Source organism: Rhinolophus sinicus, linkage group LG03, assembly GCF_036562045.2.
Source record: "Rhinolophus sinicus isolate RSC01 linkage group LG03, ASM3656204v1, whole genome shotgun sequence".
Taxonomy (NCBI): domain Eukaryota; kingdom Metazoa; phylum Chordata; class Mammalia; order Chiroptera; family Rhinolophidae; genus Rhinolophus; species Rhinolophus sinicus.
Window position 1 is genome coordinate 23,862,395 of NC_133753.1, and position 144,179 is coordinate 24,006,573.

Consider the following 144,179-nt stretch of genomic DNA (forward strand, 5'->3'; position numbering starts at 1 on the left):
TCAATAATGGCAGAAGGGACCCTATAATAGTTCCAAGTTCTTGGAGCCCTGAGCTACCACGTAAGATGTCTAACTACCATGAGATCACCATGTTGGAAGGAAGCCCAAGCTAGCCATATAGAGGTGGAGAGGGAGAGAGAGAGAAAGAGAGAGCGATGCTTAGTCAGCCTTCAGTTGTTCTAGGCTCCCAGCCTTTACAGAGACCCATGGAGCAGAGACAAACTGTGTACTATTTGATTTCCTAACCCACAGAATCATGAGATATAATAATAACAAATTGTTTGGGGGCAGTTTTTTTATGCAGCAATAAAGGCTGAATGGAAAATAAGGAAAGGCGATGAGTCAGGGTTTGAGGGAAGGTCCTTCAGACCAAGAGGTCACGAAGGCCTCTCCGTGGAGGAGACATGTGAGGTAAAGTTCAAAAGACAAGAAGGAGTTGATCATATGAAGATCACTCCAAACAGAGGACAAGAACACTCCGAACAGAAGACACAGCTGATGCAACGGCCTTAGAAGGAATCCCAGTGTGGCTGGAGCGTGATGGGCAAGGGAGGAAGGGACATGAGACATGATGTTAGAAGTAGGCAGGGGCCAGACCGTGGAGGGTTTTGCAGGGTGAGGAGTTTGGATTTTGTTGTAATGTGGAGGAAACCATTGGAGGGTTTCAAGCAGAGGAATGAAGTGATATTACATACATTTTTTAAATCACTCTGCCTTTTCTGTGGAGAATGGATCCTAGGAACACAAGGCTAGAGGTACTAATATCACTTACAAGGCTGTAGCAGATCCGGGCAACCAACTAAAATGGCTCGGTCTAGGAAGAAGTACTGGGGATGGAGAGAAGTAGCGAGTTTGGTCTTAATTATGCATGTGGGCTGCTTACCCTGACCATGCATTCATTCATGAGCAGTTTTTTGGGGTTTTTTTAAAAGATTTTATTGGGGAAGGGGAACAGGACTTTATTGGGGAACAGTGTGTACTTCCAGGACTTTTTTCCAAGCCAAGTTGTGTCCTTTCAATCTTAGTTGTGGAGGGCGCAGCTCAGCTCCAGGTCCAGTTGCTGTTGCTAGTTGCAGAGGGCACAGTCCACCATCCCTTGCAGGAGTCGAACCGGCAACCTTGTGGTTGAGAGGACACACTCCAACCAACTGAGCCATCCGGGAGCTCAGCGGCAGCTCAACTCAAGGTGCCGTGTCAATCTTAGTTGCAGGGGCCGGAGTCCACCATCCCTTGCGGGACTCGAGGAATTGAACTGGCAACCTTGTGGTTGAGAGCCCACTGGCCCATGTGGGAATCGAACCGGAAGCCTTCGGAGTTAGGAGCATGGAGCTCTAACCGCCTGAGCCACCAGGCCGGCCGGCATGAGCATTTTTTGAATCTACTAGCACCAGGCAATTTGTAGTACCGTGTTTCCCTGAAAATGAGACCTAGCCGGACCATCAGCTCTAATGCATCTTTTGGAGCAAAAATTAATATAAGACCTGGTATTATATTATATTACCCAGTATTATTATATTATATTATTTTATTTTATATTATAATATTAAAACCCTGTCTTATAGTAAAATAAGACCATGTCTTATATTAATTTTTGCTCCGAAAGACACATTAGAGCTGATGGTCTGGCTAGGTCTTATTTTCGGGGGAAACACGGTAGATGCACGTGGGTGGGTGGGAGGCAAAATATATTAGCCTGTGAAAGTCTTCCAGTTTCCCCACTTACTGAAGAAAATCACGTTCTATGAAAAATAAGGAGAAAAGGAGAGAGGTCTTGGCTGAAGACGCTAAGTTGATCTACCTAAGGATTGAGAGAAGGCAAGCTGGGAAGAGGAAATAAAACACCTCAAGGCTAGATCTAGAGAAAGAGGTTGGGGTTTTGCTGTGGAGCTTCTGATGATTTGGGGAGTAAAGGAAGGGTTTGGGGAAGTGTGCGACACTTCCCTACGTTGAAGGTCCTCCTGTTCTTTGAGAGATGCTCACTCAGCGAGAAGCTAGGCAGAGACCAAGTCTAGTGGAACACCTAGATTAGCTAGGGTTACACAGAGATAGATGAGGTATTGTCTCTGACCCTAAAAAGTTCGTCAGATGAATCTGATATGCACAGGTGATTATAAAAGAAGGAAAGAAGGCCACATAGCTTAAGCAAATGCAGATGCAGTGCTACTGAAGAAATCTGAGACACCTGAGATGATTTGCACATGGGGAAAATCAGGGCTGGCTTTGCAAAGTCGGTGGTATTTGAGCTGCGACTTGAGTAGGCAAGATTGAGTGTGGGGAGTTGGCTGAAGAAGGCGTGCTAGACAGAGGCAACCCGTTAACAAAGACTCAGAGGTGGAAAACCCATAGCTGTATAGGGTTTATCAAATGGTTCCGGTTGGCTGGTGCTTAAGGTATGTGAAACAGACGAGAGCTGGATAAGGCTGGAAGGGAGGCTGGGCCCTGGATGCCATGGTAGTCAGGGCTTTGCTAGGCAGTGGGAGGCACGGAAATTTTTTAAGCAGGAAATTTTTTAAGGCAGGAGAATGACATGATCTTGGAATTCAAGGCTGAAGGAAAATTTATAGATAATCCATTTCTACCTCCTTATTTTACAAGTGAAGAAGGTGAAGCCCAGGCTTGTCCAAAGCCATGAAAGTTAGGTGAGCCAGAATTTGGAAAGAGGCCAGTAAGCGACTTAAATGGAATTGAACCCAGATTTGTCTCCAAAGCCTGTGCTCTCTACCCCTCACCACATTGTCTCCTCCTCAGGATGGAGAGCAATGCGGAGTAGGAGGGGAGGAGAATTCTGTCTGCTCCAAGCTAAGAAGCAGGCCAGACATCTGCGAGGTGGGTTGGATGAGTGGACAGAAGAGGCCCCTCTACAAACTCTGGTGGGAAATCAAGGCTCCAGACAGGGCGGTGACAGAACAGAGCCTTGGTATGAAAAGGTGGCTGTCTGTCAGCACCAGAGCCCAGCAGCTGTTTTCCTAATGAAGGCTGACCCTTCCCTTTCCTGAGGGAAGACTGGAGTGCTCTCCCGCCCCTTGACACTGGCTGTGACTGAGGCTAATGAGGGCCTGGCCCCTGCTAGCAGTCTGTGGGCCCCACCTCAGAAGCCCTGGGGCTCCAGGCCAAAAAAGATAGTGTGTTTCTAGTCCCTGAAGTAACTTCATTGTCACGGAAACCACCAGGCAGGACAGTCAGTCAGGGAGGAGGTTGAGTGCTTCCCCCTGAGTTGGGCCCATTCCCTGTTCCTCTCACGGATAGGGTAACAGGGAGGGGGTTCTGCCGCCATATTGACCTCTCATTGAGGCGCTCTGGAGACTCAGCTCCTGTCCTCAGCTGGACTCAGAGTGGGAGAGATCCCCACCGCATGCTCTCAGTCTCCCCTGTTTCCTTTTCTCTCCTCTACGGCCCCTGTCCCCACCCACCAGCAGTCAGCCTGGGCCACCCACGAGTTACCAAGTGGGTAGCCCAGTAATGGAGGCTCTGTGCTCACACAGCCCCCCCGCTGACAGTGCTGGGTGTTTACCAACATACAACCACCTGACGCCCCCAGCAGGGGTCTGAGATTTAGACTGTAATGGTGATACCCTTCTCTCTCTGAGCTCTTTATCCCTTTCAAAGCTGTCTCTACCACAATCCTCTTTTGAAGCCCAGGAAGCCTTCTCACTTGCCAGACAAGCTGGAAAAAGTACTGAGAGGGTGAGAAATCTGCCCAAGAATTTCAGCCCCTGAAGGTCAGGGGGCTGACAGCTGGCCACGGCTGCCTGCCGGCTGCTGCTAGGCTCTGATTCACTTGTGGAACCAGGGCCAGCCTTGTGAGGTCGCAGAGGTCATCCTGCAAGAGGGATGGCCCCCTCAGAATCTGGGGCCCGTCCTGGAGCTGTCCTCCTGGGTCAATCAGGAATTTAACTTGTCACCAAATATGGGGCGACGGAGAAGGAAGTAGGACTCTGCTCACAAGCAAGTCCCGAGACTCTGGGTGACCTTGGGATCCTTCTTTAGAAACCATCCCTGGCTGATGGAGACCAGCCCCCGCAGCCAAGCCTCCATATGGGCTGTTCACCGAGAACCTCCATCTTGCTGTTTGTATAGACTCCCCTGCCATCCCCACCCCTTTCCCTGAGAAGACAACGTTCCAAGCTCTCAGGAAAAGACTAATGGTTATGTGGCTATAATAACCAGTAACTCTTGAACCAGTCATAAACCTGGTTTACATGACCACTTGTTTCAGTAACCCTGCACCTGAAACCCTGTGCTCAATCACCTTCTGAATATAACCAGTCAGCAACGGCCTCAATTAACTGTTCTTCTAGGTCAGCCAGTTCCGAAATACTCTGAAAGTTGACCCATGTCTGAACGCCACGCTTCCCCAAAGCCTGTATGAGGTCTCTCTGCCTTGCGCAGAGATGGTGCCTTGCAAATACAGCTCTCTCTATGTAAGCAAGCAATAAACTCAGCCTGTTTCAGATATTGAGTGGTTACATCTTTCTTTATTACTTCCTCCCCTAAAGCTTTCTTATAGTCTATCACAAATTCTTCCAAACTCCGGAGAACAAACAATGCACTTTCTTCAGCTTTGGTATAAAGTTGACCTAAACTGGGGCCAGAAGCCCCTTCCTTCGTATTTCTCTGCCTTGCCCCAACATCCCAGCTCTACCCTGGGCCCATAAAGCATCCACAAGACAAATAAACCTCTCTTTTGATAAAGTGAATCACTCCCCTTGGCATAATTTTATCATGTTGCATTATGTCAAAAGACTCCCTCCTCCCACCACCTCCAGGCATGAAGAAAGGGAGGAAGGAGACGTGCTGCAAATATTCTGCACTTCTGATACCAAGATAAGATTGTAATATACTCGTTATTTTATAACTTGCCTTTATAACTTAATATTTTGTAGACATTTCCCCATGACATTAGATATTCTTCTTCAATAAGATTTTTTAAGTACTGACTTGCATTGCATCACTTGGCTAGCCCATAATTTGATTAATTGACCTATTGTTGGATTTTTAGGTTCTCTTTTTTTGTTGTTATAATAAACAATGCTACAATGAACATCCGTGTGGATATGTCTTTGTGTATAGAAGCCTCTCCCATCACAAAAATAACAACAGCTGCAAAAATCAAACCCATCCCTCAATTGCACAGTCTCCTTCCAGATGCCTCCCTGTCTTGGGCTTCAGATCCACGTTTTGAGAGAGTTATCTACACTTTCATTCTCTTTCGTGGCATTTCCTCTCACTACCGTAGCACAGCCCTGCAAAAGTGATTCCAGGGATTTCCATGGTGCCAATCAGCATTTCCAGTTTTCAAATTACTCAGCAGTACATGTAGTTCTCAGAATTAAACTCCCAGTCCTTTCCTCAGCCTGGGAGCCTCCATGACGTCTGAGCTCGGCCCACCTTTCCAGCCTTATCTCATGCCATGCCCTCTGTTTCTTTAAGGGAGAACGCACTTGTCTTTTCTTAGTGCCTGAAATCTGTGCTGCTCCCTCAGGACCTTTGCTCATGCTGTTTCCTCTGCCAGGAAATCCCTCCTCCATTTCCACACCCAACCTCTCAACCTTGCTGACTAACAAGCATGCATCATCCATAACTCAGCTCAAAGGCACTTCCTCAGGAAAGCATCCCAAACACCCCTCCCCATCAAACCGGGTCTAGGACACCATTAGAGGCTTATGAAGCACGCTTTACTTCCTCATGGCCCCAGTCACTATATCCTGAAAAAAATAATGATCTCATCACATGTATATAATTTAATATATACTTTTTAAAAATTAATTTTAACATTACAAATAATATACCAATTTATTTTGTTCTTTAAAAACATAGAACATCACAGGGATTGTAGAGCTTTACTTGAGCACTGCCTGCTCCCTCTCCCAAGTCCATCCAGGCCACTGCCTTCACTCCCTAAATAACGCCACCGTCAGGAGCTCAGTGTGAATCAGCATAGTGGTCCAGGGCTTGGGGCTTGGAGCCAAACTGCCAAAGTTTGATTCCTAATGCTCCCACTTTCTAATCATATAAACTTATGCATATTAGGTAACCTCCATCGGCCTTACCGGTAGTTTTGTCATCTGTAAAGTAAGGATTAATAACAGTAACTAATAGTGTTGTTTTAGGATTGACATAGGATGTTCCATGTTAAGAGATGAGGATAGTGCCAGGCCCATAGTATGTTAGCTATTACTCTAGTGCTGAGTGAGTCGATGTTAGCTATTACTGTTTGTGATGTGTTAATGTTATGTCAACTTGACTGAGTCATGGGGTGCCCAGATATTAAACATTATTTCTGTGACAGTGTTTCCAGATGAGATTAGCATTTTGAATTGATTCAGTAGAGCAGATTGCCCTCCCCAGTGTGGGTATCGTCCAATCCATTGAGGGCTTATAATAGAACAAAAATGTGCCGGAAGGGAGACTCTGCTCTCTCTTCCCGGTTGAGCTGGGACATTGATCTTCTCCTCCCCTTGGTCTGGGACTCGTACCCCATGGGTGTTCCTGGTACTCAGGCCTTCAGACTCAGATGGGAACCATGCCACAGGCTTTTCTAGCTCTCCAGCCTGCAGGTGGCAGATCGTGGGTCTTCTTGTAATAAGAAATGTATCTATCTATCCACCTATCCATCATCTATCCATCTTACTGATCCTGTTTCTCTGGAAAATCTTGACTAATGTACTATAATAAATAGATAATATATAAATAGTATTGTTTCGTGTGTGTACTTTAAAAATACAAATATAAATAGCATATTGTAGGTAGCATTTGGAAACTGACTGTTTTTACTCAAGAATATATTTTGGAGATCTCACATGTTCATACACATAGATTTAGTTCTGGTTCATTCTTTTTAAATGCTGAATAATAATAATAATAATTCAATATACAAATGTTAATATATCACATTTTATTAATTCTTTGTCATATTGATGTTCCATAAAATATTGAATTTGGAATTTTTTCCAATTTTTTGATATTGTAAGCAATACTGCAATGAATATTGATATATATATCCTTATGTATCTGAGTGTTTTCTAGATTAAATATCTAGAAGAAGAATTGATAGGTCATAGATTACGTGTATTTTCACTTTAAATAGTTCTGATAAATCACCCTCTAAAATGTTCTAATTTACATATCTTTCCCCACCAGGAATATTTAAAAGGTACTTTCTACCTGAAGATCATGCTGATATTCTTCACATTTCCTTCTAAAAATTTGTGGGATTTTTAAATTTAGAATTTTAAACTTGAATTTATTTTTGTATATGATGTGAAGTAGGGATCAATTTTCTTCCATAAGTCAATTTTCCCAACACCTCTTATGAAGAATTCATCCACCGGTTTGAAATGCCTTCTTTATCCAAAGTCAAATCTCCCTATATGACAAGTTTGTTTGGGGCCTCTATTCTATTCTTATCTATTTATGTGCACCAATGCCACCTGTTTTAAAACTTGCAGCTTTATACTATGTCTTTTAATCTGGTAAGGCAAGCTTCTAACCCCCACCGTTTGTTCTTTTTCAAGGGGTTATTGTTGTGTGTATATATATATATCATTAAAATGACATGAGATACTATATATCTATATGTCTATGTGTTTATTATTGGTTTTCGCCATTGAAATGAAGTTCCATGAAGGCTTTTTTTCTTTGTGTTATTCACCACCAGACTGTCATTGCCTAGAACAGAGTCAGATCCATAGTAGGTCATCCATAAGTGTTTGTTAAGTGAATGAATGCACATGAATTTTGGAAACAAGTTTTATGAAGAGTCCTTTTGGTATTTTTATTGGAATTGCAATGAAGTTTTAAATTAATTTGGGTAGAATTGACATCTTTGCAATGGTTGTCATCCCATTATAGAACACAACACATCTCTCTTTTTATTTGGGTCTTTCAATACAAATTTATTGTTTTCTCCCTGAAGGTCATATATTTCTAATTAGTATATTCCTAAGTATGTCATAGTTTTTGTTACTATGGAGAATAGGATTTTAAAATTACTACATTTTCAAGTCGTTATTGCTGCTGTATAGGAGAACTCTTGATTTGTAAATATTGATCTAGTGTCTGGTCATTTTGCTCAACTCACCAATTATTGCTCTGGATTTTCCAGGTGGATAGTCATATCATCACAAATAATGAGAATTTGGCCTCTTCCATTCCAATCTTTAAACCTCTTGTTCCTTTTAATTTCTTTTTTTTTTTTAAGATTTTATTGGGGAAGGGGAACAGGATTTTATTGGGGAACAGTGTGTACTTCGAGGACTTTTTTCCAAGTCAAGTTATTGTCCTTTCAGTCTTAGTTGTGGAGGGCGCAGCTCAGCTCCGAGGTCCAGTTGCCGTTTTCTAGTTTCAGGAGGCACTGCCCACCATCCCTTGTGGGAGTCGAACCAGCAACCTTGTGGTTGAGAGGACATGCTCCAACCAACTGAGCCATCTGGGAGGCAGCTCAGCTCAAGGTGCCGTGTTCAATCTTAGTTGCAGGGGGCGCTGCCCACCACCCCTTGTGGGACTCGAGGAGTTGAACTGGCAACCTTGTGTTTGAGAGCCCACTGGCCCATGTGGGAATCGAACCGGCAGCCTTCGGAGTTAGGAGCATGGAGCCCTAACCACCTGAGCCACCGGGCCGGCCCCTTTTTAATTTCTTATTGTATGAATTGCAATTTTCAGTGTGTTGTTGAGGAGTAGAGGCATTGATTCATTTCTGGGTATAGCATTCAATATCGGTCAATGGATGCTGCAGTAACAATCCCAACATCTAGTGGCTTAACACACTAAAAAAATTATTTCTCACATTTCATGTCCAACACAAGTCATGGACCAGGGAGGAGTTCCTTATTGCTGTTTTTTAGAGGCTCAGGCTCATGGAAGCTCTGTGCCTCCACGGACATGTACTTCTACAATGAGCAGGGCAGAAGGAAGCGGCAGTTGAATTATGGACTGGCTTTTGAAGTTTCCACCCTGAAGTAACTCATGTTCTGTCCACTAGCATTTCAAAGCAAGTTCACTGGCCAAGCCTAACTTCCAATGGGGTAGAGAAGTGAGATCCTGTCATATGCCAGAAGGCAAACAGGACCGTGGGAATGCTTCTATTGCTCACCATTACACATGGTGTAAGTTACATTCATTACATATGCTCTAAGCTTCTGGTAGATAACCTTTATCAAGTTAAGAAGTAAGTTCATGAGTTTGTTTAGATTTTGTTAAAGAGTTTGTCCTTATCATGAATGTTAAATTTTATCAAATGATTTTATGCTATCTGTTTGATGTACAGATGTTATTTTTCTCCCTTAATTTGTTAAGGCATTTATACATGTTGTTTCTCTGCCCAGAACGTTATTCTCCACTACCCTCTCCAAACACTTTCTTGGTTCTTCTTATTCTTCAGGGCTCACTCATTCATTCAGCAAATATTTATTGAGCAATACTATGTGCTAGATGCTGTTCTAGGCCCTTGGTGTACATCGGTGAACAAAGCAGATAAAGGCCCCTGCCCCTGCCCCTGCCCCCAGTCCCCCATGTCGTGCGGGAGACCCTGCTCGCTGCGCCATTTGTCATGCGGGGCTTCCGGCGGGGTCTCTGCTCCCGCTCCCCACATAAGAACGCAGGACATGGTGAGGCCAAAAAAGAACACCCACGGGGCCATAGGTAGGGGAGTCACACCACTATACTCTCGCTGGCGGCTGGGTTGGAGACACAGGAAGCAGGAGCCACACTGTCTGCAACCCGTACTCCGCGGTGCTAACTGCAATCCGTGCTTGCTAGCTCAGCCACCATCTTCTTGCTAGCCCCCCATTTTCTGCTAGCGTAGCCACAGCAGTTATATTAGTGGCCAATGGCTCACTGGTTACAGCTGACGGCCAACTAGCCACAGCTGATGGCCATGCAATCATAGTTGATGGCCATTTACTACCTGAGCCAGTACCTTTCCATGTGAGGCCGAGAGCTCTTTGGGGCTCTGTTCCCACACCCCTCCTAACCCCCTCCCCATTCTCACCCTCACCCAACGCTCTGCACGGCAGACGCGGGGGCTTTAAGGGCTGACAGAAGCTGAACGGGGCAGTGATTGGTGGTTTATTCTAACGGATGGAAGATGAGCTCATCTGCAGCCAATGGCCAAGATGCACCGGCCAGACCCTTGTACCTGGCTTGTGGGCGCAGAGCCGCGGTTCCCGGTGCACGGTCGCTGGCGGGGGTGAAGGGGCGGTGGCTGCAGGGGTAGGTCTGGCCGCGCGGACCGAACTCCGGGCTCGGGCAGGTACGGTGCTTACCCGACCCCTCACCATCCCTTTTCCCCCAGGCGAGGACGTGTCCTCGTCTCATTCCCCCAGCCCGCCTTCCTCGGCCCGACCTCCGCAGGGTGGTGCCCCTTGCGTGCCTGGGACTCGCGGGCTGGATGCGCCGCTTTCTGTGTCCAGGCGCGGGCCTGTGGCTCTGCCCAGCAGGACCCAGCCGGCGGGGTGGCCCCTTGAAGCGGGGGGAGCATCCCAGTCCTTTGGCCTTGGAATCCCCAGCACAGACATCAGGGCCGCATGTCCCGCGTGGCGGGGCCGAATCCTGCCCTCCACCTCCTGGTGGCGTTCTCGCCGGGGTGCACAGCTCCCCGATGGCTCTGGGAGGTGGGTTTCCCTTCCCGCCCCACTCCCCATCCTGCTCTCTCCTCACTTTCTCCAGAGGCAGAAATGGCCTGGGGTTGGAAGCTTGGGCCCTGCCGCTTCCAAAGGGGCCTGAGACGGCAAAGATTCCCCTGCAGTAACTGGTAGAGGCAGCTCTGCTGGTTTCTCTTTGAGCCTTTTACTTTTCTGTAGCCACTTCTCTATCCCTTTGGACACTTGTGTCACACATTGCTCAGGAAGGAGCTGCTGGCAGGGCTTTGGAGCCCCTTCCTACGACTGGGGAGGCCCTGTCCTCCTTCCTCTTAACTCCATCCAGAGTCTGCCACTCAGTCATTTCACTTGCCCACAGGCCTTAAGGCCTGGCCTGTGCCCAGCTCTCTGCTAGGCTCTGTGGGGGCTCCTCACTCCCGACCACCCTGACCTCAGCACTGAGGGAAATCAAGCAGGGGCAATCCATTCTGTTTGGAGCCGAAGCCTGAAGGATAAATGAGATCCCTGTAAGAGGAACAGGGAGGGCAGAACAGGCAGGATGGAGGGAACAGTGTGGGGAAAGGCCTTTGAGCCCAGGGCCCCTGCCTTGGCCTGAATGTGGCCTCCACATGTTTCCTGGTTCACTCTCTGAAGGCTGGGTGAAGGCAGCTCTGGATCATGAATATCTTCAGCTCTTTCCAGTGCTCAGCATGTAGCAGGTGCTCAAGTGATACTTGTTGAACTGAATTTGAATTGAAAGGAGGAGCCCCAAGGGTGTTGTTTTTCTATTACCAACCACTTAGGAAAGATCTGGCCCAGTGAAGGGGCTTTACCCACATTAGCTCAGAGCTCCCCAGCCCTTGGAGGTGAGTGTTGGTCTCTGAATGCTCAGTGGAGGAAACCAGAGTGCAGGCGTGGTGGTGTTATTCCCAGCTGGGTCCTCTCTAATGCATCTGTTCATTCCAGGTTGCAGGCATAGGCCTGCAGCCATGAGCCTGGTGGCCTGCGAGTGCTCGCCCAGCCCTGGCCAGGAGCCTGAACCCTGCTCAAGAGCACGGTCCCAGGCTCGCGTATACCTGGAGCAGATTCGCAACCGGGTGGTTCCGGGGGCACCTGACATGACCAAGCGTGACTACCTGGTGGATGCAGCCACACAGATCCGGCTGGCCCTGGAGCGCGATGTCAGTGAGGACTACGAGGCTGCCTTCAACCACTACCAGAACGGCGTGGACGTCCTGCTGCGCGGCGTGAACGGTGAGTCAGGCAGGGCTGGGCAGGGACAGGGGCTCACTCAGGGCTCCTGTCATCCTTCCATCTGTGCTGGGGGGACAGGGCTCTATGCTGGCCCTCTAGGGCCTCTGTGAAAGACAATAATAATAGCTACAGGAGCAGTTATTGAGCAGTACCTATATGCCAGGCACAGGTCTAAGGGCTTTACCTGTATGAGCCTCACGGTAATAGAAGATACTATATATGTTGTTGTGTGTAGTTCCAAGTATATAAGAACTATTTTTATTCCTGTTTTCCAGATGAGGAATCTGAGGCATACAGCAGTTAATTAGCTTGCTTAAGGTTCCCTAGCTATCAAGTCGCAGAGCTGGGGTTTGAACAGTTTGGGGTCCAGAGACGGTGCGCTTGACCCACTATTCTGGCCTGGCCTTGGACCAGGGCAGGGCTCTTGCCCTCTGGGGGCGTGCGTTATAATGGGGGAAGACTGATGAGTTGATGGGCCATTGTAGTCCCAGGTGTGAAGAACAATAAGGAGGAAGTGAAGGGAGGGAAACTGAGTCGCACTATCTGATCACTGAAGAACGGTAGGCATTGTCCACCTGAAGGGCTGAGTAGTGCTCCAGAGAGAGACAGTAGTGCTCCAGAGGTCTGGAGGTGAGAGGGAGGCCTGTTCAGGACAAAATGAGGCATTTCCAAGCTGGGGAGAGTGCGGCCCTGAGGCCAGTTTGAGACCCCTGAGGGCCTTGGTGGCCAGGCTAGTGGTCAGAGTCAAGCCCTGCCCTCCTGCTGCCTGCCCTCCTGCTAATGAGACCCCTCAATGCCTAGGCTTCAAGCCTGTCCAGTGAATTCCTTTGTCCTCCAGTCCTGATCCCCACTCTGGCCTTTTTTACACTGGGCATCAGAGATGGAGGAAGCTGTATCCTCTGGGAGCTTCTGTCTCCTCCTCTGAAAATGGACATGGAAATCCCCACTCTATCTCTTCCCAGGGTGTGATAGCCAGCAAGGTGGTGGGTGCCAACTGAAAAGTGCTGTAGGCTGAGGGTGACCACAGTTCCCAACCTCTCCTGCCATCTTCCTTTCTCCTTCCCTGCTGGTCTCCCACCCAGAGGAGGGGCTCAAGAACAGATGACAGATGTGGGCCCAGAGTCTGCTGACCAGCCTCATAAAGACACGCTCTGTCCTGTGGAGGGCAGAGGGCAGGCAATAGGAGCTGGAACCCCAGCCCTCCAAGGCCTGGGTCGGCGGGGAGGCAGGGGTGAGTCTTGGTGACCCCCTTCCCCCCACAGTCGACCCCAACAAGGAGCGATGTGAGGCTGTAAAGCTGAAAATTACCAAGTACCTGCGGCGGGCAGAGGAGATCTTCAACTGCCACCTGCAGAGGACACTGGGCAGCGGAGCCAGCCCAGGCACAGTGAGGAGACCCCTCCCCAAGGGCCTGAGGGCTCCGAGGGGAGAGAGCTGAATCCTGGTCTGCAGGGCATGGCGGGTGGTGGTGTGTGCCATGGCTGCCCCTCCTCCTTCCTGGTTCCGGCTTCCTCTCTCTCCTACACCCTCCATACTTCATTCATTTTCAAACATTTCATGAATCATTTCCAGTCCAGTCTCGCACCCTTACAGAGTACACACACACATCTCCCCATCTTCACACACGGCTCATACATATGCTCGTGTGTGCACATACTCCAAGGCTCCCAGATCTGTTTGTGTTTGAATAGGCGGCATTGAGTCTTTGGAGCAGACACATACCCACATATGCACACATACATGCATACATAGATGTGCACAAATGCTATCCCTGGATGGCTCTTCCTAATCCAGTGGCTCTCAGAGGGGGCTGTAAATGCACGCACACTTCTCATGCCCACAGGCTGTACAGACACGGACACACACACCTGGGCTCACTGCATCTTGTAAGGCTGCTTTCCCCCAAAGCAGGTACCTGGGCCGCATGCCTTGGTCTTCAACTCATGTTCCGAGACCCACATGTGCTCAAGTTATTTCCTCATCCCTGGCAGCATCTCCCTCTTGTGGATGGGGCTTTCAACAGGGGGTTTCTGAAGCCCCCCTGAGCCTTGGAGGAGGGTTGTGGGGGAGAGCTGAGCGATGAGGGTGGCGTAGCCAGCCTGGACGAGGGTTGGCCCCCTGCCAGACAGGGCCAACTTCTCCACTCAGCCTGTCCCTGTGAGGTGGGGTCGGCCCATACCCCATTCTTGCTTGCTGCGGCCACTGCTCTCCTGGCAGCCAGAGGCCCTGCCCACTGCCTGGTGAGAAGCAGTGGCTGAGGAGGGCTGGGCCCTGAGGCCGCGTGGCATGTCTCCCACCTCTGCAGGGTTTCAGTAGCCTGAGGCTCCGGCCTATCCGCACGCTGAGCTCTGCCCTGGAGCAGCTGAGGGGCTGCAGGGTGGTCGGGGTCATCGAGAAGGTGAGTGAGCAGAGCTTGCAGTGTGGAAGGAGATGGTGTGTGCAATTGGGGGTGGCAGGTGGCGAGAGAGAGCAGCTACCACTATTCCCCCAGAGGCTGGAAAGGAGTCAGGGAGTCCAGGAGAGGAGAACATCTGTGTCCAATGGTTCCCCACCCCTCCTCATCCCAGCACATACCAGTCACGTCCTAGAAAGGAAACTGGGACAGAAGAGGCAGACAGCCCCTCTCCATAGCCCTCCAGCTCAGACACAGTGGTTCGCTCCCTCAGAGATTCAAGACAGAAGCCACAGAAGAAGCTGAGTCCAGGGCAGCCTGCCAACACACAGTGCCTGGCTCACTCGCATTTCCCACAGGCCCCCACCCCAGGGCTGCAGCCAAGAGTCTCCCCAGTAAGCACAGCCAAGAAGTTCTTGTGGCGGGAAGTTCTTGTGGCGGTTCCTCTCCAGAAACCTAACCTGCAGAGGGTCCAAGCTGGCTGGTGCATCATCCAGGGTCTTGGAAACTTTGCCCTTTCTCTCCTGGCACCCCCACCCTCAACCTGACCCCATCTGAGACTCTTTCCCTTCATTCAGGGCAAAAAGGAAGATAGGAACTGACATCCCAACCTGCACCTGGGACACTCATTAGAGTGGGGGAATCAGTTGGGTAAACTGAGTTTTGAGCCAATATTCAATTGCCCTCTGCCCCAACCAAGGGATACCTGACTAGTCACAGAAGCAGTGCTTTCTCAAACTAGCTGTTTATCAGAATCACCTGGGGAGCTTCCTAAAACTAAAGTGCCTGGGCCCCACTCCAGGCCTGTTGAGTCAGAATTTCTAGAGTTGAGCCCAGGGATCTGTATTTCAAACACTCATCAGGGGATTTTGATGGGTCTGGAGGCCACACAGTAAAGGAGGCCAGTGTGTGCTTCCCTACGTGCCAGAGGAGGAAGTGCTATCTGGGTACAGCGTGGCCGTGAGCAAGTCCCTCCATCTGTCTGAGCATTGGTTTCTTCAGCCGTAAGTGGGGGGAGAATCCTCTTCCCACGGGGTGATATGGGAACTAAAATGAAATAATTTTTGGGAAAGGCCTGGCACATGATAAAATATTGGATGCATGTTTGATGGCTCTACATGCTGGTGACAAAAAACGAGTCAGGAAGGGTGCAGGCTTCCCATCCCCCCCACCGCTGCTATTCCCAGGTCCCTGGAGCGGTCCCAGTCTGTCAGCAAGTTCCGTCTGCAGTCCTGCCCTCCCACTGCACTAGTCAGTGTAGCTTGGACAGGCTGGGGAGGTGACTGCCATCACCATTTCCCTACACGGGATCCCACTGAACCATAAGCATTGTGGAGAGAGGGGTTCTGGGTCAAATAAGTTTGGGAAATAGTGAATTAAAGTTACTTAAAAAAAAAAAATTATTGGAGTTTTCAGAGCTTTTAGGATGAAATGTGTACCGTGAGTTTCCAAGAGGGGAGTCTATGAAAATTCCCCTAATTTGTTTAATTCTAGGACATGCATATGCAAAGCATTTTCAGAACCCAATATTCTGAGGCCTGTGCACAGGGAAAGCACAAATTTGGGCTAAATTACATTGCCCTGCTTTCCTTTTTTACCCTTTCTTGGGCACTCAACTTACCTACTCCCCCTCCTTCCTGAGATCCTGCTTCCTTTTCCTGAATCTTTCCCAAGCCAGGAACACCAATTTCCCCAAATTAGGAGCGGTGTTAGGGCCCAGGTCCCTGCAGTCAGGCCTGGATATGTTGTCACAGTGTCCCATTCCACAGCTCTGCCCAGGCAGATCCTGGCAGGAGGGCCGTGTTGGCCAGCCACAGCACAGAGCCAGGTAGGAGCAGAGGGCCGCCTCAGGAAGCCTTGAGTGGCCCCAGAGATGCCTAGTGGTCAGAGTGGGGGTCTCTAGGGGCTGAAGAGATATTGGCAGGCGTAGGGGATGACAGGGAACAGCGAGGCTGGTGGGTCAGGGACGAGGTAACAGTTGGCCAGAATACCCAGGGGTCTGCTCCCAGGGAGCATAGGGGCCTGGGAGCCTCATCTAGGAGCCAGGCTCTGAGTCAGGGATGGGGAAGAAAAAGAAGGTCATCCAAGTCCCTTTTTGCTTTTTTGGCTCAAACACAGGGGTGTTTTATTATTATTATTAGTTACCAGCATTTAAAAGTTGGCAGGTTTCACATAGAAGTCCAGATTTCCTGCTTCTCCTGAAAAACCAAAAGATCTGGAAATGCTGGCTCACGTCCCAGCAGTAGGGAGTGGGGAGGGGCTGCCCACTTTAAAGGGGCACAGCCCTCCAGTTTGTTCCTGTCCCCACCCTGCCCACTTAGCTCACGTGCCTGGCCCCTGTGGACCTTGGGCGTTTACAAACCTTTTTGAAACTCTTGGACTTGCTTGCTCCATGAGAGATTCTTCCTGGGATTTTGATACTTTCGGCATTTTCTTTTTTTTCTTAAGAGGGCGCAGCTCACAGTGGCCCATGCGGGGATCACACCGGCAACCTTGTTATTCGCACCGTGCTCTAACCAACTGAGCTGACCGGCAGCCCCACTTTGGGTATTTTTAAAGAAAGGGTTAATGTGTTTCACCAAAGTTTCAATTGTCCCCACTTCCTGAGAACTCGGGGTTTCTTTAAAAACAAAACAAAACAAAAAAACACCTCTTTTTAAAAAGGTGAGAGCAGGCACCCAGAACTGCCTTCCACCACTGCAATACCGATACCCTACATTTGTAAGACACGGTTTTGTTTGCGAAGCTATTGCATTAAACCTCCTCAGTCGCCCTGGGGGAGAAAGCATAACACTGCATAGTTCAATACTGTAGTCAGCCACATAAAACTATTTTAATTAAAATTAATTACAATTAAGTATTATGTTTCTCAGTCACACCAGCCACATTTCAAGGGCTTAATAGGCACATGTGGCCAATGGCTTCCTCATTGGACAGTGCGGATATATATTTCCTTCATGAAGAAAGTTCTTTTGGACAGTGCTGCATTTTAATAATTGCCTTGCAGAGAATGAAACTGAGGTTCATAGAGGGCACATGACTAGCTAATGCTCTGTCTCCCATAGCAATGAGCAAAAGAGGAAGGGGATTTTTTTGTTTGCTTGATTTAATGGGAAAATGCCCCCCCTCTGCTGCCCTTTTGAGATGTAATGAAAGAGAAAGGAGTTTCAAAAAGAAAAAAAAAATTCCCCATCCTACCTAAGTCCAAAATAATCATCGTTAACGTTTTGGTCTCATTCTTTCCAGATGGGTAGGTTTAAATATATAGCTATAGATACAGACATAGATAGATAGATAGATAGATAGATAGATAGATAGATAGATAGATAGATAGATAGAGATAGAGCAATATACACACATATGCACGCACACACACACACACAATGCCAAAAACATGTATACACATTTTAAGAAAGGAAAAAACTGTTAAAATTGTAATACTCAATATGTAGTCACATTTGACTTCTGCAATTGCAAAAGGTGCTCAAAGTGGTTACCATCAGCGTCCAGACACTTCTGATTATGGTGAACCACTACATAGATAACAGCTCTTAAAATGTGTGTACATTTTTTTGGTACCCTCTATATGTATATCTACATATATGTTATAATTTATGTTTTATATGATTTATATATCTATATTAATACACTTGTTTCAATATACTGAAATTTGAACATACTATTCAAGTTTTATTTTCTGGCTTCCCCAACCCTCACTGCTGGTTTTTGGACTCTATAAATGAGAAGGCCTTGGCCAGGAGAAGGTGGTAGGGAATCCCACTTGGCAAGGGACAGTGGGGAATTATCTGGGTGTCAGAACTTGTGGGAAACTGTTCTCCTAAATGACCCCAGAGTTTTCTTTTTCAAACTGTACAGATTTGGTCAAGGAGCTGGGGCCAGGCTGGGTTTGGTCTCTGGCTGTTGGAGGAGAGACCTCTGGTGGTCAAAAGGGCGCCTCACTCCTGCAGGAAGCGCCCTTGGTGCTCAGCCAGTCCAATGCCTTCATTTCACTGATGCTGGGGACACTGAGGCCCAGAGCGGAAGGCACATGCCGAGGTCACCTGGTTGTTCCCCCAATTGCAGTGAAGTCTTCAGGGCTCTGGCTTCAGCCAGCCTGGATTCAAATTCTGGCTCTACCACTTTTTAGCAGTGGGACTGGAGGTAACATAACCTCTCTGAACCTCAATTTCTTCATCAATAAAATGGGTTACTAATAACACCCACCTGGTAGGGCTGTGGGAATAAAATTAAGTAATCTATATAAAGCGCTGAGCACAGAGTAAGTGCTTTCTAGCTAGTGTGAGGCTTCTCGATGATAATAAGCACTGCAGATTATAGAGGCCATGTCATGTGGCAGGTACAGGCTGCTGCTCTACTTGAGCTGCTTTAATAGAATCCTCCCGATGACCTTCGAAGAAGGTACTGCAATGGCCCATTTTGCAGTTAAAAACAACAAGGTTCAGAGAGGTGATGTGACTTGGCAAATGTGATAATTGGCATTCTCATGGCCTTGACCTTCACAAAGGGCCCTCCCCCTTATGGCCACAACAAACTAGTGATGAGGGAAGGGGGGCATTTGAAATTGCTGTTTGGTAGATGAGAAAATCAGTTTACTCACCCAAGATCTAAACCCAGTCCCAATATTGGCTGCAGCCTTCACCAACGCCTAGATCCCTGGCCTTAGGGACGGGCTCCCACCCACCACCACCGGGAGTGTCTGCATGGCAGGCCGACAGCCAGAGTCACAATACCAAGGTGTTGGTCTTGCCCCTCACATGTCCCTCATTTGGGCCAAGTTTTCCACTTCATCTGTGCCCTCTCCTGTGATGAGTCCATCCCTGCCTACCATATGAGTCAAGGGCCCAACTCCAAACAAGGCCCTGTCCCAGCGATTGGCAGACCGCTGCCTCTAACCAAAACCAACAGGAGAAGGAGTGGGCTGCCCTCAGCCTCCTGAGAGAAATGATTTAAAAGAAGGTGGGCGGCAGGCGTGAGACCTGAAGGAGCACTCCAAGCCCAGGTGCTCTGGGCGCGAGGGACCTGGGGCCACACTCTCAGCTTCTTCACCCTGCCCCCTCCCCAGAGCCTGGATCAGAGGAGGTAACTGGCTCTGAGGTTGCTTCCATCTGTGACACCCGCAGATCCTGCAGGATGGACCACTCACACGTGTGAAGCACGTATAACAGCCCTGTGCTGTGCGGGCTCTGGGAACACAGACCTGGAAGGTGTGGTTCCTGCCCTGGAGCTCACAGGGCAGTGGGGAGGCAGGAAATTAGTGCAGTAAGGTTCCCCTAAGGGTGAACCTGGAGAGCACTGGAGACAAATTAGGGGCCCCAGCCCAGTCAGGATTGGGAAGGCTTCCTGGAGGAGGTGACACCTGAGCTAAGACCTGTTAGTCTAAGAAGGGTGGATGAGCACAACAGGATCAATCTCAGTTTCCGGGGGTGGGGGTGGGGGGGCGTACTCTGCAACACCAAAGCCTGCCCTCCCTCCCCTGCCCCTGGAGTGAATCAGCCTCAGTGGAGGAACCTGGGGGCTGTGGCTAGGGCCTTGGGGCCCCAGGAACTAGCATGGGCCTTGACCAGTGCCTCCTGGACCCCGGCAGGTGCAGCTGGTCCAGGACCCAGCGACTGGAGGGACCTTCGTGGTGAAGGCAGGTGCTGCCCAGCCCCCTAACCTGTATTCCCCTGGGGAACCCCTTGCCCAGAACCTACATCTGAAGCCCATGCTCTCTCCAAATCCAAAAGCCCCTTGTCCTGCCCCTGAGCATGTTCCCTGCATCCCCCCACACATACATACTGCCTCCTCCTTGGCCTGGAGGGTGGAGGACCTGGATTCTATGGTAGAGATGGGGGGAGGGCCAGGTCAGAAACTGGGGAGAGGCAGCTGCTCCTTAGCGACTCCCACCCCTCATCCCATTGCCCCTGAATCTGGGCTGTGACGTCCCCTGGCAGAGCAGCTTCAGGCCTGTCTCCAGCTGACCTACCTGCCCTGCCCCCCTCCCCAGAGCCTGTCCAGGTGCCACGTGGCAAGCCGGGAGCGGCTGACCATCATCCCGCATGGCGTCCCCTATATGACCAAGCTGCTGCGGTACTTCATGAGCGAGGACTCCATCTTCCTGCACCTGGAGCACGTGCAAGGTGAGGGGAACTGCAGGGCACCTGTCAGCTTGTAGGGCCTTTGAGATTTTGTCCTCTTTCATCCCCTTAAAATGCCAAGCTCTGGGGAGCGGGGTGACTTGCACTATATGTGCAGCATAGACCAGGGGACCCTGGTCTGGAGGATGATGGCAGAATATGGCTGTTGTGAGCCTCTGTGTGGTGCCAGGGGGGCAGGTGACATCCTGGGAGGATGGTCCCATCCTGGGCTGGTGAAAGGGCATTTATGCACATGTCTCCTTTATCACTATCTCCTGCTGTCTTGGCTCTTTTCATTTTTCTAGTCTGTGCCCACCCCTTAGAGTGGCCAGATGGGATGGTGGTACTAAAGCTGCAAAGACAGGACCTGGGTCATGTAACAGATATTTATTGATCACCTATTATAGTGATAAGTGTTTTTAATGAGGTACACATCTTTTGTCATGACATAGTTATCACAGGTCCATGTCTAGCCGCCTTTTATTTTACTTATTTTAATTTTATCATACTATTCTCCCTAAAAATATTTTTAAAATATATATGTATAAGGGGGGGGCAGTTAGCTCAGTTGGTTAGAGCGTGGTGCTAAATAACACCAAGGTTGCCGGTTCGATCCCCGCATGGGTCAGCGAGCTGCACCCTCCTTATAATAAATAAATACATTATATATATATATGTAAAACACTGGTGAAACCACCACCCAAGCCAAGGACATTAACAATAATTTAATTTCCTTAGGGGTTAAGCATCTTTTTGGGCCAGTTTGGGAGGCTGGGTCCTCTTTAGGTGAGTGAGAGGAGAGGCTAAGGGAGAGAGGAACAGAGGTGAGAGTCTGGAAGGTAGAGGGTCCATGCCCAAGGCAGAGGGGAGGCAGGAGGGAGACAGGGACCTGTTGTCCACACTCTTCTTCTCCCCTGCCCCAATGCTCGCTGCTCCCTCTGCACGGCCCAGGAGGCACTCTCTGGTCCCACCTGCTCTCCCAGGCCCACCCCCAACAGTCTGGGCTCAGGTCTGGCTCCAGCCTGGAAAGGATCAAGGCTCAGCTCAACTCCCGCCTCAGCCTCCGGACCCCAACCCGGCGGCTCCCAGGCCACAACTACCTGCAGGACAGAGTCCCCCTGGAGCCTCTGCAGACTTGTCGGAGCCTCCTTCTAGCCAGGGAGGCCCCATCTGTCAGACCCCAGAGAGAGGCTGAAGGTGAACCCTCAACCAGGACCAGCACCTGCTCCTCGGACCTCCCAAAGGCCCCTGGTGGCCTCCTGCACCTCCAATCCAGGCGAAGACCTGGCCAGAACTTGGACACAGGGTCCCCTTCGGGGCTCCCTTGGGTTCGCGAGGGGGCCAGTCGGGTGCTGGGGGGCTGTGGCTGTGGTAGAGGACGGAGCCGCACCTCAGTGGATGAGGACAGCCTGGGGTCTTCCTGGAATGTGAGGGAAGAGCAGGTGAAGCAGTGGGCGGCTGAGACACTGGTGGCACTGGAGGCGCTGCACGAGCAGGGAGTGCTGTGTCGGGACCTCAATCCCCGGAACCTGCTCCTGGACCAGTCAGGTAGGTGCCTGGGCCGGGGGGTGGGAGCGGTGGGGGGGGAGTAGGCTGCCCTCCCCAACACACCCCTGAAGTAGGGACCCCCAAAGCCTCAAGACAGCCAAGTAGAGTTCCCTGAAGTCAAGGGGACGGCAGAGGTTATCTGCTTCCCCTGCCTCTCCCCAGCCTTTTCATGCAGGGCTCTGCTGAGTCACCAAAGTTGAGCCTGGGAAACAAACCCCTTTCCTGCCATGAGTCCAGGGCAGCAAGTCCTATGAATACCCGGTTGTCTCTGGGCCTCAGGGGGCCATGCCCTTAGGGAGGCCATGTCTAGTGAGGCCATGTCTAGTGAGGCCACTTGCTCCTGCTTTGTGATTGTTGGGGGAAGCCCTGGAGTCCCCTCCCCCATGCCAGCTGCTCCATAATGACTAACTGCAATTTTCGTCTCCCCCTTAACTACCCCCCTGCACACACTGGACGAGAAGGTCACATCCGGCTCACGTATTTTGGCCAGTGGTCAGAGGTGGAACCCCAGTGCTGCATGGAGGCTTTGGACAATCTCTACAGTGCCCCAGGCAAGAAGGGAGGGAGCGCTGGGGGCCTAGAGCTTGGATGGCTTTGTGTGGCTGGAGCTGGGAGCTGAGGATGACAGCGGGGATGGGCCATGTCTGGGTAAGATGAGTACAGGGGACGCCCGCCCTCTTGGGTAAGGTTGGGACATGTGTGTTCTTGCTCCCACAGAGGTGGGTGGGATTTCTGAGCTGACCGAAGCCTGTGACTGGTGGAGCTTTGGGTCTCTACTGTATGAATTGCTGACTGGAACGGTGAGTAGCTGGGCAGGGTGTGAGCCCTGGTAGGTGTCACTAGTGCAGGATGGGCTGGGTTTAGTCCAACCAGCCAATGTCGGGGTGGAGGCTTCCCAGTTCTCCAAACCCTGGACATTGGGCCTGGTGCCTTACCAGCACAGCTGCTCCCTCCCTAGCTGACCGCCACAGGCCATGAGACATAGGAAGCCACACCTACCCAGGACATGGACACACTTAGTATCCGCACTACAACTGTGGCTATAACTAGTGAGACTGTCAACATATATGCACGCGAGTGGAGTTGGGATGGTCAGGGAAGGTTTGTGGAAGAGCACGCCTGGGCTTAGGTCTGGAGTGGGATTTGACAGAGCCCGTCTTCCCTGAAAGGCACCTGGGTCATCCCCTGAGCCTCCTCTCCCCACTGCTCACTCCACCCCACCCCCACATGCTTTCCTGTAACCCCAGACTTTCCCAGGAGGTAGGTGAGAGGGTTCCCTTGACCCAGGCCAGCAGCTGTCCTGTCTGGCCTGGGTCAGCCAAGAGCTCAAAATCCCCACTGCAAACACCCTGACTCAGGACGGCAGCCTCTGCCATCGTCCTCCCCTGATGAGCTCAGCATTGCATCTGGGGCTGGTTAGGTCAGATATCAAGGGAAAGAAAGGCCAAGCTCCATTTGACCAGGAAATGGCCAGAGTGGATGCAGTGTGACTTGAAGTCCACATCTGAGCAGTTCTCCCAGGCTTCCTCCTGCTTTTGTCCCACAGCCCAGGGCCTCTGAGCACCCTGGCCACAAATATCCTCAGAGCAGTTCTTTCCTCTCAGTCTCCCACCACCTCTCTAGCCCAGGGCTCCTGGTTTTCCTCCTGGTCACTTCTGGCAGCTCATACTGACCTCCAGACAGACCTTGCTGCTCTCCAAAACTGCCCCCTTCTGGAATGCCAAAAGGTCCTGCCTTTTCCCCTGCCACAGCCCTGCCTCGGGCCTGACAGTAGCATGCCATGGCCTATTGCCAACTGAGTGGACCATGGAGATACTTTTTCTGTAACGAGACAAGTTCCAATGTTGTTTCTGAAGTGCCTGCCCTGATTGCAATCCAAGATCAATGCTTCTAGCAAGCTTGGAGTCAGAGGGAACTGGGTTCAAACTCTGAACTCAGCCTAAGTCCCTTTACCTCTCTCAGCTTGCTTCTTGTCTTTAAAATGCAGAGACTAACTTTGAGGGTTGTTTGGAAAGTATGGATCATGGCTTTCAGATATCTAGCAGTCTGACATACAGTGGATCCAAAGCAGAAAGCAACGATTAACATTATCGTCATCCCGTGGGATGTGACACAGGGAAGAATAAAATCCTGGCTGCTGCTTGAGTGTGCAGGCTTTCCTGGGGTTGCCTCCTCAAGGGCCTCTGCCTGTGTCTTCCCAGGCCCTGTCTCAGAGCCACCCCTCAGGAATCCAGCCCCACACCCAGCTCCAGCTGCCTGAGTGGCTCAGTCGCCCAGCAGCCTCCCTGCTGACTGAGGTGAGGTACAGCCGGCCTAGAGGAGGTGCTCCGTGGCCTGAGGGTGGGCGCTGGGAGGGCAGAACCCTGTGTGTGAACAAACGCTGCTACTAGATGTTTGATGTGGGTGCAGAAAGTTACAAATTCCTATATGTTGGTGGCCAAACAACTCCAGTGTCCCCCGGGGTAAAACTGGGGTTTCTGTGGGCTGGGCTGGCAGGAACTGAACCCCCCAGGGCCATAGTGACTACAGTCCCTGGAGGTCAGCCCATGCCTCAGCAGAGGGGCTGGGAAGGCCTGCCTGGTGCTGACTGGGCCTTTCTTCACAGCTGCTGCAGTTTGATCCTACCCGGCGCCTGGGCGCTGGAGGAGGTGGAGCCAATAGACTCAAGTCTCACCCCTTTTTCAGTACTATCCAGTGGAGCAAACTGGTGGGCTAAGAGGGGGTGGAGTGGGCCATGGAAGCAGCTGGACTGCTCTGGATCTCTTCTCTTCGCCTGTCACCCAGAGCTGGCCCCTCTAATCAGTGGCCCTCCGCAAAGAATGCAGGGCAGCTGCCTTTCCTGCTCAGCCCTCTCTCGGGCCTCAGAAGTCATCACCACCACTGCCCTGGGGGTGCCCAGACTCCCCCAGCCAGCTCTTAGTGAAACCCTTTCTGGTCACTGCTGAGGGGGCAGATCTCACCCTGCTAGGCACCTTGGACCCCTCCACCCATCAGTCAACAGATACCTGTTGAGTGCACACCCTATACCTTGAAAGCAGACCTACACGTTAAAGGGTGCCTTCTGTCACATTAGCTCTGAACTACTGACCACCTGCTGAGCTGACTACGAGGTTTTGTGACTCGATACCTGCCATGCTGTGCCCCACTTGTGACATCTCTGGAGACTTATCTCAGGATACTGGTCCACTGGCTCAGTGGACTAAAACCAAGGCTGCCCTGGCCGGTCATCTTAGCCACGCAGCTAGTGGGCTTCTTCCACAGGGGCTACTCCTGCAGGGGGTGGGGGAGGCTGGGGAAGCAGGGAAGTCTGCGGTGGGCGTGGAGTGAGGGGGGGTCAGGGTGATCCAAACCCCCCTCCTGACCATGCCTCCTATCTTGTGATTTCAGACTTTGGAGCGCAAAATGAAGGGAGAGCAGAAAGTAAGGATAAGGAGGAATGGGGAGAGGGAGGAATGCACACCTTTGCCACATAGAGCCATTTTGGAATAAAAAGGTCCATTCCCCATCTAGCCTACCGGTGTGGAGAGAATGGGGAGCCTGCCCCATGAATCTGAGAGGAGACCACAATTCAGCCTCCAGGCTGAAGCTGCTAAGACAAGTTGTACCCATTAGGATTCCCTTCTCAGGCATTCGTCCTATTTACCATTTTGCATTTTAGTCTTGAGGGCCCCCTCAATTCACTGCCCACTGTGACTTCATCCCCTTTTGAAATGAGAACTCAAAAGACACACGGAATGATTGCCCAAGCTTTTAGTCAGAAGCAAGACGTTTGTGGGGTAAGTAGTTACCCCAAGGACAATCCCCTCCCCAGGTTTGGGGGCCCTCTCATTTCTCTCAGGACTCACCCTGTCACTGGGGTGTGACACTTGATAGAAACTTCCACAAGATCTCTGCCCCGTGTTTCTGACACCACCAAGTGGCACTTCTGACACATCCCTCTGTGAAGGCCCAGGCCCAACTCCGGGGGTGGGGACATGTGCTGTGGAGGCCAGAATGACTGGGGCAGAGGGGACTTAGGGACACAGCTGAGTATAGTCCTGGTTCCCTGGGGCTTGCCTGTATCCCCCCAATAAAGATGTTGCCTATGGTGTCTTTGCCTCATTAATGCTGGGAGTGGGGGACCAGAAGTATCCCCCAGAGAAGCTCAGGGATAGTCAAGAGAGAGCTTGGAGTTTGCTAGGAAGTAGGAAGCAGGGCTGGTGGACCGGCATACCAGCCTGTGCCCTGCAGAGCAGCTCTGAGCCCCAGGGGAAGTGCAGGCATGCAGGGGGCACTGGGCTCTGTGGTAAATGTCTTGGAAGAGGGTCACTGTGCCTAGGGGGTTTACTAGTTTAGTCCTCACGGTGACCCCTTGAGACAATGCTGGCTCCTGTTCAGCAGTTAATGACAGGCCCTGGTCACAGCCGAGTGGAGTCTGTTCACAACTGTTCCTTTTGCTACACTTCCTAAGCCCGGCTGGACCACCTCCAACTGCTGCTGCATGGAGTTGCTTCTGGAACTTCTGGGCCTCATCCGTGCAATAAACACTGTACATCTGGCACTTTGCTAGGCCTGGAATTTTGAATACTCTGGTCCCAGCCCTCATGGGGCTGACAGTCCATCTCCTCCTTTTGATAAAATGGGGCTAATACCCCCTCTGTAGGTTTACTAGAAAAATCAAAGCTTTTAGCACCACGCCCTGGACCTGGTAATTCTAAAATTCCTTTCATTGAGCCCAATTTTTTTTTCTGCCTGCTAACTTGAGTGCTACCCTCTGGGAGCCTTTGTTCCTGTGAGACCTTTATACAGAGATGGCGCCGTGGTGCCAAGCAAGATCAGCGGGCAGGGACCGTGGCAAGACCAAGCCGTGTTTAAGCCTGGACACCATCATGCCTGTCGCCCAGACTCAGTCTAGCTTAGCTCCTACCTGTCCCCTCACCCTCACAGACCACTGCTCCCAGGAGGTCATCTACCCTCTGTTCTTACTGACCTTAGGCATCTTGGTACACATGTGGCCATCACGTCCAAAACGTGACATTTTAAGAGTAACCTCTCCCCAATCCACCCCAGAAATAATGCAAGCCCCACAAAAATGCAAGTGTGCTAGTGTTCGAAGGGGCTTCACTAAGCTGGGAACCTGGACGGGCTCATTGGAAGCTGGAGCAGCTTCCTGGCTGGCAAGAAAGCCATGATTCCATCTCCTGTCAAATTAGTGTTAACTTACTTCAAAAGTCCAGGATGTCACAGGGTAGCTGATGGGACAGAATGTGGCTTTCAATGCTAACAAGCAGTGCAGGAGACCTGTACAACCTCAGAAGCCAACAGGAACACAGAAGCAGGAACCCTGTTTGAGAACATTTGCCCTTTAATTTGCATTTAAAATCAGTTTCTTTAAATATTTCAGTGACAAGCTCTGAATAGTGACGACAGTAGATGCTGCAGGCACTCAGTGTTGGCTCCCACCCATCCCTTCCCCCACCCCACCCCCAGGCCTTGCTTCTTCCCTCAAGATACAAATGGGCACTCTGCACTAAATAAACGGCTCCTGCGTCAAGTATCAGCAGCCTCAGGCCTGGATGCAGTTGGATTGAAAGCGATGAAGCCCGGCAGCTTTCATGACAAGACCCGTGCACTTAACCATGCTCCACGAATTCCAATGATTGTGCCCAGACCCAAGGGCCAGTAGCTCAGAGGTGCCATCGGTCATTTCCCCGTGTACGAGCACCTTGGGGCTGGTTTCCACCACAGCCCGTCCTCCCCCAGACCTGTCTTCTGCAGAGGAAGTGCAAAGGGCCCGCTCCCCAAGGGCCATGATGCAGGAAGGAACAGACTGTCTCTTCAGCCACTTGCTTTCACCAGTGGAATTGAAAAGCTCAAATCAATCTGAGCCGATCCACAGGAAACCTCCCTCTCCTCAATCTCTACCAGGCTGAGTCCTGGGTTATGACCACCCCCACTGCCGTGAAATGATAGAATCTGCTCTAAATGAGAACAATGACTAGAATGGTTCCTAGCAACCTGGAAAGGGTGGCACAGCCACAGCTGTGTGTGACTACCCGAATGAGTCTTCCTGGCACGAGGCTATGACGAAGAGTGTGAGGGCAGGCCTGGGTTCTGCTCCCTCCTAGTTTACAACGCATGACCTCAGGGGGAATCTGCCCTCTCCCTGCTCGACACTGCCGACACCCCTCCCAGCCAGATTCCCTGGCTTGTGCTTCCTGGCAGAGGTAGAAGAGGCATCTTGAAGTCAATGATAGCTGAGAATGAAGGTGAGTTTAAGCAAAGCAGCACCTCTTGGCCTGTGGTCAAAACCTCCACGTAGGTGGAATCAAGTGAGAAGGTGCACAGCCAGGACAGAGGATGCCCTAGCTTGGGAGGCATGGCGCCCTCCCAGGCGTCTCTGGAGAATACACTTCAAAAGATTGAAACTTAATCACATGGTCCCCAGTGGTTTTCCTATAGTATTCTGTCTGGCACAGGGAAGAAGCAAAACCATCCTTGCAGAGAGCTTATGGAAAAAAGGCAGGGATATTAATGAGCATCCGTTGAGGCTCTCTCTCTCTCTCTTTCTCCCTCAAGCCTAAGGAAGTAAGATACTTGAGTGTAAGAGAAGCATGTAGAGAGAAAGAGCCTGCTAGGACCAAGAAGAGACCTGGGACTGCTGGTTACATAGTGCCCTGCCTTCCTTGCTGAGGCCAACAGCATGTGCCTGTCCGTCACCAGGCTAACCCAGGACCCACGTGGGGGCAGGGAGAAGACTGGTTTTCAGTTCCTGCATGGTCGATATGTAGGGCATTTGGCTTCCTCCTAAAGGTCCAGTAGGAGAACTCTGGGATCCTCTACCGCTGCCTTGATTTTGCGGAGAAAAGTCACGGCCTCTCTGCCGTCGATCAGCCGGTGGTCATAGGTCAGTGCCACGAACATCATGGGCCTCACCTCCACCTACGGAGGAGAGATGCACAGGTTTGTCTGCAGTCGCGCAGAGAAAGCCCCGCTGATGGGGGGAGGGAGAGGAGAAAGCACAGCCCACAGGACAGTTCCCAGTTCCAGAGCCTTTCCTAGTGATGTTGCTTCTGGATACTCAGAATATTTTCAAAGACCAAGCCTTACCCTTAGCGCAACGCTCCCCCACCTCCCACCCAGAAACGAAGCTTAACCAAGAAAACAGAAGTCTCACAACTTCCTTTTTAAACACGCTCTGCCCTACAGGAAAAGTTTTCTCTTCAGTTCTCGTTGCTGTAGTTTCTTGTTTAGGGTTATAATTGACAAAATTTTTAACCTTGGGTCCACAAATTCTCTGAAATTGTGTGCAAAACTGGGTGTGCAAGCATATTCAGGGGAGAAGATCTGTGATTTTCAGATTCACAAAGGAATTAGTGACCCAAAAAGGTTCTAAACACAGGAGTCCCAGAAAATGTTTTCCTACTGACATGTCTTCCAGGGCCAGCTCCACACCCTCTGACTTCATTCCCTGAACTCCCAGAGAACCTCTAAGTCTTATCCCACACCTGGCAGCTCGCAGACTGCTCTGCATTGTTGTCCTATTTCCCACAGGCAAGGGCCTGGTCTCCAAATGTCTCCCCACTCCCTACACCACCTAGAGAATACAGCCTGTGACTGTCCCAGATGAAGGAACAAGCCTTCCTAGCTCAAGGGTCCTCAAACTTGAATGTGTATCAGAATCATCTGTAGTTTCTGCTTAAACTGGTCCAGGAAGGGGGTCCAAAACTGGCATTTCTAGTGAGTTCCCAGATAATGCTGATCCACACACCACAATTTGAGATTCAGTGCCCTAGCTATTAATTAGGAGCTAGGAGATGGAACTTATGCCTGAAATTATAGTGCATCTTTTCTGATTAGCACTTGGTCAGATTTCCCTCTCACTGCCTAGCCCCTAGGACGTTAGCAGTGACGGTTCTTACCTTGCCTCCAATAGCCACTGGCCTATCAAAGATGGCGTGCATGCCTAGGATGGCAGACTGAGGGGGGTTGATAATGGGTGTTCCAAAGAGGGAGCCGAAAACACCTCCGTTGCTAATGGTGAAAGTACCACCATCCATATCTTCAATGGCGAGTTCATTCTTTCGGGCCTAAAAACAGATTTCACAATTGAAACATAAAGTCAACTCAGCTTTCTTCACCTCAAGGAAGTCCAGAAGGCTCATATCTGAGATCAACAGTCCAAATTCTAGCTTCAGCATGAAAGCTGTTCAGCTGAGACGCCTGTGCAAGCGCTCCACCAGAGGACAGAGGAAAAGAAAGGTTCGGTCCTTTCCTTTTCCCAGCAGGTTTCACTTGAGATCGTCAGACATGAGCATGCTAAGCTCTGCCAGGTACCTGCACTTCGGCTCTTGTGGGTGACTGCCATTCTCAGGGGCTCGGCACTCCTTACAGAACAAGGGGAGGCTCCCGCTCCCTGAGCACTGCTCACAGGTGAGCTCAGCCTTCCTCGGGCGCTCTTCCCTGACCTGCCCAGCCATTGATGCACGTGCTGCTTTCTAGTTTACCTTCTCTCCCAGTTCACTGATGGTTTGCTCAATGTCTGCATAATTCATGGTCTCCACATTCCTGATGACGGGAACCACCAAACCCTGATGAAAGTGAAAAGCTGTTTACAGTTGCAAATTCCATGTAGTATCCTTCAGTTATAATTCCCTTGATTCAAGCCAGTGGTCTGTTCTTCCCAGAATATCTTAATTACTTAATGTGATTAATAGAATCTAAAGTATTTAGGCTTGACATTAAAAGAATATGGTATGGTCAAAAATAGGTTCCTCTTTTACTAATTCCCTTCTAAAAAGATAGAATTACAGAAATGATCTGGCTCAGAGGTCTGCTTCTTCACACGAGCAAGGTGAGAGTCTCAGACCAGAGTGCCCCACCTCCTGCCCCAACATACCCGTGGGGTGGCCACTGCAACACTGATGTCAATATAATCCCTATACACCACCTCTTTGGTTGCGTCGTCAATCACTATGAGAGAGAGAACACATGTTACATTGAACTCCCCAGCCTAGGCTGATGATGTAATATTTGATTAACACACAGTAAAAATCCAGTGTTTGGTACAGTGTGGGCTGACCAACCAGCATGAAAAGCACACCACTGCAAGTGGCAAACCCCTCCTACTCCCATGCCAACCAATCGCAGCAGCTCCCAGGTGCCCTGGCAAGCCTGAGCATAGGGGCAGCCATCGCCTTGCAGCCCTCAGACGGGCTCAGCACACTGGCTCTCATATGAATGGCACGCACTAAGTTCTTGTTAAGATGCCCTCCCTTAGCTGAGGACGGCTAGGTTTAAACAATTCTCCAAAAAAGGCAAATTAGCAAAGGAGGTGGGGGAGGCGCTGCCCCTTCTGCTGCCCACTTTCATCAAAGGGGACAAGGTGGGAAGGAAGGCTCTTTCTAGGACGCTCAGGAGGAAGCAGGGTGGGCTGGCTTTAATACTGTAGCCTGACAGAGCAAACAGCAGCTGAAAATTTAGGTCTAGTGCTCATGAGAAAATACAGGCTTGGGCATCTTTTCCACACAAAGTGTATGTTGTATTGTTAGGTGGGAGACCCAGGAAAAGCATGTAAAGTGAGAAAGGCCAAGAGAACTCAGAAATACGTAGCTGTACGGGCAGGCAGAAGGGATGGAGAAAGCCAATAATCAGGAAGCATGAGGAGAATGGAAGAAACGAAGAGGTACACATATGGGCAAAACAATGGCAGCCTTTCTGCCTACCTAGAGCATATCTAGGGCTTCTATTTCTAGATCTTTAGAGACCCTGGCACTGCTGAGGGTTGCAAAAGTGTCAATGTCCCCTCTCCAATCTTCCAGGGAACAGAGAATTGTCTCAATAGGAAAGAGAACTGCTTGTTAGGTCAACATTTCAATGATGTACGTAAGTAAAACGGAAGGAAAATGAGCACTAAGTCCATGAGAGGGGCCAAGCCCAAGGCCTCCTAGTGAGGCCCATCCACCAGAAATCAAAGGTCACCCTGGAGCCTGTGCCAGGGGTGGAAGTCAGGCCCCAAAATAACAGAGCCCTCTGGAAGGCGGATGCCAAACAGAACAGGAGCTTCCACCCTGACATGAGGAGACTGGGGAGCTGCGCTGGCTGAGAACTTTGAAGGTACGCACTGGGAAGAGAAACCATTCTGTCCATCTAGTGGGGACAAGGTAATTGTAATACCATTTCAGGAAGGTGCATCAAACAATCTCCGGGGAAGACAATCATGTTTTCACAGGTATGAAATAAAAAGTCTTGGTCTGTTGACCCCCATCTTTGTGCCTGTGTAATGTGGGAGCAGGTGTGTTCACACCACCCCCCCCCACGACCTCTGCAATGCTGGCCACCACAAACTCACCTGCATTTACAATAGGCTGCTCCTGCAAGGCAAAGGCTGAGGCTTTCACAAACGCCGACATGAAGCCTAGTTTGAGGTTATGTTTCTTCAGGAAAGCATCTTTGTGCCGGGCCCTCATCTCCTGGATGTTACTGCAAAAACCGATTACAAAACAAACTGATCACAAATGAAGCCTTCATCTGACTTTCATACTAGTTTCTAACTCTGTGTACACAATTGGGTAAGCCTTTTTCCCTCACTCTGTATCGTAAGTTCAAGTTTTGAAATAGTCTGCTAGAGGTCAACACAATAACCTTGTTCCATTACAAAATCTGGATACAAAGGAATCATGTCCAATCTGTCTTTAAGGTAGGCTGAGCCCTTTATAGGGCTTTGTCACATTCTGGAAGTCACAGATTTCAGTGGCAGAGAATATGAAGGAGAGATCACACAACACATCAACATCCTTGCCCTGGATGAGAAAGTGATTTTTAGCTATACTAAATTCATGAGCTATCTACCCAGAAAAAGAATTTTTTTAAGCATAAACAAAGTCCACAAAATAAGTAATGTTCTTTCTTTTTATTAGAATTATTTCTAAAACAACCACCAAACCTGATGACTTCCTTGTGACATTCCTATCTCCTAATTAGTGAAGACAACCCCTCTCCCCGCAAACTCCACAGGTGTATGGGCTTCATATGAGCAAAAGCAGTTACAATAATACACGGAAGGGATAACCCAGTGTTCTTTTAGGTTCATGGGAAAGCCAGCCATTCATTCTTCATCTCTTCAGAGTTAGCAGTTCCTTCTGCGTGTTCCTTCAAACAGCTGCTAGCACCTACCACGTGAGGTCAATGCTGAGCACCAAGATACAAAGAGAATAAAGACACAGCTCATGCCCTTACATTAGTCTAATGGATGTGGTTTCCTTGGTATTTAGAAAAGGGACCATGTGTGGACCTAAGCTTTTAAAGCATGGGCGACAGGGCCTTCTGAGAATCCTCTGCAATGTGAAAAGACTTTGTTCCTTCAGGACTCGCTTTTTCTATATACACACCACATACGTACTGCAGTTAGTGGGAAGTGGCTTTCCTCTCATTTTGCTGCAGAAACCTCAGTATTTATCGGAATACAGTTCCGTGATGGAAATCGAATTTAACTTTATCTCAAGCCCAAAAGCTTAGTTGTCCCATTCTCCCTATAATGGCCTAATTCGACATTAACATGAAAGATAAGATGGTATAACTTGAACTCCCCCCTTCAGATCTTTTGTTTTTGAAAAAGGAAGTGTTCCTAGGGGGACTGATTGGGTTTAAATGTTTGTTTTCCTGAGTCTAACCTTATTTAGTGCTAGGATTACCACCCTAAAGACATTACTGGTTCCCAAGACACAAGAGCTGCAGAAGAGGGAAAGCGAAGTGATAAACATCTCTGCTCTCAAACCAGCCCAAATGCTATTGTCTGGTCATTAAGTAGTTTCCATTTCAGAGCTCTGCCCTTGGAGACAGAGGCTGGGACAAGAGGGGAGAGGAGAAGGGCTCAGAAAGGCTCCTTATGGGTTCACTCATCAGCGCAAGACCCAAAGGGCACTCAATGGAAACCAGATTACTGACTGTAGCAAGACCCCAGGCCATGTTAAGTAACTCCTAAAGTGGCTGCTGAAAGGAGATCAAACTATTTCTCCTACCTTCCAATCAAAGCTGTTGGACCAACTGCATCTTTCAAGGCCACAAATATTTACATGCTGTGTCTTAAGAAATTGGGTAGAATTTCAAAGTCCAATCCAATTTGTGCACAATTTAGCCCTAATGCATTGAAACCTAAGCTGCAGTCTTTGTGATTCATTAGTCAAGCCCTTCCCTACATTCTATGGACAGGAGAAAAATCTTTGGCTTGAATGACATCCAGTCTTTGTAGGAAGTTTCACAACAGAATGGATGACATCTAGTAAAACAGGCTGCAGAGCCCTGCTCTGTGAACAATGCCATAGCACAATGTCAATAAACCATCCCCTTCTCTATACTTTTTAGATCCCTTCTGAAGAAAAACAAATTTTCCTAATCAAAAGCAGATTAACATACTAAACATGCAGGACAAGCAGCACAGAAATGACCTGAATACTTGATGCCTCACCCCCTGAATTAAATGATCAACTCTTATCCCCGTTACTTAAAACATCCTGAAAAATGGACCCACCCTCACAGCGGACCATTCTCACACGTTTTGTACTTTCCTGTCTGTGTCAAGTCCACATTGTGAACATCGGCAGGAATGACCTTTCTCCACAGTGTCACCCAGGTCAAAATCCTAGTTGTCCTAGAAGGTCTATTAAAAACCTTTCCTCCCGGAAACCTTTCCTGACCCTACCCTCCGTAGCTCTGCCCCCACCTCAAAAACAAATGATCTCATTCTCTTCTCCACTTCACACTCTTTGGACCCTTCTGATACTTATTTTTTAGATTTTACTTTGTGATTATCCATACCAGACAGTAAGCTCTAGCAGGGGAGGGGCTCTTTTCACTCATCTTTGTATTCCCCTCAAATAGAGTACGGTATCTTATACACAGTCAGCACGCAAGATGTTTGTTAAATTTAATTGCAGGGCAGCCGGATGGCTCAGCTGGTTAGAGTGTGAGCTCTCAACAAGGGTGCCGGATCAATTCCCACATGGGATGGTGGGCTGTGCCCCCTGCAACTAAAGACTGAAACCGGCAACTGGACTTGGAGCTGAGCTGCACCCTCACAACTAGATTGAAGGACAACGAGTTGGAGCTGATGGGCCCTGGAGAAACACACTGTTCCCCAATATTCCTCAATAAAAATTAAAAAAAAATTTCACTACTCTATTCTCTTCCCTATAGTGCTGATACTTGTAAACATCAAAATCTTGAAGAAGGGCCGGCCCAGTGGCTCAGTTAGTTGGAGCACTGTGCTCCTAACACCGAGGTCGCCGGTTCAATTCCCACATGGGCCAGTGAGCTGCGCCCTCTATAGCTAAGGTCGTGTACAATGGCTCTCCCTGGAGCTGTGCTGCTGTGAGCTGTCGGTGTGGGCTGCTGTGGGTGACCGTGTGCTGCCATGAGTGGCGGGCAGTTGCCGTGAACCGCTGTGAGCGGCCGACAGATGACTGGCGACCTATAATACCAGAGTGGGCCAGGGAGCTGTGCCCTACACAGCTAGATGGAGAAACAATGGCTTGAACTGGAGTGAGGGGGGTGGGGTGGGGAGGCGGAGGGTGGCAAAAAAAAATCTTGAATAGGTGAGTCAACAATTAGTTCGCTACAGAAAATGGGTACACAGTTAAGTCCTCATTTAACATCATTTGATATGTTCTGTGACTTTAAGCAAAATGATATATAAAGAAAAATTTTACCACAGGCTAACAAGAGTTATAAACAAGACTTACGTTCCTATGGCATTTCATTAACGTTGTAACAAAATGATGTTGAATGTAACATTATTTGAGGACCCTCTGTACTGAACTAGCTCCTTGGCTGAAATTCTGAGGTTTTTCTTTAAAAACATAACTTATTTTCCATTTCATTATCAAAGGGGGGAAAGGTGAAAGATACGACAAGCCTATGCCTTTTCATGCACCCAATTCTGAGTTGCTTAAGGAGCATAAGGAGCCGTCCCTGTGTGGTGCCCTGGCTCTGGGCCTTTTATCAAGTGGTTCTTCATCCCAAGGGCTAGGCCTTGCGGCGTAAGTCTTATTGGCATGGCTGCCTTGTCTCTACTTGGCAATTCAACACTAGTCATCAGAGCTGAAGACTATTACCAGCCTCGTTTATTAGAAAACACAAAATTCAGGTATAAAATCAAAAAGGCTAAGCTTTTTAAGTCAGGAAGCAGGCACAGAATTAGCAGTCAACGAGAGAATGAAACCAGTGGGTCACTGCTGAAGTCAGCAAGCAATACAAAGCAGTACCTCTTCCCTGTTAAGTTAGTTTTGTTTTGGAATCAGCACTAGGTGGGGACTGGGGAGAGTTCAAGTACTGTACAAAAAAGGGCACGGAAATAAGAAGGACCGAGCTCTCACCTCATGTCAACCTCATTGAAAGTCGTCAGCATTGCACATGTGTTCTGGGCCTCCTTCAGACGCTGAGCAATGCGCTGTCGCATCCTGTTCATTTTCTCCTGAAAGAGAAAGTGGGACAGGTACTGACAATCGGGTCTCGGATCGAGCAGTCCCCATTTAGTCCGAGGGAGCACCCGCTCGTCAGGAGTGCCTGGTCAAGGACCACTGATACCTAAGGACAACGAGAGCCCCGGGCTTCCTCTTTCCCGTGGCCTTGCTCTTTTGAGCAAGCACAGGAAACATACTGTGTTTCCCCGAAAATAAGACCGGGTCTTATATTAATTTTTGCTCCAAAACCCTATTAGGGCTTATGTTCATGGGATGTCCTCCTGAAAAATCATGCTAGGGCTTCTTTTCCGGTTAGGTCTTATTTTCGGGGAAACACGGTAGACCAAAACTACGCCTAAAGTTTGACCAAGAATGAAGGCCCAGGAAATGGTTTGATTTAAAAAACAAAACCAACTTATAAAGAGTGTGGTGTAGGGTTAGCCAGCCCAGAAATCATTACTGAATGGGCAAATTCTGGTGATCAAGGCTTGCATGAGAATAGCTACTTGTGGAATGGAAACTCACAAGCAATAAACTTTTGAGGCTATAGTATTTTTAGGAGGTATTCTCAGACAGAGAAACCCACACTCTTGACCATACTTCCTTGAGGTTTTATGTCTGCCCCTGACAGCTACTGCTACTGTGAGCCCTCAGCTAAGCATTCCGGAAATATAGGCATAGAGCTCACTAACCCAACCTCTCTGAAGTGTTATCGTGGTAGGGAGGGGGTGTGTTACTAAGCTACCATCCCTGCAAATATTTTACTCACCCAAGACATTTCAGTGGTGGCATAACATAGTGGGAAAAACCACTGGACAAGTGTTCACTCAGGTTCTAGTCCTATCATTTGACAGTTTGTGACTATGAATACGTCATTTCCCAAACTCAGTTTTCCTGTCAAGGCCAAGAGAATGAGCAGCCAGCCATTCAAAGGTAGGGACCACCATACCCCCACTTCACTAATCTCAACACTGCCCCTCTGTCTCTTTCCTGGAAGTGGTCCTCAGACACTTACCCGATGTTCTGAACGTAGACCTTTGCCAACTCCTGGCTCAGCTGATGGACGAGCAGCAGTGGGTTTTACGGCAGACACTGAAAACGAAGAGAGGGGGGTACAGCTGCATCAGAAAATGAGAGAAACATTTACTGAGTATGTGCCAGCGCTTTCACACTGTACTGTCACTTAATCGTCAAGATACTGAGGTATATTAGTACCATTCCCACTTCACGAATGCACAATCTGCTCATAGGAATTAAGTAACTAGCCAAAAGTCACATAGCTATAAACAGAAAGCTGGGATGCAAACCCAGGCATTCTGATACAAAGTCTAGAGTCCTTTCTACAAAGCAGAGCACAGAGCGTGTTCAGAGCCATGATCAGTCTCAGACTTTGCCCTGTGAGGGAACATGACATTACATGAGATATTCTTCTCCCACATAAAGAAATCTGGGAGGTGGAGACTTACCTGGTTTGCTAACAGGAGGTTGTGAGGGCGAGGGCACTGGTGGCATCTGAGTGGGTATAGATGCTGCAGGGGGAGGAGGAACTGCTGTAGGTTCTGCTTTTGGGGCTGCGGCAGCAGGGGCTTCGGCTGGTTTGGCCTTTGCAGGAGCAGCTGGAAAACAAGAAAGATAGATGCCATTGGCACTGTCTGGAACGGAACGCAACCATATCACAGCTATTAAGCAGAATTCAGCAGCAAAAGCTCTGTCTCCAATCAATTAACAAGTGCTATAGATGCAAGGCACCATGAGACACACACAGTGATAAAGGCACTATTATTCTAGTTCCCAGGGCTCCCAGATGTTTTACATCAGATAACTTCCTGTTTCACAAATATCTACTGATCATCAAATTCAGCAAGTACTTTCAAAGTACCTACTAAGCTCATGGGAATATAAACTTCCAAGCAAAGAAACTCAGGCAATTTAAGATGTTCAAGTACATACGTAGAAATAACACGTTTCTAGTTATGTTAATACTGATAAGTCTCATCTTCTATTTTAACATCTTATGTGGAAGAGTAGTCTTAACTATTAAAAATAAATAAAAGTTTAAATAATCAAGGGCTCATTTAGACTTAAGAGTTCAAAACATTTCATCTAGGGTAACTCTCATAAACCAATGAGGTGGTCAAATAATAAACTCACAACTTTAAATCAGATGTTTGATTTTACCCATCTGGACATTATATCTGGTTTTATATTTAAATTTGAAGAACATTTTTTTAAGGAATAAATGATCAGAAGATGGACTTCTTCAACTGAAGAATCAATCTTATTCCCTAGCCTACTGCACATTCTTTCCATACTAGGCTTCCATGTTGCCTTGACCAATCACAATAATGCAATCTACCATTGCTCTAATATCTCGTTTTCCCAAAAATAAGACCTAGCTGGACCATCAGCTCTAATGCATCTTTTGGAGCAAAAATTAATATACGACCCACTATTATATTATACTATACAATATATTTATTGCATTGTAAGAGCTGGTCTTACGTTATATTAAAATAAGACCGGGTCTTACATTAATTTTTGCTCCAAAAGACGCATTAGAGCTGATGGTCCGGCTAGGTCTTATTTTCGGGGAAACACAGTACACATTTTAACAATGAGAAAGAAATCAACTTCAGACTGACTCTGGGTGGTGAACACACAACGTGATTTATAGATGTAACACAGAATTGTACACCTGAAATCTATGTAACTTTACTAACAATTGTCACCCCAATAAACTTTAATTAAAATAAATTAAATAAAATGAAAAATAAAGAAATCAACTTTAGTAGTTACAATAGCATTTAACTAAGAATCAAAAAAAGTTATTTTCTTTTCTAATCTCTAAAATTGACTGTAAGGCCCAGGACAAAGTCACTTCCTTATTTCTTCCCAAGAGAAATGCTACCCCCCCACCCCAAAATGTTATGAGAGAACAGATATGAAAAAACTACACCAAATTCTCCATAACAGACACCATGAAATATTGCTGCTTCTCACTTTAGAACAGTGGCTCTCAGCCCTGGCTGTGTATCAAAATCACTTGCAGAGCATTAAAAAGAAAGAAAGACTATGATAGATAACCTGTATCGAGTATCAGAATAACACTGTATCCAGTATAACCTATATCAGAAGCCCTGGGCCATGGAGTCTAAGCATTTGTAGTACTTTGAAAGCCCCCATGTGATTCTAATGCTACGGTTGGAGAGAAGAAAAAAAAAATCACCCTTTAGAATCTTTTTCATTTCTGTATCTTTAAGAAAAGGTCCAGCATAAGAGCTTTATTTTAACACTTTTTTCTAGAGTTTGACATTTAAAGTTCACACTATTTAACTATCAACCCTCTTATTCTTTCAACTCAGGGCAGCTGGAATGCCAAACTGTCTTTGAGGTACCAAGGAATGAGTACATCAGCCCCAATCCCAAGGGGGAACACTGAAGACCTTGACAATCAGGAGAACTTCTTTACCGCCAGTTTTCCTGAGTGTGAAAAGAGGAGTGCCTCCTTCTACTTTTCCGCCATCGGGTACCAAAAGAGCTTCAATCACGCCATTTGCTGGTGATGGAACCTGCACAGATGTCTGGAAAAGGAAAACAGATGGAGAAAGAGTCCAAATTTTTACTCAGCATTATAAAATTAATCGTATAGAATCTCAAATATGAGTTACAAGAGCTGCAACATAGACATAAAAGACAGGGTAAGAGTAATGACAAGTCAGTGCTATTGTGAAGATTCACCATTTCTGTCCTTTCTCAGAAACATTCAAGTAATATTCAGTTAATGTGTTTCTAGGTGATTCATGAAAAACTAGAAACAGCTCATGCACACGCGCGCACACACATAAACACACACACACAGCTACAGAACTACTACTAAAGACATAGTACATACACCTAGAACAATCTAAAATCAAACATTTAAAGCTTTTTTTCTTTTTAATGAGCTATTCCAACATTTTTATAACTGAAGTTAGAGACCCGTTAAAAATTATCTTTAAACAACAGTTAAGTCCCTGCTTCTTTCATTAGGTTAATAAACCAAGGGGACACCACGTAAAATTGGCCCTAATATAGGACAAGCCTACCTTATCGGTTTCAATCTCACAAACCACTTCATCTTCTGCAACTGTATCTCCAACAGCTGAAAAGACAGTCAAAGGCTACCTATTAGGGGGGCCTCCAGTAGCCACAAAATTCCTTTCGGCAGGTGTTATAAGACCCCTTTCCTACAGGGCCAGGAGAAAGTAACACTGCATGTAAAGAAAAGGGTGGAGCCACAGATTCCACCGATTATCATGGAAGTGGTAGCAGTAGATGGGACTTTTAGAAAGTATTTAAGTGAAAGGGCACTAAACCTTACCTTTCTCCCACCTGACATCCCCCTCTGTGACAGATTCTGCAAATGCTGGGGTTTTGACTGTAATCACATCATCCTCTAGGAAAAGAGCAAAAAAGAAAATCACACCTAGTCCATATTTTTCCTTTAATTAAACTCAGTCAATTGTTGATCTTCCCACTGAAACTCCACTCCCAAGAATGCCGGGAGCTGAAGGTAGGTACTTACTACACACAGCCGTAGTTCTGAAGAAGCGAACGTTGAAGACACTACTGTTGTTAATGCTACAAAAGAAACATAAAAGCAAACTCCATTAGCAGGTGAACCACTCACATTTTAGTCTAGATAAGGCACCATGGATAACCTTCCCTTTACATCAGTGATTCTTAACCAAGGGTGCCCACCAGTGTCACCTGGGGGGACTTTGCCAAAGCACACATATGCAGACCACACCCCCAGAGATTCTGAGTCAGCAGGTCTAAAGCAGAGCATGGATGACTTGGGTGCCCTAAGTAGTGAGCTCCTTGTAAGTCCAGGACCCAATTCTGCAGTGGCATGCCAGCTCTCACCAAACAGACTTCCCTTTGGTTCTTTAAAGAAAAAGATAAGCATCTTGGTTCTTTGCACACTTACCAAAATAACTCAGTTCCTGAATAGCTTTAACTAAATCCAAGTAAGATAAATGGCATACCCATAGGGTACATGCCATTGTGCCACACACAATGAAATTTCTGTCTGTAGGATTACAGATTTAGATCAGGTAAGGCAACAAGATTAAACAGTTAACTAGGAAGTTAAAAGGGTTATATGCCAAAAGAAAAAACCCATCAAAAAACTCATGGTGGGCAGGCCCAGTGGCTCAGGTGGTTGGAGAGGAGGGCTCCTAATGCTGAGGTCACCGGTTCAATTCCCACATGGGCCAGTGAGCTGCACGCTCTACAGTTAAGACTGTGAACAACGGCTCTCCCTGGAGCTGGGCTGCCATGAACAGCCGGAGCTCAGCCGGAGCTCGGTGTGAGCTGCTGTGGGTTGCCGCAGGCTGCTGTGCTACTGCAGGTTGCTGAGTGCTGCAGCGGGCTACCATGCACCGCCATGAGTGGCCCGCGGCCAGCGTGAGTGGCCTGCGGCCAGCGTGAGCAGCTGGCAGCCAGTTAGGGCTGCCGTGAGCTGCTATGACCGGCCGACCAGCAACTGATTGCCTCCCTTGTGGGGAGCGCAAGGCTCATAATACCAGCATGGGCCAGGGAGCTGTGTCCTACACAACTAGACTGAGAAACAATGGCTTGAACTGGACTGTAGGAGGGAGGAAGAAAGAAGGGGGAAAAAATTTAAAAAACACACACAAAAAAACTCATGGTATCTCCTAGTCTATTCTCTTGCGAGGAGGCAGCACATTAATCCATTACAGACTCATTCAAGAGGAACCTCAAAAGATGAAGGTATTTTCTGATATGGCACTAACTTTAATGTAACCTGGAATGTTATCACCTATGCAGGAAACCAACAACAGTGACCACCTCTGAAGAGTGGAGACGTAGATATATATGGTATCTATGGTTACCTGTTACATACAGACACATGTTGGGAGAGTGACTGGACTGAAGGGGACTTTCCCTTTCCACACTTCAGGACTGTTTGAATATTCTACACCAAGCACCTTTATAATAGGAAAGTAAAACAGATTTAAATTGCCTTTTGATATTTTTACTTTAGACTATAGTTTAAAAATAACTATAAGGTCTATGTAAAATCAAGGAAAAAATGTATGTGATAAAAAAATACAGAACACGAAGTTTTCTGTGTAAGGTTCTAACTACGTACATAAGTACATGCTTAAGGGAAAGAACCAACAGGTAATGTGCACACACAGAGACTGCTCTGCAAGGACAGCCAAGAACCTGGCGCCCTGGCTATCTCTGGGAAGAGGAACCTGGCACTGGAGGACAAGGATAAAATCTTCTGAACCATGTAAATGCATAACCTATTAAAGAAAAACATAACACCAAAAAGTTTTACAGTAAAAGATTTTTTAAAATAGAGTGGGTACATTATTCACAGAAAAAAAGACCACACACAATGCAAAAAGTTTATTAGATTAGGGTGCTAGCCTAACCTACTGTGTAATCTCACTCCTCAAAGTTTAGGGGTTTTAAAAAATAATTTACTTTCAAATAGTTATTTGTTTGCAAATAACTATTTATTGCAATCTCTATTTATTGCATAGAGATTTGTGGTTGCTCCAATTTTCATTGAAATTGTAGATAAATAGCACATTTTAAATCTCTAATTTTTTCAATTACAAAAGTACTAGATGTTCACTGTGGAATATTTGGAAATAGCAAAAAGAACATTTATAATGGGATTATACCAGACAGTAGAAAATGGAATCATTTTATAACCTGCTTTTTCTCACTTATAGTGTGAACATGTTAACATGGCATAGCTTAACCAATCCCTGTTGTCTGGCCATTTTGAGAGAAATTTGGGTTTACCAGGACTTCTGCAGTATGGATTCCTAGAAATGGAATTGCTAGATCAAAAGGTACACACAGTTCAAAGAGTTATGAATGCCAAATTGTCCTCCAAAAATAACATAAGAATTCATACTTCTGGAACTAAGTGCATCATTTTCTTAAAAAAAAAATAAAAAAATTAAAAAATCCCATTGTGATGCACAGTAAAAAAGGAGCTAATCTGCTGACCTTTCATTTTGAAGATTTTCCCTGCAGAGAAAGAAGCTTGATAGATGTTTAATAGGTAACTAGTGAACATCCTCTTACCACCACCTTGAAAATACTTGGAAGGCAAAGTACCATTAAGCAACATTCATAAGCAAAAGTTAATCTGAAACACACATGGGTGGCCTTTCTCCAAACTTTGCATTATGCAATAATAGCATTCCCTCCAAACTAGTCAAAGTTCCAGGATTCAACTGACTAGTCTTTTGCTCTCACTGTTTCTAAAAAGAATAACTATGTTACACCAAGAGGATGCTCTCAATCTCCACCATAAATGTAACCTCCAGCCCTTCAGCTGCACTTGTATCCAACCAGAATATTTAGGAGTCCCCTTCTATATCTATTTCCACAAAAAGAGGGTTCCAACTTCACTTTCTGGATAATCTAAACACCTGAGGACAGGCACATTCCTGGTTAAGCTCTGGACCTGAAGCTCAAGGTACATCACATGTCATAAATTAACATCAAGGTTAGGTCTAGGGACCCAACATAACCACCTAGATTTCTAGACTTGGAAGCCAGTAAAGAAAATGTGCACATTTAGAACTGGTATCTTAAATAACCCACGGCCACGCAGCTGTACTCCCCAGTGATACTTACACAATCTTCCTGCTGTCAGGGTAACCTTGTCCCTGACATAAGGAGACCCCTGCAAGAAACAAAACAACTCTTAACCAACAACTCTTATATCTTATACAGGATACCTGCTGGGAATGGAAAAGATGTCTATTCACCTCCTAACTCTGAGACAGAGCAGGTCAACTATAAGCAACAATATAATCTTTATCACACACACAGTCCTGCTTCTCAAACTTTTCTACCAAAGTAACTGTAATGGCAGAGAGCAACAGCTATGTGGGGTTGAGAGTATGTGCTTGAGGAGGAAAGGGAAGAATTGTAAGGGCATAGCCCGAAGTAGTTTTATAATCTTATTCAGCTTGAAATTCATAAACTTTCATTATCCCTATATGTTTTCATAACAAAATGTCTCTACTCCCCAAGTCTTCAAATACAATTGAAGCTTGAGAAAGATAGGTGACTTATCCTGTAACTACACAGAGCATAATCTGAGAAGCAGTAGGAATGTTTGGTCTGGGTTTTTGTTTCCCTGGTTACTTAAAATGCATTAAGCTGGAAGTCTTATTGCCTGAACCCTAGTAGCAAAAACTGGGCTACTTAAGGCCCAGGGTCTCCAGCCTATCCTAGGACTGAGCAAATCATTATTCCTCCTTTCAGTTTAATGAGGTCTTCTAAGCTGGTCACACTCAACAGGTGGGAGCCCCTTTCTGCTCCACCATCCTTATCACTGATAACTGCACTTCCCCAACTGACAACTAATTACTACAGCTGCCTCACTTGAATATATTCTTCCATATACCTTATATTTTTCATATCTATTAACAACTTTCTGAACCATGGGCTCAAGAGACACCACATGCGAGGCAGCCCTCTCTTATGCCCGCCTCCCCACAAACATCCCCAGGGTTTCAGAGTCAAGCAAGTCACCTCTATGTCCAGCAGCCAATGACTGCAGTACAAATCCCTAGTATAGCATGTCTTTGAGCTAAAACAACCAGCAGCCCATGCTGATTTTTAGAACTCTGAGTCCAATTCAGAGTTCATCCTACAGCAAGTTTCATTTGTACAGTCCTTTAGGATTTATAAAAAGCTTAATGACCTCATTTTGATTTTCACGTCTCACCACTGCCTGAAGAGGAACGACCATCTGCCATTATTCCCATTTCATGTATAAGTAGGGTTTCTGGGGGTTAAGTTACTAGCCCAAGGTGAAGCCCTGAGCCTCAATGCAAACCCCAAATACAAGGCTCTTTCCATTGTCCTGACAATCTATAAAATGGAGAAAATGTTTACTGACATCTTTTGGTTAAAAACTTATTTACGGGGCGGCCAGTTAGCTCAGTTGGTTACAGCGCGGTGCCCTTAACAACAAGGTTGCCAGTTCGATCCCCACATGGGCCACTGTGAGCTGCGCCCTCCACAACTAGATTGAAACAACTACTTGACTGGGAGCTGATAGGTCCTGGAAAAACACACTTAAAATAAATAAAAGTTTTAAAATAAAATGTATTTACTATTGAGTCCACTGTTAGCTACGGTACACCACCACCTATGTGCTAGGTGCCTATGTTCTCATGACTCTCAGGATAAAGTCCAAAAACTTGACACAGTCCTGTACTGTCCATGCTTCCCTATCTGTCCATCCAGACAGGCTTCCTTTCCATTTCTATGACCAGTGAAGTACCTTCCTGCCTGAAAACCTTTGCATCAGCAATTCATTTTGCCTGGAATATCCTTCTCTTGGCCAACTCCTCTGTATTCTTCAAGAGTTGGCTTAAATGTCAATTCTCTGGGGAAGCCTTTACTGACATTCCCACCTTACTCTTTCCCCTCCCAAGCTGGGCTACATCATCCCACCCTCTCTTTACAGTCTTTCATAGTAAGTACAATGTAATTATGTCTTTATATGTGCATAAGTGTATATTTGCTATCGCTCCAGCTAGCACATAAGATCCTGGAGGGTAGAGACCATCTGTATTTCTGTCGCCTAGCACAGTGCCTGGCATGTAGTAAGAACTCAAACGATCTGTTGAGTACACGAGTAAATGATAACATGGTGGGTTATGAGCTCAGACTGTGGAGTTAGGTAGTCCTGGCTTGACCAATAGTTGGCTGAGTGACCTTGGTCAAGGCACTCGTAGCTTTGGGTTCTGCATTTGTAAAATAGAGAGAATACTTCTTGTACTGTTTCTTGATGACTAACTGAAAAATGCACAGAAAGCACTCAGAACACTGCCTGGCACACAGAGAGCCCACAATAAGATGGACTCATTCAACAAATATTTATTCCAGGCATGGAAAAAAATTAAATTGGGATAAAATCTCAATTCCTTCCAGTAGTCTCTACACCACCTTCTGGTCTCATGACACTCTCAACCAAAATGCTTTGGCCAAATCCCCTTTTTTTCCAGTTCCAAAACACTGCCAAGGTCTTTCCTTCCTTGGCAACTTTGTACATGCTATTCCCTTTCCTTCTCCTGCTCTTCAATGGGCTGGCTTCTGTCACATCTTCCGGGTCACTGCTTTAATGTCACCTACTAAAGAGAACTCTTCTGTCCACCTTCATCTGTTTCCTTCTCAGCATTTAACAAAAATTGGTGATGGTTCATGTGCTGAGCTGTTTACACTCTGTCTTTCCCACTAGTCTGTAAGGCCCAGGAAGGCAAGAATCGTATCCCCCCGAGTGCCTAGCCCAGGGCTCTCACACACAGTAGAAACTTATTAACTATGTGCTAAATGAATAAATGATAGCTGTTATTACTGAATAGCTCTTCTGTTTCACTACTGTCTATCTGAACATTACAGGGAGAAACACAGGCACCCAAATTTCCTTACACATTGCTCTGCCCAGGAGGAGAGCATTTTAGGTAACAGCGAGGGCAGAACTTACCAGGCAGGGAACGTCTCCCTAGAGGGCAGTTCCCCTGTTGAGAAAGAAGACATTATCGACGTCACCCAAGATGAAAGGAGGGAAGAAACAGACTTTTCTCTTAAGTACAGACTCAAAGCTGTCCAGGTGCTAGGGACAGGTGAATCGCAAGACTCCGAAAGATAAATGAACCAGCCGGGGCTCTCGGTCTCAGTCAGCACACTGGGCCTGCCACACATCTCTACTTCCCAACGGGACTGATACCCACTGACTTGAACAGAAGGGAAGGGACAGGCCCTCGTATTCCGTCGGGGGACTCCGCGACGCCTCCTCCCAAACTCAGAGTCTCGCGTCGGGGCGGGCACGGCTGTGGGCGGCTCCTCAGACTCGGCGCGGAGGGTGGGGTACAGCAGTGGACGGGGCGCCGGCTGCCTCGGGAAGCCGAGGGGCCCCCGGGCTCCGCAAGACTAACCTCAGGGCAACAGCGGCCGTGGGCCACCCAGCCCGCGGCCTCCGCGTCCCGGTGCCCTTGGTGCCCGGCCTGGCGGGCGCGCCGCGCCCCTGCCCCCAGGCTCCCAGTCTGCCCCCCGGCGGGTTTCTCACCCGCCCCGACCAGGGCCCGGCCGAACCGTACCTTCTGAAAGGCGGAGAGCGAGCGGCTGAATGCCCGGGACACGCAACGCGACCGGGACAGCATCGCGGCAGCGGCGGCGACGGCGGAGCTGAGGGCGGGCGGACACCGGATATAGGGCCCGGCAACAACCGGAAGTGGGGCGGGCCGCGGCACCCGCCGCGCGGGGAGGGGTGTTCGGAGCGAACCACTGGCAGGTGGGGGAAGACGACGGGCAGCGCGGAGCAGCCTCTGCCTCAGCCCAGCGTTCCGCGCGTGTGAACTCACAGCTGCTGGGTGATCTCAGAGCCCGCGGCCCTGCCTGCCGGCATGGGTCGGTCCTCCCGCAGCTGCTTACGACTGTCGGGCGACTAGGTTCCCCCCCTCCTCCTCGGGTTCCCGCCCTCTCCGACTTTTCCGCGGAGCTGGCGCTGAGCTGGGTGCCCTTCTCTCCTGGGATCTCAGGGCACCGAGCCATTCCTCCTCTGCACTACAGGAAAAGAGCGGAAAGCGGGAACGGACTTCGAACTCGGACCTTGGCAGACAGGCCTGCCTGATCTTACACTTGTGTGGCCTTGGGCAGGTGACATTGCCTCCCTGAGACTCAGGTTCCTCAAATGTAAAAAAAGGCAGTAGTCACTTCCCTGCCTTCCTAACCCCGAACACAGGACAAAACCCTCAAGTAACCTCTAAAGGGCTCTCATTGCCCTTTACCCAGAAGATCTTCAAGTAGCCTTAATTCTGCAACGACACCTCCTAATTTCCCTAGTCCATGCTCAAACTCTCTCCCGCTAGGCTAATTGTTCTCTACACATCCTGTCCATTTGGGAAGCTATTCATTTGTCCCTCTATCCCTAGAATATAAAGTCTATGAGATAAGGGACCTTGTCTGTTTTGTTGACTGATGCATCCCCAGCACTTAAAACAGAGACTGGCATAGGTTAGGTGGGCAAAGAATATTTGTGGACCGAATTTGGGTCTCTTAACTTTGGGCGGACCATTCTGCCGTTACCTTCAAAGTGAAATCACATAGCACCCCCTTCACCTCTTTAGTTTCCGGTCCCCTGAAGCCCCCAGGCCCCTGAGTATTCACCTTTATAGTTTACCTTCCTAAGGGAAAAGGTTTTCTATTAGCTTCTAGCTGCATTAAGAATGAATGCATGAATGAATGAACGGGCGAGATACTTAGTTCCTGCTGGTTTCTTGGTTTCCTTAGGTGAGTCATCCTGCCTGGTGCTCAGGACCTTTATTTACAGTGCCTTCACTCACCCAAACTCTGAAAGCACTTCCACTGGAATTCTGGAAGGATGGGCAGAAGCGCTAACTAGAAATAGAAGCTCCTTGCCCTGCTGCTGCCCCAATCAAGTCCTCAGCATCCTTTACCTGGATTATTTTAAATTTCCTAATCCACCCTGAGCCTCCACTCACTTTCTCTAACGGATTCTCCACACCTGTGTCAAAGATCCTTCTCAAATGCAAATCTAATCAGCCACTCCTCTGCTTCAAATCAACTGCCCCTCCCTTGTTGGTAGGATAAAGTCTAAACTCCTCAGTTTGACCTGGCACCTGATCCCCTGGCATCTGGCTACGTTGTGATCCTCCCCCTCTCCCCCATTCTCACGGGTGCTGACCTTTAGTCCTACCACACTACAGGCCATGGCCCCGATGTGCTTCTCACGTCTTCCGATCTTTGTGTGAGTTGGTCCCAACTCTTATTTACCTAAGGGCTCCTAAGCATCCTCCAAGACTCTTTTGAATCCCTTCTTAATCCCCTCGGGCAGAGTTAACAGAACTTTTGGGTGCTTCCAAAGCACTGTGTCTGTATCTCTACATTGTATTGTAATGTCCTGTTTATGTGTCTTTCTCTTCTACTGGGCAGAGCAGCAGGGAGAAAGATGACTCCCTATAGGCATATCTTGTTTTATTGCACTTCACTTTACTGCAGTTTACAGACGTTGCGTTTTTGACAAATTGAAGGCAAGAACCTCTACCAGCAAAAAGATTATAACTAGCTTAATTGCAATACTCGTGTTTTTTTTTTGTAGTGGTCTGGAACCAAACCCGCAATATCTCCAAGGTATTCCTATATTTTCCTGGATCCTCTGCACAGAACACATTGCCTGGTATTATGCAGATACTCAATAAATACAAGTGGAGTGACTAAATACTGCCATGTTTGTAATACTGCAGGACGCAGAGTTCAAGAACAGTAATCAGGAGTTAAGACAATCCCTTGCAGGGGCTGCTGTTAATGTCTCTTAGCTACTTAATTTTTTCAGTTTTATATAATTAATTTTTGAGATTCTTATCCAAGGTTTAGAAGCTGAAGCCTCTAAATGATGTGGCAAAGCATTTTTACTAGAGTTTCAGTGATCATCCAGGTTAATCTTACAGTCTTAGACACCCCCACCCCCGCTACCACCACCACCACCACCACTACCACACACACATGCGTGCACAGTGGCATGAAAAGTCCCTCTCAAAGGATAAAGGTTGAATTGATTTCCTTGAGATTCGCATGTGAGCTTCCATGGAGTCCAAGGTACAACCCAATAAGCTTGCACCCTCTTCTGTATTTAGAGCCTCCCAGGACATAGCGTTATTTATTGGGACAGGAGTTTATGAATATACATTGTGGCAGGGTTCAAAGGAGAATGTAAAAAATTTTATTGTAAAATATATATTCACAAGCATATACACATATGTGTAAAGAAAAAATAATAAAAGGCATACCCACCACTCAGCTTAAGGGATGGAAAAGCCCTCCGTGGCTTCCTTGCTGATCTTCCCAAAGTTAACCACTGCTCTGCTGAATTATATATTAATCATCCCCTCACTTTCATTGTAGCTTCAGTACACATGTGTCCTAAACTATACTCGGTTTGGCCTATTTTTTAAATTGAGGAAAAGACGTATTTATTTTCAAAGTATATAAGAAAAAGTTTTGTTTCTAGAAAGGATAAATGGCTCAGTTAGCGAAAAACACCAGAGTGGGCAGCTCACCTTAGATAAGACACACAGCATCTTTTCCCTCACCTGAAATTCCCCAATATTCGTATGTGTGGTCTAAACTAGAACCTCCTTGCCCTGCTGCTGCCCCTAATCAAGTCCTCAGCGTCCTTCACCTGGATTATTTTAAGTTTCCTAATCCACCCTGAGCCTCCTCTTTCTCTAACCAATCCTCCAAACCTGTGTCAAAAATCCCTCACATTCTTACCTATCTATTTTTGTAGATTATTAACAGATGGTAGATAGGGCTGTAGCCTATTCTTCCATCCCTGGGCTCCTTAAAATAGAGACTATACCCTATATTCACTTTGTATTATTACTCATCATACATACTCATAGATTCCATGTATTAACATCTGTCTATCTCTCCATTCAGTTGTAATTAAAAATAATGGGTGGGTGGGGTGGCCGGTTAGCTCAGTTGGTTAGAGCGTGGTACTAATAACACCAAGGTTGCCTGTTCGATCACCACATGGGCCACTGTGAGCTGCGCCCTCCTTAAAAAATATAAAAATAAAACAGTAATAATAATAACGGGTGGGTGAATGTTCAATGAAAATCTAGACATTGTTTGCCTATTGTTAAACATACTATAAGAGGAATCACAGTGTTGGTATCATTTTGTGACCTTCTTCTTTCATTCAACAGCATGTTTTGAGGATTTATCCATGTTGAGTTAAGCTGTAGTTCATTGATTTTCATTACTATATTTCACAATATTCACTCTACTTCCCAAACTAAAGGAGGAAAAGATGGCAAAATTCAAGTGATGTTTGGGGGTAGATGATGTGGCCAGTGAGTTCTCCCCAGCTCTGCCAGATATGGGGGCTTTTGGTCTAGCAAACAGTCCCCCACCCCCAACAGTGTTTAGACCTCCGCTGGAGGGAGAAGCCACATAGCCTCTCCTTCCTGCAGAGCTGAGACGCCATAGTTTGGTGCTAAGATGGTTTCAGTATCCTCAGGAGGATATAGGGAGAAAGATGTTCACTTTGGAGCAGACTCGCTGGGGAATTTGGAAGCAGAGGTCAGAAGCTCCCTGCTTGAGGCCAGTGCAATGGGAGAAGCTGGGTAATTCAGTCCTAAAATTTTCAAGGGGCTCTGTAGGTCTTTAGGCAAGGACAGAAGAGATGTCATTTTAGGAAGGTCCTCTCTGAGCTGGCTTTCTGGGCCTCCGAGTTGGGGAGGGGGTGGGACATGGCAGGGGGGCAGCCAACCAGCTCCAGTCTCTATCTGCATATTCATAAGCCCCCCACTCCGGTTGGCTGTGCTAGGCAGCCCTCACTGTCCCCAGTGCCAGTGTCTGCAGCAGGGCTGGTCTGTCAGATGGTGCCTTGTACTTAGAAGGGGCAGGAGGCTTCCCTTACCCAGAGACAGGCACCAGGCTGCCTGGGGAGGAAGCAGGAAAACCAAAATCACTTCCTGATCATGGCTCTGTGTGCCCAAGGCTGGTGAAGAGTGGACTGCTACATCTCCTAGGGTGGTGGGCCCACCTGGCCTCAGAGCTGGGACCTCTCTGAGGGCATCTTCTCTGTGAGTAACACCATCCCTTTCTTTTTTTTCACCTTGCCAGAGCACTTTTTTAAAATGATGAAATGTTTATCCTGAAGATGTTCAAGTAGGCAGAAAAGTGGAGAGACTAGCAGTGTCTATATACCCATTGCCTGGATTTAACAGTTGTTAGTATGTTGCCCTGTTGGCTTCATCTGTGTTTGTTGGCCGAAGTACTTTCACGTAAATCACAGCCATGGAGACATTTCACTCTTAAATACCTTGTATGCATTTCTAGAGCACTTTTGAAGCTCTTCTCTCATTAGGTTCTCACACCAGTCTTGGGGGTGGGGGTGATTATCATCCCTATTTTAGAAAAGTGAAAAAGGCAGAAAGTGTGGCTCGAGGGCAAATGGCTGGGAGTAGAGCTCAGATTTCCTAACTCCCACCCAAGACCCCTGTCTCAGACACACGAAAGGACCTCTTATGCTCGGGGGTGTTTTCCCAGGTAGCAATGAGACATCGGCAGCCATTATGTGACCCTGGCCATGTCACTTCACCTCTCTGGGCTTTGGTTGCCTCATCCCTAAAGTACAGACATGGCATGAAGATCTGAGCTTCCCTAACAATGGTCTGGGATGTTTTCAGAAAAGACAATGTATAGAGATTTTACAAAGCTAAAGTTATTTGGATATTATGCCCTTCTTCCTTTTTCTTTTTTAAAAACAGGATGCTTAAGATTCTTTTCTTTTAGGAAGTAAAAATGATACTAGATTGTAGTCTTTTGTACGCTTATTTTTTGTGCCCTTACCTGCACATAAAATGTTAGCAACTCTCAAGATGGTCCGATTTTTTATTTTAATTTTTAATGTTTTTAATTGTATTTTAAATAGTTGAAATCGAAAAGTCTAGAAACCACCTATTGTACCACCTATTGTGATTGCTAAGCCCCTTCCAGCACTAATGTTCCATGGCTGTGGGACCTCCCAGACCAGCTGTAAGGAGAAAGGGAACTGTAATTCAAGGAGTGCCTATTAACGATGCTGGAGAGTGCCGCACTGGACATAAGTTGTCACATGTTCCTCACCACAACTCTAGGAGATGGCACTGTTATCAACCCCGTTTCACAGAGGAGGAAACTGAGGGGGGAAAGTAGCAAAGTTAACTTGTGTAGGGTCACATATGAGCTAGCGAGTCCCACCCAGGTCTAACACCTGGTAGACAGTTCAGTAGTTGGCGGGCACCAGGGACGCAGGTTGTACCTTTGTCTGTCGATGGACAGGGCTGTGTGGACTAAGCCATGAGTCTAACCTCCTCTCCTCATGTCCACCATCAGTCAGTGCCGTGGGGAGAGCTGCTCAGGGATGGGTCAGAGATGGAGGATCCATGTGGGGAGTGGTGCAGGGGGCCCCCAGTTGCCTCATCTTAGAGAATGAAACAGAGTGAGGGTGTATATGAAACCACCATAGTAAAGCATAAAAATGCAATCTGACCTTGAGAGGTGCCACCCTGAGCACGTCTTACATTGGCAGCTAAAGTTTGCTGAGCCTGGTAAGTACTTGATGGGAGGCTGTTCAGGAATTCTGCACGTGGATCAGACAAAAATGTATCCGGATATAAATGTGTGATTAAACGATCACTATTATAAACCGCCAATGGTGGACCCTTAGATCCTGTGCCATCTGCATAGGAGAGTCTGTTTCAGTATAAGGCATTTTCCTTCATATTTCTCCAACCATATTGTGGGTAGTTATCTATTAGGCACAAAGCTGATCCAATTGGAATCCAACTGAGTCTAAGAAACGAATGAACAAAATCCTGCATTGAGAAACACTACATTTTCCCAACAAAACCTGGCAGGAACTTTATCGAGGAAATAACAATAGACCATCTCATATAAATCTGGATTGAGCATCAATGACAGTGATGAGATAGAGTTGGCATCTCATGAGCTTCACTGGGTGCCATTTATCTAAAGACTCCCCATAGCCCACCTTGCTTTATTCATTGATTCCCTGGGGGTCCTGCTGGAGTGTTAGAGGTATTTGCTGTTGCCTAAATGGGAACACACCATAGAACGGGAGCTGCAGGTCTCACCTCAGGTAGCCCTTCCCCTTGGGCAGAGCTCTGGGAGATCCAGAGGGAGATCCTATGGAAAAGACCGGTAGGAAGAAGGACTCCTGTGTTAGGGGATGTGCTGTGCAGTTGATAATGCCACAGACGCTGGCTGTCTTTTCAGCTTGTGCCCACGGCTTCTAACACTTCGGCTGAAAGGAGAGGACACACAGCTTCTTTCTTATGTCTATTACTTGAAATTTAACTTCACCCTCATGTTACACTTACTAGCTATAACACCCTATATAATTCTGCATTTATATCTCACGAGCCCTGTGTTCTGTACTCATATTTGTAGCTAAGTTTGCTTCTTCAGTGAGGTTTTTTATGTCTGCTCCCCAGGAATGTATTTTTGGCAAAGACTGAATGAGAGAACATGCAAGTTTTATTTGTTTGTTTGGTTGTTTGGTTGGTTCAATAGGCTTTATTTTTTAGAGTAGTTTCACAGAAAAATTGAGTAGAATGTACAGCTTTCCATATATATCTCTTGCATAGCCTCCCATAAATGCAAGGTTTTAACTACCAAAGATAACGGTTGCCTTTTCTAAGCAAAAATATACCCATTGAAAATATGGAAAATGCAAAAAAGTAAAAAGAAGAAATGGAGAAAAAAGTTATCCATGGTTCCATCATTCACAAAGAACTATTGCTTATGTTTTCATGTATTTCTCATCTTTTTTCTTTGTATTTTTAATACGTAATTTTCTCTCCCCCGACTTATTAGAAAATATTCTATAAACTCTTCTTAAACATGATTTTTAAAAAATGGCTGCATAATAATAGCATCACATAGATGATACCATGCTTTATAATTTATTTCACCAATCTTGACCCTTATAAATAATATTAGGATGATCATTTTTGACATAAATCTGTTGGTATAGCATATTTTCTTGATTTTACTTCTTAGATATAGAACCATTAACTCAAATGGAATAAACATGCTTAAGTTTTATAATATAAACCACATAAGTATTTCTCCAAAAATATGTGAAAAATGAGCAAGGTTCCTGAGAATCAAAGAAATACACATAATGAGATAACATTGTCACCCATCATATTGGCAAAGATTTAAAAGACTGACAATGCCCAATGTTGACAAAGATGCGGGGATGTGTGTTCTTTTATAAATACATTAATAAGAGAGCAAATGGGCTATTTAAAAATATGTATACACATAATGCATAAATATGTTCTTATAAAAATTAATACAGAAACATACAGAGGAAACATTGTAAGTTCTCCATCAGTCCCTCATCTCTATTCCCAATCAGTTGGTACATTTCTGGAGGGCAGTTGGGCAATAAGTATAAAGGTTTAACATGCCTCATCTTTGACCCAGATTTTCCACTTCTAGAAATGTATCCTAAGGAAATAACAGGATAAGTTCCCACAGATATAGACAGGAGTGTTCGTCCCAATAATTACTCATAATAAGCTAACATTTAGCAGCAATTTACTATGTGCCAGGAACTCTTCTAAAAAAATAACATATGTTAACTCATTGGATCCTCACAAAAGCCCTATGATAACAGTAGATATTATGGTTATTCCCATTCTATCGATGAGAAAGCTGAGGTACACAGAGGTCACAAGGCCAATAAATGTCTCTAGAGAGTCAAAGCTGCGCAGTCTAACTCAGAGGTCCACACTCTCAACCTTCATACTATGTTGTCTCTACTGCTATGATAATGAAAACATAGGAATAAATCTGTCTATCAAAAGGGAATTTATTAAACATTATTATGTTTACATCATGTTACAAATTATGGTACATCCATGCAATGGAATATCATCAGTTTTCAGAATGTTGTTGTAGACTGATTTTCATTGACGTGAAAGAGAAAAAAAGGGAAGCTATAAAACTATGTATCTATAATTCCATTTTTGTTTTTCAAAAATGTATATAATTATGGGAAATTATGTAAATTTTTCTGTATACAGAGAAAAAAATTTGGAAAAAATGACAAGCGCCACTGATTTTTTTCTGGAAGGTAGCATTATAGGTGTCTTTCTTTTCCTCTTAATACATTTCTATACTTGGGGAGTAAAATGATCCTGTATTATTTTCATAATCTAAGAAAAGCAGTAAAGCTATTTTTAAAGGGCTGTGACAATTGTTACGTCTATCAGTAAGTGAGAGTGTTGCTAGTTAATTTTCAAACAGAAAGCACTGCTGCTTCATGCCACACCCAGATAAAGGGTTCTGGGCCACACTGGCCCCAGCACAGAGGTTTCCTGTTTCTCAGGGGCAGAGTTTCCATGATTGTCCTACAGAGATAGGCATAGATGTCTCTGGGCATCCCACCACAGTGGAGTCTGGCTGGATTTCAAGAATCTGGCCTCAAGACATTCCGGCTATTTGTTGCTTCATTAAATACACTGAGCCCCATTGATTACCTAGTAGTTATGCCTTCTGGAGAACACAGACTACATGGAACCTCAGAAACCATACCTTAAATACCCTCAAGGGAGATTCGGCAAAGTTTGTGGTTCTGTGCTCTCTCTTGCACACTCTCTCTCTTTCTGTCCCCCTCCCTCTCGCTCTCTCTTTCTGTGTTGACTTTGTTCCATGTAGGTGCTAGAGGAATCTGAAATAAAGTACCTCTAATGAGGAAACAAAAATCAGTCTAAATGAAGTGCATACAAACAATTTATTCAACTGAGTCAGCAAACGTCTATTTGGTGACAGTTGATAGTCAGGCACTACTTGGAGACACAGGAGGAGCTAGTCACAGCCTAAAGGGGAAGACACATAGATCCCTTCAGAAAGGTGGTGACATTTCAGTTGGATTTTAGGAGAGGAGTCGGGGTTTGTCAGGTGGAAACGTGGGAGAGACGCCTTCCAGGCAGAGGGAACAGTAAGTGCAAAGACATGAGGTGTGAAGGAGTTTGGCATGTTCAGGAAACACAAAGCCCAGGACAACTCAACATAGGTGAGTGTTGATGGTCCCCAGATGGGAAGGAGGTTGGGGAGATGGGTGAGAAAAGTGAAAGGGGTTAAGTAGTATAAATTGACAGTTATAAAAACAGTCACTGGGATGTAAAATACAGCATGGGGAATATAGTCACTAATATTGTAATAACTACGTGTGGTGTCAGGTGGGTCCTAGACTTATCAGGGTAATCACTTTATAAGTTATATAAATGTCTAATCACTACGTTGCACACCTGAAACTAATATAATATTGTATGCCAACTGTAATTGAAAAATAAAGTTAAAAAAATTAAAAAAACAAGCATAGGTGAGTTGAGGGTAGTGGCTGCAGGGACATTAGTTGAAGACCAGATTTACAAGGATCTGAGACATCTGAGCCTCATAGTCAACAGGAAGCTGGCAAAGACCTTGATTCCATGGAGGTGCATAAACAGACACACATCATAGAAAATAAATGCCAATGCCAATGGCACTGGGAAAACTGTATCAAAAGGGTACTTCCACCAACTCCCATCACTGCATCTATGCCCCCACCAGCACCTGACCACATACACTGCCTTCCTTCCGGCTACCACGGATGAACTGAGGGTTCTCTCTAAGTCAATGCCTCCACATGCGCACTACATCTTGTACCCTCCTTCCTATCCAAGGGCAAGGCTCTAGAAATTCTCCCTCTCTTGCCTGCATTAATTTTATCTTCCTACAGCATCACGGCTCTCAGCCAACAAATATAGGTCTGACAATTAAGTTCGCAAACTCATCCTAGAAAAAGTGCTACATATCTCACTGCTGAGTATCACTACGGCCACCTTTGAAGTGTTCCCCTTGGGAAGCTATGCACTGACGCCAGTGCCTAGTACACTTTTCAAAGCAATTTTAGAACTCTTTTTCTGGAATGGCCATCAGCACTCTCGTCATATTACCCTTGATGTCCTGAATGGAAGAAATATCTTCCTTTCAATATTTCCTTTACCTTCTGATAAAGTAAGAAGTCATTGGGGGCCAGATCAGGTGAATAGGGAGGGTGTTCCAATACAGTTATTTATTTATTTATTTTTTAAAAATTTTTATTGAGGAATATTGGGAAACAGTGTGTTTCTCCACGGCCCATCAGCTCCAAGTCATTGTCCTTCAATCTAGTTGTGGAGGGCGCAGCTCAGCTCCAAGTCCAGTTACCGTTTTCAATCTTAGTTGCAGGGGGCGCAGCCCACCATCCCATGAAGGAATTTAACCAGCAACCTTGTTGAGAGCTTGCGCTCTAACCAACTGAGCCATCCAGCCGCCCCCAGTTATTTGTTTATTGGCTAAAAACTCCCTCACAGACAGTGCCGTGTGAGCTGGTGCATTGTCGTGATGCAAGAGCCATGAATTGTTGGCTAAAAGTTCAGGTCATCTAACTTTTTCAATCAACCTTTTCAGCACTTCCAAATAGTAAACTTGGTTAACTGTTTGTCCAGTTGATACAAATTTGTAACGAATAATCCCTCTGATATCAAAAAAGGTTAGCAACATCTTTGCAACAAGTTCCCGAGCTTAATTGTCAGATTCATAAACTGTTATCCCCCCCACCTTGAGAAACCCTCTCGACTCCATTTCTGCTTTTCGCCACTGTCCCATTTCTCTCCTCCTCACAAAATTCCTTGAAAGAGTTGTCTAGTGAATGTCACCAATTCCTCTTCTTGTCCTCTTCCTACCTCCCCGCTTGCTCCTTCTGTTCTTGATTGATTCCCTTCTTGCCCCAGCCTCTTTGTGTTGTTATGTCCCAGGCCTTGGACCTCGGCCCCCTTCTCCTCTGTCTACATTCATTCCTTTGTGAGCTTGTCCATCCATATACTGATAACCCTCAATTTTATATTTCTAGCACAGATCTTCCCACTGAACCCCAGGCTTATTTATCCAATTGCTTTCTCAACCTCTCCATTTAGATGTCTAATAATTACCTCAAATTTAACATGTCCCAAACTGAGCTCCCTATATCCCCCCACAAACCTGCTCCTTCTGCAGTCCCCCCATCTCAGTTTGTGAAATTCCATCCTTCCATTAGCTCAGGCCAAATACAGTCCCCATCTGTGATACTTCTCTTTCTCTTGTGCCTCACATCCAATCTGTTAGCAAATCCATTGGCTCCAGCTTCCACATATATCCAGGATCTGACATAACTTCCCACTTGCATTGCTACCATCCTGGTCAGAGCCATCTCCTCTAGATTATCATCATCCAGATTATTATCGTCTAGATTATTGCAAGTCTCCTAAGTAGTCTCCCTATTTCAAGCCTTGCTCCCCGTACCCCCCAGTCTAGAATGATCATTTTAAAATGAAATCAGGTCTTATTGCTCATAACCTTCCACTGGGTCCTCATTTACTTCAGAACAAAGGCCAGCATTTTTACAATGGCCAACAAGGCCCTACATAACAGCCTTCCATTATCACTTAGTAAGTATTACATTCGTCTCCCTTTGCATGAATATTAGCTCGACATGGGCAAGGGATTTTTATCTGTTGTTAGCAATCCAGTCCATGTTTGTTGAGCGAATGAATGTAGAACAAGGACCAGAGTCCCAAAGGACAGGGCACCAGTCAGGAGGTATTGGGATTGTCCAGGTGAAAAGTTATGAGCCCCTGAATCAGGCAAGTAAAATGGGAAAGGACATGGTGGAAAGTAGTTCAGAGCCATTTTTGCCAAAAATTTACCATGACCAAATCGATGTTGACAATGAGGAGTTGGGCAGGAGTCAAAGAGACTCCCCAGCTTCCAGCTTGAACAAGACATAGGTAATACACATCTGGGGAGAGGGGAGTAAGAGGGGCAGTTACAGAGTTTGGGTTTGCAAATGTTGCGTTTAAGCAGGAAATGTTCACTAAGCAGCTAGAATAACCATAACCAAGCCCCTCTTCTTTTTGGAAGTCACTTAACTAAAATATGGTTTGTACTATTGCTGTACCATCTTTCTTGGTTAAAATATCAGTTCTGCCAGTTTAGTGATAATTATTAGAAAGCACCTAATGTATGCTTAATAATCTAGTTATGGTTATCAGATAAGATTTGATTTTAAAGTAATTTTTAAATATTATACATTTTTTGTATTGTATTATATTAATATTATGTAATTATGAGAATTAAATTAGGTAATGGATGTAAAGTTCTTTTCATAATGCCAGTTATGCAGTTATATATTATACAAATAATACATATTCATCGTCAAATGATCACAGGAAGTTATGAAATGTTTCTCTCTCCGAGAGGTGGTAAACCATCCAAACTGTTGGTATAAACTTGGCAATAACAAAATTTTTAAGTCATATTAATTTGGCAAATCATCTGTATTTATTTTAGTAATTTACAAATGTCTTCCTCAAAACAAGGGCCTTCTACTTATTCTAACCCAAGAACCTAGCCTTTTTTCCGTGGCATTTTCCCCATGATGGCATTGCAGCTGTCGCCCTGGTGCTTGGAGTGACATTGCTCATGGGAACTTTTTTGGGGTGTCTCTGCTAGTCACCAGGAAGCTCCAGGCAGACGCTGGGGCCACGTCTGCAGACGAGGAACCACTGGCTACAGAAGAGCTGAGATTTGCCTGAGGTAGAGAATTCCAAGTAAGCTTCAGGGTGAAAGTGGGAAGAAGAAAGCAAACTCTCTCTTGCCAGCAGTGCAAGAGAAGTAAAGGAGAGTGGAAATTTGAAAACAAACAAACAAAAATTAATTCACCTCTTCTAGGAAAGGAAGAATGTGCTTAATAGACAGCTAAGTTGGTCTCTTATGCTGGTCTTTTGATCTTCAAGGAGGTAGCTGAAGGTAGTGTGGTTGCATCGAAAGATTTGGAATCCTAGAACTGAGAGCCACTCTTGGCCTCACTGAGCCTTGGTTTCTTTGTCTGTGAAATGGGAGAATTACACTGACTCTCAAGGTTAGTGTGAGTTGTAATGAGGTGACATGTACGAATGTTTTGTAAACTGGAAATGCCTTATACCTGCTATCAGAAGCCTCCTGGTTAAAGCATGGTGTATTTTGGTACTTGGTGAAAATAAAACAGCTTTAGGCTTTCCTAAAATACCTCCATTTTTCTTCCCATACCTTCATCCCAATTTCCAAACCCTATTGTCCTTTTTCTTCACGACAGGTATCGGCAAATATACTTGTTCATTCTCTCTTCTCCTGCTAGACAGCCAGCTCTATGACAGCAGGACTCTACTGGTCTTATTCACCACTGTCTCTTTAAGAGCTCAGAACAAGGTCTGATGCATAGTAGGTGCTTAACAGATAGTTGTTAAATATTGAATGATGAATGCAGACAAATGTATAATCTGATTCTTCCAGGAGCAGGACAGCTGGTTCTCAAATTTTGGTTTGCTTGTTTCAGATGCAGGTTTCCTGGCCCAGCACAGAGGGATTCTGATTTAGCAGGACTGGCGGGACTTACTACTGACTTTGCTATTTTAATCAAGTGTCAGGTGAGCCTGTTGCAGGTAGGCACTAACAAAGTTACTCTGAATCTGACAAATCTTAAAACAAGACTTCAGCCTGACACCTACTGGCTTTATAACTTCAGGAGGTATATTCTTAACTTCTCTGAGCCTGTTTCCTTTTCTGTAAAATAAGAATGACAACATCCTCATGGAGTTGTAATGAGAATTATAGGTAATGGACGTCAAGTTCTTGTCATAATGCCAGTTATGCAGTAAGCTGCCATTGTTGTGTGTATTATTGTTTTTATGTTATTGCGATGCTCTGGCAGGAGAACGTCCTCCCTGGAGGATTGCTCTTGGGAATCTCCTCAAAGTGTGGGCCCAACCACCATCACTGCACCACCTGGGAGCTGGTGAGAAATGCAGTCTCTGCCCATCCCAGACCTGCCTAGTCAAACTCTGCATTTTAGCAAGGTCCCTAGGTGATGTATTTGCACAATTAAGTTTGAAAAGCATGGTTCAGCATCACAGGTACCATGTTCTTCCTGTCTCTAATTTCAGAGTTGGCCCAGGAGGTTCGTAAGCATTGGCATCTCAGAAGCTGAACCCCAGCTCACTTCAGCTGGCTGCACCTTTAGTTGAGGACGTTAGCAGAAGGGGGTCCCTCACGGAGCCCTGACTAACCTCACAACCTCCGAGCAAGTGACTGTGGAGCTAGCGGATGGATCCAAACTCCAGCTTGCTGTCTCCTCCATCCCGGGCCTGCTCTCACCCAGCAGAACCCTGTATGGAAGGTGGGAGAAGCCCATCCCTCTGTGAGCAGGGCAGAAACTCCTCCTTTCCCTGGAGCCGGGTCCCCAACTCCAGCCTCGCTGACCCTGACTGGTTTTGGGATGAGCACATCCAGGCAAAGAGGGCCAGAGTGGAGACCATTGTCCAAGGCATGTGCCTCTCCCCTAACCCTCTGATGCCAGGCAATGCCCGAGCCCGGGACAGCCCGTGCTGCCCGGAGAAGTCCCGGGAAAGGAAGAGGAAACAGAGCCTTCCCATGCAGCAAAACCCCCCAAAGCCAGGCCCTGCTGGGAGCCATGGCAGCAGGAAGGGGGGCCCTCGTGTGAGGGAACAGCTTCATCTACTGAAGCAACAGCTAAGACATCTGCAAGAGCACATCCTGCAGGCTGCTGGGCCCAGGGACACAGCTCAGGGCCCAGGAGACCCTGAGAAGGGGAGGGGCCCTCAGGGTGTAAAGCAGAGGAATGGCTATGGGTCCAGACCGTGGGCTGTAGACAGTGACCACCACCAGGGTCCCAGCAGGGACCTCTTTGGGGTGGAAAAACACAGAGTGTCTGAGGTCGAATACCAGCCTGAGGAACCCAGGTTCCTTCCTTCTGGAACACGGGCTTTGCTGGAGATTCTGAGGAAAGAATTGACTGGGGCAGTGTCCCAGGCTGTGGACTCAGTATTACAAAAGGTACTACTAGATCCACAAGGCTACTTGACTCAGTTGGGCAGAACTTTCCAGGAGCTGGTGCCAGAGGGTAGAAGCGAGACTTCACCTGAGGGAGGGGCCTGTAGAGACCCAACTTCTCTGGCTGCCTTACCCAGGAGGGCGCAGGCACAGGCTGGGGTCCCACGGGGAACCTATTCACTGGCCAACCCTCTAGATCCTCCTATGTACCCTGTCTCTCCAAGAATGATCCCCAAGCCCTATCAAGGTCCCCCAGCAAACTGTGCTTTCACTGTGTCTTCCCACATGCAAGAAAATCAGATTCTTAGCCAGCTACTGGGTCAGGGGCCCAATGGTCACTGGAGCAGCAGTCTTCTCCAGGACTCATCTTCCCAAAGTCACTCCTCCTCAGAGCCTGCCCTGCAACCTTGGGGAGCTGTCAAACTGCGACCATCGGTTTTGAACCAGCAGCAGCATGCTTCGCCCTTCTCTTCCACCCTTTTGGAAAGGCTGTCCCTTCTTCCCTCGGTGAAGATGGAGCAGGGTGACCTGCAGGCTGTCACTGATGCACTTCCTTTTTCTTCAGTCCACATATCCTTTACTAGTAATTGAAGTTATTGTCACAGCCCAGAGAAACAGGAAATCTGGAAGATGAGGGGGACGGAGAAAAATAAGTACATGGCATAGGGCATAGCTTTGCTTTCTTGATGGTCTTAACGTTGCTTCTGGACCTTCCTTCCCTGTGGCTTACACTTACTAGGTTCCTGAGAAAACGGTGACCACATTCTGGGATTTAAAGATGCTGGGGAGAAAGGTTCATTTACCTTCTCTGTGACACAGCAGCTTCCACTACTACTGACTTATTCCTTTGGGTCTGAAAGGGTTTTGTTTTTAAACTCAAATGGGCTTCCAAAGTACAATAAATACTCTACGGAAGGAAGAACCCCATAATTTGGTTGTCAGCTGCCCATGTACCTCGATAGCAGGGGTCAAAGGAATGACTTCATCTGAGGCATGGCTCCCCAGCCCCTTGGCTCCACAGGCAAAAGCCTGGCACTGACTAGATAATTCATGCGGAAGATATGAGGGACGAGAAACTTCTGAGGCAGATGGGGAAGGGGAAGTTTTCCTCAGGGACTAGGCAGGGGCAGCTGGAAGGGGTAAGAAGCCTTCACTTTAAGGCCCAGCTTCTAAGCTGCTGCTGAGAGGAGTAGAGCCTGGGGTTGGGTAGTGGAGGGAGAGACCCCTATGGGGAAGGCTGGAGGGCCAGGGTTGGTCTGTAGGGGTCTGGATCTTATTGCATCATCTTTGCCACCCTTAGGCAGACCCCAGTCTCTTAAATAGTATTTCCCAGAGTAATGTCCCCTCAAGATATTAATAAGTGTTGAACTAGAAAAAAAAGCAGCTTGGATAAATATTGGGTTAATTTCTTTGCTGCAGGGCTTCTCAGAACCTTTAACATGCTCAAGTCCAAGGTGAAGCTCTAAGAGGAGAATGTGTGTGCAGCCCCAAACGCGCATGACCAAAGAACCCTCTTCCAACAAGCGTCTTGTAGGACTTAAAGTTCCTGGCAACATATTTTGGATGTTGCTTTTTTAGCGAGCTGAGCTCATGCTGCTGCTTCTCATGGGAAACCTTGAATCGAGTCTCCAGGGGTCGATGCGTGTGTGAGACGAACAGTCGTGCTCTCTGTCTGGCAAGCTGTAGTAAGGACAGAGGGATCAGGTGGGACCAGCTCACTGCCACGCGAGCCGGCTCGTGTCCTAACTGCTATGAGCGCCCCCTGCTGGTCACAGGTGTTGGAAACACCCCGAAAGCTGGGGTGCCGCTGGGTGTTTTCTGGGCAGGTAGTAAGCACCTATAAAACCAATGCTAGCAACACCTCACCTGCCTCTTCAGGCAGCAGGAAATCTTTTTTGAGGTATAGAGAGGGCAGCATAGATAGATTTTCTTCTCAGGAGATCACCATGTGTGCAAAAAGCTCCCTATCTGGCCTTTGATAAGAGGCCACTAGTTAAGATTCCCTGTCAAAGTCAGGCAGTGGTGGAAGAACCTCAAGAACACAGTCCCCAGAGATGCTCTGCTCCCCTTGGGAGGGGCATGCTGATCTTCCTCAGGCACCTACTGTGTGTCAGGCCCTACCCTGTGAAATAAGGGCTGGGCTCAGAGAGCTTCAGGAGGTTTCAGGGCCCATTCGCCGGGCCTGGCTGCACAAGTGAGGTGCTTTGCTATCTTTGCAATGATTTGGATCCCCTGGGGAGCATCCTAGCCCCCCAGGTATTTCCTCATTCCTGCTGCCTACATTCCAGCATTAGAGATTTATTCCTGTGGGCCATGAAAGCCACCTAAGAGCAAGATACTCTGAAGTGTAAAAGAACTCTCAGGTTCACATGACAGCCCTATGAAGCAGGTGTGATGACGAGATGTGCACTTCCTCTGTGGCAGCACTGCTACCAGCATTTCACATGTACATGTCCACCTTCACTTAGCCGCATTCTGAAACTCAAAAAGCTCTGAAAAACCCCTGATTTCTTTCCCCTAAGGCTGGTGGGAGCTTTCTTTGGTGGTAAAACCTGCCCTGCCCTGATTGGAGGCTATTTATAACCTAACCAACTTATTGTAAATAGTCACCCGTTTTTCTGTGGAAACATTAATGTTTTGGATTACAGACGCTGCCACAGCCTCTGCTGCCGGTGTTAACTAACATACGGTACATGCACCATATTATCTTTTATAAAATAACAGAAATTCTGAAACCTGAACCCCATTTGGCCCAGTGTTTCAGGTAAGAGGTTGTAGGCCTGTATTATCTCATGATCCTCATGCGTCCACTCCAGGTCAGGTATTTGAGAGGCAGGCACAGAGAAGTGAACTAACCTGCCCAAAGTCACAAGATAGACACATGCAGAGCTGGGATTCAAACCCATGATCTGACTGCCAAGCACAAGCTTTAACAACACATTCTACATTTAGAAATGGCCCAGAGAAGGTAAGGGGCTTGCCCAAAGTCACACAGCTAATAGGTGGCAAAATCATTATCTGAAACAGGGTCTTTGGACTGCTAAATCCAGGATTCTTTCCACAGCATTTATGAACGTATAAGAAGGATAAGAAATAGAACCAATAGACAGGGGGCAGGGTCTTCTAGGTAGCTGCCTGTGTGCCAGGGCTAGCTGTAACTGTAATCAGTTTATTTCCTTTGGTAAACTGATATATCCTACTGAGAAGTCTTAATTGTCCTAAAGCTACAGCCCTCAGACCTGAGCGACAAGGTTCCTCGCCTGCGTAAAGCTTCTCAGCCAGCCCCAGGACCCCGTCAATACTAAGTGTTCTTGTGTAAGAATATTTGCCTCCCATCCTGGTGCTAGGCAGTCATACCACAGCTCCCTGCTCTTGTTAAAGGGAAAGGATCTGTTCCCAGACTGAGGTATGGGTTGGAATACGATTTCCATATTTGCAAATGGATTAAGGTTGACCATTCATTTAATCATTCACACATACCTTTATCTAACAAATGTTTATTGAGCACCTACTATGTTTCTAGCACTGGGCTAGGCACGTGGAATACAAAGATGAAAAGATAAGGTCCTTGCCCTGGAGGTGCTCACAGCCTAAATGGGGAGACAAACATGCAGTAAAAATTCCAATAAGGTCATTGTACAAAAAGCCTTGGTAGCCCAGGGTGAGGAAGGCATAATTCGGCAAGGAAAGATTTTACAGAGGAGGGAGCATCTGAGCTGAGATGGGAAGGGTGAGAGAAAGTTCTGCCAGGCAAACAGAGAGCAGGTACAGAGAGCAGCAGTTCAAGTTTCTTGAGCCAAAGCAAATTGTGATCTGGTACCTAGTCTGGTTAAATGCTTGTTGGCTTAAATAAACACTGCAAAGGCAATTTTGAGAGCCAGAATGGGGCTCATCAATCAAGTTCACTCCTCTTATATTACAGATGAGGAAACTGAGACAGAGAGGGGCAGAAAATCCTTACTTGGGTTTCAAAATGGTTTATCTGGTAAAGGGCCGCCATCTCTTCTCATCCTATTCTGAAAGCACAAAGTACAACAAACTGTATTTGATATATATGCCATAGAACTTTTACACATCAAAATGGTTCTAAAATTCTGCAGCTGTACTGTACATAACTCATATGGTACTCAGCACCCAGAAAGAAAAAGCTTATCTGATCAGATTTGCTAGAGACAAAAACGGAGCAAATACACTATGCAACCAGAATTCAATAAAATAAAAACCATCAGGAACAGGACAATTCACTGTTTGGATAATTTGATACAATTATTTGATAAACTGGTGTTAATTTTCCTTGACATTGGGATAAATCCAGGAGGGTCTAAATCCTGGTCACTTGAAGAAGGCCAAACTAATGTTTTTCTTCACACGCTACCCCAGCTCCCACCTCCTGAAGGCTTATTTCCCTGACGTACAGGTAAAGTCATCCCATTGAGCTTCCGCCTCTGCAAAACTGCAGTGTCCAGTTCTGGGTCAAGACGCTGTCTGAATAAGCACGAATTACTTTGGGTTAGGAAGTATGGGTATTTGAATTTTTAAGCCTCTGAACTGTAGAAATACCCAGAAACACATGTGGAGGGAAAAGTGGGGGGAGAGAGAAACATTAGTAAAGGGCATCTTTGACCTGGTGTTCTGTCTTTGCTGGGGACACCATGAAAAAGAAAGATTGTATGTAAAGAGTCGGACACTGTCAAATTGACATTCAAATTGCTGTGTTTCAAATGGAGTGAAGGTACATACAGAACAAGGAAAATCAAGCTCTGATGGTTGGAACCAGGCCTTGCCTGTTTCCGTAGTTTCTGAGGGTCTCCTTTACCGTGGGTGTTGGGTAAGGGCTGTTAATACTTAGTATCTACATCATTCCTTTGCATTTCCCAAGTTTTAGCCTCATATTCAGTTGCTTGGTTGACCCCTGAACCAAGCTGATTTCAATTCATCCTGCAGCTCCAAGATGCTGATAAACTGCTCTCTGGTCTATATCCACGCCCCTTCCCTTGGCCCTTACCAGGCAGAAGACTCAGGGGCTGCCGTGAAACCTGCAGCAGTAGCTGGTACCACATGGGCCTCGACCCTGGGCCCTCCCAAAGTCATACCTAGACCACGGCAAGCTTTTCATGGGTGAAAAACCTTCATACATCTAGCATATTGAAAAACAGTTCTTTTCTAATGGGCACTACATAGCCAATTCCGATTTTTCTGTGTACAGCTGAATAGGCTTAGGACATAGCCATGGCTTCTTTTTCAAAGGAAGTCCTTTTTAAAAAGGTTGACGCCATTCTTGTTCATCTCCATGTTGAACTGGAAGCTGACAGTTCTAACTCTGAGCACCTTACAGCACACAGCTCACTTGATGGGCTTCATTGTTTGCACAGTTCAACCGCTGCATCACCTCCCAGATGATCAAGTGGTTCAGCAACTTTCGCGAGTTCTATTACATCCAAATGGAGAAATTTGCCCGGCAAGCGATTTCCGATGGAGTCACAAATCCCAAAATGCTGGTGGTTCTCCGTAACTCGGAACTTTTTCGAGCTCTCAATATGCATTATAACAAGGGAAATGACTTTGAGGTAAGACATGTACTTGGGTCCCTTGAGGTCTGATGAGTGCGGTCCATTTGTGATTGGAGTTTTAGAAAAGATCCCCCTCTGGGTCTGTCCTTGTCACTGAGCACCAAGGTGGCCTGGGGCCGATCTCTGTACCATCCACAAAGATTACAGCCTCAATGTCTTCTTTTAGGCAACAGGTGGATGCCACCAACTGAATAGACAGCCAGTCTTATTGAAACTGGAGCAGAGGTCTGCCAGGTGTTATGCCATTTTAGACTTAATACTCTGTAATTATCAAGTTGCATAACTTGTTGACCTTTTCAACTCAGTGCCTGGAAACCCAGGACTAAACACTGGGCTCGGTTGCAGTACCTAGTCTTGGCCTAAGTTTTCTTTACAACAATTTCTGTTCATCATTTGGTTCTTATCTTTATTCTCACTTGAACAGTTTTATTTGTGGGCCTTCCATGGCAAGTCATCTCACTCAAATCCTCTCAGGAAATAATGAATAAACAATATTCAAGCTTCTCTGTCCTTTGGGGATCTCTCTGAAGGCACACTGGTGGCATCTTAGAGGTAAAGCATCAGTAAAGGGTGAGCATGTGATCTGTGTGTCACTGGAGAAAACTCCTAATGCAGACGTGTGTTTCCTTGTGTGCAGCCTACAGCTGTTAGCCTGGCATCTTGTTCTGCAGATAGCAGGTGTATCTGGTCACCGATTACACTTCCCTCTTCTTGACTTTTTCACTTGTGATCACAGTGAGCAGTTGATTGATACCTCCAAGAAAGGAAAGAACTGCTGGCATCCACCGGTTGGATGCTCCATCAGAATGTTTGGAGACCTAAATCCACCCGTGGGGAAAATGGGCCATGCCTCCTTTCTGAGGCTTGTGGTGTTGGGAAGTGTGGCAGGGGCAGTGCTGCCTCACCTTTCCGTGTGGGAGTGGTCATTTGACATGCAGCGGTGGTAAGCCCCGGGCCAGGCTGGATGGAGGACCTGTGGATGCCCCATCGATTATGGTGCCAGTCTGGGTGAGGTCCTGGAACATATTCTTTAGCCTCCCTCAACCTCCTGGTTGGCTTTAGAAGCAGGAATGATTCCAAGTCCTTTAGATCCAGCCTCAAAAGTTGATGGGATGAGGTATGACAGTCATAAACTTGGGGGCACGCTTTTCCACATTAGGCACTAAGAAAAGGATGCTGAAAACCTCTTCTGAACCACAGATTTAATTTCAGAGTCAGAGTTTCCCACTTACTTACTAAAAATGTGCCTCATTGGTGGAATGAGCTCCTGCTACAAAGCTAGTGTCCCTAATGTGCTTTCTCCCAGGTCTGTCTCATTGGTACCATCATTTTAAGATTTGTTTTTGATGAGGGAGCAGGGGATTCCTAGGGCTGCAAAACCTGGAGGCCAGTAGAGCAGGATGCTCTTATCAGCCCACTATCCTAGGAACAGGCAGCATCAGGCAGTGAGGTCTGTACCAGTAGTGTGTCACAGCCTCACGTCTTTTCTTTCTGGTGGGTCTCTTTGGGAATACAGGTTCCAGACTGCTTCTTGGAAATCGCCAGCTTGACATTACAGGAGTTCTTCAGGGCTGTCTCCGCAGGGAAAGACTCAGATCCTTCCTGGAAGAAACCCATTTATAAAATTATTTCGAAACTGGACAGTGACATCCCAGAGATATTCAAATCTTCCAGCTATACCCAGGAGCAGTTTCAGAATTAAAATCCCACAGTGAGGAGCTACTAGCCAGGGTTTCCTGGCTTTGTCTTACTTATATGGCAGTCAGCACATATGACCACAGCCGTGCTCATATAAAAAGTTATAAGGATAAACCCCCCAATAGGTACTATTAGCATTTCTGATCATTTATTTCCTTTTCCACAATCATCAGAAGTTTAACATTAACTATAAAATATATCAACCAAGAGTAATGGTGTGTTGGTAGCGTACTGTAAAAGGAACACAATAGTATTTTGGAATCAGAAGACTTAATTCTTCACTCCACTGTTTCCAAGTGTTGTGACCCTGGGAACTTGCAGGTATTCTCTGCATCTATAAAATGAGGCTGTTAAGGATTAAAATATAATGTCCTAAAGTACTGTGAAATGTTACCCACTACACAAGTGTTAGTTTCTCCCCCGCCCTTGGCTTTCAGATAAGGTTATCTCTTTGTATGTGTGTGTGTGTCTGTGTGAACAAATTGCTGGTTGTAGTTACCTATTTATCAAGTTCCACCTATTTGCTAGACACTTTCAAATATATTACCCTTCAGTTTTTTTACCCTGAAAAGTAGGTATCATCTTCATTTAAAAAATAACCACCGGAAGTTTTAGAACAGTGAGGTAACTCGCCCAAGTACAAGGCTAGGGCATTTGGGTTGGTAAGGATAGTCAGGAGTGTGGAGGAACCCAAGACCTTCTGATTGCTAGACTGTATCCTACTCCTACCTCATGCTACTCATCATGATCTTGAACAGGCCACCATCCCCAGTAAGCCTCCAGCACTGATGGGGCACTACCATCTGACAACCCCTGCTTGGCTGCTTCATCACCCAGGGTTTCCACTGACCATTCCAGCAAACGGAACACAAACTCCACAGGACTTGAGTGTTGCTGTCCATTCGTCTGCTGGAAACGCTTTTCAGCTGGACAACCCAAACAGTCTCCAGCTGACCAATGCAGTTAATGCCCTAACCTCCTACGTGCAGAAGAAGCTGAACTTCAGGATGTGAGCGCTACCAAGGGCCTTACGAGGTCATCTGGCCTGCTTCAATTAGGAAGAAGGAAACTGAGGCCCAGAAAGGAGACTTGCGCAGGCTGAGCGCAGCCTCACAGATGATGAATGGCGTACCTGGGACAAATACAGTGCCACACACAGAAATGGAAGCTGTCCCACTCCATAAGGAAATCACAATCCATGGTCAATCTTTCACAGACAAAGGAATTCATGAAATCAACATCTGCCCCACAGCCCCCTTTGGCCCAACACAAGTTGTGACCCACTCCGATGATTAGACAACACATTTGCCACGCCGAGCAACTGCGTCTGTCTTCTAAAGAGTCAGAATCAAGTCTTGAGAAGCACTGTCAGAGGTGTGTGGGCACACAGCTCGGGCTCTGTCGTTCTGAGTAAGGGTGTCTGTGACTTCATTAGCTTCTTTCCCATCTACGTAGAACAAGTTTCCATATTCAACTACCCCACTTCCTTGACTTTTTGGGTGGGCTGGATGAGATAAAACCCCTATTACTACATGTAGCAACATGAAAAAGTATGAAAGATGACTTTCTTTTGAATTTTCTCTTTCTTCAGATGGCTGAGAGGAAAAACAAAACAAACATCAGCCCAAACCAGCCGTCTCAGTTTAAGGTTGCTTTGAAGTGCCCTTCAGTCCATCCAACTGTACTCAGAAGATCTATGCCCTATTTTCTCCCACAATGCCCCCTTGACAAAAATGAAGGCACCTGCCAAATCTAAGTTTTAAAAGTAGGCAAGCACTGAGTACTCTAAGCAAGGGCAACAGTTATCTGTGTTTGGAGACAGCAGAAGAACCCACTATCCAGAATGCTAGTACATAGCTATTTAAGACATTCATGGGAAACATTTCCAAGTTCACGATTGTCTGATATGGAGCAGCCGTTTTCTGTCCCAAACCTGAAATTCATTAGTGTGTGTTTTAAAGACTGAGCCAAGACACCTCCAGGGTAGTGAACCTTGTCCCAGGGACCAATTAGATGAAATGTACAAGCTCAAATTGAAAACATTTGTGTCCTGAGTCTTTCCAGGAACTGTTCTCTAACCACTGAGCTAAATACAAAAGAATGTATAAATATATATGCTCTGCCAACAGAAGAAGTCTATTTTATTGTATTTTTCTGTTTCTACCCAGTAGATCTCTTTTTCTGTTGGGAACACATTCTGAGTGTAAGCTGAACTGGTTCTTGTTCTTCTAGCTGCCGTAACATTGCCAAGGTCTGGTCATTCTTTCCATTAAGGTATATGTGGGCACTATTCTCTCCCACATTTGACACATTCAGAGCCTGGTCGAATACTGCGTAATAGTCTAATACATCAGTGGTGGACAGTATGGCCTGGCCTGTGGTTCATGATGATGGCACTACTGAGATTGCCCAATTAGCAATTAAAAGTCGGCAGTTGATTGGCACTCCATGCAGGGAAAGGTTTATTAGGAACCTTATTTCAAACATGGTTTCACATAATATACACAGTTCCAAACCCGATTCATACAGTGAAGAGGCCAAAGGCATCTCCTGGGCCTCTCCATCAGGGAAAGGGCAAAGCATTAAGTGGCCGAGATATCACAGTCCTCATTCGTAAACATGGCCCCACCATTATGCAGAGGCGCAGGCCCACTTTTAAAAATTGTCTTTAATGACAAAATATAGACTCCTTAGAAAAAGTAATTTAAAATGACTTCTGTAATTTTACATGTGCCTTTAGCAAATATTTCTTTTAAAAAAGTCCTTCTAAAATTAGCTAAAATTTTGGTAACAAGTTTCCTGGGTGAGGGCCTACATAGTCTAAATTTTCATAATCTTTGATTCTATCTTTTCTCTGTAGTTTTGATCCTTTGCTCTGTAAGCAGATCAAATAGATTAATGATGTATGCATTCAAAAGAAAATAGAAATTTTAAAAATCCTTTGATGTTTTTACACAAACTACTAGGTATTTGCACAGATTTCATACAAGATCATTTTCTCAGGACTGAGAAATTCAGAAAAGATAATGAAATTGAGCGATGGCTAGGAAAGAGATAAAGAACACACACATTGGCTAATATAGGTTATAGTTCTATTAGGCTGATGATTAAATTATGTTTATTTGAATTTGAAAAATGCTCTATAATTCTTAATAATTGCTTCAGGGCTTGATGCTTTGGGAGGATAAGCTTGTAACAATATGGCAAATGTAGTTATGAGAGTATAAAAATATTCTTGGTGAGACTTAAGTATATACAACACACACTGGGAAGAATGAACTGATTACCTACCTGACAGCATTAACAAAGCATGCTGTATCTCTGAGGTAGATCGTGGTACCTACACTGTGTGTGTTAAGTGCTCACCTGTGGAAAAAGCTACTTCATGAAAAGAGTATTTTTAGGGTAGACAATTCCTATAGACCAAGAAAAAGCTCTTTCAGACAACATAAACCGAAATAGTGTAACCAAGTGCCCAGAAGTTGAATGCTCCGTCCTATTCTGCCCCCCGCCCCCCCCCCCCCCATTAGCCTCTAGAGGAGGAAGGGAATGTCTGAGGACGGGAACAGACCATGAAAACAGGAGAGGAACACCAGTCCCAAGCCCCACTAGTTTTCCATGTCCATTTACTCGCTGAGGAGTCTGTCTTCTCTTTCACCAAGTGTCTTTTGAGGTTATTTCGTTTCTTACAATTTCACCCCTTCACGCTCACACTCTTGTTTTGCCATCTCCAAATTCTTCAGTCACCCTTCAAACAAACATGTCCTAGTCTTTCCTTAGAAAAATCCCTCTCTCACCCTATTTACTGATTTTTATAGCTCAGACTCTCTTTCTCCTTGAAAAGTGCTTCTGGCCTGGAAATTAGCCTTAGGCAATATTGTTTCTACCCTCACCTTTTCTCCACTTTATCCTCAGTGATCTGATCTGCTGCCCCCCTACCTCCACTTTCCCCTTCAACCAATACCTTTCCTGATCCAGAACCATATAAATCTCTGCAAGTCATTCACTCTCTTGGCCTCAGCTTTCCCATCTGTAAAACAGAGAAGATAATAAAATTGTACCTACCTCATAATACTGTTCTAAGGTTTAGATAAAATAATACCTGTGAAATTCTCAGCACACTCGGCAGTACACAGTAGGTGCTCAGTAATTGTTAGTTACACCGTTTCCCTGAAAATAAGATCTAGCCGGACAGTCAGCTCTAATGCATCTTTTGGAGCAAAAATTAATATAACAGCGGGTCTTATATTATAGTAAAATAAGACTGGGTATTATATTATATTATATTATATTATATTATATTATATTATATTATATTATATTATATTATATTATTAGACCAGGTTTTATATTACATAAGACTGGGTCTTATATTGTAGTAAAATGAGACAGAGTCTTACATTAATTTTTGCTCCAAAAGACGCATTAGAGCTGACTATCCGGCTAGGTCTTATTTTTTGGGAAACATGGTATTTATTACTCAGCAGTCATAAACTGTTAGCAAAGTCATGAATTTATACTGCTTTACAGTAAAAAAAACAATTTATCAGCTTAAGAATGGCACTGATGTGTAACATTACTGATATAAAACATATTCTGAATTTCATTGCTACTATAACCATGAAATAACATGCTCTAATACCTGGGATGACAGTATAGAAGTTAGCTTTAAACTTTGTAAATGTTTTCTGAGAGGTTAATACCCAGCTAAAAAAAAGTTTGTGCTATAAACTTCACATGCATTCCTTCATTTACTCTTTGTAATCATTCTATGTTGTCGTCTTTACTTAACACGTGACATAGCTATTATTGCTATTTGTTAGCTGGTTGCTAAAACATTGACCTGCTTTTGTCAAAACATCTTTGTAGTGAATGTTCCACTTGTTAAAAGAGGCTGGTTCATTGCTTTCTTGATTGGGTTTTGTGTGTGTCTGGGGGGGGGGGGGGCGCATATACTGATACAACCCTAACATTTAAAAACTTCTCCTAACACTTAAAAACTATGTTCAGGATTACAATTCTATAAAAATAAAGCTTATTTTTTAACTGAAAATAATCTGGCCTCTTTTCTCATTCTTTTCATTTTATAATCATTAATGTTGATTATCTTCCTCTGCTCTTTCATGAGTGGGTTGGTGATTACCTTTTTCAGAATATCTAAGACTCTAAATGTTTTTTGGCTAGTCTTGTTTCTAAGTAAATACTTTTTCAAATCAGGCTTTATGAGACAATGGGATTATCAATTAGATGCTTTGCCGAATTTTCACTATATTAAATCCCTAACACAAAAAAAATCACACAAATACATCTGGCAGAATGTATTCTTTATAAATACCCAAAAGCTGCTTTTGCTCAAGATTACTACCTTGTTGTTTAGACACTCTCATCACATATCCCATGATTTCATCAGGGCTGAGCTTATTGACTCCGGACAAACCAGAACGACTCCAGAACTCTTCTCTTCTATAGAACTCATGCCAAAAATAGAGTCAGAAATAAAAGTTTCTAAGGAAGATAGTGGGGTGCAGGTAGTATAACAGAGCACACATGCAGTTTTGCTAGATTATAGATTTAGCAGCAAATCCTGGGAACAGAAAGCTAAATAATACTGGACTTACATTCCCTAAGCACCTTAGTTTTTATATACTATGTGCAATAATTAAAATCCTCATGCTATGTGGATGGTAGGTATGATTATATATCCTTAAGCTCTGGAGACAGTAATTACTTAAACAAGTGAAGTAGAGTTTAATGTTGACAACGCTTAGAATATGCTATTAAGAAACTGTTTCCATTTATTATAGAATCATGCCTACTCACTTCAAATGTATCAGGGCATTTCTCTGCGAGGTTGACAGTCTTCTCATTGTTTCAGAAACTAGATAGATGCACTAATTATTGAGCAAGTCTCAAATGTTCTAAAACTTGGCAGACAAAGAACTTCCTAGCGTTTAGTCCATTGCTGTTGTGCCAGAATTGGTGGATTTGCACCCAAAATGAAGATCAGTAACAGCATATATACTTATCATTTCCCTTTTTTCAAATAGTGACCACAATTTACTTCCTCAAAACATGGTCACTGAGAAATGCACCTTTAATGATGATCCCAGGAAAAAAGACTAAAAAGCCACTCACGTTTGAAAAGCTGTGCTACCTACCCCCATCAGAGCAGCAGTCCCCAACAATACAATCCTGAACTCAAGCTGGTGATGAGACTACAAGCAAAACGACTCCTTCCACCTCCCTTAACAGTGCTTCAAAATCCCACGAGGAATACTGTATCTTGATTGCAGTGGTGGTTACATATGATAAAATTGCACAAAACCACACACACATACTCGAGGGCTTGTAAAACCAGTGAAATATAAATAAGCCCGAGAACACAAATGTCAATTTCTTGGTTTTGATACATAACTCTAAGATGTTACCACAGGGGAGGCTGGGTGAAGGATGCATGAGGACTTCTCTGTACATTTTTTCCAACTTCCTATGAATCTACAGTTATGTCAAAAGAAATAGTTAAAAAAAAAAAAAAAAAACCGTGTCGAATCAGAATCTTTGAGAAAGAGTTCTATTGAAGGAGTGATGGCCCCTAAGGAAGAAGCAAATAAAAGTCCACACCACCATAGATTAGAATGCTTCTATAAGGACATTTTAAACCACAAGTATCTAATTACCTTAAATACCAAAGCAGATTAATTTAATAAGGTACATTCTAGTTTCTTGATTAAATAGCAGTTTTCATTTTGTTCGAGTTTCGTTCTGTTCTGAGTAGACAGATAATCAGGACGATCAGCCAGTTTTGTTCCTGGGCAGCAGAAAGGAGAAATCATAGAAAAATAATCTGTCCTGCCTGCCCTCTGCACTTCTCTTCTCCCATCTACAGCCTCCACCACAAATCAAATTTCTCCTCTAAACTTTTAAGTTTATACAATATTGTATCACAACTCATTTCTATCTATTGTTAGGAACCTTTACCACAATTGCAAAGGTTTGGGCTTGTTTTCAGGCCCAGGGGCACATATATGTTTTCGATTAAGAGATATTTTAAATCTTGGCTTCATTTGCTCCCAATAAGCCAGATTCTCCCTGTGCCTAAACTGTTCCTTGGCTATCCAGCACCTTTGGAAACGGCATTAACTCTTTCAGGCGGGGTGAATTTTATTTTGGAGTTAAGGAGTTTGTTATTAACAATTATCCCTCCAATACCTCCAACACATTCCACACCTGCAGTTATCAACAGACGAGGGCCTTTGGGAACTGTGATTAATAAACCTATTTTCAAATTGAGACAACATAAAATTTAAAATCTCTGGCCTACCGGTTCTCAAACTTGTCTTTATATTGAACTACTTGGTGGGCTTTAAAAATTACCGATGCCCGAGTCCCACCTTTAGATTCTGATTTAATTGTTATGAGGTGTAGCCTGAGCTTTGGGAGTTTTAATAGGATATGAGGTAATTCTTTTATGCAAAGTTTGACGATGACTGCTTCAGCACACAACTCTTCACATGGAGCACTTTTCAAATTTCATCATTCTTCCAAAAATGCATACAGAAAGAAAATAGTAATCATATGTTTGAGTACTTATGGTATCTAAGCATTGATTCAACTACAGCCTTACCAATTTGGGGATTAGGGCCTCCATTGCCAATACCCTTCCCTGACAATAAACTTTGGGAATGCATTTCAGATCTAGTAGAGGCCCTAACCACATTCAGATTCTTATCTCGTGCAAGCGGTGGGCTCATAGGAAAAACATCCTTACAGTACATATTTTTTTTTTAAATGGACTTTATTTTTTAGAGTCATTTTGAGTTCACAGCAAAACTGAGTGGAGGATACACAGATTGCCCATACATTCACTATCTCTACATAAGCACAGCCTCTCCCATTATTAACACCCCCACCAGAGTGGCACATTTGTTTCAACTGATGAACCTACATTAATACATCATCACCCAAATCCATAATCTTCATTAGGGTTCACTTTTGGTGTCGTACATTTTATGGGTTTGGACAAGAGTATAATGACATGTATCCACAATTATAGTACCATACAGAATAGTTTGTGCCCTAAAAATCCCTCCCTTTCCACTAACCCTAGCAACCACTAATCTCTACTGTTTCATAGTTTTACCTTTTCCAGAATGTCATATAGTGGGAATCATACAATGTGTAGCATCTTCAGACTGACTTCTTCCATTTAGTAATATAGAATAGTTTCCTCCATGCATTTTTATGGCTCATTTCTTTTTGCTGAATGACATTCTATTGTATAGATGTACCAGTTTATTTATCCATTCACCTTTTGAGGCACATCTTGGTTGCTTCTAATTTTTGGCAATCATGAACAGAGCTGCTATAAATATCCATGTGCACAATTCCATGGCCATAGTTTTCATCTCCTTTGGGTAAATACCAAGGAGTGTGATTTCTGGATTGTATGGTAAGAGTATGTTTACTTTTGCAAGAAACTGCCAAACTGTATTCTCAAGCGGCTGTACCATTTTGCATTCCCACCAGCGATGCATGAGAATTCCTATTGCTCCATATCCTTGCCAGCGTTTGGTATTGACAGTGTTCTAGGTTTTGGCCCTTCTAATAGGTGTATAGTGGCATCTTCTTTTCATTTGCATTTCCCAAAGGCATGTAATGTGAAGCATCTTTTACACTTGTATGCTTATGGTAATATGTAATCTTTGGTAAGGTCTTGGGCCCATTTTTTTATTTTTATTTCATTGGGGAAGAGGAACAGGACTTTATTGGGGAACAGTATGTACTTCTAGAACTTTCTTCCAAGTCAAGTTGTTGTCCTTTCAATCTTAGTTGTGGAGGGTGCCATTCAGCTTCAAGTTGTCCTTTCAGTCTTAGCTGTGAAGGGCGCAGCTCAGCTCCAGGTCCAGTTGCCGTTTCTAGTTGCAGGGGGCGCAACCCACCATCTCCTGTGGGAGTTGAACTGGCAACCTTGTGGTTGAGAGGACAAGCTCCAACCAACTGAGCCATCCGGGAGCTCAGCAGCAGCTCAGCTCAAGGTGCGGTGTTCAATCTTAGTTGCAGGGGGCACTGCCCACCATTCCTTGCGGGACTCGAGGAATGGAACTGCAACCTTGTGGTTGAGAGCCTGCGCTCCAACCAACTAAGCCATCCGGGAGGCAGCTAAGCTCAAGGTGCTGTGTTCAATCTTAGTTGCAGGGGGCGCCACCCACCATTCCTTGTGGGACTCGAGGAGTTGAACTGGCAACCTTGTGGTTGAGAGCCCACTGGCCCATGTGGGTATCGAACCGGCAGCCTTCGGAGTTAGGAGCATGGAACTCCAACTGCCTGAGCCACCGGGCCGACCCCTTGGGCCCATTTTTAAATTTGGTTGTTTTCTTATTGTTGAGTATTAAGAGTTCTTTGTATATTTTGGATAATACTCCTTTATCAGATATGTTTTGCAAATATTTTCTTCCAGTGTGCAGCTTGTCTTTTTATTCTCTTGACAGTATCTTTTGAGGAGCAGAATTTTTAATTTGAGTGAAGTCCAACTAATCAATTCTTTCTTCCATGGTTTGTGCCTTCAATAATCTAAAAAATCATTGCCAAACCCAAAGTCATCTAGATTTCCTCCTAAGTTATCTTCTAGAAGCTTTAGTTTTGTTTTACATTTAAAACTATGATCCATTTTGAGTTAATTTTTTTGTGAAGGGTGTTACATCTGTGTCTAGTTTCACTTCTTTGTATGTCAATGTCCAGTTGTTCCAGCACTATTTGCTGAAAACATTATCTTTGCTCCATTGTATTGCCTTTGCTCCTTTGCCAAAAATCAGTTGATTATGTTTATGTGGGACTATTTTGGGCTCTCAATTCTGATTCATTTATTTATTTGTCTATTCTTTTTATCAATACCACACTGTCTTGATTACTTACTGTAGCTCTATATTAAGTCTTGAAGTCAAGTAGTGTCAGTCTGTCATTTTTGTTTTTCAATGCTGTGTTGGTTATTCTGTGTCTTTTGCCTCTACATATAAACTTTAGAACCAGTTTGTCAAAATCCCCCCCCCAAAAAAAAAAAAAAATATCCCTTGCTGGGATTTTTATTGGGATTGCATTGAATCTACAGATCAATTTGGAAATAACTGATGTCTTGACAATATTGAGCCTTCTTATCCATGAACATGGGCTATCTTTGCATTTATTTAGTTCTTTGATTCCTTTTATCAGTTTTGTAGTTTTCCTCATATAGGTCTTGTATATATCTTGTTAGTTGTATACCTAAGTACAGTAGTCCCCCTTACCCATGGTTTTGCTTTGTGCAGTTTCAGTTACTAGCAGTCAACCACAGTCCAAAAACATTAAATGGAAAATTCCAGAAATAAACAATTCATAAATTTTAAATTGTGTATCATTCACTTCATCTCATCAGGTAGGCATTGTATCATCTCACATCATTACAAGATTAAGTACAATATTTTGAGAGACCACATTCACATAACTTTTGTTACAGTTCCACTTGTTTACTGCTGGTACATAGGAAAGTGATTGACACATATTAACCTTGTATCCTGCAACCTTGCTATAATTGCTTATTACTTTCAGGAGTTTGTTGCTTCTTTCAGATTTTCTACACAGACAACCTTGTTTTCTGCGAACAAAGACAGTTTTATTTCTTCCTTCCCAACATGTATCTTTTGCTTCCTTTACTTGTCATACTGCATTAGCTAAGACTTCCAATATGATGTTGAAAAGCAGTGGTGAAAGGGAACATCCTTGCCTTGTTCCTGATCTTAGTGGGAAAGCTTCAAGTTTTTCACTTAAGTATGACGAAAATATGTTAGTTGTAGGGTTTTTTGTAGATATTTTTTGAGAAAGTTCCTCTCTGTTCCTAGTTTACTGAGGGATTTCATCACCAATGAGTGTTGGATTTCGTCAAATGCTTCTTCTATCTTTATGCTCATGTGATTTTCCTTCTTTAGCCTGATGTGATGGATTACATTGATTTTTGAATGTTGACCTAGCCGTGCATATCTGGGATAAATCTCACTAAGTGGGATACACCCACTTAGTTAGGTGTATAATTGCTTTTATACATTATTGGATTCAATTTGCTAATATTTTGTTGAGAATTTCTGCATTTATGTTCATAAGAGATCTGTAGTCTGTAGTTTTCTTGTAATGTCTTTGGCTTTGATATTAGGATAACGCTGGCCTCATAGTATGAGTCAGGAACTATTCCTTCGGCTTTTATCTTCTGGAAGAGATCATAGAGTACCAGTATAATTTCTTCTTTAAATGTTTGGTAGAATTCCCAGTGAACAAAACTGGGACTAGTCTAGTACTCTCTTTTTTGAAAGGTGAATAATTATTGATACAATTTCTTTAATAGATATAGGCCTACTCAAATTGTCTATTTTTTCTTGTGTGAGTTTTAGCAGATTGTGTGTTTCAAGTAATTGGTCAATTTCATCTAGGTTATCACATTTGTGGGCAGAGAGATATTCATAGTACTCCTGTGTTATCTTTTTAATATCCATAGGATCTGTACTGATGTCCCCTCTTTCATTTCTGATATTAGTAACTTGTGTAAAGAATATTCTTTTAATAAAAGTTTTAATATGTGCTCGCTTTGGCAGCACATATAATAATAAAAGTTTTAATACTTAAATGAACTAGATCCTCTCAAGAAAACTGGGTATTACAGATTTCATTTTTTTAAAGCAATGGTACAGTATCAAAACCTGTATTTTCCACAATTATTAAAACTAGTATTAAAGAAGATGTGAGAAAATATTTTCATAGTACCTGTGGATCACTGTCATAATTCCAAAGGGAGCAGAGAAAGATGTGAAAAAAAGAACTTCATGATTAAGGGTGATTACAAATTGGCAATTTAATTTCCACACCATTGAATAACAGCACCTAGTCCCAAGCTTATTAGTTTTGAACAAGGGCTACTACTCAGAACCTATTTTGCTTATCCATCCAATTCCAAACTGATTTAAAGGGAAGAATTCAAATGAGAGCAGCATATAAAACTCGAATTTTAAAATACAAGAAAAAAATTCTTGATGCCTTGGACATTATTAAGTCAGGACTCTCTAAAACACAGATAATTATTAGGAGGGCATAAAGAGAAGTTGTTTCCCTATGGCCCAGTAATTCAATTCTTCTGTATTTTCCCTGGAAAATTTGAAAGTATGTCCCAAAGGGATATTTACAAAGATGTTCAATGCAACATTGCTACGACAGGGGAAAACTGTTACAAATAAGGGAAAATAATGTTATATACATATCATGAAATATATACATACTCATATATACATATGTACATATACACGTGTGTATATATACACACAGTGGGTCTGCAGAACACATGTAAATATCACTCTTGTAAAAAATGATAAAACTATATCTTTATAGGCCCATTTATGTTTATAAATGCACAGAAAAAGGTTTGGAAAGCTACATTCCAAAATAACAGTAATTACCTCTAGAATGTTTTGTTGCTCAATGGGGGGTTTTAATATCATCTGTAACATTTTAATTTTTGAAATAGTGAGAATGAATTAATATTCTATCATTGAATTTGGAAAATACCCAAAAACATGCTTTAAGAAATCAAACATAGCAAAAGTATACCTACCTTGACACTGGCAGGCGCCAACAAAGAAGCTTAAATGACATATATCCTCTTTCCCCAGTGGAAATGAGCAGAAAGCAATGGAGAGTTAGGAGCAGAATATTCTGGTCAAATATGCATCTGGGGTGGCTGCTCCTTAACCAAAGGGAATTCTTGCTGTCTTCTTTCTCTGGGATAGGTGTGTTACCACTATTTAATTGAGCACACACACACAGGTGTTTACCTGCATCTTGATAAATGGAGGCACTGGAAGGATGTCACCCAAGGAGGGGGATAATATATATGCTTCCATGTGACAGCAGAGGATAAAAATAAACCCACTGATAATTCAACATCAGTATATGTTTTACCATCTTGTTGATGAAAACAGAATTGCTAATTTCAAAATATCAGTTAAAAGATGCTAGTCAAAATATTTATATACAATCTATATAATCTGATGTTTCCACTCCTACAGATATGTTCTTTACAATAATCATCTTTCACAATTGTTATCATCTTTTATGGTATATGCCTGAGTCCCAAGATGATAGCCTGTAGGTAGTATGTGGCCTCCAGATGTAATTTGTTTTGCCTCTGTTGTATTGTCCCCATAGTATTTTGAAAAGACTATTTCACATAAAAATCCAGACTTCTACTTATCTTCATCTAGTAACTGGGCTTTGCTGCATGGCAACCACTGGCTGAAGAATTGTCTCGTAGAGATAGGGCAAGCACTTTCCATCATCCCGGTCTCCATCATATTCTCTATTGCTCCCCAACCCTGAGGCTGGGAGTCAGTTGCCATTATCATTCTGCTTCTGCTGTTGTTTTTCTCACAGTAAAGAAGAAAATTAATACTTGTACTTACATCTCTACCAAAAGCGGGAAAACTAAAGATACACAGATGGTCAAATGTTTCAAGGGAAATGAGAAAGAGGGAATTTTTCCATGAGAATGAAGAACATTCCCACATGTCTAATTTGCGAGCAAAGTATGCTTCTGATGAACGAATATAACTTAACAAGCCATTATGAAACTATTGGCCAAGTCTCTCAATTATTATCTTCCCGTTCATAGCAGGCATTTGAATTTGCAATGCCTGGCTTACGTAACACTTATGGATATGCCACGAACAAGAAGATACAGAGGCAGTAAAAAAGCAAACACAAGAATTGGAGTTTTGTGAATTACACATATATTGACCTACGTGAAATTAAAATTTACCACATGATCAATTCTAAATATGCTTATTGAGCACCAACTACATATAGTAGATATTGCATATTGTGTTACAAGGACGGAAGGAAGTAAAACAAACTCATAGTTCTTACCATCTAAGAGCTTGCATTTGAGAGTAGGAAGGGGTGAGGAAGAAAAGCATAGATAAGTATAAGTTACTCTACTAGGAAGGCAAATTAAGATCATAGGACAAATAGAAACAAAGCCCTGTGAGAAGTGGGAAGAGGGAGCAAGACAGGCAGATCAGGAACAGCTTCAGGGAGAAGGTAGCATGTGAGCTGGGTCTTCACAATTTCTGAAGGATGAGATGACAAGGTGGCAGTAAAACAGGCAATTGTAGGGAGTGTTGAGGAAACAGTAATTCCTGCAGGGCGCCTGCAGAGCAGTGCACGTGTGGTAAGAAGAGTGGGAGAGGAAGCTGGACAAGTAGTTGGGATCATGTTACTGACAGACTTCATTGCCACACTGATGAGTCTGTCCTTAATAAGGTGGGTAATGGGGAACATCTCAGTGAAGTAGGTAAGGTGCTTGTCATTGGAGCTAAAGCAAATAGGCTATTACGTTAGACGTAAAATTACAAATGACAGAAAACAAAACTATTTCCATCAGCTATCTGAATAGCAATACGTGAATGATTTTCTCTACCCTAAGGTCTCTCCAATCTCTGCTCCAAATATCAAGAGTTTCAAATTGGCAGCCATCAAGTCTGAAATGGCAGGCAGGCTCTATGGGCCAAATCACTTACAAAACCCCAGCAAACCAAACAAAAAAACATCAAAAGAAGTTCCGGTGCTGAAACACTGACGAGCTCACATAAAAATCCAGATTCCTCACTTTTCTTGAAAACCCAGAAGATCTGGCAACACAACACCCACATTCCTACATGGCCACAGTCTGCTATGCCTGAGCAGGTGCCACCTTCCATTTCATCAGACCTACCTTGTTCTCCAGTTTGCCAGTTATCGCCCTGTGGCTCCCCTGTTACCTGTCCGACTCTGAATGTGTGGCCATTGCCACACAGAGAAGACATGCCCTCTATTTATTCACTCTACAGATATATGAGCCATGCACTGAGCTACTACATACTGTAAAACAAAAATAATCATTAGACATACCTAGTCAAGAAATAGGAACTGACTGTCAGAAATAACAGATCTGAGATTGGGATTTCAAGTCATGGTGGAAGAGATTATTTCAATTCTTCAAATATCATAGGAGAGGCATCTGTAATCCAGATCAATATTGTCAAAAACAAGAATGTGAGTATTTAGTAGAAAGTTCAAGCTTTTTAAGTAGAAGACTCAAAGTCAAGTCTTTCTCTACATAGTAAACCACTCAATCTACAAGCTCTTCATAGGATCACTGATGCAAGATCCAGTTACTGGCAGGCAGAGGGCTGTTCCCACAACTGCAAAAGCTCAGCCCCAGACAGGAGGATGCTTCTTGACTCTGGTCTAACGTGAGAGCAATGGAGCCTGAGAACTGAGGTCAGATCAGTTGTGGAGGTGCAGGTGCATAAATATCCTGGTACAGAGGCCAGAGGCCTCCGATCATAACTCTCAGCCACATGTGGTCCAGGGAACCATGAGTCTCTGGCCGCTCTGGCACTCTAAGACACGCCATGCTTCTTTGCTTTGTCAGAATCCCGTCATGCAGAATTTACCAGGAAAGATCTGCCTCTGTTATTTGATTACTGTCAACTCTTTTGATAGTTCACCTCTATGCTGTGCTGGTTCTTAAGGGCCTGTCACTATCTAAGCATGTCTATTTAAAGGATGCCATTGGTAGTGTTCCTTCATTGCTAGAAATTAGGCAAGTATAGGAAGTGGCAGAGGGATGAGATACAGGAGATTTACAATTTATAAGAGTAAAAGATAGCATTGAATACCTATCATGAGAGACCTGGTAAATTAAATTATGGTGAAGACATAAAATAACATATTCTGCAGCTCTAAAAGAGAAAGGGATGGAATGCTACTGAGCAATAAAAAGGAACCATTGATACACATAACAACTTGAACGACTGTCAAGGGAATTACGCCATGTGAAAAAAGCCAAAAAGCCAAAAAGCCAATCCCATAAAGTCACATACTATATGATTTCATTTATATAACATTGTTTAAATTATAAAATTACAGAAATGGAGAACAGATTACTGGTTGCCAAGGATGGATACTCAAACCTGCACAAGTGATAATAAAATTGTATAGAAATACATCCGCACAATTTATATTCCATGCAATAGAATGGAAATATAGATGAAGCAATTTCTAAAATTGTTCGGTAAAACTCCTTACCATAAGAAGGTACCTTTGGAAAAATTAGAGAAAGGAAAGGGGGAGAGGGAAAATGAGAATGATAATGTTCTATGCATGATTTGAATGACCTCTTTAGACACACTATTAAAAAGAAAAAACAAAGTAGTGTGTGTAGCACGCTACCATTTGGGTAAACCGAAACAAAAATGTTAATAATACTCAGTCCTTACCCTCAGAATTTTTCCTAAAGCACACAAAACAGGCAACACTGGTTGCCTCTATAGATCAGGTAGTGGGAGGCTGAGGGTTGGGATGGAAGGGAGACTTTTAATATATATACTTTTGAACCTTCTGAATTTTATACCATGTGAATGTATTATTTATTCATAAAATTACTATTTTCTTCCAGAATATGTGAAGATCAAGGCAAATCAAAGCTTCAGTGCCTTCACCTTTATTCACGCCTGTGGTCTGGCAACTGCCTTCTGTTGCTACTCATTCCCCCCTGGGTACTTATTAGTCGACCTTTGCACCTAGGCCTCTTATGCCTCCATACTGATTCTGAAGATCAGTTTCTAGTCACCTGAAAATGCTTCTGAATTATTACCCACAAACTGCACTATTTCATAAGACATAGCTCAGTCTACAGTAGCTGGCTATATAAGGTGACAATTATCGTCAAGCAAAAACTTTGAACTTCAAAAGCGCATGAAATTTGTCAAAAAGTAATGACGATGATGATGATAGCTACCAATCTTTGAGCTTTTACCATGTGTTTGGTACTGTGTCAAGCAGCTTACAAGCATTATCTCAATTTACTACTCATAGCAACCTTTAATAGAAGGTAAGTTTTGTTATTTTGCTTTACAGAGGAGGAAAATGAAGCTCAGATATGTTAAATGATTTGCTTAAGGTCACATAGCTCCTAAGAGAGAAGCCTGAACTTACATGCGGGTCTGTCAATACTAAAAAGAAGGAATCATACTTCTATGGCTCAGTAAAATTCATCTGTTTTGGTAGCTCTAAACTCTAAAATCTAGCTGAAACAGCTGTACGGTCTCTTTGTAGCTGACAATCTGTTTCTTCTATAGTCCTAGCAGTAAGCCAGGCTCTAGATACCTATTATTACCAAAATATCTGCAAATTGAATAGTGAGCAGGATAAAATACTTAACAAAAAGCTGAGGGGCCTCCAAAGTAAGAAAACCTAGGCGCAAATTTTCAGTCAGTCCAATTCAGAATTTCATACTTGGTCTCCAGATGAGATGGCACTTACTTTGGTTTGCCCAATCAACAATCAAGAGTTCTTTCACTAGGGAAATGAATCCATCCAGAACATTTAAGATTTTATCTTTATCAATAAACCTCTGAATTAATCATTGGTATGTGAATCAAATTCAAATTTCTAGAAAAGTATGTGAATTATATAAGGGTCAACAGATAGACTACTGCGTATTACTGACGGCTTCTGATCTCTGTAATGAGTCACAACATATTTTGACTATGACAACTTAACCCTAAATAAATGACTCCCAAACAGAAAAATTTCTGCATGTCATCTACCAAGTTATTTGCACAAGGAGTTTACAAGTAGAGTTGAATCATTAAAGTGAGAGGTTTTACATGTAGCTTAAAAGATCTGAAATATTAAAGATATCAGAAACTTTCCCACAAATCATTCTATTTTCTTTTAAGACATGAGACACCACAAAAGATTTTAAATAAACTTATTATGATTAAAATAAAAATTTTAGAACACGTACCAAGCAGCTTTCTGAGATAAGGAAAACAATGTTAATAAAATAACAGTAAAATGCTAGCAAATAAATGGAACCCAAGTTCGGTCCTCTGTATTTCAAGGACATCTCTTAAGAAAGTTTAGATATATATGCTATGAAAGCATTTTCTATCCACACCAAATTTCTCTAAGATGTCCTTGGACTTTCTAGTGTATTCTTCTTCTGATGATAATGTAAATTCAAGAATTTCTTAACAGTCTCATTAGCGGACTACTAAAGTTAAATATCAACTGACAGTCTCTATTTTGTTCTTTTGGCGCCTAATCCTGGTTCTCGTTAATTTCCTTTCATTGAGGTTATCTGCTATGCCAGTTTCTTAAGGTAGGCAACGTTCTATTTCATCCCCTAAGCCCATGCTAATCGGTATCTTCCAAAAATCGGTAGAGGCCATTCCTGACTCTGTGAACTCTTCCCAGCCCTGCTTGACATCATACCACAGACACAAAGCCATGGTTGCAAGGCAAAAACATGACAGATTTTAAGCAATTAATGGGGTGATTACCACTTCGCATTTCACTGGCATTCTGAACACTACCAGTCAGAATATAAAAAGGTTATGAAGACTGAAGTAAAACCATCCTCTATAAGAACATACATGCCTCCATTTTCTTCCGAACTAGTGAACACACTCTGGAAATTTTGTTTTTGATAAGAATAGACAGTCAGTAGATTCAGTAACTAGTAAGTGAGTCTTTTTACATACAATAATTCTACTGGCTATCTTGTGATGTACTTTCACTCAACACAACAAAGGCGGTTGAGAAAGATCGGTATATAGAAATGAACTGCCGGCCAATAAGCAACCAAAGTAGCTTGTTAAATACTACAAACAGTGGAAATTATTTGGCAAATTGTACATTCAATATTGACTTGTTAGTGAACTGAAAGCCTCTTATGTGTAAACATTTAGAATTTCAGGGAAGATAAAAGCATAGAAAGTAGTCAGGATTTCCCATTAAATTAATCTTCAGTTCCAGAATTTCAAGTTTTTGAACACAAAGTGGTACTATTCAAATGCTAATAAACGTTATCTCTATATACACAGTATTTAATGTAGGTCATAAAACTACAAGGTTTTTGTCTGTAGCCCGAAAGTGGACATTTCAAAATATCCCAGCCTTTTGTGAACCAATTTACAACTTGCTGAGTTGGATTCCAAAGTACAAGTGACGTCTGAAGGAAGAAGGCTCGTCTCTGTCTTCTCTTGCTAGAAAATAACATTGTTTTCTTTGCAGAATGAAAAAGGGAAAAGAGCTCCTTTTCTGTTTTTAAATAGGAATGATATTTGGGCTTTAGCTCTGTATGTTTCTGGGTTCTACCTGGAACTATCCACAAGAAAGGAAATACTTTGCAGAAGGCCATGCTTTCCAATAACGAGCAATCTGGCAAGAACCTGAGAACCTGAACGGCTTAAAGGCTGCCTGCCAGAGCGCTCTGCATCTCTATACGCCTTCTCTGCAACCTGGATTAAAAAATCAACAGTTCAAGTTCAGTACTAAGGCAACAAGCTCCTTAGTTCCATGGAGTACATTAGCTCTGTCCATCATGGAGTCAAAGTGAGAGCAGGGGAAAATCAAAACGTAACAGCACAAAGGGAGAACGTAAAAAAAGGAAGGAAAGAAGAGAGGAACAGAGAGATCAAAAAAATAAAACATCATGTTACAGAATAGATGTGCTCCAGGGAACTGATGAGTATTTGCAATTGTCTCTACTAGTCTTCTTTAAGATACAAAGATAGAGAAGAAATCAGCAATAAAACAAAGATGAGTGTTTTGAACATCACTGAGACCTGTGTTACAACATGCGCTATGGAATCACTGAGCTATATAATGATCAATGAGAAAGAAGTTTTGGGATGTTCAGCTAGCATGCGATTACAACACACCATATAAAAAAAACAATAAAAATGAAATTAAGAAAACAAGAGCAAGGGGCCCATGCTGTATAGCCCATGAATCTCATCGGCTTTATCATGATGTTTATTGTTTTTAATCCTAGTACAATCAGCTACCAGTTACATACAGTAAAAAACAAGAACAGCCACAAAGCAATGATGATAGAGATAGTCCGTGACATTGTACAGTGGAGAAAATGTTTTCTGTTGGAATCCGTCAGCAGATCCCCACCTGGCTTCAGCAGTTAAGCTATCACTCCCTCCCTCCCCAAAATAGTTTTTTAAAAAAATTGTGTCTTGCTTGGGTACAGCAAGATTCTAATACCTCTTGGGGACACTGGAGAACTTTAAAAAACTAAAGCAGTAGAAACAAAACAAAAACTGAAACGTGGAAGCAAGGTGACACACAATGAAGCTCCATGAGGTCTTGGCTTCAGATCACCTCAAACCGAACCACCTGGAAAGAAAAGAAAAGGCTGTCACGCCAGGAAAGAACGGGCAGACAATTCAGTAGACCTTAATATCTCATGACTCCATTCCTTCGCAAATCTACAGAATCCATCCTTTCCTCAAGTCTTGTATTTTTATAAGTGAGCCAGGTTTGTAGAAAATTGCTTCCTTTCCCAATATCAACTGTATTATAAGTATTGGCAACTAGCACACACTTATTCGTTTAGAACCAGAAAATAATATAGAAAACGAAGCATTTTTAACAAAGCATACTGCCTTCTTTATCTCAAACCCTTCCAAACAACCACACAGTAGGTTACTAATGTGACTATGGACCCTTACCTTAGAGGAACAATTGACTCCGTTCAAAAACTAAGTCATATATATTTGGTTCGATTGAGGGCTTTTTCAGCCAGGTGACCACTTTCATCTGTGATCTTCTCCCAATCAGTCTGTCCGACCACAAAACCTATGGCCCTTTTCCTATCTGCATCCTTCTTTTCCTCCAGGTCTGCCCATCTCACCTAAAAAGAACACAGCATTAGGCTGGGCTTTAGAAAAAATAAGTATGCATAGGGCCTCTTCCTTCTATGGATAGTCTTAAGAGGTAGGATAACTAATATGAAACCAGGAGTTGAAAAATTAGAAATTAACTGGGAGAATTAGAGAAAGGCATATATCTTAAGTTACAGAAAGAAAACTCTCAAGTCCACCACCAAGCCTTCGCCATTCCAGCTCCCGCAGCTCTCAGCTCAGTCCTGTCCCCTCCATGTCCTCTGTCACTCCTTTTTAGTTCAATGACCTCATTTTTTACCTGAAGTAAAGCACTAACCTCTACCTAGTCTTCCTATCTGAATTCTCACTTCGTCCAATTCATTCTGCCAGAATGCTCTCCTTAAAATACAGTAGTGACTCTCATCTGTTTTAAATCCTTCCCTTACCTACAGAATAAAATCCAAACACACAGGGCCCTCTGAATGTGGCCCTGTCTACTCTCCTGCGGCATTTCTGGGCAGTGCCTACCGAACAACTTTCAGCTAGAAATGGCTTCTTAAATGTCAGTGTACCCTGCTAATCTACATATAGGTACTCTTATTGAGATTTACACTTTTTTTTTTTTGCCATTTATCTTAAACCGTAAAGAAAAATGTTATAGTACAGCAAAATCTTGACTGAAAGGTTTGAGATATATTTCACCTATTGTCACTAAAAATATTTCTAAAATGAATATTTCTAAAACAAAACAAGGGAAATGTTCACCTTCCAGTCATTACAGAAACACAAATTATAAGTATACCTGAGTTACAATTTTATACCCAACAAAGCAAGTGAAACTTTAAAAAAATAAATTATATTTTAAAACCTAACCATTCTGGTAAAATTCTAGTATGACCAACTCTACAGAATGACCTTTTTTTATGGTGGAAGTTAATCTCAGGAACCCACATGATATTTGTAAAAAGCTGAGTTATAGAAATCCAGAGCACCCAGGAAAGGAAAGGGTAATGAATTCCGCATTCCTTGCCACCTGTAGCTTCTCCTGGTGCTCTGATGTTGATTTTGGTGAGTGGTTTGAGGGTTAAAACTATGTGAAATGAGGGTGTGCGGCAGGGAGGAGAGTTAGAGTGGAGCCACTTTAAAGAACTAGGACGTGCTCACCCATTTTACAGAGTAAATTACATGGGATCACACATTCCTTACTGAAGAGGATGACAGTTGAGTAAAAAAAAAAAAAAAAAAAAAAATCTAGGGCAAAATATTTCTCATTTGAGATTATTTGTCGTCACCAGAACTACACCAAAATATTATTCCCAAGGAAGAGCTATTTTTACTTCTGTTGAACCAACCTTAAAACTGGAATGAGAGGTATCAATAAAAGTCATCCCTGGGTGGAGCTGGGCACCTAAAGGTCGCTAATCAGATCTCCCTTCCCCATCTCCTCCGGCTACACAAAGGTGGGCCTAGGGACTGTCAAGTATGTGAAAGAGCTTTGAAACCTGGAGTTCTCTGATGGTATCCACTGTAATGACGTTTTACTGGCTTTTGTATTTTCTTATAGTAAGTGTTCTTTTACTAATAAAGTACTGAGGAAATTCATAAAAAAGCAATGGTGCATAAAGATAATGATACATAACCTCATTAATTAAAGAAATGTAAAATGAGATCTTTTTTTCACCTCTCAGATTGTCAAATGTTTTTGATAACAGCACTGTGGGGGCAAGTGCAGAAAAATAGGCATTTACTTACATGTGGGTGTATAAATAGATGTAACCTTTCTGGAAAGCAATCTCACAATATCTGTCAGGAATGATAAATCATATTCTATGAGCTTGCAGCTTTAGTGCTAAAAATCCACCCCAGGGATTATAGATCGCTTTCAAAAAGATGCCAAGACATACACCATAATTTTCACCATAGTATTTATATTAGTAATAAAATGGAAACAGCATAGTTATCCACCAATAAGAGACTGGATAAATAACTGATTGTACACCAAACAACGGCACACTAGGAAGCCACTTAAGTAGGTCTGTATATACTTATAAAGATCAAGACAGATTAGCTGAAAAAGCTTATGCAGATCATATATAATACGATCCCTTTTGTTTTGTTAAGTTTGTTTTAAAGGATATACACAAATACCATTTTTGCTGAATTTGACATCTATGTGGAAGACCTATCCAACTTCATTTCTCTGCTTCCTTTCATAGCAAAGCTTCTTCAAAAAGTTGTCTATATGTGAAGCCTGTATTTATTCATTTCCTATTCCTTCCTCAGTCTGCTCCAAACTGGCGTCTGTCCTTCAACTCTCTAAGAAAACTTGACTGATTGTTGATCAATCAGCAATGATTGCCACGTGGCCAAATTCAATGGTTATTTCTCTGCTTCCAATTTACTTGTTTACTCTATATCATTTAAGACTATCCTTTACTTCCTGAAACATTTACCTATGTAAACTTCTAAATTTTGGAATCCTGAGTCCTATTACCATTTCTAACTTAATTGGTTCCTCATTGAACTTCTAATTTTTCACTCTCAAACTTATGGCTCCCTCCGTCTTCTCTAACTCAGTAAATGGCACCAAACACATGGAACATTTACATTCACTCCTGGACCCTCCACATCTCATCCATTAAGAAGTCCCACAGATTCTCTTTAACACTCTACTCTGTACCTGGCTCTTTTGCTCCGTGACAATATGGCACAAGTGGCCACTCCAAACTCCTTTAAGGTTGACAACATGCTAGCCATGTGAGGTTCAGTTCTCCATTTTTAAGTTATTTGTATATTTTGATCACACAATTTGTGGGGTCTGACTCACTTTTCTGATATGTAGTATGATATAGTATAAACTTAAATCACTCTAAAAAGAACATTCATATGCTTATCTGTCTATAACTTTTTTTTTAATTAAAGTTTATTGGGGTGACAATTGTTAGTAAAGTTACATAGATTTCAGGCATACAATTCTGTAATACATTATATATCTCACATTGTGTGTTCACCACCCAGAGTCAGTTCTCTTCCCATCACCATATATTATGTCTATACCTTTCTAAAACCAGATGCCTGAACAGGCCCTTCATCCATTGGCAGTTATTGACAAAGTCTCTTACCCTCTTCTTCCCAGGCTCAGAAGCGCGAGTATCATAATCATCAGGGAGCTGAAGATAATCCTCCATTCTGCTGGCAATTGCCTCCCAGTCACGTTTCCTTTTAGTACCAGTTCTCAAGCCATCCAACTTGTCTGAGGGACAAACACAGAGCCGCAGCATTAAGGAAGAGTGTGAGTTTGCACACAACACACAAACAAGGGAAAAGAAGGCTGGAACACGGTCAGAGGGCACATCCACAGTTTTGAGAGCAGCATCACTTGCAGATCCAAACTCTCTTCTCAGCTGAGATAATATCAAGTTCTGTATGATTTCCAGTGCTTATTTGGTGTTCATATTGGCAGCCACTACGTTACGATGTTGGTTTAAGTTACAAATACGGGCAGAGCAAGAAAAGGCACTTGTCTCCTGGCCTCCTTGCCCTCCACCCCTCAAACCACACATCAGCTCTCATGGTTTGAAGGAAAACGCAGAGTTGGGTTTTTCTAAAAACAGTTTCTTCCATTCTTTTTCTGTAACACAATATTAACAGCACCCGTCTGATCTGCAATCATGTGTGACACGCACGGTGTCATATGAAAAGCTGGTAGTACCAAGAACTTAATGAGCCAAGTTAATGTTTTAAAAGGTTTTTAGATGAACAGTTTCTTGGGATTTTGACCTCTGTGGGAAGATTCACCATGAGTTAATGTTTATGAGTAAGTTGACTGTACAAATCACCACTTTCTTTGGTTATACTGTGAAGTGATGTTGACCATTCTAAGGCTAAGGGCTAGTCAGCCAAAGTGACCAGGTCTGAATTTTCTTTTTGAATCCTCAATCTGAGGGGACTAGGCTTTCCAAGAGCCTAAAACTGTAATCAACTAAATGAACAGGGATTGTCAGTTCAGAAATTATGAGATACGAGTTTAGGGGTCTTTAAGAAGAACACGTGATAAAAATGGGTCTTTTTTATTGATTGTTAATACTGATTTGAATTCTACAGGTGAAATGTTATGAGTTACAGATATTTTTAGTTACATTGAAGCACTAAACTTTTGAATCATCTATAGCTATATAAACACACTATTAAGCAGGTCAATAAAGGAAAACCTAAAAACTTCAGAAACAATTAACTACACTTCATTGAACTCCATAAAGGGTGCAGAGTATATATAATAGAAATCTTTGAGGCACCAAGTTGGAGAGAACTTGATACGAAAAGTACAACGGAAGCAGAACTTGATACAAAAAGCACAACGGAGAGAGGGTGAATTTGTTTTAAATGTAAAAGTTGCACACACAACTAACTGTACCATACCATACAGGCTACAAAAACCGATAAGATTTTGCATAATTAGCAAAGCTTTTATTTCCTAAAACCCTCCCCCACACTATAGTACTTTACAAAACTCAAGAAATTTTTATCGTATCACTTTGGAAAAATTTTGACATGGATGCATGCGTTCAACAGAAACAGTCTCCTAATCTCCTCTGTAAATCACATGCTATACCAAATGGTTCTATCTACATGCGTATGACAGGCCATATTATAAAGGATCTTAAAGAAGTAACCCTTTGATTACACAGGGGCACAGGATATGGCAGTAGAAATGGAGTCCCACAAACAATAAAACTGTTCTCAGCTCAAGAGTGAACAGTATTATCGAAGAGTAGGAAGCTCCAATGCACTTATTAAATAAACTTTAAAAGATTTCCCAACTAACAACATCAACTTTGACATTAACATACTTCAAAGGAAAACATCATATTTCAATTCCAAGAATAGAGCATGGCCAGGCAACAATGCAGAAGGGCAGTGTGGAAAATGCAGTAACTTTTCCTCAGACACGGGGTATATGACAAGAGTTACAGACCAGGAGTCCCATATTTGCAACAGAAATTTAGCAGAGCATGTATTCCTAGTCTGAACACCCTTGTTTGTAACGTATAATCTGACATTTCATTGTGCACAACATGTTTAGTTTTCCTTTTTGGGGCTGAAGAAAGGTTCATACCTCTTCCACATGGCATCCTGGAAACCCAAACACACAGAGATGTATGGCGTAAGGTGAAGGAAGAGGAACCTGGGGTGTTAGTTACAGAAGACGACTGGTGTCCAACACACTCATACTCATGATTTTTAGAGGCTTAAGTTTCAAAACATGAAGTTTTAAGATGAAGATGAAGGTTTAAATACCCAACTTGGCCGGTCCCAGAATTTTACCGTATTTTCAAAACAGTATATATTACTAACGCATAGCAGAAACATTTTTTTAGACACATTAATGTATTTGCTAAACATAAATTGTATTTCTGAAAATGTGTCCATCGTGAACATACAAGGGTATGTGCTATACAAATAATAACTGTGTTCCAACTGGGAAGAGATGAAACTCCCTGAGATGTAGAAGGTCAATACACAATAACTCATAAGCAGAGACAAACGACAGAGATGAGAAAAGCAAAAGGACTTGATATGGAGAAACCTAAAGCATGTGATTGGATTTAAGTAGCTTCAATGCTGAATCCCAGTATCCGATGTGGCATATAACACCCACCCTTGCATTAGGGTGCTTGGGTCCCAGCTGGGAAGGGTTAGTCAGGTGCGACTGAAGGGGGGCCACACACAGTCTACAACAACTCCATGACACCCATGCCAGATGCAGCTCAGGCCAGTTCTGAAAATTACAGCACTTCTAATTTAACACTCAAACATAGGCTGAATGAACTGTATATTGTACTTAACAAAATGAACACAGATCAAGAATCTGCAATGAGATTTAACCCACTCTTTGAAAGATTATAGGTAAGTGAGTATTTTCTCATTGGCAGACTCATTTGTGAATCAAAATTCCTCCGTTACCGACTCAGCCCTTCTGGCGCAATGTGTGGCATTGCTAAAGCTTACTATGTTTCCATCCAGCACAATCATGTCAGCAAAAGTAACTTAAGAATGTCAGTAAAGTACTCAGAAAAATAAATTGGACCTGGTAATCAAATCTACTGAATTTGTTATGATAAGGAAGGCAACATAAATAGGCTACTTCTCATATGATGATCCTATTTTAGAGAAGAATCGTCTCAGTTGGCTGCATGAACCAACCTCAAAGAAGCAAGTACTTTCAAGAATGCTCACATTCAATTTGCCTGTCTCCAGAGGAGGATTAGCTCTCACGAACACAGTGGTGCCAGATGCAAGTCATTATACGAAACATCAGTGTCACTCTTATTAAAAATAAATAAAAACCCAACTGCAAACACGTTAGAATTTATTTTCTAGATTCATTATTAGATCTTCAGTGCCTTTCACTGAAATGGTTTACTTAACAAATCCATTTCTGGAATTCATTGTGCAACATTCTGTTTTTAAAATGTACTGAATTTGTACAAAATGCATTTCCTGAGAAGCAAATGGTAGATAGGCCAGATTTTTTTTTTCCCCCCGAAATCAATACCAAGATTAACGGCATCTTTTCTTGAGTAATCACAACTAAATTCCATTTTCCTTTCTCTTTAAAAATTAGGAAGGAAAACAGAAAACAGGCTCAAGTTTAAAAAAGCATTACCCTAGATCATATATTACGTAAGGCCTCTGGTTATATGTGCAGCTACATTATTTGTCACTTTTGCAACCCCTTTGTCTCTTTATGATCTCTCTTTGCCCCAAAAGATAATCACTATTTAGAGAACCAGAAAAGAGGGACATGATCTTTCAGGTTATCCTAAAAGTACAGAACTTCAAACATTCTTAATCTAATGTCAAAATAAGCAGATCTAAAGCATTATCATTAAAAGTGAGTTGATATTATTTTACTACATATTTAATTGCATTTAAACACTTATAAATGCTTTAAAAGTTTAGGAGATAGTTGGTCATGAAGATTTCCCACAGAGGGAAGACTAGTAGAAAAATATGTCAGTAACCATATATAATTTTTCCAGGAGACACACTAGAAAAACATTCTAGACTTTACAACAAAGCACCTATCCCAATAATATAATAATACTACAGTTTACAGAACTATATTTTAACATAGGACCTGGTCAGTATCAATTGCCAACATGATCAATTGGGCAAAATAAAGGCATAGCCTATGTGACTATGTATAAAATGCACATCTAGGACATCAGGAACACAGATAATGGGTGCCGAACAGTAAAGCAGCTGAGTGACTGAAATCTGTTCTCTGAATTTAAGATATTTAGATGGATACTTCAGTTCTGGAATAACTGCATGGTACCAGGAAGAGAAACGCAGGGACCAACAGCCACATTTCATATATATATATGTAAGGTCAATCTTCTCAAAAAGTCCTTGTCACATTTTCTTAAATTATTTATTAATATATCTAAATCCACATGTTAAATGGTTTTAAGTGAGGTAAAAACAAAAACAAAAAAACTGAAAAAATGTTTTGCAGTATTACCATGAAATATTGGGAAAAAATCCATTGGACATGTATGATTTTCTGCTTGACAGATAACCTCATAGTAAGCAACTCCAATTTTTGATTTAGACAATCACATTAACCAGTTTACCTTGTAATCTGGCACTAAAGACAAGTTGAAGGAAAATATAAATGGAATCTTATAAGCAGCCTCCTCAGAAACCTGAATTATGTATCTATCACCCTCTACCCAGAAACTCTTAATTTATTTTACAAGGAAAATAACTGCCTTTTAATTGAATTTTAAGCTTCAATATTTATTATTAGTGGTACTACTACTACCCAAAGTATTCATATTCCAGTTCAACTTTGGACTGCAGTTAAATATTCTTTTAGAAAAGCAGAAATCTCATTGGCACCGACATTTCTAATTAATATAAAAGAAAGGATTTTAGAAGTGACGGTATTTTATTACTAAATTTACCACATATTTCTGCTTACTCTAAAAACTTTAAGTGGTATTGAAGGTAGTTCTTTTAAAATACCCTTCTTTCACTTTGTCACAAGATATGACTAGTTAACTTGAAAGCTAACAAAATAGACCAAGGATGTAAGGTAGGCCAAAAATCTTAATTTAAGCAGAAATTTTGGGAAATTTGTTCTTACAGCAGAAAGATCTATGACCATTACCATCAGGTATCACATATAAAAACAGGAAAAAGGAAATACCCACCTAGCTTTGCCTCAGATGTGTCCATCTCCCATTTGCTTTTCGGAATGTAACCCTAAATCGTACACAGAAAGAAGCTCGAAGGGTTAGAAAGAGACACATACATGCATATCACTTTTGAACTGGAAAAGCATTAAAACTGGGAATGGATTCAGTTTCCACTCACTAGTTATAAATATATCCCTAGGGAAAACAAAGTCTCATTATCTTTGAAGAAACTGAATTATCAAATTCACCAAACTTCACAGCCCAGATTTCAGAGTAGTCACTTCAGAATAGTATGAAGGCGCTTGGAGGCAGCTACAGTTCAAGACACACAATTGTAGTCTGAACAACAGCTGTATAGTAAATATGGTAAGAATGTACGGTAGTTACTGTGCTAACATTAATATCATTCAGAGTAGCAGAGGATTTATAATACTAGCTAGGTTCTTTTCTAATTCAACTGCTATTCTCAAGTGATAGTAGTAGCCATGAGGTCCAAAGAGTATTTTTCAAGACAGTTACTTTATAGTCTAGCATAATTGCAAATACTCAAAAGAAAGGAGAAAGCTTGGTATCACTGAACAAGTCTGAAGTTCAACTTCATTTTAAAGTGACTCAATCCATTTACTAGTTAGATCTTACAAAGGCTAATTTAACTGAATCTGTTTCAGAGCATTTCTTTTTCATTAGTTGGAAACTGTTTATTATTTCTGATGTCTTTTAAAATTATATTTTCCTATTACATGAAAAACCAGACATCGCCACAGGCAATTTGCATCTTATTTAATAAAATAACTGGGTAATTCATTTCAAATGAAGTCCCAAAAGATTTTCAAATTTCCCAATGTACCTATTTAACTATGTAGTAATCCTTTCAGTTTATTCACCTGGCAAGTGTATGCTTTTTCCATGTAACTTACTATGATTCCCCTTTTCTTTTATTTGGACTCTATTAGACCCTAACATACAGAACTTCAAGACTAGGATTTATTATGTAGAACAGATTCATCACAGGTGTCAGGATCTCCTTTTAAGAATCACTGTGTCTCTACTATTGGCAATGTTCAAGGTCATAGAACAGACTGACACACAGGTAAGTTGGAAAGTATGTTGAACATTTCACAACAATAGCTTCTGTACAAGAGTTTAGTAGAGCATTATCATTCTTCCAGGAAACCTATAGGTCTTATACATTTCTAGTATTTCAGCCAGACTAATAATTCAATTTCAACTCATTAGGTAGTATTTCAGGTTATAAATTAATACCATCTTTTTCAAATACATTTTGAGAACAAACCAAGACAAAGCTATGCTGAAGTGATGGTGCTGAAAGTTAAGTATTGATGAAATTTGTACAAGTTATACTTCAAAAATCATCTGAAAACCTTAAGCATCCCTAGAATAATTATAAATTTTGAGTCATATCTACCAGGTTCACTGAAGCACCAATGAAGGCAAACTATCAAACCAATGTTTCCCAAAACGAGTCTCTTAACCAAGAAAAGCTTGGCTTTCACCCAGCTGTAGTAATCAGTACAGAGTAGAAAATGCAAAGTTTACTGAGAATTGCATTAAATGGTCTGAATGACATGAGACTTGCTCTTAACCCTGTGGTTAAAATTCTCCAAGAATCTTTTACTCTTGGAATAGAACCCAATAGTAGAAGATCTGGATTCCGCATTTTGACTGGGTTAAGAGCAGTTTTATAACAAAGATAAGCGAAACGAGCATGTTAATCTACCCCTGCTGGAACTACCCTGTTCTTACTTAAAACGACATCACCTTCTCGCCGCTTAAAATGGAAAGCCACTTGGAAAGAAAAGAGATAGTCCAGCAGGGTAGAGTTCTAAGGCTTCCTTGCCATGTTTCTGATATAAAAATATAGTATTACAGTGTGTTTTATTTTTTAAAATAAAAATGCACTCAATAGAAAGTTCTAAGTTTTGACCTATACCTAAGTAAGTCATATTATGAATCAAATCCTGAACTGAAATATCCACAAAAGGAAGACAGAGCTTCAGAAAGCTAACTATATATATATATATACACACACACACACATATATATATATATATATATATAGACTTCTCACATGATCACTTTCCAGAACACACGCTGCAAGCAGCTAAAGAGGTCATTAGCTATGTTCCAGAACAGCGTGGACCTTTTAGTGAATTTCCTGCTTACATTTTAGGTCATAGATGTCAAAATACAACTTAATTAAGAAAAATACCTTGTTCAAAGAAAGAAGAAAACATACTGAGATTCAAATGACATTAACTTTAAAGCTTATTTTTTAATCCATATAAGAAATCTAGGAATGTAGAGGTTGACACCATCTCTATATAAACACACAGTTGCTATCCATAGTCCTCTCATACATGGGTTTAATGGGACCACTTCTTAAAGACTCTGTATTCTCTAGGGGAGTAGGAATCAGGGTTCTCACTTTGTACATTTTCAGAATAATATGAGAAGCAGCTGTAGCAAAGGCTGAAATAGTAAACAAACCGAATAATATTCTGAATTATAAAAGCAACAGTATTTCATGGCATTGCTAATCTTTGTACCTCATTTGGCAAACACTGAAAAGTAATATAATTCTATAGGTCGCATATTCATGAATGACAGGGTAAGGCAAACATATCTAGGAGGTGTGATCAAAAGCATTTACAGTAGGTACACGGGAACTTGGAACTCACACTACGCAAGCCTCTAATCAGCCTAGGCAGAATGCATTGATTGCCTACACATCAAATTATTTTCCTAAAACGCAGAAGAACAAATCCAGCAGTCTGTGGCAACCCTCTGCCTCCTCATTCAATAAGTTCTTCTGCCTCAGTTGACAGAAACTCAATTGTGAGATCTTGTAGCAAAGAGACAATTATGCATATGTTGGGTAGGCTATACCACATATCTGCTGGAATGTAAGAACACCCTTTCAAATGTAATTGATTTTCTTAAAAAGTATACTTCCCTAAAGCCACCCACAAATAGATGAGCGAGTACAAGGGTAAGATTCTTAGCATTATTAAAATTTTCACGTAACAACGCAGTAGAGGGTTCTTTTGGTCAGGGGAAAAATAAAAAGTATCCAAAAGTCTCCTTGAAGATGATTATGGAAACTTTTACCATTAAGGTTTATAGCGACAGAATAATCTGACCATAGATCTGAATTTAAACCCCTAAGAATTTTAATAAAGAGACATTTTGTTCAAAGTGGTTGGTCTGTCTCCTACCAGTTCGTTTTCCTCTTCCTCTGCATCTTTCTTTTCTTCCTTCTGTTCTTCGATATTTGCATCAAAATCTTCCATCTCTACCTACACCACCCCAATAATCATAATAATAATAAAAAAAGATGGAGTTAACATTTAGGAAAATGTTGAGTCCCTCATTGAGATATGAAATGAGCACAGTTGCCCAGAGCAAGACAGCACTGTTACATACTAAGTAATTTTTAACTACCTAAACTTTGAAACAGAACAGATAAAACGCAGAATGATATTTCTGCCTTTCCTTTTCCTGGGATATCTATGTTTACAGATTCCTATGAAGTTAAGTATAATGATCTATCCTAAGTTGATGGTTATGTTTTGAATGCCTATGAATTACTAGGATTTCTTTTTAAAACCTTTAGCTAGTATTCCAATTAAGTAAAACATATATATGATTCAAATTTCAAAATGTAAGAAAGGGTACAATGAAAAGTGAGACGACAGAAGCTTGGTCCAGGATGGCAGCAATGCAAATAGAGAGTAGATGGATTAGAGAGGTATTTATAAGGTCAAAGTGAAAACACTTGTAGACTGATGACTTGGTGGAGGGATAGGGTCAAGTGTTGGTATAACTGACAATAAAGAGTCAAGGATAATGTAAAGTAAAAAGTCAAGATTTCAGCACCAAAGTGATTGGTGGGTCTAATTACTAATATAGAGAATACTAACTAAAAAAGGAACAGGTTTAGATGAATTACATACTGGATAGGTTGAATTTGAGGTGTACTAAGGTAATATATGTTTTTTGGTAGAAAATTGGGAAAATAATGGTAGAATGATAAAAATCATCTCCACTCAGATATAATTAAAATACTAATAAAATGGATTCTGGTCTTTACAACTTACTATTAAGGGCACATAAGTGGCAATCCAAACTACCAGTAGAACGTGCAAAGTAAAAATAGAGCCTAGGATAGATACAGCCCTATAGAACACCAACATTTAAGGGTTGGATAGCAAGAGAAGCCAGCAAAGAAGACCAAAAAGGAATGGGCCAGAGAGACCAGAGGAAAACCAGGAGAAGGTGGAATCATAGAAGTCAAGAGAAAAATGTTTTCAAGAAGGTGAACAGGGTCAATTATGTCATATGTGGCTGCAAAATTAAGCAGCAGGAGAAGTGAGAATTGTCCACTGTCATGAAAATCTTTGGTGAGAGAGTCTCTGGAGAATGGCTGGGGCAGAAGCCAGAAGGAAATGGGTTGAGGAATGGCATGGAGGTAAAATCACATAGAAATATAATGACAACATTGAGTATAGATAACGCTCATTCATAGCAGGAGGTCGAACAAAACAGAAGTACACAACTGATTATAAGAGAAAAATCTTTCCTTTTCCATGATAAAGATTTACTTCCACCAAATTAATAATTAATTTAGGCAAGAATTATCAATGGATAAAAATTTGTTGGGGGAACAGAATATTAACAATTTCAAAGTATCTCCCTACAGATTATTTATTACAAAGAAAAACAGACAGGTAGAAAAATTTGATGGATTCCACGTGAACCAAGTGATCGACATTTAAATCACCAATAATGAAAAAAATTGACACCATCTGGCTCCTGATATGATGCACGGAGACACACATCACTTATATAGTATTCTTGCTAATGTTTGACCTAAAACTAATAATGTGAAAACAATCAGACAAACCCAAATTGAGGGGCAGACTACAAAACTGGCCTATAACCTTCAAAAATTCTTTGCCTTTCGTAACAATGATGTGGCTGAGAAACTACTTTTTATATTAAAGGACTGGATCCTGGATTTTAAAAAATTGCTATAAAGCAATTATGGGAATAACTGGTAAAATCTGAATATGGACTGTATGAGATAATTCAGGAAATTTATACTACTCAGTATAGCATTTTATCAATGTTAAATTTCCTGAATTTGGTCATCGAGACTTCTAGTTTTTGAAGAGAATGCCCCTGTTCCTGGGATACCCATTGAAATATTTAGGGGTGATAGGCTATGAGGTCTGCAACTTAACTCTCAAAGGTTCCACAAAAATAGTGATAACAATAGTAATAATAAGAAGAAGGAGGAGAAAAAAGAGGAAGGGGGGGATTTTATCTATATAGAGAATAATATTACAAAGTATTAATTGGTGAATCTCAATGAAAGTTATACAGGTATTCTTAAGACTATTCATGCAACTTTTCTTAGTTTAAACACTTTTCAAAGTAAAAGAAAGTTAAAAAAAAAAAAAGGTCATTTATGCACTGCCCTTGAGCCAAAGGACACTCACCTCTTCAATAGCAGCATCTTGCAGCAAAGAACGAATGTCCAGACGCATCATATGACGAGGTGCAGTTTCCCAGTGATCAGCCATCTATAGAGAGATTCAGGTCAACTTATCTCTACTCAAACAAAGACCAAGTGAGCATCCAATACAAGTTAATTAATTCTGTAAAGTCTAACAGGCTAGTTCCAGGCAAAGCTAGGCCACCTCTTTTACTTAGATACAAAGGATAAGAAACATTTACTAAAGTAGATAGAAAAGATATTTTGAAAGTAAAGGGGATAAAAAGAACTTTCAGACAACAGTGATAATACAGCCTAAATGAAATTTAGAATGCAACACCTACTATGTTTCCAAAAATCACCTTATTTATTTCTTTAAGCTTTCTTCCATGAATATTTCTCTTGCCACAAGTCTGGTTATCTACACTCATTTCAGCCAAATACACCTAAGAAAGAATGAATAATGATTACGCAAACAAATGCAGCACTTACATGATAACACAATGTACTCTAAACATTTTTAAGTCTATACCTCAAATCCCTTGGTTTTTGCTGCACTCCAAAACTGGTCAAAATGTCGAACTTGGTCATTGATGGCATCCAGGATGATGAAGGGGAAAAAGCCATCATCCAGAGTCTTTTTGAAAGTTTTGAACATGCTGGTGCGATAGGTCTCCTCCATCTCAGCTTCATATTCATATTCCATTACCTACGATCCCCCCAGAGAGATATGGAGTTAGCAAAAGCGAAGCATCATCCTAAACCTCTTCCCTGTTAGCATCTGGAGAGAGATGACTTTGTAGTCATACTACACCTGAGTACTAAACTTTGTTTTTTAAAAAACGAGAATTCTTTGTCCTCAAAAAAAGCCCTATGTCTTTCTGAACACATTTTTCTTTCACTGTTGTTGACGAATGAGGATATAATCTGAGAGAAATATACCACACCTTCTTTTTCACTTTCTTCCCAGAATCTGGATCTTTTTCTTCTTTTTCCACTTCAGTGATGAAATAATCATCCAGGCTTAGAACTCTGGGTGCAGGTCCTCCAAATTCTACCTCTTTATCCTAAGAATCATATCATCAAGAAAGCAGAAGAGAAGTTATAGAATAAATTAATGAATGTTCACACTAAAGTTCTTTCTCTTGGCTAAATAATAATGCAATCTTCTGGTGGTTTCAAATTAAGCAGAAGCAAAAATGTTTGTCTAAGCAGATCAAAATTTATATGAGACAGCATCTACCACATGGACCAACTAGAATGGATCAAATGGGAAATATCTGTATTTTGCTGCTTGCTAAGAATAAAAAGGCTAGGGGCTAACAACAGTAACTGATTCGTTGGCTTTCCCATACTCACTCGAATAAGTTTTGCAACATGTGTCTTTCCACTGCCAGGCAATCCTCTCATTATAACAACAATCTGAAACACAATGAAAAAATAATTAGAAGATTTTTTTTACAATGAAATCTTACTGTTAACAATGATCTATCATTCTCCAGGAACAGACCACATGATATATATCATGAAGCCAACCTTAATAAATTTGAAAGGATAGGAATAATACAAACTATACCTCTGACCATAATGGAATAAAATCAGAAATTAATAGAAAAAATTTGGGAAATTCACAAGTATTCGGAAATTAAACACCATATTCCTAAATAACCAATGGGTCAAGGAAGAAATCAAAAGAAAAATCAGAAAATACTTTGAAATATAAAAAAATGAAGACACAACATATCAAAATTTATGGGATGCAGCTAAAGCAGTGCTTATAAGGAAATTATAGTTATAAATGTCTAATTTAAGGAAATTATAGTTATAAAATTATAAAGATCTCAAAACAATAACCTTCAACCTTAAGATAGAAAAAGATGAACAAATTAAACCTAAAGCAATGAAAACGAAGGCAATACCAAATATTAGAAGAGACGTTAATAAAATAGAGAACAGAAAAATAAAGAAAATCAATGGAACCAAAAGCTGGTTCATTGAAAAGATGAACAAAATTGACAAACCTTTAGCTAGACTGACTAAGAAAAAAAAAGAGAGAAGACTCAAATTATTAGAATCATAAATGAGAGGACATGACTACCAACCTTACAGAAATAAAGGATTATAAAGGAATACTATGAACAAATGTATGCCAACAAATTAGATAACTTAGACAAAATGGACAAATCCCTAGAAAGATACAGACTACTGAAACTAACTCAAGAAGAAATAGACAATTTGAATGGACCCATGACAAGTGAAGAGATTGAATTAGTAATCAAAAAATAAAAGCTAAAAGCCCAGGCTCAGACGGCTATATCACAGAATTCTAACAAATATTTAAAGAAGAATTAATACCAACTCTTCACAAACTCTTCCAAAAAACAGAAGAGGAAGGAATAATTCCTAACTCATTTTAGGAGGCCAGCATTTCAAATCAAGCAGATACCCCGATACCAAAACCAGACAAAGATATCACAAGAAAACTACAGATCTCTCTTATGACTATGAATGCAAAAATCCTCAACAAAATATTAACAAACTGAATTCAGCAACATATAAAAAGAATTACACACCACGACCAAGTAGATTTCAACCAGGGATTTAAATTAACATCTGAAAAGCAATTAATGTAATACATCATATCAACAGAATAAAAAACAAAAATCATATACAACAGAATAAAATCACATACAATAAAAAACAAAAATCTCATTCAACAACAACAAAAAACATTCAATAAAATACAACATCCTTTCATGATAAAAACATTCAACAAAGTAGGAATGGTAGGCAACCTTCTCAACCTGATAAAGGGCATCTATTGAAAACCCACAGCTAACATCATACTTAATGGTGAAAGACAAAGTTTTCTGCCTAAGATCAGGAATAAAACAAGGATGCCTATTCTCATTACATCTATTTAACACTGTACTGGAGATTCTATCCAGGGCAAATAGGCAAGAAAAAGAAATAAAAGGCATTCAGATTGAAAATGAAGAAGTAAAACCACTTCTATCTGCAGATGACATGATCTTGTATACAGAAAATCCTAAGGAATCCACTAAAAATCTATTAGAACTAATAAATGAGTTCAACAATGTTGCAGGATATAAGATCAATATGCAATAATAAACTGAGTTTCTATTCAATTGAACAATCCAAAAATGGAACTAAGCGAACTATATCAATAACATTAAATGTGAATGAATTAAATAATCCAGTTAAAAGGCAGAAATTGTCAGACTGCATAAAAAAACATGATCCAACATATGTTGTCTATAGGAGACATACTTTAGATTCAAAGACACAAACAGATCAAGAGTAAAAGGTAAAAGGATGGAAAAAGATTTATCATGCAAACAGAAACCATAGAAACGCTAGAGTAGCTATACTAATAATAGATGAAACAGATTTTAAAACGACTTATATACATACATATATGGAGTCAAAATATCTGATGGAAATCTCCACTATGAGTTTACTGAAATGGAATCTAATTATTCTGCAACATAAGTTTAACAATTTATACATCTGGAGGTCAGTAGGAAAATAAGCCTAAGCTAATCAAGTCTCCTAATTCTCCCTCTTTTTGTTTCACATAAGACCAAATCTACTTTTACTCTCTCAAAAATGCAATTAATTGAGCTCTTATAAATTATTCTCTAAAGTTTCAACATCTTCTTTTCCAAGCAATTAAGCTCTAACCTTTTTAGATTCTATAGGGTAGGAAATTTATGAGGTTATATGATGATTTGGAGATGGCAAGATACTTTGAATCTGTATGTCACAGAAATGTAGAGAAATTCTGTTCAGGATATTAAAAAGACCTCTTATCAGCTTCTGATGCACAAGAAAACTAATCAACTACATAGGACTCACTCTCTCAGGTCTACTCTCTCTGCCAGGTGGTTTCAAAATATCGTCCACATTCTTAGATTCAGGCTTCTTCTCAACCCGTGGAGCTGGAGGTGGCTGGTGGCTTAGTGAAGGAGCTGGCAGGGGCATTCGCTCCTCTGGGTAAGTTCTTCTTTCTCCTAGGATTCCAGCAGTTGAACAAAATTACTATTTATATAATAATAATTTAAAATTTTAACTCTCTTCATTCATCCTAACGTAATATAATTCATAATGATTTGGGGTCCACTTTTAACCTTAATTAGAGAAAGTGTAAGTAACGTAAATCTATTGAAATCAAGAAAATGAAAAGACTTAGGTATGATTTCAGGCAAACAGAAATGTTTTGAAAAATATTAAATTCATCCTTGTTTGTATTAAATTTAGGAAAAAGTTAAGCAATAGGACACAGAAAAATAACATATACTTTGCTGGATAGCCCCAAGTATGACTTACAGTCTGTAACTTTTGCTTTACAGTTTTAAGAACAAGAGTCACCAGCTTAGGAAAGCTTATTCTTATAAATAGGTTATGAGTTTCTAGTGTAATTTATAGTAGTGAAAAACTAAAAGCAACTTAAATATCCAACAATAAGTCTTATATTTTATCCACTCAATAAAATATCGTAGAGCATTAATAGGTTTCGATATGGAAAAACATATACGGTACAATATCAATGGGAACAAGAATGATAAAGAAACTGTATTTATACTTTGATTGCAACTTCATTAATAGGTATGTGAAGAGGGAATGAAAGGAAATATATAAAATTATAATAGCTATGATTTGGTGGGTGGTGGGATTATAAGTGATTTTGTCTCTATTTTCCAAAATTTCTTTAATAATATAAAAAAGCAATTTGTTTTATTTCATTAATTACATTGCTATTTTTGATAATGTTGCCATCTCTGAGAAATCTGTGAGTGCATTTTACTCTGAAAGTTTAAATCCGTATCTAATAGCTACAACAGAAAACATTTCCTGTTATTTACATTCTCAACACTCTTACAGTTAATAAAGCATTGCTCTACCTCCAAACATGGATGGTCCTTCATAGGCTGGTCGGTCAGACTTTCGGTCATAGGATGGCCTATCAAACCCCCCTCTTCTGGATGAGGAATGGTCTTTTTTGTCTCGATATGACTGAGTCCTAGAAGGTGTTAACAAGAAATGGTTTGGTAAATAAAAAATAACTGGAGGTCTCTATCTTATAATACAACACCATTTTACGCTTAATTTTCCCTGAGTAGTTACTTATAATCAATATTTGTATTTTTATTTTGCTTTTCCATTTAGATCTACCTTGCATACACACATATAAAGAGCTCACAAATTGCAAAAACAAATTGTCTACTAATTAAGTAATGGCTGCACCTTTATTGACAATTCTATTTCCTTTCCTTTCTGGCTATCTCCTTCTCCCGTTTAATTCTCTGGAATTCAAGCTGGCAAAACTCAAGTACTGTTTCCTGAAAATTGGTCCAGAACTGCTCTTCCTTCTCCAAATTATACACGAGAATATGAGGTCTGACAATTAAGTTTGCGAACTCATCCTAGCAAAAGTGCTACATACCTCATTGCTGAATATCACTACAGTCACCTTTGAAGTACTCCCCTTGGGAAGCTATGCACTGATGCCAGCGCCTAGTCCACCTTCAAAGCAATTTTGGAACTCTTTTTCTGGAATGGCCATCAGAGCTGTCATTGTATTACCCTTGATGTCCTGAATGTCATCAAAATGTCTTCCTTTCAATATTTCCTTTATCTCCGGGTAAAGAAAGAAGTCACTGGGGGCCAGATCAGGTGAGTAGGGAGCGTGTTCCAATACAGTTGTTTATTGGCTCAAAACTCCCTCACAGACAGTGCTGTGTGAGCTGGTGCATTGTTGTGATACAAGAGCCATGAACTGTTGATGAAACGTTCAGGTTGTCTAACTTTTACACGCAGCCTTTTCAGCACTTCCAAATAGTAAACTTGGTTAACTGTTTGTCCAGTTGATACAAATTCATAATGGATAATCACTCTGATATTAAAAAAGGTTAGCAACATGGTTTTGACTCTTGACTTGGACTGATGGAACTTTTTTGGTCGTGGAGAATTGGCTGACTTCCATTGTGCACTTTGACACTTTGTTTCAGGGTCATATTGGTCCACCCATGTTTCATCACCAGTGATAACAAGGCCCAAAACATTGTCTTGCCTCTCCCAAAGGTCTTGGTAAACTTTGACTCTCTTTTGCTTTTGTTCATTGGTGAGCTCCTTCTGGACCATTTTTACACACACCTTTCTCATTTAAGATTTTCAGTTAAGATTTTCCTAACAGTTTCTCTATCGATGTTTACTTGGTCTGCTATGCTTCTCACAATCAGCTGACAATTTTGACGCACAATTCGACGAATTTTTGCAATGTTTTTGTCAGTTCTGCTCGTTACTGGAAGCCCTGACTGCTCTTCATCAGTGACGCGTTCTCTCCCCTCATAAAAAAGTTTAATCCATTTGTACACTGCCATTTTCTTCATGGCATTATCCCCATAAACTTGGACTAACATGACCCTGATTTTACTTCCACACTTGCCAAGTTTAACAAGACATTTAATGTTTGTTCGTTGCTCTAATTCAAGCTCAGACATTCCCCTGACGGCACATAAAAACATGCAACAACAATAATGAACGCCACTCAGCAAGACACCCCCACACACTGACACGAACACAGCTGTGAGACACTGATATACCAAGGCTATGAAACCTTACCGAGCTGTTTGTACAGTGCTGCCAATGTAAGTGCATGGTGGCAAGTTCACGAACTTAATTGCCACACCTCATATGTCATTTAGTAAATTTTCTTTAGATACACTGACTTTTGCTGAACTTAAGTATATGGTGATTTGCACACCTAGCAAAGGTATTTTTCAGAGCATACCTATCATCTCGAGGTCGGCGTTCTCTGTCAAATCGATCCCGGTCATAGTCAATGACACCACGATCCCGGTCTCGGTCTCTATGTGTCTCCCGATCCCGTTTGAAATCTCGATGATCTGCCATGACATTACTTTGACGATCAAAATAAGGTTCACGGTCTCTGTCTCTGTCATAACGATCGCGTTGGCCTGCATGCTCTACAAAAACAATTAGTACAAAATAAGAACTACATTCCTTTTTCTGAAATAAAAGCAAAAAAGTACAAATCTAACTTTAGAACTAGTACAAATTGTTGCCCTAATTTCAATTTATGAATCTTTTAACTATACTAAAAGGAGGCCCAGATAATCTTACCAAAGGGAAAATCATATGATAATTTAGTCTTAAAAGATTTAAAAATACTGATCTCTCTGGGACTCCTACCTGTCTCAAAAGTTGATCTTTCAGGTAGTGGATCTGGGCGCAGAGTTATTCTTTCTCCATAGGGTATCTGTTCAACTTTATTAGTGGCTATGTCTAGTAAACAAAATCAGGGATAAAGCACTGTAAGGGTGAAGCTTCAGAAAGACGAAGCTGAAGCTAACAATTCCTTTAGAATCCCAAACACAAATATGCCACTGTTCCTTACCTCGGCCATGGCCATAATCAACAGTCTGCTGCACTGGTGGTGGCTTGGACATTGGTGGCATACCCATAGGCATTGGGCCAGGAGGGGGAATGGAAGGGTGAACAGGTGGGGGTGGTAACACTGGAGCAGATGGGATTGTTGCAGTGTCTGATTTAAACTCCGAATTCAGTCCTTGTTCATCATTTGTATCCCAGAGGCCATAGAAAGAGTCTTCATCCCAGCGCTCCTGTTCCACACCTGAAGTTTGTGGCTTTATCACTGGAGGAGGTGGGGGTGGAGGAGGAGGAGGAGGTGGGGGTGGTATTGGGATAGGCGGCCTGGTTACAGGAACAGATGATCTTGCTGGTGGAGCAGAGGGTCTCACAATTGAACCTGGTGGTTTACCCATAGGAGGGGGTGGTCTATAGGACCCTGGAGGCTGGAGAACAGAGTAAACAGCTTAGTGGATAAGGATACCACCATGTTTTTGTACATAAATGAAAATGAGTATCTGGTTCTCAATCCATAAAAGAAATGGACTCATTCAAAATTCAAAACTTCTTGTGCTTTAGGGAGAAAATATAGTTGGCCCTTGAGCAACACAGGTGTGAACTGTGTGGGTCCACTTACATATGAATTTTTTTTCAATAAATACTTGTACTGTTTTTGATCCGCAGTTGGGAGTCCACAGATGTGTGTGTGTGTGTGTGTGTGTGTGTGTGTGTGTGTGTGTTCGTGTGTGTGGGTTGGGGGGTAGTACAGGGAAGTGACTATATACACTGATCTATATTATTTTACACAGGGGACTTGAGTATCTGCCGAGTTTGGTATCCACAGGGGACCCTGGAACCAATCACCCCCAAGCCCCCATAGATACTGAGGGACAACTTAAGTTTTGGGGAGTTAAAAGTTACGTGCAGATTTTCAACTGCGTGAGGGAGTGGTGTCCCTAACCCCCATGTTGTTCAAGGGTCAACTGCATATGCAAATCACATATCTGACAAAGGATTTGTACTCAGAATATAAAAACTTCATAAGACAAATAATTTTAAAAATGGGAAAAGATTTGAACAGGTAGTTCTCCAAAGAAGATATATAAATGGCCTATAAGCACATGAAAAGATGTTCAACATCATTAGTCATTAGGGAAATGCAAATTTAATCCACAACGAGATACAGTTTCACACCTAGTAGAATGGCTATAATTAATAACACAGATAATAACACGATAGCAAATATGTAGAGAAACTACAGCCCTCTTACGTAAATTGCTAATGGAACTGTAATATGGTACAGCCACTTTGGAAAATGGTTTCTCAAAAAGTTAAACATAAGTATACCATAAACTGAGCAATTCCATTCCTAGGTTTTATCTAAGAAAAACATGTCCATCCAAAGACTTGCACACAAATATTCATAGCAGGATTATTCAATAACCCAAATGTCCCATAAACTGGTGAATGGATAAACACAACGTGGTAGATCTATACAACAGATTATTACTCTACAATAAAAAGAAATGAAGTACTGATTCATGCTACAACATGGATGAACTTTGAAAACATTAGCTAAGTGAAGGAAGCACGACACCAAAGACCACATATTTTATGATTTCATTTAAGTGAAATGCCCACAAAGGTACATCTGTAGAGATTGAAAGTGGATTAGCTGCTGCCTGAGACTTGGGGTAGGAAGGAAGATTAACTGCAAATTGGCACAAGGGATTTTACTGAGGTGATGAAAATGTTCTAAAACTAGATTATGGTGATGGTTGTACAACTCAGTAAATTTGCTAAAAATCATTGAATTACATACTTAACATGGGCAAATTATATACATATGTAAATTATACCTCAATTAGTGGTTAAAAAAATATTTTTTAAAAATTGCCTTCAACACTATTGCCCCCTCCCCAAAGTACAACCCTCTTTCTTCTTCTTCCAGAAAAATGAGGATGCTAGCACTTAGATACAAATGTCCCAGGCCCACCCCAAACCTACTGAATTTTTGTGGGTGAGGTTCTGACATTAGTTTAAAAGAAAAACAAAACAAAACACTCCATGAGTAATTCTGACATTTACCACTTAGTTAAGAACCTCTGCTATAAACTATCTTCCCACTCTGGTGACCTATCTCCTCCAGAAAGTAGTGAATTTCCAGTGAGAGAAACAAACCCTAGCTAGCTTCCTCACTTCTATTCAGTTGTCTGGTTGACAATAGCGGTTTGTGGTAAGGCTGGTACCAACATACAAAATGAGCACCAGGAAACAATAAAACAAAGAAACCAAGTGGGACATTTAGTAATCTCTCCAAGAAGGAGTGCTACTGTTGTGTGCAATGTTTAAATTCTTTTCCCAAAGCAATCACCGAATGTCAACAGAAATGTATATTAAGAAGATAGGGGAAACTCTTGGCAAATAAGTCCTATCTACTCAGTACTGAAACCCAATTGTCAAAATTTATTTTAATTTTTGCAAGTCTGATTCAAACACTCATTACCCATTTCTCTGAGTTCATTGTTTCCGGTTTGTTTGTTCTTTATTAAGAGCTATTTTGGAGCTTGGAAAGCGAACGTACAGATAACTTATGTATTTACGCATATATCGGTTGTGCTTTAAAAACAAACTTTTTGATTAACAGAATGGATTTGGCTAATATGTAAAAAACACTATTTAACTAGAGGCCAATACAAGCTAGAGTTAAAGACAAATGGCTATTTCCTAAAGGTTAGGTAATAACACTTTAAACTGTTAAGAAAACACTTATATAGAACAAAGCCATTGCGTCTGGACTACAGCTATCCAGACGTGTTTTAAGTATCTTAAGAACTCTTAGGACTATGTCTACAAATAAAGCAAAAGTGTTTTCTTCATCCTACACAGTGAAAGCAACAGATACATTTTAAAAAACAAAACATAATACCCTACAGTACTTATATGAGAAAGGATTAATGATATTACATTAAGGACAATATAAATTGGTAAGAAAAACCTTAAGAGCCAAATAGATAAATTGGTAAAGAACCAAAATAGAATTTTTACAAGAAATATAATGAACAAATAAGGAAAAACATTCATGTTCACTAATTATCAAAAATCCATATTATTTTATTGAAACTATTAAATTTACCAAAAAAACTAAATAGTTGATGCTTGCAAGGCTATAATATAAATGTCACACAACTATTTTAGAGAGCCATTGGCTATATTACAGGAATCATTAAAAATGTCCTTATTCTTCAACGGAAGCACTCCACTTTGGGAGTTTAAAATTACTTTTAGGAAGTTACCTAAAATAAGAACCTGATACAAAGACATTCATTAAAGTTGTATTATTTAAAAAAGTGGAAGATTAGAAATAAATGTCCAATAGAAATTTAATAAATTATGCATCAAAAGTAACAAAGCATATAGCAACATGGAAAAATGTTTATGATTGTTAAGTGAATAAAACAAAAATGTGGATCTATAATCTAGAGTTTCTACAATTTGCTAAGAGATACAAAGATAAAAGACATAATTCCTACTCTTATGAGCTTTAGAGTTTAGAAGGACAAACAGACAATCAAAATACAATATGACCGTGGCTATGACACAGGCCTGTACAAGATGTTACAGGGGTACACGTAAGGGCAATTGTCTTACACAAGAGGAAGAGAAGATAGAGTTGAGTTCTAAAAGATGAACAAGAATGAACTAGTTGGAAGAGGAAATAGGAAGAGAAAGGAAAGAAACTCTGGGTTTGGAGAACCACATGCACGTGGAGAGCCTGGTCCACGCACAGAATTATAAGCTCCCTGTGGAGGGAAAGTGGAGTGTAAGAGAGTGGAGTAGCAATTAATGGTAAGCAGATCAGGCCAACTCAGGGAGATCATAAAGGCCATGCGAAAGAATCTAGATTTTATCCTGAAAGCAACAGGGGAATATTGAAAAAATTTAAAGCCAGGGTGCGACATATAGAGATTTGTTTTAAAATGTCCATTGTGGCCAGAAGTCACATCAGTGCTGCCTGAAGTGGAGTACGGGGGTATGAGAGAACTTTTTAGGGTGCTGGAAATTTTTTTATCTTTTGGTATACATTTGACAAAACTCAAACTGTAGGCTTAAAATGGGTGGGCTTAAAATGAGTCTGTTATTGTATATAAAATTATACCTCAAAATTTGATTAAAAAATGAAATAATCACTTTGGCAGCAGAATGGAGAATGGATCAGAGGGGAATGTGATGGAGAGCGATGCATTAGGATGCTTCTGCAATAATCTAGGCAAGAACTGATGAAGGCTAGAACTGAGGTTGTGAGGAAGTGGAGAACAGACTATTTGAACAATGTTAAAAAGATAGTGAAATCAATCAACAGAATGGCTGAATCTGGAGGGGTAGAACAGAGGAAAGATGCAGGCTTTCAGGTTTTAAGTTTGGGTGACTAGGGACGGTGAGAACAAGTGTGATAGAAGATGATAATGAGCTCCATTTCAAATTTGACAGGAGACACGCCCACAGAGAGAAACTCTGTAGGCAGACGGGATGCATACATAGGTCAGGAGATCCGATCTGGGAGTCAACATCACGGTGGTTGGTGATGGCAACAATTGTATGAGTGCTATGTGTTAGACCAGGACGAAGGAACAATGAGAAATGAAAAGTGTTAATTTGATGAAATGATTCATGTGGTTTTTTCCCTCTTATTGCGTTGTTATAGTTATTTGCATGAGAACATTTTAAAAGCCCATCATGGGCTAAAGGTAAAACAACAACAAAACGAAAGCAAAACAAATGGAGAACTTAAACAAGGAAGTGTTTAACATAAACACCCCCTTTACTGCCTGAACTGGGGCATGTTTGATCCCTTCCCTAGTTGAAGGACTTAGTAGTAGTTTGAAGAGATGGGGAGCCTGTGCACTGCCCAGATGGAAACAAAAAAGTACTAGAAGAATTCTACAATTTAGTGAATGTGAAGCCATATAGAGCAGGTGTGCTTGGTGTACTTATCAAAACCTGGGGAAAAAGGCATTGTCACACTTTTGACCATATGTATAAGACTTTCGAAAGTCAATTACCATTAGCTTTTTACTTTTCCAAAATTTACCTTTTTTTATGGAGGTAATTTATACTTATTGTAATATAACAGACAAACATACAAAGTAGGAACCATTTCATTTTCTGAGCACATATTTTTCCATACCGGATACATTCCAGGCCTTGAAGCTGTATTTTGCAATCTCGAATCTGGGGGCGGTAGGTGGTCAGGCATCTGTGGCTCAGACCCAAAATCTTTCATCTTTTGAAGCTGTTCTTTCTGTTCCCTGCAAACAAATAAAATTGCCATTGTACATAAGGCATGTCTACTCCATTCCTAGATGACTACAATTAATACAGTAGAACAAAAAAGAAACAAAACTCTTGTTCTAAAACCCGCTACAGTGCTCATAGAATACCTCCAGACAAATCTGAGGATACTTCCAGGTAAACCATTCTTAGCTTCAACCAATTAAGATATATAGGTAACTCTCTCTTGCCTTTATGTAGCTAACTGACCTGTCATCTACGACCTATAAATAATTATAAATTATTGAGGATCTTCAAGGACAGATTTTATAACCTGCCTCATTAGTCTATTCTAACATCTCATCTACTTGTCATGTTTTTCTTTCATCCAACCAAAAACTCTTGCAATTGTTTTTGTTCCATACTTGTTAGACCTGGTTGCAAAATGGGGGCCAATGGGCCAAATATGGACTAGAAGTTTTTTTCAAATTTGGCTTTCACATCAGTTTTCAAAATCTGAATCAGCTGCCATTATTTAAAAAGCAAAATACTTCATATAGAAATACTTTAAAGAGATGTGGCAACACTGGGCCTGCATTCCCACATGCCAACAGTCAGGTGAGTGGAGTAGTGGCTGTTCACTTTAGGTGAACCTGTTTGCCACAGTCCTCATTCAGCAGTTAAACTGGCCCACTTTCACTCATTCCTGGTACCTGTCTGCTTCTCATGGGCATTTTAGTTCATGGCCTCTGTTGTCTGTTGTATACGGTGAGAACAATTGCCAGTCTACACCATTAAAGACAACACTTCATATTCCTCAAGAGTCATTCTGTAACTTTGCTTCAAGTTTTTCTTTGAATCTCAGGTCAAATTCCTTTTCCTTTTCCTTACAATGCCCACCTTAAACACACGTAACCTTCAGACCTTTTATGATTTTCTCCCTACATTTTGTAAAGTATAGTGATCCAAATGGACACAAAATAAGGGTCAAGAAGTATATAAAAATATTATTTTCTCCCTTGTGTAAATCATGACTTTATACCAACACAACACGCTTACTTGTATTCAACTATGACCACTCTTATCCATCACTTCATATGTTTTGTTTAACTAAGTTTATATTGCCTAGAAAGAACTTAAAAAAAAGAATGATAAAGAAGCACCTTTTATCCAGCATTTCTATGCAAAGTGATAATAGATGGAAAGGAAATTTTAAAAAGAAGGAAAGAAATCTTGGCAGCTTAGCAGCACCAATCAGTTCGGTGTTCTCTAATAACAAAATAGACTTTTAGAGTTGGACAGACTAGGTTCGAATTCTGGATTTGCCACTTATTAGCCAAGTGGACTTAACATCTTTGAGCCCTGGTGTCATTTGTGAAGTGGGGATACTGTAATACTATTTATCTTTACAGGCCTTTGAGATATAAGGATTTGAGATAGGAGGATTGAGATAATAGATGCTAAATTATTAGCACACAGGAGTGTTAAATTAAAGGTATCTATAACTTAAATGTGAATTGTATAGCAGCTAAATGTTCTAGGGCATGTTGTCCACACCTTCTGCATTAATAATCTGAAAAAGTCAAACTTCACAGAGCGTATCTTCTACCGACCACAGAAATCTGTTTTGCTGCCTGAGGCACCTGATCTTTCACCTTTTCCTACAAGTATTTTTCCTCATCATACCTTTCTAGTAGTAAAGCTTTCATTATAATTTCAATTGGTATAATCCACAAACATAGACCAGAATTGAATAATGAAAGAAACACAATACATTGGAATATATAAAAACTTAACCATTCATTATTTTCTCAAAACATTGCTAATCCCTAAGAAATTGCTCAAAAAGCTTGCAATCTGCCAATGACTCCTAAATTCTTACCTCAGGATATAGTTGGTTTAAGGTAAAACAAATTAATTCACACAAAGCCTTAGTACAGTTCCTGGCACTTAGTAAGCATGCAATAAATGTTAGCTTTTGTTTTCATTGCTACTACATGGGAAGCATTATGTAGACACCTATACATAGTAAGTTGATTGTAAATCAGGAAATCCAAATTCTATTCTCCATCTCACAAAGAAAATACCTGATTATGTAGAAACAAGTAACATCCTCAAGTAGAGATACATGCGTCTAGTTACAATGAAAGATAAAACATCTCCAAAAGAAAGTATCAGTGGTTAGACAAATCTGAAGATGCTTCCAGGTAAATCATTCTTAGCTTCAACAGAGAAAAATATAAGTCCTTATGGCACTTTCCAAAGTTACATCAAAGATTAGTGAACATGAAGTCTATCAGATCTAATACCAAAGAACAAACTGCCTCCTGGGGAATACAAGGATGTTACTTATGAGATCTGAAATCCAGAGCACTAAATTTGAGGGCTGAAGTTTGACAATTGAAACATGCACAGGCATGGCATGTTGGCAACACATCTATAAAGGCCAAGAATGGCTATCAAATTTTCACATTTCAGGACATAAGTTTATAATTAACAACAGTTCCTAAATACCCATCCTAACCCAGAAACAGCACTGAATGATCAGAAATACAAATTAAAATTATGTGATAAGAATTTGAAGTAAAATTATTCCATTCAAATATATCACATCACTTTAAAAAGAGCAGTCTGAATGTGGTTTTGACTAAAAAAAAAAATGATCTTAAGTAGTCAACTTACCGAAGCATTTTCAGTTCTTGTGCAGCTTTCAAAATGATTTCGTGCTGCCTCTGACTGAGAACCATTACCCCTCCAAGGCCTTGGTCAGAGTCTAAATTTGCATCCGACCCCATCATTTCAGAAGAATGATGTGAGGAGGGCATATGTTCCGCAATGGGGGAATGTCTATCCACATCAGATGGGTACCATCTGTCTGACAACCGTTCTCTTTCCCAGTCCATTCTGTCAGGAATATAATCTCGCTTTTCCCGCCATGTATCTCCTCTTTCTGGATACTCTCGGATCCTCAACTCACCCCTATCACGGAAATCTCGATCAAACCCATGGTCTCGATTTCTTTCTTCTCTCCATCTATCATCCCGATATCTATCCAAAGGTGGAAGAGGTGGGAGGGGTGGTAAAGGTGGAAGAGATGGAATATCCCGTTCACGGAACTGTGATTCTTGTTCATCCAGTTGTCTCCCATAATCTCTGTCCCACTCATTATCCAAATTTCTATCATACACATCCATGGGTCTTCCAATCCGCTCCACATCCCTGTCCATTTCCCTGTCCATTTCCCTGGTGTAGTCCTCATCCATCTCCTGATCTCTCTCCCAATCATCCCACCAAGGGCCTCGTCTATCTCCATCATGAGCTCGAGATGGTGGCGCTGAGAACCTGTCCTCTCTGTTATATGGATCTAGTGTATCATCTTGATAGTCACACTCTCTCCAGTATCTCTCTCTATCCCAATCATCAAGTCTTTCTCGTTCCATTGGAGCATTTCTACCATCTAATGGGAACTTTTCATGCCCTCTCTCTTCTCCATGGTTCCATGGAGCCCTAGGAGGCTCATCTCGGTGATATGGGTACATCTTTTCCCCACCATCTCCTGGTTCTGGTCTAAATGGACCTCTGTCATGACCAAAATCTGGTCTTCCCAGTCCCCGTTCCCGACTGCCAGGCCCTCGAGGTGGTCCCCTCTCCCTGCTCCCAGCTCTTCGGGGTGGTACCCTCTCCCTACTCCCAACCCTCCGAGATGGACCCCTTTCTCGGCTACCAGTTCTACCCCTGTCCGGGCTGCCCTGCAGACCACCTGGCACTTTCTCCCGACTGCTTCCTGGCCTCACCAACCCTCTATCCCGACTACCTTCTCCTCTGCTCATCTTCTCTCGACTATCTTCTCTTCTGCCCATCATCTTATCACGAAAGTCTTCTGGCTTGACCAACCCTGGGCCACGGCTGAATGCCTGGCCTCGACCTCTATTTACTAGTCCTTTATCCCGTGTGTCTTCCATTCTACTTTGCCCAGGACCTCTATAAGATGAGCTGCTGCCTCGACTGCCTTCTAACCTATTATCTCTATTCTCTAGCCGGGGCAGCCCTTTATCTTGGTTGTTACCCGAATGGGGCAGACCAATACCTAAAAGTTTAAAATCATTATCTGCAATTAATGATGATGATGTTACTATTGCTCCTCCCTCTATCCCCCCCGTTTTTGATGGAAAAGTAGTTTGAGTAGGTACAGGTTTATTTGCAAGGGATACAGGCTGAGTAACAGCGTGGGCTTTGTCCATTTGAGTCTCCACACTTTGAGAATTCTGGTCCCAATGAGAAGGCTCTATGGGCCCTTCCGAGACTTCGCTCTTAGGTGGCTCTTGCTGAGAGTCGCTTAGATTCTCATTTGACTGAGCCGCCTTGGCTTCCTTTATATCTGCACCAATGGATAATGCAGCTGATTGCATTTTAAAATTCTTCTGCTGGTTACTATTGGTGTCTGCTAATGGTTCTTTGTTTCCTGAAAGAGGTTCTGCTTGTGACTTAGGTTGCTGCTGATGTTGCTGTCCCAAAGCTGGTTTGGGGCCTTTCCACTGTGGTCCACTCTGCCGAGGACTTAGGGATGTATTGGGGGTAATATAAAACTGAGATGCTGGCCCCCGGGGAATCATTCCCCATTTGCTTTTAGTGCCCTCTGCTGGGTGACCTTCATATCTGGGTCTTGGCCCATCGGGGCGATTTCCTTCAAAACGAGGCCCTTTGGGTCTCGGTCCTTCACACCTTGAACCTAAATCCTCAAATCTTCGAGGACCATCAAATCTACAAGTAAAACAAAAGATATTACTCAAGACAGTAAAGCAGAAAAAAAAAATTCTCCATGTAAGAATATTTAAGGCAATTTTGCCTTAGAATCTGTTTACAACAATGACTCTTTTAGTCATTAAACAAATCCTGAGGTATCTATATCTTAGAACCAGTATGTTAAGGTGGCAGTACTCTGAAGGTCTTAGGACAGGCTTTGGAAATCATGTCAGTTTTATCTAATTCACTTTTGACACATCTCCTGCAGCAAGTCACTGATATACTGAATTGTTAAAAAACAAAGATAAATATTGTGCCTTGGTAGATGGAAAAGTCCACTCATTTTAATGGGGAAAAAAATAAATTCCATAGCTAACTCTGAGAGTACTTTTAGAATTAAAATTTAACTAAAAACTAATCAATTAACAAGCTAATACAGGATGATTATAAATTTGTTAGACATAGCATTATCATCTTAGCTAATTGACAAAAGTTTAAAAAACCAGCAGCCAGTCATATCTTAAGCGTGTGCCCTGACATTTTAAAGTCTGGACAGCGATGTTTTTGCTATGAACCCACTCATTCATTCAATAAATATTTAGCACATATCCCGTCAGGTACTACACTACATCTAAGGGATACACAAATAAAATGTAATCTGCGTCCCCAAAGGGTATACAGTCGAGGAGAAAGAGAATCTAAGTGTAAAATGTGCCATAAAGTGCAATGACTAAAGTCTGCCTGCCTATACTAAGGGTAACAGAAGAAAGAATGGTCAATTCTACCAGGGTGAGGGGGTGCTCTTCCATGAAGGCTTTATACAACAGAAGATGCTTAAATTAATTTTGAAAGGCAAATTCTCTCAGATCAGACTAATGGTGTTTGTTAGAGGTGAGGGGAGTGGGTAGCAAGTGCATCTCAGGCTCAGGAGGCATTATGAGGAAAGGCAGAGAAAACACACACCAACATAGCATGTTTAGAAGTGCAAAGTGAGGCATGGCTGAAGCAAAGAGGAGACGGAATTGGGGAAAACTGGGGAAGGAGGAGGAGTAGAAAATCAACACACTAAGAGACAAGGTAGAGGAAGGCCAGGGTCAATGTCCAGAAGAGCGTGTGCCTGTGTGGCAGACACTACTGGTGCTCCCCCAATATGCTCCCCCTTCCTACAGTGATGGAGCCTCTCCGCTTTAGCTGGGCAAGGCGTGCCAGACTACAGACTCTCCCCCAAACTGTCTTGCAGCAGCAAGAACTTATAGTCAAGTTCTGGCTAGTGGGTTGAGAGCGAACATGATTTACACATCCTTCTGGGTTGTACCCTTAACTGGAAGGGCACAGCCTCCTCGTCACCAAATCCTTTTTCATGCTGGCTCTGACAAGGTGGTGAAGTTATCCTGGACATGTAGATGAGGCAACATATTAAGGGATGGTGAAGAAACAAATCCGAAGGAACCTGGATTCCTGACACAGCAAAGCCATCACGTAAGTCCTCAGAGAGAATACACTTCTAACTTGTTAAAACCATGTGACTTTAGATTTCTGTTACAACAGATGAATTAACTCAGCTGAGGAAGGAACTGGGAATTACCTTATAAGCACTTGGAGCCACTAAAATGGTTTGATTTTTAAAAGATTGCTTTAGTAGAAAGTAGCAAATGAATAGGTGGGAAAAGCTTGTAGATTGTTTCTACAATTTGGGTAAGTGCAAGTGAAGCCTGTCCTAAGGCAGTGACTGACATACGGATGTAGAGGAGGGAATAAAATAGAGATGTGAAGGAAGCTAAAGCAGATAGGACTTTCTAACAGGTGAGATCTCAATAACGGGAAGGGAAGCATTTCCAAGGTTTCTGGCTTAGGTGACTGAGCAGACGGTGATGTCTTTCATGCCTTTAATGAGAAGTACAAGGGTTTTTCTCTCATTTATTTGGAAAATCAATGAATAGTAATAAATTCCGTTTCAGCAAAATATTTACTTCCTATCCCTGTGCTATTGGACTTTGCTGGTCTAGAAGTCTTAGTTTCAAAGGGAGGAATGCTTCCATCGGGGACACAACAATGATTCCACTAAACTCAAACTGAGACTGCCACCTGGCCACTTTGGGTTCTGAGTCATCAGGCAGAGAAGGAAGTTACTGAACTGGCTGGGGGTAACTGGTCAGGACCACGCAATGAGGACAAGCAGGAGGATGTCTGGATGGAGGAGATCCTCTAGGACAACTCTTACACTTCCTGGGATTCAAGTCAATGGAAAACTACAATTGCGCAATTCAGGCAGGAATGCGTGAACAGCCCAGACCTTTCAAGAAGGAAGGATTGGGTCACCCACCAGGCAAAGAACCAGGACCAGCTGAGGTGCTTGCTGAGAGCAAAGGAATATGGAATGGGGTAGTGAGAGAAGGTAGTTATAAATACCAACTATGATTACGTGACCGGTTGCAGAAATAAGGACTGGGACAGTTATGACTATTTCTTCCTTAATTTGATATCACATGCTTAAATATATACAAATATATTAGTCAAAATTTGTCGGCTGATTTTTCTTATCATCCAACATAAGATGTATTAATAATAGTTAACTTCATATCTCAGAATGTGTTACAGAGTATCAAAGAGGGAGTATGAACCAGCTAGAAGAATGAAGATATCCCCAAAGACAAAAAAGGGATTTTTATATCCTCTTCTGGGAAAAGGGTTAGAATGTTTTTGGTTGTCCAGGGATGTTTCATGTTAGTTACAAAAATCCCCCTTGTGATCCACCCTAATCAGAAACATGTAAGAAAGGGAACTCTGGGAAACATACTGCAGCCTAGGCAAGTTGACACTTTATAAGAGTCATCACAAGTAATTTAAAAATACATAAACCCACTAAAAACAGAGAAAGGAGGCCAACAGCAGATGAGAATATTGTTTTTAAATTTTGAAAGACAAACAAAAGTGGTAACATTTGGGGCAGGAAGAAGCTGCAGTTTAAAGTGCTGATCCTGGAAGGTGATATAATGTGGAAGGTGATACAGTCACTACTGGCTGGCTTGCCCACAGAAACCCAGAGAGGGTTAGGATTCTTAGATACCAGGGATGCTGGGCAAGGACAAGAGTAAGATTTGGGGCTAAAAATGTGTAAATTAAAATCTATTTCAGAACCATCAACCAGACTTTCCCTAGGCTGAATGTCTCTAAATTCTTGAATTGGAGGGTCCCCTAGCATTAGCCATTTTCAGCCCTATCACCTAAAGCAAAGCCTAAAGCTCCCAATCAGCTTGTCAGTGTCTGCCAATCTTAAATATAAATGGATAACCAAGCACCATGAGCATTTGAACAATGTTTCCAAAATGAAAAAGAGACCAAAGCTAAACAGGACACAAATCTGGAGAAAACAGATAACGTAAAACAAAGAAAGAAAAAAGAAAAACCCCACAAATTAGTATTTTCAGAGAGTCTCATCAAGATACTATACCTACACATGAAGAACAATTTGCTATATACACACACACACACACACGTACAATATACATATATATATAAAAGATCAGAACCGGAAGAACTGCAAAACATTTATTTCTCAAAATAAAAAATGCAACAAAATGATTTAAAAGTATTTCAGAAAGTACAACAGAATAAGAGAGAAAAGAGATAAATATAATCAAATCCAGCAGGTCCAAAATCCTACTACTGAGGAGTTCCAGAAAGAGAAGAACAGAAAACGAGAAAAAAAATAAAAGAAAAAATAGCACAAAGAAATTTCCCAGAGTTAAGAGACTAATCTCAAACAGAAAGGGCCCAGATCACTCAGTATCCAGTACAATAAAACTAAACAAACAAACAAACAAACAAAAACCACTGTGAAATTTTAGAATACCAGGAATAAAAAATGGTTTTTGGCAACAGGGAAAAATCATCTAAAAAGGAAAAGAATCAGAACAGCACAACGGCTGCATTAGGTGACAGAAGAAAATAGAACAATGACCTAAAACCTTGAGGAATAATTATGTTCAACTTCAAATTCTCTATCCAAATTATTAATCAAGTGTGAGGTTAAAATAAAGACATCTGGAGACATGCAAGGACTCAGAAAATTTCCTTGCAACTTGAGCATGCACTCTGGGAAAAAGAGAAACTAAACCACAAACAGGAAGCCATAAGGTTCAATAAATAGTGTATCCAAGTCCAGGAAGACAATCAAGGAAAATGTGGAAGCCACAGCCATATGGCCATCTTGAGAGCAACCAACCAGCCAACCAGTTCAGGAAAAAGCAAAAGAATGAATACATTTGGGCGAGGGATCTCAGGAGAAAAAGAGATGGTGCTTTTGGGACTGGGTTTGAAGGGTTAAAGATTTGACAAGAAGAAAGACAACTGGAAATTCTGTAAAAAGTTATTACACTAAAGAAAATGTGATGACTGCTTATCTCTACAGTGAACAACACTGTTTACTGATTTATAAAAATATAGTGATGAAAATATATTGGGCAGATGGGGTTACAGAGCAGTGTAAGAACTAAACGTTTACCAGAACAGGAAGTAAATATATAGCATCTAAAAAGTACAAGTCAAGAAAGTAGCAGCATATTCTTTAGTGATAGGAAGGTAACTACCAAAAGAAACAGCTAAAGAATTAAAAGGAAGTATCATTAGGAAACACATCTAGGGTGGCTTGGGGCAGTGGATGGCTGTTTTTCCTTTTTTTTTTTTTTTAAACTATGTGTATGTAGCACTTTGATAAAAATGTAAAATTTCTTTTAGGGACACACAGAGAGAATTAGCCCCAATTCGGAAAAGCCCTAACTAGGAGAAAGGCTTCCACAAGAAGTAAGATGAGGATGATAAGGTAAAAGCAAGGGAGAGGAATGAGTTTTACTGGGACCGAAAGCTTTGATTTTTTTTCTGTAGGCAGGAATCTAAATTAAAGCTATAAAGCGAAATAAAATGTTTGCTGAGACAGATAAAGTAGCACTAAGGTAGATGGTCCATGCTAAACAGGGCTTGACACAGCTATTGTTGAGCAAAGGGAAAGGAGCTGACCAGACTTGTCAAAGGATCCAGGGCAATGCTAAAGATGGAGACCACACATTTACAAAGAGCAAAACGTATGCTGTTTCAGAGCTCGTGATGATGGTTTGGCTCCTTTTCTTGAAGTTACACGTATTAATTCAAAGTGCCTGTAATAACATCTTAGATCATGAAAACTCTGTATTCAATTCAGCATCATCAGTGAGAAGACCATCCTCCACAATGTGCACGTCAGTGAAGAGACCTTGTCAACACGTTGTCCAGTGTTATCATCCAATTCTGAATATGAATGGACTGCTTTCCTAATTAAATTATGAATGCCTTGAGAATTTTAGCCATAACTGAGACGTTTGGGCACAAGCAACATTTACTTACTGAACACCTACTAATTGGTAGGTACTGTGTCAGTGCTGGAAATAAACTGTTACCTAACCTCAGGGAGTTCACAGTCTGTGGAAGAATGAAACAAATAAATCAACAAGTAGAACAAAATGTAATAAATATGGGAATGTTGGTCTTGTTCACCGAGGTATCCCCAATGTCTGCCTCACTGAAGGATCTCAAAATAATAATTATTGAAGTGCCACCCCATGGCAGGAAAAATAAGAATTAGTAAAGCAAAAACTGACAGGCAAGGGATTCCAGACAAAGAGAAGAGCACGGTAAAGGCCAGAGGAAAGCACAGAGGAAGCAGGAGCACTACAATTGGTGTAAGTAAGAAGGGAGAGGACGGGGCAGAAAGGTTCTGCAAGCCTCACGCCTGCACATGTGACGTGCAGTTCCCATGAAAGGGTAGGGTGCTTTGCTTTCAGATTAAATTGCTAACCAACAGCCAAGGGTCATCATTTTATTTTTATTTTGCGGATAAAAATGTTAGACCAACTGAAATATACCTTCAACACTACATATAAATGGCAATTATCAATACTGCACTTTCAAATTTTCAAAGTTCAAGGATGTTATGAAATCTTAAGGCTATCGAAACCTTTGATTTATAAAAGCAAAGAGTTTTTAGGTCATAGGAATAAATACATTAAGAGATACTCATGTTAAAAATATGTACAAAATTAAGCCATCTATACAATGAAATACTATGACATTTTTAACATACAAAAAAAAGCATGTATTTGATATAAACAGTATATATTCACCAAATACCGTCATATAAAAAGACATGCATTGCACACTGGTCAGATGAAAGAAAAACAAATACTTGGTGTTTAAATATTTAGAACATTTTTGTACAGTATTTCATAAACCCATAAAAACTTTAAAACTAGGTATGAAACCATTAGAACTAAGTATAAAAACTTCAACATTGGCATAAAAAATACTCCAAGTTGAGTATAAAAACTTAAGAAATATGCAGAAATACAAATACCCTTAAACAAAGTATTATCTGATTATCATCATATCTACATAAATATACTCAAATCAGCAGACCATGGAAATTACAAAACACTAAATTCTGGAATCAAATTCCTTCCCTTTTAGTTTTCATGTGAAATAATGCCTATTTTCTAATAAGTATAACCAAAATCCTAAAATCCAAATTCCCAAAGAGAAGTAAACACTACAAACAGGAACAACCACGACAAATGGAAGCATAAAGAAAAACTATAGTGTTCACAGTCCCTTGCTAATCCTAGTAAGACAGCTACAGAATGGAAGAGGGTCACAATTCCAACCCTAAAACCAATCAAAAAGTAAATGGGATCGATCAGAAGCCTTGATATTATAAAGATGTCAATTCTTCCTCAAAATGGTCAGTAGATTCGATACAATGTTCATCGAAATTCCAGCAGGTTTTTGAAAACTGACGAGCTGATTCTAAGCATCATATGGGAAATACAAAGAACCAAGAATAGTCAAGACGGTCTAGATCTGGGGTTAAACTACGGCCCATGGTCCAAATCCAGTTAAAAATGACTTTTTTTACACTTTTAAAAGTTAAAAAAATAAGAAGTAGAAAAGGAAGAAAGAAAACATTTGACAGAGACCAAACATGGTCTGCAAAACCTGAAAATATATACCAGTGTCCTTCACAGGAAAAGTCCTCCAACCTTTGATCTAGAAACAGAATTAGAGGGCTAACACAAGAGAAATTAAGATTTAGTATAAAGATACAATAATTAAAGAAGTGTGACGTCAATGCACAGATACAAATAAACCAAAGGAATAGAGTTCAGAAACAAATCCACAAATATAGTTACTTGACTTATGATGGAGGAGACACTGCAAAGTAGTAAAGAAAGGATGACTTTTTAAATAAAATGGTACTGGGGTCAACTGGATAGCCGTATATGGAAAATAATGAACTGTGACCCCTACCTCATACCATACATTAACAACAACAAATCAATTCTATATGGATTATTGGTTTAAAAATAACAAAACAATAAAAGGTAGAAGGTAAAATAGGATAATGTATTTATGACTTTGGAGTAAACAAAGACTTCTTAAACAGGACACAAAAGAGGACACATAAAGGAAAAGATCAATAAATTGGACTACTAAATTAAAATCAAGAACTTGCATTAATCAAAAGATACCATTACCTAGCCCTTGGGGTTCATCAGGGTTCACTGGATCCAGTTATAGTTTTTGAGTTGTTTTGTTTTAAACAGTTCTATTTGTAAGGATTGATATTTTGTGACTTTTTTCGTACAGGCCTTCCCAAGAACCAAAAAATAATAATTTACTTTTAAAAAAATAAAACAAAACTTGCATTATCTTGCAATTATCATATGGATCCATTGGATCCTTTTGCAAATCTAAGATACATTAAAAGATCTTAAGTGATTTTTTTTTTCTGTATCTTGAAACATTTTACAATTTCCTTATCCTAGAATTTATTATTACTCATCATTACTTATCAATTATCCCCAACTATGGCAAAGATTAAAATACAAAGACAAGGAAAGAATGATAGAATTGTTGAGTGGGATGAAGCAAAGGTGAAATAAACTGTCATGCACCCTTGCACTGCCCAAAATATTGCAGCCTGCTTTTAGACTTCATTCAGCACAATTGAGAATTCAGAAATTTTCATTTCCTGACTATAATGACAAAGAAAAGTGACAGAGAAAGTTGTACCAAAATCATCAGATGAATCAAAAGATAAATGCAGAGACAGTAGCACTCTAGGCTCTAATAAAGATGAAAAATTTATCACATAAGTGAAATCTCCAATTATGAATTCTCAGATGACAATACCCTAGATGAATACTCTCAAACTCAAGATTCGATGAGTGAACAATATATTTCTACTAACAGAAAGAAAATGTGGTATTGTCATCCACTTAGTTTTAAGAAGGAAGGACTTCACATAATTTTTTTGTGGCAAGAACTGGGATCATTCCGCTTTACTAAAAGAATGTGACAGAATTATTTCATCTTTTATGATGTTTGTGTGCTAAATTTACTTGATACAAAGAGTTTTTAAAAATCTTTATTAGAATTTTAGTAAGTTGTTTTTCACTATTCCTTTATTCTTCTGTAAATTTTTTGTAAAATTACTTTGAAATTTAAAAAAAATAAAAAGGGTCCATTGGACTTAGATGGTAAATAGGGAAGACCACTTTTCAGATATACTGAAGAAAGTAAAAAGTGTTGTACAGTGAAATATAGTCCAGACAATCTAGACATATACTGGACAAAAAACTGGTATCTAGAATATATAAAGAACTACAAATCAATAAGAAAAAAACATAACCTAATAGAAAAAAATAGAGAAAAAGCATTTCATAAAAGAGAAAAATCCAACTGAACAATAATCAAATGGAAAGAAACCAACCTCATTCATCATCAGGTAAATACAAACCAAAGCCATATTACAATACCACTAAACATCCACCAAAGTGGCTAAAATTTAAAAGTTTAACAATACTAAGTATTGATGAGGATGCAAAAAAACTAGAATACAGACACGCTGCTGGGCTGGTGACAGTGTAAATTAAAACCACGTTGGAAAACTGTTGGACAAGATATGTCAAAGCAGAACATATACGGACCCATGATCAAGCAATTCCAATCCTTGGTATATATCTGAACAAAATTAAATATCCATACATATACACACACACATATCTGTATGCATCTAAAGGGACACATATAGCACTAAAAGATACATACCAGTATTTTTCATAATGACCAAAAAAATTAAATGACCATCAATATTAGAATGGATAAACACACTGTGGTATATTCATACAATAAAACACTGTACAGGAATGGGAATGAACAAACTACAGCTACACACAACATGGATGAATCTCACAATAATATGTCAAGTGAAAGATGCCAGACTCAAAAGAGTACATACAATATGATTCCACGTATATAAAGTTCAAAATTAGGCAAAACTAATCTATGGTGTAAAAAGTCAGTATAATGCTTTTCTTTGGGATGAAGGGAAAATGGGAAGGGACATGAGGGGGGCTTCTCGGACACTAGTAATTTCTATTTCTTGATCAGAATAGTGATAACATGGATGTGTTTACTTTGTACAAATTCACTAAGCTGTACACTTACAATTGTGCACATCTCTGTATGTTACCCTTTAATAAATAAGTTTTATTATTTAAAAAAAAAAGGTTCTGGGAAACCAACGTCCACTGATATGACAGTTTTTTTGAGCAGTGGCAGTCTTCTAGAAGACTTGATTAATCCAATGATATACATACATACACATACACAGTTTCAAAATAATGCTCAACAATGTGGTATGCTATTTACACACGATGCAGTTGTGTACTTGACTTTTTGGAAACGACTTTTTGGAAACCTTCAGTTTTTAGAAAGCAGCCTAAATCTGGGTTTTGCAAAAACTCAAAGTACTTTCTTTATTTTAATAGTGTTATTGGTAAATCAATTACCTGTGTTCTCAATTCTTGTTTTTCTACCCAGCTGTTTAAAACAAGAGTGGCTCATATCAGTTAGTTGTTTACAGCAAACTCTGAACTCAATTAATAAAGGAAATTCACAAATTTCTTTAATAGTGTGGATTAGTCTTAACTCAGTGAGTTAAGTAACCAGACTTAGTGAGTTTCTTGCCCTCACTAACCAGATTTCCACTGATCTTTTTTTCCCCAGCTACACAAGAGGAAAAAAAAGAACTATGTCTAGTCCATAGTCACAAACTATACTTTATATGGGCTAAATGAGCAAAAGAAGTAGAAGGGTAATAGAAATGGCAATGACATAAGCTAGATGGGGGAAAGTCTTTTAAAACAAAGTAGATAATGAGAGCAGGATCCATTTCAATGACAAAGATTTTTAAAATGCCATCCTTAATCAAAGTTACAGGTGAAAAAGCTGAGGACGGATATCTCAAACCTAAAAACAACATAATCAACATTCACCAAGATTTCAGTAGACTAAAATGTTGGCCCAAACCTAACTAGATGAAATGTAAAGATAAAGTCTTAGACAAAGAAAAAGAACCTAAAACAAAAAGCAACTGCACAAGTTCAGGATGAGAGACACTTGGCCTAATAACAGCTAATGTAAAAATGACCTGGGAAGCTAAATTGATGTTAAGCTTAACAAGAGTCAATACTGAGAAAGTGCTGACCAAAAAAAGGCAATTTATTCAATTATATATTATTTATAATGAAGTTGGTCTATGGTCTTCTACACCTGAAATAAGTGTTCACTCTGGAGACTGACAAACTAAAGGCCCTGTAGAGGAGACTAGAACAAATGTCAGTGTGAAAAGAAAAGAATTTGAGTTTATGTGATGGCAGAGCAGACTGGGTAAGGCAGGATAGGGGAGATGAGAGGGTGATCTTGAAATAACAGCAGGAACACACTGTAGAAGAGTGACAGGGTAACTCATTATGTGTTGCACCATAGAGGCAGATCTAGAATCGACAGGTGGTTACAGTAACATATTTGGGGTCAATGTAAGAAACAAACTTTCTAGAAAACTCAGTGTTCAAGCAGAGTCCATCAACTGCTTGTCACAGGAAACACAACTAATTTGTAAGGGGATCAGAAGGCCTTGCATTCAAATCGCATCTCAACCATTTACTAGCTACGTCATCTGGGAGAATTTATTTATAACCTCTCCAAAGCTCAGCCTCTCTTATCTACTTACATCATGAGATCACTGAGAGAAATAAATAAGGTAATATGTGCAAGATTACAAACTAAAATGCTACACAAATGTGAGTTGCTGTAGAGGGGTCTGCACCAGATAATTGCTAAGATCCTACTAGCACTGAAGTTATTAACTGTACCTTGAGGCAAGAAAAAAAGATAGATTCTAAATTTACAGTCAAGACTTGGTAGGCAAAAGACAGAAACATTAATATGACAGAAAAAAAGGGAGCAGGAAATCTGTTTCATGAGGTGTTAAAAATGTACTTCTCTGATAGCAAATTAGTCACCAGATCTAAAAGGCATCGCTCAATCCAGGAGATAAGTAGGAATTCAAATCAAGAAGATAAACAGATAAATGAAGGCTACAACTGTATTTGTAATCACTTGACAGTATGAATATTATTGAATCATGACATTAAATACAGTACTTAACTATGCTTTTGCTCTGAGGACCCACTGGATATAGACTCAGGCTGTCTTCTTCCAGTGACATGATCCTGAGCAAGTTACCCAATCCTTTTAGTCCCAGTTTGTAAAGGGTAAATGTAGGGTATGAACCTGTCAAATTAACAGGTTGCTGAGAAGACTCCATGAGATAATGTATGTAAAGACTCTGGCAAGTCTTCTGGTACCCACAGGAATTCATGTTATTTGCCTCTAATTAGCTTTGATTTTGGAGTTTTGTGCCATACTGTTTTCAGAATTATAAACTTGGGGAACAAATAAAAGATATATTTTGTTCTCAAATGTTTAAATTAGGTTTAAATTTAAAATAATGATGTAGATGGACACTGAGATGGAAAACTAACCCATGTACTGACAGGTGGAAAAAGCAAGTTACAAGACAATATACTTAGCATGATCTCATTTTTATGACATACTTTAAAAATTCTTATCTCCAGATAATCATCTCCAGTGGAATTAGGTGCCTTTTACTTTTTTCAATACTTCTCTGTACTGTCTAGATTTTCTATAAGAAGTATGTTATTTCTATTACGATTTCCAATTGGAAAAAAATCTGATTGAAAATGTTTTTCTGTAGAAAAATTATCATTTAGGTCAACTTGGGGAGAAAAATATACTTTTATAAACTAAGAAAAATGAATTTAACACTTTTTAAAAGGTAAACAAAAAGCTTTAGAAACTACTAGTAAATTTTTGTGTGTACTTTTCTAAATAAAAATGTGGTTCAGACAAAAGAAAAACATCTCCCAAATAGAGAAACATATAAAGGATATAAGCTCCATTTGTCTGTTCTGTTATAATCACTGCAGTAAACACAGACCAGGAACTTAATAAATGTTTGCTGAACAAATGGATAAAACATAAGTCCTATTTACCCTTACAATAAATTTCATTGTCTTATTTCACTATAATGTTGGCTTATTCATCTTTATCTCCAATAGTTAGATTACCTAACAAAGTTATCAATTCAGTTATTTGTCAAATAAACAAAAAGCAAAAAAAGATAAATTTAATAAATATTACTTTTGAAGCTGAAAAGTCAGTAAGAAATTGATAAACATTACTTTAAAACATTACATTTTTCCTGCACTATTGTCTCTACATGTAGGATAAAAGCAGTGATATCAAAAAAATGGGGGCATGTTATCATTTCCAGATTTCATTATGTCCTGTCTAATAAGTGACTACTAGCATTACTTGTGAACCAGGAATGTATATAGATTAAAAGTATTACAAAGAGAATCTAAAAATTGTATAAATGAAGCTTTTTATACCATCAAGGCCTGCTCAGCCTGAAACAACAAAAAGGCCAAGCCAAATCAAACGAGATAAAAAAAAGCAGGGCAGACCTACCTTGGTCCTTTTTGACCTTCCATGTAACTGCTTCTAGGAGGATCTGGTAGCAGTCCACCTGGCCTTACTGGCATGTCCTTGACTGCAGTGATTGGCTGAGAGGGAGCAGCTGAAGACTCCCCAAGTCCTTGCTCGGAGAACGAACTGTATGGCAGAGTAGACTTGCTCAGAGGAGCTTTAGAATTCCCTTGTTCTGATGGGCCAAGAGCTGACTGCAATGGATGGTAAGTTGAGGGTGGGGCTGAACCAAAAGACACAGGAGTGGGAAGTAGTGCTGGTCTAGGTTTTTCCGGACCTTGTGAACTCTGAGAACCGGAGACTGGCGGACCTGGGGCTGCTGTTAACTGAGGAGGTAACCCTTGTGGAACCCCAGGGGGAGGCATTCCTGGAGGAGGTGTGGCTGAAGACAACGGTGGGAGGGGCAGGACAGGTGGAGGCGCTGCTGAAGAGAGAGATGGTGGGGGGAGAACAGGTGGCGGCCCTACAGAAGAGAGGGAAGGTGGGGGAAGAACCGGTGGTGGCCCTGCCGAAGACAGAGCTGGAGGCATCACAGGTGGGGGCACGGAGGTTGGTAGAGAAGGTGGCATCACAGGTGGGGGCATGCCAGGTGGTGGCACTGAAGTAGGCAGGGCAGGGGGCATCACTGGCGGTGGCAATGATGGAGGCAACACCGGAGGGGGCATTGTTGGCAGAGGCGGAGGCATCTGAGAATACGGACCAAAAGGAGGTGGCATTGACATGTTCCCCATGTACTGGTTTTTCATGTTCTGAAATGAATTGACTTTCTCCTGGAGATAGGTCTGAGTGGCTTTCATATGTCCCTGCCATGTTTTCCACTGCTTCTCATACTCCTGAAGCTGATCTTTATGAGGATAGGAATGGAGCTGTTCCTCCCACAGCTGAAACTCTCGCTCCCATTCTTGGTAGAGGTGTTGAAACTGTTGCTGCTGCATCTCATAATGCCGCAGTTGCATATCTACAGACATGGTCTAAAGTAAAGGGATAAAAATTATTTCAAGACATTCATATAAGAGAATTAATCACAACTTAAAATAATAATGAATCGAGGGCATTTGAAGTCTTAGGAAATTAAAACACTAAAGACTTCGGGAGCCTAAGGATCAGCTTGTTATATCCGTTCAGTGACGATCAGTCTTCTTTCTTCCTTTGATTTATTTATGTAACTTATCACAGAGATGGAAAAATCAAACAAACACTAAAGCAAATCTCTACCTCAGCAATAAGTATTTTTCACATTTTTAATATTACTATGGATCATGTTAAGAACTTTAAAAAATCTATTATTGTAAATATATACACATAAGTTTATACCTCAAGGATAAAAGACAAACAATCATCTAAGTCATTTCATCTTTTAAGGTATATTTGCTTAGGTTTTCGTGGTGGGTGCTTTGATTTTTTTGGTGGATTTTTTGCTTGTCTGTTACCATAGTGGTTTGCAGGCGAAACACAGGTTACCTTGAATCTGCGTAAGAATCTCTGGTTCTTAAACCCCTTACCAACAGTACTCTAATATCTGCCTGGTTGACGTGATCAGAGACCCAATTATACCTGCCCCCCCACCCCCCAAAAGCATTGTCAGAACACCACCACACTTCCCAAGCCCCCAGGTAATGGGGCAAATAACTACATGGGCACCCCTTGGGAAACATCTAACTGCCAATTATTTGATATTTTTCCTTCTTCACACTTAAATCTGTTTCAGGAAAAACAAATCCCTTACATGGCTTGGGGCAACCTGCCATGTGCCAGCCGAGGGAGCACTTGCCTGCATATGTGGAGGCTGCTGTATAATCTGCTGGTACTGCTGGAGGACCTGTTGTAACTGCGTGTGCTTCTGCATTATGCCCTGATACTGGAAGCCCACTCGGTGCTGCTGGTGCTGCTGCCAGTGTGCGGCTGCGGCCTGCAGCTGTTTTAACCGGGCGTCTTCTTCCGGGTCCTCGGACTGAAGGTAAAAGAGGGTACATTTTCTTGAAGTCATAAAACAGCAATCAAATTACTAAGAAAAGTGAATATTTTATAAAGTATCATATTGCATTATATTGTACTATAAAGTCCAGAATCCCTGTAAGTCTGGCTGATTAAGAAAAGCTATTCTAGTTTTAGAGAAAATACCAGATAATATCTATGCTGTTCCTGGATACCCATATAAAGGAGTTTATAAATTCCATAGTCTTTACTGAATAATCCCAGTTCCTAAATAGGATCACCAGTTCCCCAACAAAGTTAATTAATCTACAGTTACTGTCCTTTTCACTCTGTGAGAAATCTCTTTCCTTTTCACCTTAGTCACTTTTCACCAATGGACTGCGGTATCATTCAATCAAGTTTCCACATAAGGCTCTTGGGAGAACAATGACATTTGGACCAGTGTGAGAACTTTCAATGTGCCAGCGTATGTGGAGTGACAAGGATTATCACATTTAATGCTCTAACCCCTTTTGCAGATGAGGAATTTAAAGCACAGAATGGTTCACTAACTGGCTCAGAGTCACCACCAGTAAGTGGCAGTGCCTGGACTGAGCAGTTTGACAATAAAAATTGGAGCTGTTAACTATTGCCCGGTGCTGCCAACACTAAAGGCACCCCTTTAGTACTTAGAGACACAATTTACAAGTGTCTAATTCTTCACTCTCACTTCAACCATGAAAAAAATGCCTTTTCTAAACCTGATAAGGGTTTATCTGATTAGTCCATAAACGGAATTTTATATGTACTGAAAGAAACACATGAAAATATATATCCATTCATGACAAAGGTATATATAAATGAATCAGTAAAAAGCTGAACAATTGAATAAATATACCAAGTAATTAATTTTATGGTTACCTGGGATTCCTCAGGTGGGAGAGGGGGTGGTACCTCCTCATTAGGAGGTGGTAATGGGGGCTCCTCAGATGGAGGGGGTTCTGGTACTTGACTGGTGGCAGGTACTGTAACTTCTTTAACTGGCTTGGGCGCATCCTTTGCTATGACAGGACCCTTTTTGTGTCCTGGCAAATGTACTTTTGTCCTCTGCTGCAAACTAAGCAAGTGCTGTCGATACCAGTACTGCTGCTGTTCCTACAACAGAAACCATTTGTAAGAATTTACTTGACAATGCTGTATAGCTGCAAGGTGGTGGTTACAGAGAGCTACGTTTGTGTCTGCGCTCATGTGCTTATATGTAAGAAAAGGCAAAGATGGACTGAGAAAGGCAAATAAACAAGCAAGATTTTCAATTCCTCCCCTAAATTTATACCATGTTTCCCCGAAAATAAGACTGGGTCTTATATTAATTTTTGCTCCAAAAGATGCATTAGGGCTTATGCTCAGGGGATGTCCTCCTGAAAAATCATGCTAGGGCTTCTTTTCCGGTTAGGGCTTCTTTTCGGGGAAACACAGTACATTTAAGTTAAACCATACCATTCATATTAATTCAACATACTTCTCTACTCTCTTAAAACACATGCTTTTGGAGGTAAGAGCAGTCTTTTTGATAAATTCACAGCTACTTGTTTTTAACCTATCTTTAGTTGGTTCAGATTTATCCACGGGGGTCTCGCTGTTAATGCATATAACCAAGTAGTCTTACCTCTTCTCTTTGCCTTCTCTCTTTTAAACACCTGTTGTATCATTAGTCTAGCTATCCCCAGGTACATACAATAGTTTCCCCTTATCCACGGGAGATACCTTACAAAATCCCCAGTGGATGCATGTAACCGCCAGAGTACTGAACCCTATATATGCTATTTTTTCCTGTATATACATATCTATGATAGTTGAATTTTTAAATTTGGCACAGTAAGAGATTAACAACAACTAATAATAAAATAGAATTATAACAATACACTGTAATAAAAGTTATGTGAATGTGGTTCTCTCAAAATATCTTCTTGTACTGTACTCACCCTTCTTGTGATGATATGAGATGATGAAATGCCTATGTGATGAGATGAAGTGAGGTGAATGAGACATTATTAAGTAAAATAAGGGTTGCCTCAACACAAGCACTGCAATATCATGACGGGATCTGATAATCGAGATACTGGTAGCTACTAAGTGACAAATGGCATTGAGTAGGGTATACCCATGGATATGCTGGACAAAGGGGTGAATTACATCCGGGCAGGATGGAGCAGGAGGGTGTGGGACAGTGCAAGGTTTTTATCATGCTACTCAGAATAGCGTGTGATTTAAAACTTAAGAATTATTTCTGGAATTTTCCATTTAATATTTTCAGACTGTGGTTGATTGTAGGTAACTAAACTGCAGAAAGCAAAACTGCAGGTAAACGGGAACTACTGTATGCATAAACGAAAATATAACGTGTTTTTAAATGTTTTCTATTTATTTTAGAAGTCTTACTTTGCCTTCCAAATTATACTGTAATTTAATTTTCTGGAAGATTGTTTTGTTCGTCCACTTTGTAAGAGTCACAACAATAAGTTTAATGTGGAAAAAAATTAGAAACTACAGCCAATCCTCATTATTCATGGATTCTGTATTTGTGAATTTGCCTATTGGCTAAAATTTATTTCTAACTCCAAAATCAATATTCAGGAGCTCTGGCGTTAATTTCTGGACTCACGTATGGCGGTGAAAATTTTGAGTCACCTGACTTGCACATTCCCAGCTAATGCAGAACTCATCCATGCTTGCCTTTTTGTTTAGCTCTCATACTGTAAAAAAGTGTCCTTTTCAGTCTATTTAGGCCACTTTTTGCATTTCTGTGCTTTTGTTGGTGATTTTGCTGTTTAAAATGGCCTCCAAGCATAATGCTGAAGTGCTGTGTAGTGTTCCTAAGTGCCAGAAGGCTGTGGAAAGCCTTACAGAGAAAATATGGGAGTTAGATACACTTCATTCAGGCATATATGGTATAGTGCTGTCGGCTATATGACACTGTTAATGAATCAACAATGTATATTAAATAAAGTGTCTTTAAACAGAAACACACATATAACAAGGTTATATATTGACTAGTCAATGAAAATGTGACCAAAAGCTCACATTTATACAGGAACCTAACCCTGTATTTCACTTAGGAGCAATGGTTCAGTATTCACCAATGCGGTATTCCTGGTGACTTTATAGAACACAAGTATCTCAAATAAAAAGAATTGACTGCATAAATAAGCAGTAACTAATTAAATAAAATCAATAAAAGAATGTCACCAGTCAGAAATAACTATAGACACTTCATTACCCCAGTATTCACTACATAATCCCCTTACAAGGTTGCATAAGGAAAAAAGGTTGTCATAACACTAAAATATTCATTAATGAACTGCCGTATATACTTCTATAATTAACAACAGCATATATTTCTACTACAATTATAAGGATGCAGGATTCTATGAAAGTGATATTGGAGAATTTCCTAACTCATTACTGACAGCTGAGGATCTAGCAGAAGTCCTACTGATTAACAACCAAAAAGAATTATGATAGGACCTGCAAAAGACGACGATATGAATACCAAAGGTTGAAAAACAGCCCCTGGGAAAATTGATAAAGCCCTCAAATTTTTTTTTCAATATATCCAAAAATAAAAAATGATATATAATGTTGTCATATAATTTTGTCACCAAAATTATAGTACAGAAACATAATCTATACTTTATTCTTTGTTCATTCTAAGACTCAGCTATTCCTTGATTTTTCAGCTTTGTTTTTTCAAGATTATGTCCCAAATCAAATTTTTTACTTTTTACAATAAACTCTTAGTGGCTACGTTAAGTGGATTCATTTTACTTGCATTCACTGTGATTCATTATCTTTGGGTAACCAGGATTTCTTATATTGCTAATATTTTCCTGTACACGTCTCTAATTTTCCACATGAAAAGAGATGCGTAAAATATATATAATGTATACTCTTTTCTCACTTAACATACTATTTTGTTAGCCATTTTTTCACTCATAGAATGTAATTTTCTTGGGAGAGAGATGCTCTCATGCTTTTTTATGTCAAAGTAGGATATCAATAAATGGTTGCTGACCAACTGAAGACTTCCCTTCTAAGCCACTCATTACTATGACCTGAAACTTGCTCCAATCCACTGACAAGAATAAATTTCATCTCGTTAACTCCATCTTGAAGTGTGAGTCATGATTGGGTTTTTTTGTTTTAAGTTATCATACACATAATCATCGGCTCCCAGGATTAATTACTTTTACTATTTAACATTAAAAAAAGCACACTGACCATGACAGTCAACATTAATGCAGTATTAAATCATTTACAACTTTCTTCTATTATTTTATGAAAATAGCAACAGGTTTATCTTTCAGCTTAAAAAAGATAATAAACCCAGTCTCTTTCAAATAGATGCTAAAAGTTTCTTTTTTTTTTGAGTTGCTTTGAAACCATCACCAAAAGATACAAAGATGCAAACTATCTGTCACAAACTAGAAGCCAACGGCTACAGATATGAAAACTGTACAGATCTTAGATTCTTTATCAGTTTGCACCACACTTATTCTCCTGCTTCCCATCTTTGTCTTAGACCTGCTCTAGGGTTAAGAACCATGTTCGGCGCGCAAGCACTTGCTGGTTTACCCATAGTATGCACTGTAGGTCAATTTCAATGACCCCAAAAAGCAGAAACCAGATCTATTAGATTAGTGCAAAAGTAATTGCAGTTTTTGCCTTTATTTTTAAGCTTTTAAACCGCAATTACTTTAGCACCAACCTAATAATTCATTCCTAGGATTAGGCTTCAGCACATTTTTCAAGCTCTACAAATGAATAATGATGACATCATTCAAAAATGTCCTCAGTGACCATGAGAAGGGTGATTTATCTTTATTTCACAAAGAATAAAAATCTGCTTGGACTTGCTAATGAGGCTGAACTGCCTACGTAGTATTACTCAGTTCTTCGGAGCATCCCATCGTATCGGACAACTCCATCTCATACGGGATGTTAGTTCACAGACTGAGGAAAATCAGAGCATGTGTCACATTTAAAGAGACTGAATGAAGGGAGTTAAAAAGTAAGAACGTAAGAACTATTTGTCACAAATATTACTAAAAAATGTGCTAATTTACTCACCAAGCACTTACTGACCACTTCCTATTGGTATACTAGCTATGAACTAGGTGCTAAATAATTCTCCAAGTAGGGAAATATAAAGGAGAGTGAAAGAGAGAAAGAGAGGTAAGGGAGAGGAAGACAGAGGGGCAAAGAGAGACTGACTTGTAAAGATTAATTTTGGAGGCCTTTCCTATGCAGGTTGATTATGATAAATGTCTGTAACACTAAAGGTACTATGTCTTATATCCTAAAGCAAAATGGGGTAGGAAGAGAACCTGATAAAATACTAACTAATGCATTGGATTTCCATTTAAAAAATTTATTTAAAATATATTTATTTTCAGTATTTTTGAGGTTCACATTCTACTCCCGGAAATTAAGGTCACCAGATAATCTGTCCATTTTAAAAATAACAACAAAAAATAAACTCTTTTACTTCACCTCTTCCTCCAGCTCCTGCCCTCATTCTCTCTCTCTCCTTCAGTTAAACTTCTGGAAAGAGTTGTCTATACTCACCATCCCCATTTCCTCACCTTCCATCACTCCTCAAATCAATGCAATATGGCTTCAGTCACTATGAAACTGCTCCTGCCAAGGTCAACAATAATCTACATGTCAGTATGTGCAAAAGGTAACTCACCGTCTTTATTTTGCTTGACCTCTCAGCAGTACGTGACACAGCTGACCACTCCCTCCTCCTAGAAACAGTCTTCTCTTCACCTGTGTGCCACTGCACTGTCCTGATTTCCATCTTCCTATTTGGCTTTCCTTCCACTGGTTCCCTTAGATACTGCGATTCTTACTCTGTACACTCCTTGGGAAACCTGTTCTATTTCTGTGCCTTCAAATACCATTGTTTTGCGGATGACTCACAAATCTATCGTATCTCCCGTATCTCGCTCCTCGATTCCACATCTATACCTAACTTTCCACTGGACATCTCTATTTGGACTCTTATATAAGTCTCAATAACTTGAAACTCAGCAGGTCTAAAATTTAACTCATCCCCCCCCCATCCCCAGACCTGTTCTTCTGCCTCCTCTAGGGTTTCCTATTTTATTTATAAACGGGACCACCATCCACCCAGCAGCCTATCCCAGAAACCCAGGAATCACCATTGATGCCTCCCTCTCCACTACTACTCAATCTCCAACTGGAGTCCAGCGCCTAAGCATTTCTCCAGCCTTTCCACTTCTCTCCATCCCCACAATCACCACCTAAATCCAAGCCATTATCATCTTTTACCTAAATTATTTATTAACTATTCTCTTTGAATCACTCTTGCGCCTTTTGATTCCACTCTCCACAATGCAAGCTGAGTGAGCTTTCACAAATGCCAATCTGTCACATTTGCCTGTACAAAATCTTTCACTGGCTTCCTCCTGCCCTTAAGATAGAGTCCTCACAGGTCCTTCCCCCTCTGGTTTGTGTCTACCATTGCCACCCTGAGCTTTCAGTAAGCCCTACTGAACTTAATTCTTTGAACTCGTATCTGGTTAATTCCTACCCATTCTTTAGGTTTCACTTAAATATCACTTACAAAGAGAGGGCTTTTCAATTAGGTTAGAATGTCCACTATACTCAAACATTTAAAAAATATTTGTTCTCCACCTATGTGCTAGACCCTAGGCAAGGCACTGTGAATAAATATAATGGTGAGCTAAAAAACTGCCCCTTTCTCCCATTCCTTAGGGAACAACCTAGTGATATTTTATATTTTATAATCCCCCAGAACCCTGTACTTCCCTTAGTTACTTAATAAATGTCTTTGTTCCCCTCCCCCACATCAGAATAAATCAATGAGGGCAGGTACCATGTCTGTCTTATTCACCATTTCATCTCCAGTACTAAGCACAGTACTTGGCACACAGTTGCTATTCTGTAAATACTCGAACATTAAATAAATGACTAAAAACTCTAATCAAAGCCAACAGCTTTTCCTAAATAAGTTTTGAGAATAAAAGCATAAATAAAAATCACAATTCATGAACAAAGGTTAGTATGCACTTTACCTAGTCAGTCCATTAAACACACAGAAAATTTAATTCTTGGAAAAAAACACATTCTGCAGCCGGCGCGAGATGCCGTGAGCTGCTGACCGTCGATTAACCGCCTCAGCCGGCGGGCAGCGCAAGGCTCATAATACCAACA

At 41.9% G+C, this 144,179-nt stretch overlaps 4 protein-coding genes across 10 annotated transcripts in view; 2 read left to right on the forward strand and 2 right to left on the reverse strand.

The window, feature by feature from the left end:
• The first annotated feature begins 10,080 nt into the window (after positions 1 to 10,080).
• Positions 10,081 to 25,996, forward strand: RPS6KL1 (ribosomal protein S6 kinase like 1). 2 transcript variants are annotated; one of them, XM_019733419.2, is made up of 11 exons: positions 10,088 to 10,249; positions 11,544 to 11,831; positions 13,094 to 13,218; positions 14,137 to 14,229; positions 19,829 to 19,876; positions 20,231 to 20,363; positions 21,312 to 21,908; positions 22,370 to 22,459; positions 22,626 to 22,708; positions 24,110 to 24,205; positions 24,514 to 25,996. In XM_019733419.2, the coding sequence occupies exons 2-11, from the start codon at positions 11,567 to 11,569 to the stop codon at positions 24,622 to 24,624; spliced, it is 1,641 nt and encodes a 546-aa protein (XP_019588978.2). In that variant the 5' UTR covers positions 10,088 to 10,249; positions 11,544 to 11,566; the 3' UTR covers positions 24,625 to 25,996. The 2 variants fall into 2 exon arrangements, with proteins under 2 accessions (XP_019588982.2, XP_019588978.2); XM_019733423.2 differs by lacking the exon at positions 22,626 to 22,708 and having other exon boundaries at positions 10,081 to 10,249.
• Positions 25,997 to 27,229: 1,233 nt separating this feature from the next.
• On the reverse strand, positions 27,230 to 47,847 carry DLST (dihydrolipoamide S-succinyltransferase). Its single transcript, XM_019733424.2, has 15 exons — positions 47,503 to 47,847; positions 46,890 to 46,923; positions 44,021 to 44,069; positions 40,911 to 40,966; positions 40,707 to 40,781; positions 40,432 to 40,487; positions 39,816 to 39,927; positions 37,813 to 37,962; positions 37,362 to 37,438; positions 36,260 to 36,357; positions 32,239 to 32,369; positions 30,787 to 30,860; positions 30,395 to 30,478; positions 29,810 to 29,977; positions 27,230 to 28,829 (listed from the first exon to the last, which is right to left on the reverse strand). The coding sequence occupies exons 1-15, from the start codon at positions 47,563 to 47,565 to the stop codon at positions 28,695 to 28,697; spliced, it is 1,362 nt and encodes a 453-aa protein (XP_019588983.1). The 5' UTR covers positions 47,566 to 47,847; the 3' UTR covers positions 27,230 to 28,694.
• Positions 47,848 to 62,057: 14,210 nt separating this feature from the next.
• Positions 62,058 to 71,183, forward strand: PROX2 (prospero homeobox 2). The gene is given in 4 exon segments (XM_074327207.1): positions 62,058 to 62,905; positions 68,275 to 68,486; positions 71,008 to 71,043; positions 71,045 to 71,183. Coding segments are annotated over 4 exon segments (1,137 nt in total). The 5' UTR covers positions 62,058 to 62,155.
• Positions 71,184 to 90,007: 18,824 nt separating this feature from the next.
• YLPM1 (YLP motif containing 1) overlaps positions 90,008 to 144,179 on the reverse strand; it is a 59,269-nt gene continuing 5,097 nt past the window's right edge. Inside the window, exons 2-21 of one of the 6 annotated variants that reach the window (XM_019733491.2) lie at positions 137,841 to 138,074; positions 136,777 to 136,956; positions 134,988 to 135,976; positions 120,000 to 122,078; positions 117,235 to 117,355; positions 112,075 to 112,492; positions 111,870 to 111,962; positions 111,448 to 111,643; positions 109,559 to 109,677; positions 108,513 to 108,667; positions 105,993 to 106,055; positions 105,581 to 105,700; positions 105,166 to 105,342; positions 104,996 to 105,079; positions 104,638 to 104,721; positions 102,352 to 102,432; positions 99,131 to 99,182; positions 94,031 to 94,161; positions 90,756 to 90,937; positions 90,008 to 90,420 (exon numbers count right to left, since the gene is read on the reverse strand). In XM_019733491.2, coding sequence (XP_019589050.2) covers positions 90,791 to 90,937; positions 94,031 to 94,161; positions 99,131 to 99,182; positions 102,352 to 102,432; positions 104,638 to 104,721; positions 104,996 to 105,079; positions 105,166 to 105,342; positions 105,581 to 105,700; positions 105,993 to 106,055; positions 108,513 to 108,667; positions 109,559 to 109,677; positions 111,448 to 111,643; positions 111,870 to 111,962; positions 112,075 to 112,492; positions 117,235 to 117,355; positions 120,000 to 122,078; positions 134,988 to 135,976; positions 136,777 to 136,956; positions 137,841 to 138,074 — 5,523 coding nt within the window. In that variant the 3' untranslated portion in view covers positions 90,008 to 90,420; positions 90,756 to 90,790. Of the gene's footprint in view, positions 90,421 to 90,755; positions 90,938 to 94,030; positions 94,162 to 95,885; positions 96,042 to 99,130; positions 99,183 to 102,351; positions 102,433 to 104,637; positions 104,722 to 104,995; positions 105,080 to 105,165; positions 105,343 to 105,580; positions 105,701 to 105,992; positions 106,056 to 108,512; positions 108,668 to 109,558; positions 109,678 to 111,447; positions 111,644 to 111,869; positions 111,963 to 112,074; positions 112,493 to 117,234; positions 117,356 to 119,999; positions 122,079 to 134,987; positions 135,977 to 136,776; positions 136,957 to 137,840; positions 138,075 to 144,179 lie in introns of those variants that run through there. The other 5 variants (XM_074327205.1, XM_019733492.2, XR_012494592.1 and 2 more) reach the window with 5 other exon arrangements.

Bases quoted from the DNA above. Each gene is read 5' to 3' on its own strand.
- RPS6KL1 (XM_019733419.2), top strand. From the start codon at position 11,567: ATGAGCCTGGTGGCCTGCGAGTGCTCGCCCAGCCCTGGCCAGGAGCCT. The intron at 11,832-13,093 runs GTGAGTCAGGCA...TTCCCCCCACAG, and splicing joins CCTGCTGCGCGGCGTGAACG to TCGACCCCAACAAGGAGCGA. The intron at 21,909-22,369 runs GTAGGTGCCTGG...CTGGACGAGAAG, and splicing joins CCTGCTCCTGGACCAGTCAG to GTCACATCCGGCTCACGTAT.
- DLST (XM_019733424.2), bottom strand. From the start codon at position 47,565: ATGCTGTCCCGGTCGCGTTGCGTGTCCCGGGCATTCAGCCGCTCGCTC. The intron at 44,070-46,889 runs GTAAGTTCTGCC...TGTTTCTTGCAG, and splicing joins AGGGAGACGTTCCCTGCCTG to GGGTCTCCTTATGTCAGGGA. The intron at 40,782-40,910 runs GTAAGTACCTAC...CTCTTTTCCTAG, and splicing joins CAGAACTACGGCTGTGTGTA to AGGATGATGTGATTACAGTC.